Source organism: Schistocerca americana, chromosome 9 (assembly GCF_021461395.2).
Source record: "Schistocerca americana isolate TAMUIC-IGC-003095 chromosome 9, iqSchAmer2.1, whole genome shotgun sequence".
Taxonomy (NCBI): Eukaryota; Metazoa; Arthropoda; class Insecta; order Orthoptera; family Acrididae; genus Schistocerca; species Schistocerca americana.
Window position 1 is genome coordinate 165,286,241 of NC_060127.1, and position 144,179 is coordinate 165,430,419.

The 144,179-nt window shown below is 44.0% G+C and overlaps 1 protein-coding gene across 2 annotated transcripts; it reads left to right on the plus strand.

Annotated features, from left to right (window-relative positions):
- The first annotated feature begins 29,325 nt into the window (after positions 1-29,325).
- LOC124551042 (dihydropyrimidinase-like) lies at positions 29,326-116,185 on the plus strand. 2 transcript variants are annotated; one of them, XM_047125904.1, is made up of 12 exons: positions 29,326-29,389; positions 37,241-37,335; positions 37,416-37,489; positions 52,637-52,747; positions 52,822-52,949; positions 65,791-65,970; positions 70,257-70,370; positions 74,910-75,157; positions 91,399-91,624; positions 91,779-91,889; positions 106,358-106,510; positions 115,772-116,185. In XM_047125904.1, the coding sequence occupies exons 1-12, from the start codon at positions 29,384-29,386 to the stop codon at positions 115,793-115,795; spliced, it is 1,470 nt and encodes a 489-aa protein (XP_046981860.1). In that variant the 5' UTR covers positions 29,326-29,383; the 3' UTR covers positions 115,796-116,185. The 2 variants fall into 2 exon arrangements, with proteins under 2 accessions (XP_046981860.1, XP_046981861.1); XM_047125905.1 differs by having other exon boundaries at positions 115,787-116,185.
- Positions 116,186-144,179: the final 27,994 nt, after the last annotated feature.

Below are 144,179 nucleotides of genomic sequence, written 5' to 3' on the forward strand. Positions count from 1 at the left end.
CACTACAGAAAAAAATCTGAAACTGGCTGCAGATACATCCTACTGCACCAACATACATTCGGCGAAAGTATCACAGAGATTAAAAAAAGAAAAAATCGGCCTCATACGGAGGCATACAGATATTCGTTTTTTCCTCGCTCTATTTGCGTGTGGAACACGAAGGGAAATGGCTAATACTGGTACAAGATACCCTCCGCCACGCGCCGTACCGTGGCTTGAGGAGTACATATGTAGATGTAGTAGATACAGATGTAGTCCTAATAATGCTTTAGTCTTTTTCTTTCTTTGTTGTTATTTTTAAACCTGTTTACAGCCAGGCCAGCAGCAGCATACTACGCCGTTCTTTGGCCGTAGAGAAACACAAAAGAGACAAATGAAGACAATTAGAGAAAAACATGGTGCACATATAAACGGAGACAAACACTTTTTAAAATACATGGAGCCGTTCACGGGCGTAGAGTCCAAGATAAAATTTGTGTAGACACTTGGACACATACATATACGAAAATTGTCACACGCGAACGTAGGTGCACAAAACGAATAACACTGAACCACTTAAGCACAAACGACGGCACACACAGAAACACGAGGCGTTGATCTCCAGCGCGCGAATGTTCACTAAGCGTGTACGAGTCCGGGGACCCGCCAAAAGAGGAGGAGGGGTGTGGGAGAGGGAGTGGGGAGAGCAGAGATGCCACGGGCAGGGGAGACAGGGGGAAGGGAGGAAGGGGGAGGGAAAGCCCGGGGGAAGAGGGGTGGAGGAAGGGGGGACGGAGGGAAAAGGAGAGAGAAGGGAGGGAGGGTGCCCAAAGGAAAAGACACAGGATGTGGGAGGGGAGGATCAAAGTTGGTAGGAGGGGTAGATGGAGGGGAGGAGGACATCATCTGGGAGGGGGAGCGAGCGGAAGCCACCTTGGGAGAGGGTAAGGAGGGTGGAGAGATGGAGACCGGGTGGGACGTGGGAATACAGGCGCAGCAGTGGGCGGGGGTGGGAGAGGATGGGCGAGACAAGCGGGTGAGGAGGATCGAGTTTATGGGAGGTGTACAGGATCTGTATCCTTTCAAGGAAAAGGAGGAGGTGGTGGAACGGAATGTGCTCGTACAGGATCCGCATGGGGGGGGGGGGGGGAGACGGACACAATAGGCGAGGCAGAGAGCATGGCGTTCAAGGATATGAAGGGATTTATAAAAGGTAGGGGGGTGGAGATCCAGGCCAGATGGGCGTAACAAAGGATAGGGCGGATTAGGGATTTATACGTGTGGAGTACGGTGGCGAGGTCCAGACCCCACGTACGGCTGGAAAGGAGGTTGAGGAGACAGAGTCGGGAGCGTGCCTTGGCTTGGATTGTCCGGAGATGGGGGGTCCAGGAGAGGCGACGGTCGAGGGTGACGCCAAGGTACTTAAGGGTGTGGGTGAGAGCGATAGGACGGCCATAGATGGTGAGATAGAAATCAAGGAGGCAGAAGAAAGGGGTGGTATTGCCTACAATAATCGCCTGGGCTTTGGAGGGATTGACCTTGAGCAACCACTGGTTGCACCAAGCGGTGAACCGGTCAAGATGCGATTGGAGAAGGTGTTGGGAGCGCTCCAGGGTGGGGGCAAGGGCAAGGAAGGCGGTGTCATTGGCAACCTGGAGAAGGTGGACGGGGGTGATGGCGGCGGTATGTCCGCCGTATACAAAATGTACGGAAGGGGGGAGAGGACGAAGACTTGGGGCACACCGGCAGAGGAAAAAAAGGTCTAGGAATCCGTGTTATGGATGGTGAGGTAGGAAGGACGGTGGGAGAGAAAGGAGCTGATCAGACGGACATAGTTAATGGGAAGGGCAAAGGTTTGGAGCTTGAAGAGGAGACCGGAATGCCATATGCGGTCATAAGCACGTTCGAGGTCCAGGGAGAGGAAGATTGCGGAGCGACGGGAATTAAGCTGTTCAGAAAGGAGATGAGTGAGGTGAAGGAGAAGGTCGGTGGAAGAGAAGGACGGCCGAAAGCCACACTGGGTAACGGGAAGGAGGCGGTGCTGCTGGAGATGCTGGGGGATGCGGCGGGTGAGAATAGATTCCAGGACCCTGCTGAAGACCGAGGTAAGGCTGATGGGATGGTAGGAGGAGATGGCAGATGGCGGTTTACCAGTTTAAGGAACATCAGGATACAGGAGGTTTTCCACAGGTCGGCGTAGTAAACGGTGGACAGGACTACATTGTAGAGCCTGGCCAGGGTGGAGAGGAAAGAGACAGGAGCTTCACGAAGGTGACGGTAGGTGACACGATCGTGACCAGGAGCGGTGTTGCGTTTTGTGCGGAGTGTATCAATGAGATCCTGTGTAGTGATAGGGGCATTGAGTTCTGTGTGTGCAATGTTGTCCATGTACTGGAAACCAGGAGCGAGGGGAGGGACAGAGGTGTCAGTTCGATCGCGGACATCCGGGAAGAGGGAGTAATCGAACTGGGGATCATCGGGGATGGAAAACACATCGGAGAGGTAGGAGGCAAAGTGATTGGCCTTACTAAGGGCGTCAGGGAAGGGGTGATCATCATGGAGAAGAGGATAATAGGGGGAGGGTTTAGTTCCGGTAAGGCGACGGAAGGCTGACCAGAACTGGGACAAGTGTATAGGTAGCGTAGCATTTAAATGGGTGCATGTCTGTCGCCAGTCCCGGCGTTTCTTAGCTGCAAACAAATTTCGAATGTGTCGCTGGAGTTGCCGGTGACGTCGTAGTGTGTCCGGGTCACGCCTGTGAAGGAAGGCACGGTAGAGACGGCGGGATTCATGGAGGAGGAGGATGGCCTGTGGGGGTAAGGTAGGACGGTGGGGGTGGATGGCGACAGTAAGGACGTGGGCCTCCACGGCCTCAGACAAGGTCTGCTGGAGAAAGGAGGCGGCATGGGTTACATCGTCAGGGTGGTGATAGGTGAAGGGGTGGCTATCGACCTGGGTGGAGAGGGTATCCCAGTAGGCATTCCAGTTGGCACAGGAATAGTCATGGACATACTTTGGGGGAGGGTCATTACGAGGGTCGGGGTGGGGGCGACGTCCGTCTGAATTGGTGAAGAGGACAGGGAGATGGTCGCTACCAATAGGCTCCAGGACATCCACCATTATGCAGCCAAGGAAGTTAGGGGAGGAAAGGATAACATCGAGAGTGGATTTGGATTTGGGACGGGTGTGCTGGAGAATAGGGATGAGGTTGCCTTGAAGGGAGGAGAGGAACCGATGCCACCGACGTAACTGGGCGGCGGAACGACTATGAATGCTGAGGTCGGCGGCGATCACGAAGGAGAAGAAAGTACGGTCAATGTGCGAGAGGAAGTCGAAGGGAATAGGGGCGTTAGGGCGGACATAGATGGTGGCGCAGGTGACGGTAAGGCCGGGGAAGAAGAGACTAAGGATCAGGTGTTCGGTGGGGTCGGGAAAGAGAGGTTGGAGCCGAACTGGGATCTGGCGGTGGTAACCAATGGCAACTCCACCAAGCACAATCGGGAGGGGATTATCAGAGCGGTGAAGGAGGTAGGGCGACGTGTGGACGGTGTGGTGGGGTTGCAGGAAGGTTTTATTGAGGAGGAAGGCATCCACGTGGTGGGTGGCAAGGGTGTGCAGGAAGAGGTTCTTGTTGGCGGGAAGGGAATGGATGTTGTTGAAAAGGATACAGTGCTGTCGCGCCATTACAGGGATTTAGACAAGGGTGTCAAGACGGGAGAATGTGAAATGGCCCTGGTTGTTGGAGTAGGTGGCATACATTTTCAGGTGAAAAACGGAACGGGCGGCGAGGGATATCTGTTGGAGGGTGTGGAAGCGCTGAAAAGGGTGAACATTCTGAAGGACGATGGTGAGGAATCTGATAATGTCTCAGCGGTAGGGGGTGGGCAAAGGGAATTGCCGGGAGGGGTGGGGGCGTCCAGAGGGCGGACAATAACGGTGAGTTCAGGAGTGGTAGGAGGGGATCAGGCCTTACATTTCTGGGTGCTGGCTGCTGGCTGCTGGCTGGGACCGCTGCTCGGTGCTGGCAGGAACCGCTGCTGGATGCTGGCAGGAGCTGCTGCTGGCTGCTGGCTGCTGCCTGCTGGCTGCTGGCTGCTGGCTGGGACCGCTGCTGTCTGCTGGCAGGAACCGCTGCTGCCTGCTGACTGCCGCCTGCTGGCTGCTGGCTGCTGGTTGCTGGCTGGGACCACTGCTCGGTGCTGGCTGCTGGCAGGAATCGCTGCTGGCTGCTGGCAGGAACCGCTGCTGGCTGCTGGCAGGAACCGCTGCACCAGGAATTGCATGGCGACGACTTTGAACGTCGTGTACAGTTCTGCCACTGACAGATTTTTTTGCACGCGTTCTATTTAGCGACGAAGCGTCATTCACCAACAGCGGTAACGTAAACCGGCATAATATGCACTATTCGGCAACGGAAGATCCACGATGCCTGAAGAAAGTGGAACATCAGCGCCCTTTGCGGGTTAATGTATGGTGCGGCATTATGGGAGGAAGGATAATTGGCCCACATTTTATCGATGGGTCTTTAAATGGTGCAATGTATGCTGATTTCCTACGTAATGTTCTACCGATGTTACTACAAGATGTTTCACTGCATGACAGAATGGCGATGTACTTCCAACATGATGGACGTCCGACGCATAGCTCGTGTGTGGTTGAAGCGGTGTTGAATAGCATATTTCATGTCAGGTGGATTGGTCATCGAAGCACCATACCATGGCCCGCACGTTCACCGGATCTGACGTCTCTGGATTCCTTTCTGTGGGGAAAGTTGGATATTTGCTATCGTGATCCTCCGACAACGCCTGAGAACATGAGTCAGCGCATTGTCAATGCATGTGGGAACATTACGGAAAGCGAACTACTCGCAGTTGAGAGGAATGTCGTTACACGTATTACCAAATGCGTTGAGGTTGACGGACATCATTTTGAGGATTTATTGCATTAATGTAGTATTTACAGGTAATCACGCTGTAACAGCATGCGTTCTCAGAAATGATAAGTTCACGAAGTTACATGTTTCACATTGGAAGAACCGAAATAAAATGTTAAAACGTACCTACGTTCTGTTTTTTAATTTAAAAAACCTACCTGTTACCAACTGTTCGACTAAAATTGTGAGCCATATGTTTGTGACTATTACAGCGCCATCTATCACAAAACGAAAAAAGTGGTCCAAATAAACATTCATATTTCCTTACGTACTGCACTAATATGTTATAAAAAATTGGGGTTCCTATTTAAAAAAAACTCAGTTGATATCCGTTTGACCTATGGCAGCATCATCTAGCGGGCCAACAATAGCGCCATCTGGTTTCCCCCTTCAAGCTAGACATGTTTCGCTCTTTGTAGTTTTTTCGTTTGATGCTTGTTTCGTGAGATATTTGGCCCGGTCACGATCAATGGACCACCCTGCACAGTGGTGCAGATACTTATGCATAAAAAATGTATGCAGTGCCGGTATGTAGGTAAATAATGAATGCGTTTCTATTATTTTGCATTATGTTGAATCTGAAAGTATGCATTATATTATCTAATTATGTTTAAAAAATGCCTCGATTCACTACATTTGTGCAGAAGTAGAGTTGTAGGTGCTCCTCTGGCTCACCTAGTTCTACATGTGAGATCGGAGAAACACATACTAACCGTTTCTCCCATGTGTTATGGTACCTACAACTTTTGATACATCTCTTAAATGGCTAATGTATGATTAACGTAGTCAATTAATAGAGCATAATCAAATACAACCTCACCAAAGTCCTCCCACGTTCCACAACTACACGTACTGCTCTCTGTTTGCCGTACAGCCTTTAAATGACGCCGTCGGTGTGAGTCTTCAAGCGTTTTTGAAGCTCCGAGCCCCGCGCCGTTCTGCGTCTAAAATGCGACAGGCTTGTGACTGTTCTAATGTCTCTGTAGCTCTCAAGTTCTGGAGGACGTGAGATTACTCTGAGGTTTGTTGGATTCGAGTAACAGTCGTAGCTAAATCAGACGTTTGCATGGTTTATAGTAATAGTTTTAACTATGGTTCTCGGGCTTTTATTTTTGTGTCCTCACCAAAACTTAGTCTATGTCATTTGGTGTGGGAACTCAATATCAGCAACCACGCCCACAATAACACTGGAATAGCACTGTTGTTGTTGTTGTGGTTGTCTTCAGTCCTGAGACTGGTTTTATGCAGCTCTCCATGCTATTCTATCCTGTGCAAGCTTCTTCATCTCCCAGTACCTACTGAAGCCTACGTCCTTCTGAACCTGCTTAGTGTATTCATCTCTTGGTCTCCCTCTACGATTTTTACCCTCCACGCTGCCCTCCACTACTAAATTGGTGATCCCTTGATGCCTCAGAACATGTCCTACGACCCGGTCCCTTCTTCTTGTCAAGTTGTGCCACAAACTCCTGTTCTCCCCAATTCTATTCAATAAATCCTCATTAGTTATGTGATCTACCCATCTAATCTTCAGCATTCTTCTGTAGCACCACATTTCGAAAGCCTCTATTCTCTTCTTGTCCAAACTATTTATCGCCCATGTTTCACTTCCATACATGGCTACACTTCATACAAATACTTTCAGAAATCACTTCCTGACACTTAAATCTATACACGATGTTAACAACTTTCTCTTCTTCAGAAACGCTTTCCTTGCCATTGCCAGTCTACTTTTTATATCCTCTCTACTTCGACCATCATCAGTTATTTTGCTCCCCAAATAGCAAAACTCCTTTACTACTTTAAGTGTCTCATTTCCTAATCTAATTCCCTCAGCATCACTCGATTTAATTCGACTACATTACATTATCCTCGTTTTCCTTTTGTTGATGTTCATCTTATATCCTCCTTTCAAGACAATGTCCATTCCGTTAAACTGCTCTTCCAAGTCCTTTGCTGTCTCTGACAGAATTACAATGTCTTCGGCGAACCTCAAAGTTTTTATTTCTTCTCCATGGATTTTAATACCTACTCCGAACTTTTCTTTTGTTTCCTTTACTGCTTGCTCAATATACAGATTGAATAGCATCGGGGAGAGGCTACAACCCTGTCTCACTCCCTTCCCAACCACTGCTTCCCTTTCATGTCCCTCGACTCTTACAACTGCCATCTGGTTTCTGTACAAATTGCAAATATCCTTTCGCTCCCTGTATTTTACCCCTGCCACCTTTAGAATTTGAAAGAGAGTATTCCAGTCAACATTGTCAAAAGCGATCTCTATGTCTACAAATGCTAGAAACGTAGGTTTGCCTTTTCTTAATAGCACTGCCACGGAGTAATATGTAGACACCAAGAGCCGCCGATCATCGCTCCAGAATCGCGCCCACGCCACTCACGTACACCATATGCAAAAATGTTAGTAACACTCGAAGAGATAAAGCTTTCTAAAGCACCATATGGTGTTCCTCAGGGTACAAACTATCTGCATACCAAGGACCATCGGAATTGGTTCAGCGGTAGAGCGGTCAAAACGTTACAGGGTGAGTTACTGTCGCGTTTAATAATAGCAGTGTTAGTATGGAAGTATAGTCCGCCCCCGGTAGTTGAGTGGTCAGCGCTGCAGACTGAAAATCCAAAGGGCCCGGGTTCGATTCCCGGCTTGGTCGGAGATTTTCTCCGCTCAGGGACTGGGTGTTATGTTGTCCTAATCATCATCATTTCATCCCCATCGACGCGCAAGTCGCCGAAGTGGCGTCAAATCGAAAGACTTGCACCCGGCGTACTGTCTACCCGACGGGAGGCCCTCGTCACACGACATTTCATTTCATGGAAGTATAGATTAAACACGTTGAGATTGAGCCTACATCTACATCTACATAGGTACTCTGCAAATCACATTTAAGTGCCTGTCAGAGGGTACATCGAACCACCTCCTCAATTCTCTATTATTCCAATCTCGTATAGCGCGCGGAAATAATGAAGACCTCTATCTTTCCGTGCGAGCTCTGATTTCCCTTATTTTATCATGGTGATCGTTTCTCCCTATGTGGGTCGGTGTCAACAAAATATTTTCGCATTCGGTGGAGAAAGTTCGTGATTGGAATTTCGTAAGAAGATTCCCAGCAATGGGAAATCGCCTTTGTATTAATGATGTCCATCCCAAATCCTGTATCATTTCTGTGACTCTCCCATATTTCGCGATAATACAAATGTGCTACCTTTCTTTCAACTTTTTCGATGTACTCCGCCAGTCCTACCTGGTAAGGATCCCACACCGCGCAGCAGTATTCTAAAAGAGGACGGACAAGAGTAGTGTAGGCAGTCTCCTTAGTAGATCCGTTACATTTTCTAAGTGTCCTACCTTTGGTTAACCTTCCCCACAACATCGTATATGTGTTCCTTCCAATTTAAGTTGTTCGTAACTGTAATTCCTAGGTATTTAGTTGAATTTACTTTCTTTAGATTTGACTGACTTATCACGTAACCGAAGTTTAACGGATTCCTTTTAGCACTAACGTGGATGACCTCACACTTTTCGTTATTTAGGGTCAACTGCCAATTTTCGCACCATTTAGATATCTTTTCTAAATCGTTTTGCAATTTGTTTTGATTTTCTGATGACTTTATTAGTCGATTAACGACAGCGCCATCTGCAAACAACCTAAGACGGCTGCTCAGGTTGTCTCCCAAATCGTAACGAACAGCAAAGGACATATAACGTTCCCTTGTGTTTCACTCGATGACTTTCCGTCAATTACTGCGAACTGTGACCTCTCTGACAGGAAATCACAAATCGAGTCACATAACTGAGACTATATTCCATATGCACGCAATTTCACTAATAGCCGCTTGTGTGGTACAGTGCCAAGAGCCTTCCGGAGATCCAGAAATACGGAATCTATCTGAAATCCCCTGTCAATAGCACTCAACACTTCATGCGAATAAAGAGCTAGTTGTGTTTCACAGGAACGATGTTTTCTAAAACCATGTTGACTGTGTGTCAATAGACCGTTTTCTTCGAGGTAGTTCATAATGTTTGAGCACAATATATGTTCCAAAATCCTGCTGCAATTCGACGTTAACAATATGGGCCTGAAATTTAGTGGATTACTCTTACTACCTTTCTTGAATATTGGTGTGCCCTGTGCAACTTTCCAGTCTTTGGGTACGGATCTTTCGTCGAGCGAACGGTTGTTTGTGATTGTTAAGTATGGAGCTAATGCATCAGCATACTCTCAAAGGAACCTAATTGGTATACAGTCTGGACCAGAAGACTTGCTTTTATTAAGTGATTTAAGCTGATTCACTACTATATTTACTTCGTCTTCTTTTGTGAAGGCATTTCGGAAGGCTGTGTTTAGTAACTCTGCTTTGCCAGCACTGTCTTCAATAGTATCTCCATTGTTACCGCGCAGATAATGCATTGATTGTTTCTATCCGCTGACAACCTCCACATACGACCAGAATCTCTTTGGATTTTCTGCCAGGTTTCGAGACAAAGTTTCGTCGTGGAAACTACTATAAGGATCTCGCATGGAAATCCACCAAGCTTGGGGATTTTGCGTCTCTTTAAATTTGGCATGTTTCTTCCGTTGTTTCTGTAACAGTGTTCTGACACGTTTTTTGTACCAAAATCCGCATTGTATTGCTTACACTGAATCATATTACGTGGAATATATCAACGAATAATAGCATTTTCACAATTATGATAAAGTACAGATGTCCAAGAGTAAATAGCTTTATCAAAGAGTAAATATTTTCCCTTAATTTGCGTAATATTCATCAAATCAATAAATGACTTGTAGTACACACTTTGTAAAGTAGCCTATCTTCTTCATCAGGGTTGATTGGTTGTTTTGTGGGAGAGGGTCAAACAGCAAGGTTGTCGATCCCACCGGATAAGGGAAGGATGGTGAAGGAATTCTGGCGTGCCCTTTCAAAGGAACCATCCCGACATTAGGATTCAAGCTATCTAACGCCATATTTCATGGACACAAGTTCAGCAGTTTAGTCGTGAAAACACAGCAGATTTTCGCATTTGTGGTATTAGTATTCAAGTATGGCTCAAATGGCTCTGGGCACTATGGGACTTAACTTCTGATATCATCAGTCCCCTAGAACGTAGAACTACGGAGTTTATACCTTGACCAAGAAGCCACGGTGAGAACTATGTATGGAACAACGAAATGGATAAAGATTCAGAAAGGGGTCCGGCAAGGCTGCATACTGTCACCGTACATAATGTTGACTGGAATACTCTCTTTCAAATTCTGAAGGTGGCAGGGGTAAAATACAGGGAGCGAAAGGATATTTACAATTTGTACAGAAACCAGATGGCAGTTACAAGAGTCGAGGGACACGAAAGGGAAGCAGTGGTTGGGAAGGGAGTGAGACAGGGTTGCAGCCTCTCCCCGATGTTATTCGATCTGTATATTGAGCAAGCAGTGAAAGAAACAAAAGAAAAATTCGGAGTAGGTATTAAAATCCATGGAGAAGAAATAAAAACTTTGAGGTTTGCCGATGACAATGTAATACTGTCAGAGGCAGCAAAGGACCTGGAAGAGCAGTTGAACGGCATGGACAGTGTCTTCAAAGGAGGATATAAGATGAACATCAACAAAAGCAAAACGAGGATAATGGAATGTAGTCGAATTAAGTCGGGTGATGCTGAGGGAATTAGATTAGGAAATGAGACACTTAAAGTAGTAAAGGAGTTTTGCTATTTGGGGAGCAAAATAACTGATGATGGTCGAAGTAGAGAGGATATAAATGTAGCTTGGCAATGGCAAGGAAAGCGTTTCTGAAGAAGAGAAATTTGTTAACATCGAGTATAGATTTAAGTGTCAGGAAATCATTTCTGAAAGTATTTGTATGGAGTGTAGCCATGTATGGAAGTGAAGCATGGACGATAAATAGTTTAGACAAGAAGAGAATAGAAGCTTTCGAAATGTGGTGCTACAGAAGAATGCTGAAGATTAGATGGGTAGATCATATAACTAATGAGGAGGTATTGGTTGGTTGGTTGGTTGGTTTGTTGGGGGAAGGAGACCAGACAGCGAGGTCATCGGTCTCATCAGATTAGGGAAGGATGGGGAGGAAGTCGGCCGTGCCCTTTGAAAGGAACCATCCCGGCATTTGCCTGGAGCGAGTTAGGGAAATCACGGAAAACCTAAATCAGGATGGCCGGACGCGGGATTGAACCGTCGTCCTCCCGAATGCGAGTCCAGTGTCTAACCACTGCGCCACCTCGCTCGGTGAGGAGGTATTGAACAGAATTGAGGAGAAGAGGAGATTGTGGCACAACTTGACTAGAAGAAGGGATCGGTTGGTAGGACATGTTCTGAGGCATCAAGGGATTACCAATTTGGTACTGGGGGGCAGCCTGGAGGGTAAAAATCGTAGAGGGAGACCAAGAGATGAATACACTAAGCAGATTCAGAAGGATGTAGGCTGCAGTAGGTACTGGGAGATGAAGAAACTTGCACAGGATAGAGTAGCATGGAGAGCTGCATCAAACCAGTGTCAGGACTGAAGACCACAACAACAACAACTTATTCAATCTGTATGCAGAACATGTTATGAGGAATGCGCGGCTAGATGAAGGAGAAACAGGAATTAAAATAGCTGGAATAAATGTAAACAACCTCAGGTAGGCGGATGATACGATCCTGTTGGCAGAAAGTGAAGATGAATTGGGAACACTCTTACTGAAGGTGAAAGACGAAAGTGAAAAGGCCGGTCTTATGCTGAATGTGAAGAAAACGAAAATTATGGCAACTACACCTACCAATTCGTGGGATATAGCAGGAGAAACCATGGAGGTAGTAACCACTTTCAGTTATCTCGGTTCCCAGATCTCTGCTGATGGCGACTGCAGCCATGAAATCCGGAGACGCCTGTTGCTCGGTAGACAGGCGATGTCAAACCTTGACAAGGTTATAAGGTCCCGAGATATAACACTAGCAACAAAGATCCGTATTGTGAGGGCTATGGTCTTTCTAGTTGTGATGTATGGATGTGAGACCTGGACCATTAGAAAGGCTGAACGGCGTAGAATTGACTCCTTCGAATTGTGGTGTTGCAGGAAACTTCTTAGAGTTCCATGGACTGCAAAGAGAACCAACAGATCAATATTGGAGCAAATAACACCAGATTTCTCCCTGGAAGGTCTAATGTTAAAACAAAAGCTGACCTACTTTGGACACACAATGCGAAGGCATGCCTCGCTGGAAAAAACATTAATGCTGGGGAAGATTGAAGGAACTAGAAGAAGAGGACGTCAGAGGATGAGATGGATCGATGGCATCACAGAATGTTCCAACCTGGAAGGTCTACAGGAGAAAGTGCAAGACAGGAAAAAGTGGCGTGATTTGGTTCATGGGGTCACGAAGAGTCGGAACCGACTAAACGAATAGAGAGAGAGAGAGAGAGAGAGAGAGAGAGAGAGAGAGAGAGAGAGAGTGAAACCTAACTAACCTAAGGACATCACATACATCCATGCCCGAGGCAGGATTCGAACCTGCGACCGTAGCGGTCGCGCGGTTCCAGACTGTAGCGCCTAGAACCGCTCGGCCACCCTGGCCGGCATTCAAGTATGGATTGGTACGAATTAAACACATTCAAGATTGTACAAGCAGTGTATTCTAGCTGCCAAGCAGCACTCGCGTACCAGTAAAGTGAAATGAAGTGTGCGCATAGCTTTATTGGCGGGGAGACCCCGGTGAGGATGCTCGGAAGCTTGGTGCCAGTCTTTTTATTTTTGACGTCGAATCGGCGAGTTGCACGACAGTGATGATAAAAGGATGACGAGGACAATGCACCCACCCAGACGCGAGCAAAAGAAAGAGGAAATGGCCCGGGTAGGAGAACCGCAACGCTGATCGCATGACCACAAGCTAAGAAGTTATAAGAGAGACACGACGCTCAGTGGCTAAAATGTGACGGGTTTGTGACTGATGTTAGTGTTGTGTTGGCAGAAGAGCCAACACCGTGTTACTAGTGGAGGCCGAAATGCACCCGTTTTAGCTCACGCAGGCTGGCGTGAGGAGGGAAGGACTATACTGACGCGAGGTCTGGAACATGACAAGGAATTAGAATTCACAAAGCGGACGTAATTAGTTTGATACTTAACTTTAATCCATTCATGATGAACGTCGCTCTTGACGGTACATTTCACAATATTATCTGTTCAGAATACATTCATAGTAACTGAATATGGCGCCTTGCTTGCTGCCGGCCGAAGTGGCCGTGCGGTTAAAGGCGCTGCAGTCTGGAACCGCAAGACCGCTATGGTCGCAGGTTCGAATCCTGCCTCGGGTATGGATGTTTGTGATGTCCTTAGGTTAGTTAGGTTTAACTAGTTCTAAGTTCTAGGGGACTAATGACCTCAGCAGTTGAGTCCCATAGTGCTCAGAGCCATTTGCCAACCTTGCTTGCTCGTAGCAAATGACGTAGCTGAAGGCTACGCTAAACTGTCGTCTTTGCAAATGAGAGCGTATGTAGACAGTGAACCATCGCTAGCAAAGTCGGCTGTACAACTGGGGCGAGTGCTAGGGAGTCTCTCTAGACTAGACCTGCCGTGTGACGGCGCTCGGTCTACAAGTACTGATAGTGGCGATACGCGGGTCCGCCGTATACTAACGGACCGCGGTCGATTTAAAGGCTATCACCTAGCAAGTGTGGTGTCTGGCGGTGACACCCCAGTTAGTATCAAGTGATTGTATTAACATTGGATTCATTAGGTTGAATCGTATTATGTAGAGAATATCAGACAATAAAAGTATTTTGACACATATAATAGAGTTCAAAAGTCAAACAGTAAATACCTTTTTCAAAGAGTAATTATTACTCCATATTTCGCGTTATATTGTTCAAATCAATAAATATGTTATACCACACACTTTCTAAAGTCACGTATGTTCTTCCGCGGCGCTCAAGCTATATGCATGCCAAATTTTATCAAATTCACATCAGCGGTTTAGTCGTGACAGCGTAACAGAGTTACTTTCGAATTTATAACATTAGTTTGGATCCCATTTATAATATTATTATGGATCATGGCGATGATCGGAAAACTGTGGCCTCTGCTGACAGCGTCCTGACAACTGAAGGAAATTCAGTGAAATTAAGTTGCACAGACTTCCACTATCACTTATATTTTCTCGTGTAAATCTCGAAAACTTCTGCCGCAGTTCCTCCAACGAGGTATGTGGGAGTATCACCGGTGAGGAAACCGATTTAACGGTGTTATTCATACGTACTCCGTGGGAGAATCCTCGGCTGCAGTGTTGAGCAGTAATAGTAGGAAAGATGAGTGACAATGAAAGTTCGATTCAAGACTAGAGGTGACGTCGGAGGGCCTAAATATTTAAGCGACTGCTCACGTTAGTCCTTGACCCCGGTTCGAGTCCCGGCATGGCGTAAGTGTCCCGCCATTTTCAACTAGGTGACAGTTTCCCATTTTAATTCGAGATGCTAGGTCAGAGACGACACATTTTCACATTTTCCATCTCCGCTGTTACACGGGACCAGGGCTGTGCAGAAGAATTATTCAACAGGTCAAAGTGACAGCGTATTATTGGCCACTAAAAACTGGATTCTCCAGTGGAACTACAGAACTATACTTCCACGGAAAACATGGTCGACCACAGGAATTTTTTCGAAAATGGACAAGATTCAAACCTTTCGATGTTATGTCTCCATACATGTCTTGTTTCAGCAAGATAATGGCCGCCCGCACACGGTCAGAATTTTTTTCTGCTTATCTTCGTGCTTACCAAGCCCTACGTTGGGCAATGAGGTTGCAGGGGCTCTCCCTAGTTGAAAAAGCTTGGAGCAGTGTGGCCCGCCAACCAGTTGGGGATTTTGACAGTCTATCGCGCAGATTGGACAGAACTTGGCACGATATCCGTCAGGAGGGCATCAAATCTATTCCAAATTCGGGTAACTGCTTGCATAACGGCTAGAGTGGGCAATCATGTCATAGTAGTTGTAGCTTTATTCATCCGTAGATCTCTTTTTACAAGGATATAGCACACGCCTAAGTTTTTACAAGTTTAGAACAATTTAAAATAAACTAATTCCTATAGACGTACATCTACAGACTTCTACACTACAAACCATTAAAATTGCTACACCAAGAAGAAATCCAGATGATAAACGGGTATTCATTGGACAAATATACTAGAACTGACATGTGATTACGTTTTCACCCAATTCGGGTGCATAGATCCTGAGAAATCAGTACCCAGAATAACCACCTCTGGCCGTAATAACGGCCTCGATACGACTGGACATTGAGTCAAACAGAGCTTGGATGGCGCGTACAGGTATAGCTGGCATGCAGCTTCAACACGATACCACAGTTCATCAAGAGTAGTGACTAGCGTATTGTGACGAGCCAGTTGCCTGGCCACCATTGACCAGACGTTTTCAATTGGTGAGAGATCTGGAGAATGTGCTGGCCAGGCCAGCAGTCAAACATTTTCTGGATCCAGAAAGGCCCGTACAGGACCTGCAACATGCGGTCGTGCATTATCCTGCTGAAACGTAGGGTTGCGCAGGGATCGAATGAAGCGTAGAGCCACGGGTCGTGACACATCTGAAATGTAACGTCCACTGTTGAAAGTGCCGTCAATGCGGACAAGAGGTGACCGAGATGTGTAACCAATGGCACCCCATACCATCGCGCCGGGTGATACGCCAGTATGGCGATGACGAATACACGCTTCAAGTGTGCGTTCACAGCGATGTCGCCAAACACGGATACGACCATCATGATGCTGTAAACAGAACCTCGATTCATCCGAAAAAATGACGTTTTGCCATTCGTGCACCCAGGTTCGTCGTTGAGTACACCATCGCAGGCGCTCCTGTCTGTGATGCAGCGTCAAGGGTAACCGCAGCCATGGGCTCCGAGCTCATAGTCCATGCTGCTGCAAACGTCGTCGAACTGTTCGTGCAGATGGTTGTTGTCTTGCAAACGTCCCCATCTGTTAACTCAGGGATCGAGACGTGGCTGTACGATCCGTTACAGCCATGCGGACAAGGTGCCTGTCATCTCGACTGCTAGTGACACGAGGCCGTTGGGATCCAGCACGGCGTTCCGTATTACCCTCCTGAACCCACCGATTCCGTATTCTGCTAACAGTCATTGGATCTCGACCAACGTGAGCAGCAATGTCGCGATACGATAAACCGCAATCGCGATAGACTACAATCCGACCTTCATCAAAGTCGGATACATGATGGTATGCATTTCCCCTCCTTACACGGGGCATCACAACAACGTTTCACCAGGAAACGCCGGTCAACTGCTGTTTGTGTATGAGAAATCGGGTGGAAACTTTCCTCATGCCAGCACGTTGTAGGTGTCGCCACCGGCGCCAGCCTTGTGTGAATGCTCTGGAAAGCTAATCATTTGCATATCACAGCATCTTCTTCCTGTCGGTTAAATTTCGCGTCTGTAGCACGTCATCTTCGTGGTGTAGCAATTTTAATGGCCAGTAGTGTAGTTAGAGGCAATCATTAGATTTACTCCTGGTATACAACACCTTTTTTACAAATAATTTATTAAGTGATGTAATGCCACACTGTTCACTCATATCTCACGGGCAGTCACTGCACACACTATACACACATTGTTTCACAACACTTCAGTCACTACACATCCAAAAACACACAAACTGGTGATCTCTGAGCCTTTTTCCGTACCACACCTTCCCATTTGCTATCCTGAAAAACTGAAACAGCATGCCCCTGTTATGAGTGAGATGTTGAGCTCATAAAGAGGAACAGCTGTTAGTATTGTACAATGCATAGTTTGGGGGTATGCTAGAAAAGGAAAAAAATAAGGAAAAAACATAGTGTGAAGGAGTTATGTGGAATGTTGGATGTTTTATAATCATTGTTATTATTTATTTGTATATCTTTTTGTTACTAACTTGCTTAGTTTGTGAAGTTCTTTTTCTTAAATAAATCATCCAACTTTTTCTGAATTGTTTGTCTGTAAATGAACATCACATCTACCGACTTCCGTTCCATTCAGGTAATTTCTTCCTGGTGACTCTTATCGTCTTAGAGTGTATATGATTAACGCGAATGTGGATGCCACCTATTTCATTCAACAAGGTGAAGTTACATTGTCGTGTAATTAAATCTAGGTTATCTAACGAATTATGAAAATAAGAAACAAAATATTCATGAAAATAATTTGCACTTACTCCCTTTAACGTTGCGATTCAAATTAAAAATTTAAAATTTCAACTAAAGTCAGATTATTACAGACGATCCCGCTGGATATCAACAAAACTATCACATGAAGACTTCTCCAAGTGCCGAAACAGGCACCAAATATTGATAAAAGCTTATTCAACGCCGATTCCATCTACAAGACTTCGTTTGCTCATAAAACTCCGGTGCTGTTCACGTTAATGGATTTATTGTATTACTGTCACGATTTCTGGTTCTTTAGTGGCAACGGGCATGGCTGAACTAGTACAAAACGTGTTTTGAAAGCTACATTTTTTTGCGTCGGTAAGATAAAGTGTAGCCCAGGGCCAATCTGTGAGGAGATGAATCTGGGAAAACTCCCCAAAACCATCCTTATATTCGGCAGTAGAATTAGCTTTTAGCGACCTAGAACTGCATCAAGGTAATATACGTCTCTCCAGTTCGTCACAGTATTGTGCGCCATGCCGACTGGAATGCAGAATTCGTAACTTCGAGACAGCACGTGGCACTCTTTTGCTGCCATAGACGTTGAGAAAGTCGCAGTCTGACGTCCCTTTCCGACTGAAAGATTTCTCTCCCTTCCCTCTCTTCTAGTGCTGAGAACTATACTTTCTTTTTTCGTATAATGTGTTTGGGGGTAGGTATAGATGCACACACCTACAGTATACCGGGTGGTTGTAATACCTTATACTGCAGGTTCACTGTGGCTTGTAACCATCGTACGTCGGCCAACCGTGCTAGATACGCTAGTAAGTTACGCTGAAAAAAAATTTGTTTCAGTTGTGGAAGCCAGGGTCAAATCTGGCGCAGTAACGCATCTCGTTGTTGTTGTTGTTGTGGTCTTCAGTCCTGAGACTGGTTTGATGCAGCTCTCCATGCTACTCTATCCTGTGCAAGATTCTTCATCCCCCAGTACCTACTGCAGCCTACATCCTTCGGAATCTGCTTAGTGTACTCATCTCTTGGTCTCCTTCTGCGATTTTTAACCTTCACGCTGCCCTCCAATGCTAAATTGGTGATCCCTCGATGTCTCATAACATGGCCTACCAACCGACCCCTTCTTCTAGCCAAGTTGTGATACAAACTCCTCTTCTCCCCAATCCTATTCAATACCTCCTCATTAGTTATGATTATCTACCCATCTAATCTTCAGCATTCTTCTGTAGCACCACATTTCGAAAGCTTCTATTCTCTTCTTGTCCAAGCTATTTATCGTCCATGTTTCACTTCCATACGTGGCTACACTCCATACAAATACTTTCAGAAACCACTTCCTGACACTGAAATCTATACTCGATGTTAACAAATTTCTCTTCTTCAGAAACGATTTCCTTGCCATTGCCAGTCTACATTTTATATCCTCTCTACTTCGACCATCATCAGTTATTTTGCTCCCCAAATAGCAAAACTCCTTTACAACTTTAAGTGTCTCATTTCCTAATCTAATTCCCTCAGCATCACCCGACTTAATTCGACTACATTCCATTATCCTCGTTTTGCTTTTGTTGATGTTCATCTTACATCCTCCCTTCAAGACACTGTCCATTCCGTTCAACTGCTCTTCCAAGTCCCTTGCTGTCTCTGACAGAATTACAATGTCATCGGCGAACCTCAAAGTTTTTATTTCTTCTCCACGGATCTTAATACCTACTCCGAATTTTTCTTTTGTTTCCTTTACTGCTTGCTCAATATACAGATTGAACAACATCGGTGAGAGGCTACAACCCTGTCTCACTCCCTTCCGAACCACTGCTTCCCTTTCATGTCCCTCGACTCTTATGCCATCTGGTTTCTGTACAAATTGTAAATAGCCTTTCGCTCCCTGTATTTTACCCCTGCCACCTTCAGAATTTAAAAGAGAGTATACCAGTCAATATTGTCAAAAGGTTTCTCCAAGTCTACAAATGCTAGAAACGTAGGTTTGTCTTTTATTAGTCTAGTTTCTAAGATAAGTCGTAGGATCACTATTGCCTCACGTGTTCCCATATTTCTACGGAATCCAAACTGATCTTCCCCGAGGTCGGCGTCTACCAGTTTTTCCATTCGTCTGTAAAGAATTCGCGTTAGTATTTTGCAGCCGTGACTTATTAAACTGATTGTTCGGTATTTTTCACATCTGTCAACACCTGCTTTCTTTGGGATTGGATTTATTATATTCTTCTTGAAGTCTGGGGGTATTTCGCCTGTCTCATACATCTTGCTCACCAGATGGTAGAGTTTTGTCAGGACTGGGTCTCCCAAGGCCGTCAGTAGTTCTACTGCATTGTTGTCTACTCCTGGGGCCTTGTTTCGACTCAGGTCTTTCAGTGCTCTGTCAAACTCTTCACGCAGTATCGTATCTCCCATTTCATCTTCATCTACATTCTCTTCCCTTTCTATAACATTGCCCTCAAGTACATCGCTCTTGTACACTCCATCTATATACTACTTCCACCTATCTGCTTTCGCTGCTACGCATCTCGTATCTCGTCGATATCGCGTCACCATTCTGAACAAACTGTATAAATGGTGCATAACACTAAAATGAACATTATTCCTTTGTCACATGTTTTATCTTCTGTTCTCACATCTCGTTCTTAATCCATTACATATGGAAACATTTCTATAGCTCTTTCTTGCATTCACAGCGCTAGATTTGCACCTGGTGGCCAAAATTAGGAAGAAATTTTTTCCGGCGTAGCTCGGTTTCGCATTAATGCATTAGAACATCTACCGAAGTTTCATTGCCGTATGATAATTACTGCCCTCACTGGACCTTTGTGAGTAGTCGCACTTTAATTATAACCACCCGGTAGCTACATTCTTCCGAATGTAGTATAATAGTTCTGTCGCTTAAAATTGCACCCAAAATCTGCAAGGCATCATGCGTTCTTTTTTTGCCATTGACAAATGGTAAATTACTGTGAAACCTTCCCGTCTCCTCTATACCTCTTTTGTTAATGATAACCTCCCCTTTTACAATAACCTATGTAACCTTCCCTTAGGAGTTCTATCTCTCGCTTAATAATATGAAATCGTCCCTTTGAAATTTATTCTCTTTCTCAATCTTCGCATACAAATTTAATTGCTGCTTATTAAAAGTGATTTTCTGATTATTCCGACGAAACATAGAATGTGTCGTCGTCGTGGCCCTCAGTCGTTATCTGCAATGACCCAAAACTGTTCCTTACCTTTTTTACTGTTACTGGATCGCCATCTGACTGCTACATCGAACTGCGACATGAATATACTTACTCTGTTTTACTATACTCTATTAGCTGCTGGTGGGCTTTCATAATAAGTGGCGGTATTTATTACCAAAGCTGACGTTATTCTTTAATAGCAAAGCTGACGTCATTCTTTAATTAATTTTACTGAAGTTACGTAAATCATAGTTACACTTTTTCTTGACAACAATAAAATGTTTTCAAAGTTTTATGTTGATGGTTTTTGGGATGGATTATAATCAGTAATGCAACATTGCTGGCAAAAATTAATTATATTATGAAAACGCTTCAAATATTTACTGTTGGCAATGAAATGATTTTACAAACGTTCAAATGGGACTTACTTTTTACAATAATCTTACAACTAGCATTGCGCAAACATACCTTCAGTAGTCTTGAGTTTCGCAAAGAAAATAATTCAATAATATTAGTTCCTCTTATGATAATAGTTAGTTGATGTCTCTGTACTACTCCTCTCAACCTCTCGCTTCAGACCTGCTACCAACTCGCTTCACATCTCGCTTACAACTGACTTCCTACGAACGCTAAAGTGCGGTCTCTCCTGCGAACAATGCTTTCTGGTGCAGACAATCCCTGCTACCATTACAAAATGTATCAGAGCGCGGTCTTACCCGCTCTTTTCTTAAAAGGTATCCATACGCGGTCTCTCTTCTCAACAACACTTTGGTGCAGACATTCCCTGCTACCACAATTATTTCCAACATGACAAATATTAATTATTCCTACTTAATCCTATTAATAAAATATAAACATCTTTCATAAATTGTGGTTTGACAATAGAAATATACACGTCTTACAACTGTTTCGATGTGAATCAAGGGGAGTGGAGGAAGAAAATAACGGTACGGCAGTTTAGGTTGGGAGAGCCCGTGTGAGACTCTTCGGCGACTTGCGAGTCTTTTTGTCATTATGATGACACGAAATGATTGGGGCAACTCAAATACCAGTCACCGACAGCAGAAAATCTCTGACTCGCCGGGAATCGAACCCAGGTCTCCGGGATGCAGAGGTGGCGACGCAGACGACTAGACCACGAACTGCTGACCCCGTGTAGGAACTGGGGAATCATGACTGGTATGCATATTGCTGCCACGTTCGTGTGTTGGGATCTGGCGACGGAATACGTGCTACAGGGTGTCAGACCGCGTCCTATCCGCAGCTCGGTAAGAGCTGAAAGAGAAAGCGGCAAAAAAAGATGGAAGACGATATTAGGGCGCACTTCTGTATCCATCTTTGACTGCACGTGAGCACCAAAACCGCAGCTGCACCAAGGAAGTGGCACAATCAGCGCTGATTTTCTGGAAAAAAGGTTATGTGGTACTCTGAGTGACCTATTGCCAAAGTTCAATGCGTGCAAATTATTGCTGTAAGAAATTATACTTTTAACACGTACCACAAAGCAAATAAATAACTTGGATTTATACATTCGGAGTAGGTATTAAAATCCATGGAGAAGAAATAAAAACTTTGAGGTTTGCCGATGACATTGTAATTCTGTCAGAGACAGCAAAGGACTTGGAAGAGCAGTTGAACGGAATGGATAGTGTCTTGAAAGGAGGATATAAGATGAACAATAACAAAAGCAAAACGAGGATAATGGAATGTGGTCGAATTAAGTCGGGTGATGCTGAGGGAATTAGATTAGGAAATGAGACACTTAAAGTAGTAAAGTAGTTTTGCTATTTGGGGAGCAAAATAACTGATGATGGTCGAAGTAGAGAGGACATAAAATGTAGACTGGCAATGGCAAGGAAAGCGTTTCTGGAGAAGAGAAATTTGTTAACATCGAGTATAGATTTCAGTGTCAGGAAGTCGTTTCCGAAAGTATTTGTATGGAGTGTAGCCATGTATGGAAGTGAAACGTGGACGATAAATAGTTTGGACAAGAAGAAAATAGAAGCTTCTAATGAGGAGGTATTGAATAGGATTGGGGAGAAGAGAAGTTTGTGGCACAACTTGACTAGAAGAAGGGATCGGTTGGTAGGACATGTTCTGAGACGTCGAGGGATCACCAATTTAGCATTGGAGGGCAGCGTGAAGGGTAAAAATCGTAGAGGGAGACCAAGAGATGAATACACTAAGCAGATTCAGAAGGATGTAGGTTGCAGTAGGTACTGGGAGATGAAGAAGCTTGCACAGGATAGAGTAGCGTGGAGAGCTGCATCAAACCAGTCTCAGGACTGAAGACCACAACAACAACATATAATATCTAGAATTAAGGTTAAGTAAGGTACCTTACAGATGAACGTGATTCATTAAAGCAGGTTCCAAATAGGTACATTAAGTGATCAAATGCGTCCGGACACCTGGCTGAAAATGACTTATAAATTCGTGGCGCCCTCCATCGGTAATGGTGGAATTCAGTATGGTGTTGGCCCACTCTTAGCCTTCATGACAGCTTCCACTCCCGCAGGCATACGTTCAACCAGGTGCTGAAAGTTTTCTTGGGAATGGCAGCCCATTCTTCACGGAATGCTGCACTGAGGAGAGGTGTCGAAGTCGGTCGGTGAGACCTGGCACGAAGTCGGCGTTCCAAAACATCGCAAAGGTGTTCTGTAGGATTCAGGTCAGGACTCTGTGCAGGCCAGTCCATTATTGTAGCGTAACCAACCCGCCTCAGGCCGTGCATTATGAACAGGTGTTCGATCGTGTTGAAAGATGCAATCGACATCCCGGAATTGCTCTTCAACAGTGGGAAGCAAGAATGTGCTTAAAATATCAAAGTAGGCCCGTTCTATGATAGTGCCACGCAAAACAACAAGGGGTGCAAGCCACACCATAACACCACTGCCTCCGAATTTTACTGCTGGCACTACACACGCTGGCAGATGTTCACCGCAAATTTGTCATAACCACACCCTGCCATCATCACTCTACACAACGTTTTTCCACTGTTCAATCGTCCAATGTCTACGCTCCTTACGCCAGACGAGGCGTCGTTTGGAATTTACCGGCGTGATGTGTGGCTTACGAGCAGCCGCTCGATCCTGAAATCCAAGTTTTCTCACCTCCCGCCTAACTGTCATAGTACTTGCAGTGGATTGTGATGCAGTCTGGAATTCCTGTGTGATGGTCTGGATAGATGTCTGCCTATTACGTATTACGATCCTCTTCAACTGTCGGCGGCCTCTGTCAGTCAACAGACGAGGTCGGCTTGTACGCTTCTGTGCTGCACGTGTCCCTTCACGTTTCCACAGCACTATCACATGGGAAACAGTCATCCTAGGTATGTTTAAAAGTGTGAAAATCTCGTGTACAGACGGATGACCCAAGTTACGCCCAATCACCCGACCACGTTCGAAGTCCGTTGAGTTCCGCGGAGCGCCCCATTCTGCTCTCTCACGATGCCTAATGACTACTGAGGTCGCTGATATGGAGTACCTGGCAGTATATGGCAGCACAATGGACCTAATATGAAAAACGTATGTTTTTGGGGGTGTCCGAATACTTTTGATCACAAAGGTATCTTTCTGGTTATACATTTTCCTTCGCGGGGATGTCAGTCTCAAAAGCATGACACTGAAATTGTTGACCACTATTGCGAAATATTCAATCATTGTTTATTTCTGTCCCAGTGTCCCAACTTTTGTACGTTTTGTTCAGAAGTAGGCCCGCTTGTCAGTGACACATTTTCAGCACACACGATTTCATATCCACTGTTTTTGCTACTTTCCTCACCTCTGTCATTCTCGAACAGTTTTTATTCGCTGGGTATGAGAAATGCTGCAAAATATTACGATTCATTTCGACTTTAAAAGTCTAATGGAATTTCTCACTTCACCTAAACGTCTTCACCGAGTACAGAAGTGAACAAACGCCGTCACGACATCACTGAACAACAGTGAAAGCTGTGCCTTCTTGAAATATATTTTAACATGTTGTTGTTGTGGTCTTCAGTCCTGAGACTGGTTTGATGCAGCTCTCCATGCTACTCTATCCTGTGCAAGCTTCTTCATCTCCCAGTAACTACTGCAACCTACATCCTTCTGAATCTGCTTAGTGTATTCATCTCTTGGCCTCCCTCTACGATTTTTACCCTCCACGCTGCCCTCCAATGCTAAATTTGTGATCCCTTGATGCCTCAAAACATGTCCCACCAACCGATCCCTTCTTCTAGTGAAGTTGTGCCGCAAACTTCTCTTCTCCCCAATCCTATTCAATACCTCCTCATTAGTTACGTGATCTACCCACCTGATCTTCAGCATTCTTCTGTAGCACCACATTTCGAAAGCTTCTATTCTCTTCTTGTCCAAACTAGTTATCGTCCATGTTTCACTTCCATACATGGCTACACTCCATACAAATACTTTCAGAAACGACTTCCTGGCACTTAAATCTATACTCGACGTTAACAAATTTCTCTTCTTCAGAAACGATTTCCTTGCCATTGCCAGTCTACATTTTATATCCTCTCCACTTCGACGATCATCAGTTATTTTACTCCCTAAATAGCAAAACTCCTTTACTACTTTAAGTGTCGCATTTCCTAATCTAATTCCCTCAGCATCACCCGATTTAATTTGACTACATTACATTATCCTCGTTTTCCTTTTGTTGATGTTCATCTTATATCCTCCTTTCAAGACACTGTCCATTCCGTTCAACTGCTCTTCCAAGTCCTTTGCTGTCTCTGACAGAATTACAATGGCATCGGCGAACCTCAAAGTTTTTACTTCTTCTCCATGAATTTTAATACCTACTCCGAATTTTTCTTTTGTTTCCTTTACTGCTTGCTCAATATACAGATTGAATAACATCGGGGAGAGGCTACAACCCTGTCTCACTCCTTTCCCAACCACTGCTTCCCTTTCATGCCCCTCGACTCTTATAACTGCCATCTGCTTTCTGTACAAATTGTAAATAGCATTTCGCTCCCTGTATTTTACCCCTGCCACCTTCAGAATTTGAAAGAGAGTATTCCAGTTAACAGTGTCAAAAGCTTTCTCTAAGTCTACAAATGCTATAAACGTAGGTTTGCCTTTTCTTAATCTTTCTTCTAAGATAAGTCGTAAGGTTAGTATTGCCTCACGTGTTCCAACATTTCTACGGAATCCAAACTGATCTTCCCCGAGGTCCGCTTCTACCAGTTTTTCCATTCGTCTGTAAAAAATTCTCGTTAGTATTTTGCAGCTGTGACTTATTAAACTGATAGTTCGGTAATTTTCACATCTGTCAACACCTGCTTTCTTTGGGATTGGAATTATTATATTCTTCTTGAAGTCTGAGGGTATTTCGCCTGTCTCACACATCTTGCTCACCAGATGGTAGAGTTTTGTCATGACTGGCTCTCCCAAGGTCATCAGTAGATCTAATGGAATGTTGTCTACTCCCGGGGCCTTGTTTCGACTCAGGTCTTTCAGTGCTCTGTCAAACTCTTCACGCAGTATCTTATCTCCCATTTCGTCTTCATCTACATCCTCTTCCATTTCCATAATATTGTCCTCAAGCACAACTCCTTCCACCTTTCTGCCTTCCCTTCTTTGCCATCTGAGTTCTTGATATTCATACAAGTGGTTCTCTTCTCTCCAAAGGTCTCTTTAATTTTCCTGTAGGCAGTATCTATCTTACCCCTAGTGAGACAATCCTCTACATCCTTACATTTGTCCTCTAGCCACCCCTGCTTAGCCATTCTGCACTTCCTGTCGATCTCATTTTTGAGACGTTTGTATTCCTTTTTGCCTGTTTCATTTACTGCATTTTTATATTTTCTCCTTTCATCAATTAAATTCAATATTTCTTCTGTTACCCAAGGATTTCTATTAGCCCTCGTCTTTTTACCTACTTGATCGTCTGCTGCCTTCTCTTCTTCATCCCTCAGAGCTACCCATTCTTCTTCTACTGTATTTCTTTCGCCCATTCCTGTCAATTGTTCCCTTATGCTCTCCCTGAAACTCTCTACAACCTCTGGTTCTTTCAGTTTATCCAGGTCCCATCTCCTTAAATTCCCACCTTTTTGCAGTTTCTTCAGTTTCAATCTGCAGTTCATAACCAATAGATTGTGGTCAGAATCCACATCTGCCCCTGGAAATGTCTTACAATTTAAAACCTGGTTCCTAAATCTCTGTCTTACCATTATATAATCTATCTGATATCTCTTAGTATCTCCAGGATTCTTCCAGGTATACAACCTTCTTTTATGATTCTTAAACCAAGTGTTAGCTATGATTAAGTCATGCTCTGTGCAAAATTCTACAAGGCGACTTCCTCTTTCATTTCTTCCCCCCCCAATCCATATTCACCTACTACGTTCCCTTCTCTTCCTTTTCCTACTGTCGAATTCCAGTCACCCATGACTATTAAATTTTCGTCTCCCTTCACTACTTGAATAATCTCTTTTATCTCGTCATACATTTCATCTATTTCTATTTCTTCATCATCTGCAGAGCTAGTTGGCATATAAACTTGTACTACTGTAGTAGGCATGGGCTTTTTGTCTATCTTGGCCACAATAATGCGTTCACTATGCTGTTTGTAGTAGCTAACGCGCACTCCTATTTTCTTATTCATTATTAAACCTACTCCTGCATTACCCCTATTTGATTTTGTATTTATAACCCTGTAATCACCTGACCAAAAGTCTTGTTCCTCCTGCCACCGAACTTCACTAATTCCCACTATATCTAACTTTAACCTATCCATTTCCCTTTTTAAATTTTCTAACCTACCTGCCCGATTAAGGGATCTGACATTCCATGCTCCGATCCGTAGAACACCAGTTTTCTTTCTCCTGATAACGACGTCCTCTTGAGTAGTCCCCGCCCGGAGATCCGAATGGGGGACTATTTTACCTCCGGAATATTTTACCCAAGAGGACGCCATTATCATTTAATCATACAGTAAAGCTGCATTTCCTCGGGAAAAATTACGGCTGTAGTTTCCTCTTGCTTTCAGCCGTTCGCAGTACCAGCACAGCAAGGCCGTTTTGGTTAATGTTACAAGGCCAGATCAGTCAATCATCCTGACTGTTGTCCCTGCAACTACTGAAAAGGCTGCTGCCCCACTTCAGGAACCACACGTTTGTCTGGCCTCTCAACAGATACCCCTCCATAGTGGTTGCACCTACGGTACGGCCATCTGTATCGCTGAGGCACGCAAGCCTCCCCACCAACGGCAAGGTCCATGGTTCAAGGGGGGGATTTTAACATGTGACCGCATGAAACTATTATCTATTTCCGTGGTTCTTAACATTTACATGTGGAACGATATCAAACATACTATCCAGACACATATTCTCATCACGTTTCTAAAAGATTGTGAGATTGTTTGCTACGAATCGTTCCACATCTTTACGATTTATCGTGCAAAATGATACATCGAACATGAAATTTACTAAGTGTCTATATAACCTGGAAGAAATATCAGCATACAAATGCCCCAGATATAGACGAAATTTAATATCATTATCTGCTTTTGCTAATAACGTCACTGATGTACGATTTTTCTATCTTTTGATATAAATTAAATATAACTTCTTCCCACTCTGAAGATTCAAAATGTTAAAAGGGACGCATCCACGAGCGTAACCTAGCTAGCTCAGCACTGAGCATAATTTCCCCGCGAACAGAGCGACAACTAAGAAAACTCAGCAGCGTGGTTTGAGGCGCCATGTTAGGGATTGCGCGGCCCCTCCCGCCGGAGGTTCGAGTCCTCCCTCGGGCATGGGTGTGTGTGTTGTTTCTAGCATAAGTTAGTTTAAGTAGTGTGTAAGTCTAGGGATAGATGACCTCAGCAGTTTGGTCCCTCAGGCATTCACAAACATTTATTTGAATAAGAAAACGCAAGATATACACTGTGTTCAGAGACAGCCTGAAAACTTGTAGGTTCTGCTGACAAATAACTGTTAACAAAAAAAAATTCGATTTGTTGCGCCATTTCCGTTTTAATTATCACTGAAGTTATCGAACCAGTTATTTGTGCGGACAGATTCGAGCAGCCTGCCAGGTAGCGTCGCCAAACATATTTTTCGCTTTGGTTCCCGACTTCGGACTTCCGAAAAAGGGACATTTCTGCTGGTAATGGCCGTTTCAAACAAGTGGTAACTCACGCAAACGCAGATCTCTCTCCATTACCGCATTATAGTGCGCCGAAGTGTTTCAGTTTACACCTGATTGGCTAACTTCAGTGCCAAATAATTCGGAAACGGAACAACGTATCGAATTATTTTCTTAACATTTATGTCTCGGTATAATCTCCCCTGCTACAACCTTACAAGCTTTCCAGACTGTTTCTGACCACCATGTATAGTGATTGCTAAAACTCAAGTATTTCTCGTTACTATCCGCATTGTTAAATCTACGGGTTAATGCGGTCGCAGTTAATGATTGCTAGAAGTTAGAGAGAATTCTGTAACGAAAAGAAGCGCTGCACCCATATTCCAGCAGTGCTCGAACTTTCCTTCCCTTGCGGCTATGATGGGAAGCAACGTCTAGTAACTAAAACAGAGCTAATCCGATGCTCCCAGGCAGCTATTTCCAGTTTAGAGGCAGATAAATCCGGCCTAAGGATTTTCTAACAGTTTCATCATTGTACCATTTCTCAGACAGAAAATAATCTATTGATTTCTGAATGTCATCTCGGCATAGATACGATGAATACGGCAATGTCATTGTCGCCACCACTTTTTCGACTCTTGTTTCAGTTCCGTCCTTTAGTGCCAGATATGGCTCGTTGAAGCGCTGACAGTTAATCTAGAAAGGTTATCGAAGTAGTTCGTTTACGCTACAGAGGGTGCGATAGCATTACCGCACGGAGATAACCCCAGTCTGACCAGGCATTTTTTGCTCATCAACTTTTAAATGCTGATAATGAAATAAGAAAGTAGTATTTTTTTTGTCCGTGTGTGCAGATGTGAACTTTCCGCTCTTATTCGTTCGATTGGGCTGTTGTAGCTCCGCCCCTAGGCATGAGGGGGAGGGAAATTCACGCTCGTGAGAATATTTAAATAAAACGCTTCTGTGTCGCTTTGGGCACATATCGGTTATTACTGTGATCGGTTCTGAACGTCCTGCACTTCATAATGGAGGTAAGAAATCTGTTTCTATTAGAACTTCACTAAGAACAATAATTCATGTTTATTTTCAAAAAATGGGATGGCTCAGTGCCGTATGTGCTGTAACGCAATTGAACCCATAAAAATACATAATATGCAGCGTCAGTATACAGGCCTCCGATAAAAATGTGGTAACAATGCGAGGAAAGTATACTTGAAAATAAACGCAAGTACTAGCCAAGTCTCCAGGTTGTGCTGTTGTATTTGACCACGAACGCCACCTGTGTGATATCCTCGATACGTTGTAAAAGTCAGCCGTAGTCACAACAGTATTCTGTGTCGTCGCGTGTACATTACGACGGAGCCAATTCCAAATTGTTTGTCCCCGTACGGCGAGTGATTCCCTAGCCAAGGAAGGCTAAGTGTTTAGTGTTTCAAAAAAATGGCTCTGAGCACTATGGGACTTAACTTCGGAGGTCATCAGTCCCCTAGAACTTAGAACTACTTAAACCTAACTAACCTAAGGACATCACACACATACATACCAGAGGCAGGATTCGAACCTACGACCGTAGCAGTCACGCGGTTCCAAACTGAAGCGCTTAGAAGCGTACGGCCACACCGGTGTTTCAAGAAGCACCGTATGCAAGATTTGTACCACATAGAAAAAAAAGTGGAAAAATATCACCAGCTACGTCACAGCGCGAGCGAAAGTATGTGTTGAGTGATCCTGACAGACGGTCGTTGAAGAGGACTGGACGAAAAATAAGAGCAGCCGCAAAAGTGGCGAGCGGTCTAAGGCGTTGCAGTAATGGACTATGCGGCTGGTCCCGGCGGAGATTCGAGTCCTCGTTCGGGCATGGGTGTGTGTGTTTGTCCTTAGGGTAATATACGTTAAGTAGTGTGTAAGCTTAGGGATTGATGACCATAGCAGTTTTCAGAGTACCTGATGGCTCAATACAAAAGTTTTGTCTCAAGTACAGATAGTGTTGAGGATCAGTGGACAAAGTTCAAAACCATCGTACAATACGTGTTAGATGAGTATGTGCCAAGCAAGAATGTAAGAGATGGAAAAGAGCCACCGTGGTACAACAACCGAGCAAGAAAACTGCTGCGAAAGCAAAGGGAGCTTCACAGCAAACATAAATATAGCGAAAGCCTTGCAGACAAACAAAAATTACGCGAAGTGAAATGTAGTGCGAGAGGCGTTCAATGAATTCGAAAGTAAAGTTCTATGTACTGACTTGGCAGAAAATCCTAAGAAATTTTGGTCTTATGTCAAAGCAGTAGGTGGATCAAAACAAAATGTCCAGACACTCTGTGACCAAAATGGTACTGAAACAGAGGATGACAGACTAAAGGCCGAAATACTAAATGTGTTTTTCCAAAGCTCTTTCACGGAGGAACACTGCACTGTAGTTCCTTCTCTAGATTGTTGCACAGATGACAAAATGGTAGATATCGAAATAGACGACAGAGGCACAGAGAAACAATTAAAATCGCTCAAAAGAGGAAAGGCCGCTGGACCTGATGGGATACCAGTTCGATTTTACACAGAGTACGCGAAGGAACTTGCCCCCTTCTTGCAGCGGAGTACCGTAGGTCTCTAGAAGAGCGTAGCGTTCCAAAGGATTGGAAAAGGGCACAGGTCATCCCCGCTTTCAAGAAGGGACGTCGAACAGATGTGCAGAACTATAGCCCGATATATAATGAGTATAATGACTTTTCTGGAGACTAGAAATGTACTCTGTAGGAATCAGCATGGGTTTCGAAAAAGACGATCGTGTGAAACCCAGCTCGCGCTATTCGTCCACGAGACTCAGAGGTTCTCAGGTAGATGACGTATTTCTTGACTTCCGCAAGGCGTTCGATACACTTCCACATAGTCGTTTAATGAACAAAGTAAGAGCATATGGACTATCAGAACAATTGTGTGATTGGATTGAAGAGTTCCTAGATAAAAGAACGCAGCATGTCATTCTCAATGGAGAGAAGTCTTCCGAAGTAAGAGTGATTTCAGGTGTGCCGCAGGGGAGTGTCGTAGGACCGTTGCTATTCACAATATGCATAACTGACCTTGTGGATGACATCGGAAGTTCACTGAGGCTTTTTGCGGATGATGCTGTGGTATATCGAGAGGTACTAATAATGGATGAATCCATAGGAAATGCAATCCGAAAACAAAGGAAGTAGGCTACAGTACGCTTGTTCGGCCACTGCTTGAATACTGCTCAGCAGTGTGGGATCAGTACCAGGAAGGGTTGATAGAAGAGATAGAGAAGATCCAACGGAGAGCAGCGCGCTTCATTACAGGATCGTTTAGTAATCGCGAAAGCGTTACAAGGATGGTAGATAAACTCCAGTGGAACACTGTAGGAGAGACGCTCAGTAGCTCGGTACGGACTTTCGTTGAACTTTCGAGAACATGCCTTCACCGAGGAGTCAAGCAGTATATTGCTCCGTCCTACGTATATCTCGCGAAGAGACGATGAGGATAAAATCAGAGAGATTAGAGCCCACACAGAGGCATGCCGACACTCCTTCTTTCCACGAACAATACGAGACTGGAATAGAAGGGAGAACCGATAGACGTACTCAAGGTACCCTCCGCCACACACCGTCAGGTGGCTTGCGGAGTATGGATGTAGATGTAGATGTAGATGTAGAAGTCCCATAAGATTTCACGCATATTTGAACATTTTGCAGAAGTGAATACGGAAGTGAATGTCGCATTCACGAACCCTGTCAACACCGAAAGAACACGAAGGAGCTCCACAAGCAGGGAACTGCAGCGCGAGTTGGAATTCCAAAACCACTCACCAGTGACACAAATTTCCGTAACGTGGTGCCGAGGCCATAAAACCTGCGCTATGGAGCAATGGAAGGAAATCATTTGATCAAAGGAGTCTCTTTCACACTTTTTCCAACTCCTGGCCTACTTTACTTCCCAAGGGGTACTCAACAGAGGAAAGTCCACTGCAGCTGACGGGATACCAATTCGATTCTACACAGAGTACGCAAAAGAACTTGCCCCCCTTCTAACAGCCGTGTACCGCAAGTCTGTAGAGGAACGGAAGGTTCCAAATGATTGGAAAAGAGCACAGGTAGTCCAAGTCTTCAAGAAGGGTCGTCGAGCAGATGTGCAAAACTATAGATCTATATCTCTGGCGTCGATCTGTTGTAGAATTTTAGAACATGTTTTCTGTTCGCGTATCGTGTCGTTTCTGGAAACCCAGAATCTACTCTGTAGGAATCAACATGGATTCCGGAAACAGCGATCGTGTGAGACCCAAACTATCTTTATTTGTTCATGAGACCCAGAAAATATTAGATACAGGCTCCCAGGTAGATGCCATTTTCCTTGACTTCCGGAAGGCGTTCGATACAGTTCCGCACTGTCACCTGATAAACAAAGTAAGAGCCTACGGAATATCAGACCAGCTGTGTGGCTGGATTGAAGAGTTTTTAGCAAACAGAACACAGCATGTTGTTCTCAATGGACAGACGTCTACAGGCGTTAAAGTAACCTCTGGCGTGCCACAGGGGAGTGTTATGGGACCACTGCTTTTCACAATATATATAAATGACCTACTAGATAGTGTCGGAAGTTCCATGCGGCTTTTCGCGGATCATGCTGTAGTATACAGAGAAGTTGCAGCATTAGAAAACTGCAGCGAAATGCAGGAAGAGCTGCAGCGGATAGGCTCTTGGTGCAGGGAGTGGCTAATGACCCTTAACATAGACAAATGTAATGTTTCGCGAATACATAGAAAGAAGGATCTTTTATTGTATGATTATATGATATCTGAAGAAACACTGGTAGCAGTTACTTCTGTAAAATATCTGGGAGTATGCGTGCGGAACGATGTGAAGTGGAATGATCATATAAAATTAATTGTTAGTAAGGCGAGTGCCAGGTTGAGATTCATTGGGAGAGTCCTTAGAAAATGTAGTCCATCAACAAAGGAGGTGGCTTACAAAACACTCGTGCGGCCTATACCTGAGTACTGCTCATCAGTGTGGGATCCGTACCAGATCGGTCTGACGGAGGAGATAGAGAAGATCCAAAGAAGAGCGGCGCGTTTCGTCACAGGGTTATTTGGTAAGTGTGATAGCGTTACGGAGATGTTTAGCAAACTCAAGTGGCAGATTCTGCAAGAGAGGCGCTCTGCATCGCGGTGTAGCTTGCTCGCCAGGTTTGGAGAGGGTGCGTTTTTGGATGAGGTATCGAATATATTGCTTCCGCCTACTTATACCTCCCGAGGAGATCACGAATGTAAAATTAGAGAGATTCGAGCGCGCACGGAGGCTTTCCGGCAGTCGTTCTTCCCGCGAACCATACGCGAGTGGAACAGGAAAGGGAGGTAATGACAGTGGCACGTAAAGTGCCCTCCGCCACACACCGTTGGGTGGCTTGTGGAGTACAAATGTAGATATAGATGTAGATGTAGGTGATGGTTTGGACAGTCATCTCCTGGTATTCCATAGGAGCCATGGTTATTCTGCTAGGTCGCGTTACTGACGAGAATTATGCGACCATTTTGGTTCATTCCATCTATGCTACAACACATTGTTTCTTCTTCAGTTGTGATGCCATGGCTTGTTCACGCAGCTCGGATAGTCCAGCACTGGCTTTGCGAGCACCAGGAAGTATTGGCCAGGAAGTTTCATATCAGTGCACACTCCGCTGCAGAGTGAAAATCTCATTCTGGAAATATCCCCCGGGCTGTGGCTATGCCATGTCTCCGCAATATCCTTTCTTTCAGGAGTGCTAATTCTGCAAGGTTCGCAGGAGAGCTTCTATAAAGTTCGGATGATAGGAGACGAGGTACTGGCGGAAGTACAGCTGTGAGGATGGGGCGTGAGTCGTGCTTGGGTAACCCGGATGATAGAGCAGTTGCCCGCAAAAGGCAAAGGTGCCGAATTCGAGTCTCGGTCCGGCACACAGTTTTAATCTGCCAGGAAGTTTCATATCAGCGCACACTCCGCTGCAGGGTGAAAATCTCATTGTGGAAACATCCCAAGGCTGTGGCTAAGCCATGTCTCCGCAATATTCTTTCTTTCAGGAGTGCTACTTCTGCAAGCTTCGCAGGAGAGCTTCTGTGAAGTGTGGAAGGTAGGAGACGACGTACTGGCGGAAGTAAAGCTGTGAGGACGGGGCGTGAGTCGTGCTTGGGTAGCTCAGTCGGTAGAGCACTTGCCCGCGAAAGGCAAAGGTCGCGAGTTCGAGTCTCGGTCCGGCACACAGTTTTAATCTGCCAGGAAGTTTCAGAAAGAATGTTATTAATTTTCCCTTTAAAATCACACTGGAACTGTATCCACCCCTTTCCTTTCCCTTTAAAATCAGACAGGAACAGTATCCACCCCTTCGGAGACGACTGAAAGCTCTTTTGAACGCCAACAATTTCCCGGCACCCTGTTTGTGGCAATACCATTTTTTTTCACGCCTTGTATTAGTTTCCTTTCTGCTGTAACATTAAAGTGCTTGAAGTATTTATACTGTGCGTGTGCTTTAGCAATATGTGTTATTTTCATGTGAGAAGCTATTGCAAAACAGCAAGATGATGCACACTGAAACGCCAAAGAAACTGGTAGAGCATCCGCATTCAAATGCAGAAGATATGTAAGCAAGCAGAATGCGGCACTGTGTTCGGCAACGCCCATACAGGACAAGAAGAGTCTGGCTCAGTCGTTAGATCGGTTACTGCTGCTACAATGGCAGGTTATCAAGACTTAAGTGAGTGGTGTTGTAGTCGACCCACGAGACACAGCGTCTCCGAGGTAGCGATGAAGTGGGGATTTTCCCGTACGACCGTTTCACGAGTGTCCGTCAATATCAGGAATCAGGTAAAACATCACATCTCCGACATTGCTGCGGCCGAAAAAATATCCTGCAGTAACGGGACAGACAGCTGAAGAGAATCGATCAGCGTGACAGAAGCGCAGCCCTTCCGCAGATTATGGCAGATTTCAGTCCTGGGATGTCAACAAGTGTCAACGCGCCAACCATTCATCGAAACATCATCGATATCTGCTTTCGGAGGCGAAGGCCTACCCGTCTACCCTTGACGATTGCACGACACAAAGCTTTACGCCTCGCTTGGGTCCGTCGACACCGACATTGGACTGTTGATGACTGGAAACATGTTGGCTTGTCGGACGAGTCTCGTTTCAAATTGTATCGAGTGGATGGACGTGTATATTTACGGAGACAGCCTCATGAATCCATGGATCCTGCATGTCTGCAATTGACTGGTCAAGCTGGTGAAGGCTCTGTAATGGTGTGGGCATGTGCAGTTGGAGTGATATGGGACCCCTGATACACCTAGATACGACTCTGACAGATGACACTGTAAGTAGGCTGCTTAGGTTTTTATGTTGGTAACGCCACGTAGCGCTCTGTATGAAAATCACTGGCTGTGCTGTGTGCAGTCTGTGGATGGTTAGCATTGTTGGAATATTCGCTATTGTAGTGTTGGGCAGTTGGATGTGAACAGCGCGTAGCGTTGCGCAGTTGGAGGTGAGCCGCCAGCAGTGGTGGATGTGGAGAGAGAAATGGTAGAATTTTGAGAGCGGACGATCTGGACGTGTGTCCAACAGAAAGAGTAAATTTGTAATATTGGATATCATGAACTGATATATATATATATATATATATATATATATATATATATATATATATATATATATATGATGACTTTGGAACATTATTAAGGTAAATACATTGTTTGTTCTATATCAAAATCTTTCATTTGCTGACTATGCCTATCAGAAGTAGTGCCTTCAGTAGTTAGAATCTTTTATTTAGCTGGCAGTAGTGGCGCTCGCTGTATTGCAGTAGTTCGAGTAACGAAGATTTTTGTGAGGTAAGTGATTCGTGAAAGGTATACGTTATTGTTAGTCAGGGCCATTCTTTTGTAGGGATTTTTGAAAGTCAGATTGCGTTGCGCTAAAAATATTGTGTGTCAGTTTAGTGTTGATCAGAATAAGTAAAGAGCGAAATGTCTGAGTACGTTCAGTACTGCACAGCTATTTGAAAATCAAATAATGTAAGAATCATCCCATGTAGGCTTTCACGGCCTGCGTCTTCATCAGTAAAAACTTCCGGGCTAAGTTGCCGTGGTCGATCTGTAGAACTTCTTCTCCCTAGTTCTACAGATCGACCACGGCAACTTAGCCCGGAAGTTTTTACTGATGAAATAATGTAAGAGGTTTATCAGCACAGTCATTCATAAATTTTTCTAAGGGGACGTTTCAACACGTACTTAAGCATCCTGTCACCTGCATCCATTCATGTCCATTGTGCATTTGAACGGTCTTGTGCAATTGTAACAGAACAATGCGACACCCCACAAGTCCAGAATTGCTACAAACTGGCTCCAGGAACACTCTTCTGAGTTTGAACACTTCCGCTGGCCACCATATTCCCCAGACATGAACATTATTGACCAAATTTGGGATGCCTTGCTACGTGCTGTTCTGAAGAGGTCCACCCCCTCGTAGTCTTGCGCATTTGTGGACAGCCCTGCAGGATTCATGGTGTCAGTTCCCTCCAGCACTGCTTCAGATAGTAGTCGAGTCCACGCCAGGTCGCGCTGCGACACTTGTACGTGCTCGCCGCGGCCCTATACGACATTAGTGAAGTTTACCAGTTACTTTGGCTCTTCACTGTATGTGTATTACAGAACCATGTGACTGTTAACCTTTTCATCTGCTGAGATACCTTGATAGTGAGGCATTAGCTACAGAATCTCTACGATCCAACCTGAAGTCTCATTACGGCATGTAATTGATATGTGTCAAGAAAGCCCATTTTCAAGTTGTCAGGAAGTGGTTTGTTAGACTGATAATAAAGTTAATTGCACTCTTTTTCTTTCTTTGCAGAATTCCCAGAACAGGATACTTATCAAACATGGGAAGATTGTCAATGTGGATTCTGTGATAGATGGAGATGTTTACATTGAAGGTGGGGTAATAAAGTGAGTTTCGTCAATCTGAAGTGCATTATCTTAGTACTGTCAAAAAGTCTCCATCGAAGTTCAAAGTTTGTTTTCCGCAGGCAAGTTGGCAGCAATCTGACCGTTCCTGGTGGTACGAGAATAATTGATGCTCGTGGAAAGTATGTGATACCTGGTAAGTAGCAAAACACTTAGCCCTTCCTTGCTAAGAATCAGGAATTTTTACTTCATGGGCCATGGCTATTTTTCTAATGACTAATATTTAGTTTTTCATTAACCGTTCTGTAGCTTGATTGGAAAAGGAGCAATCCCAGATTTTGCTTTAATAAGGTGAAATACAGCATGAAGCTATTGTGTGGTTGGGTGTCTTAAGTGACTGAGATGCTTCGAGTGCAGAATTATTGGCTTGAATCATGTTAATTCATAGTTTGCGTGTTCTGGCTCTGCATAGCCGAAAGCACACATTCTGATTTCGTTAGTAACCACAGAGCTTGACAGTATTTTTAAAACACTTAACATAATTCTAAAATTTCAGTTGTAAATGAAACTGTCGTTTCATTTTATGAAACGCAATCGGACTGGAAATTTTCTCCGCTCAGGGACCGGCTGTTTCTGTCGTCTTGGTCATCCTCATTTCATCCCCATCGACGCGCAAGTCGCCGAAGGGGCGTCACCTCAAAAGTCTAGCACCAGACGATCGATGAGGTCTTCCCCCCCCCCCCCCGGGGGGGGGCGGGGCTCGCCATATGACATTTACAACTGAAATTTTATCGGTTCTCCCCTCTATTCCAGTCTCGTATTGTTCGTGGAAAGAAAGATTGTCGGTATGCCTCTGTGTGGGCTCTAATCTCTCTTATTTTATCCTCATGGTGTCTTCACGAGACATACATAGGAGGGAGCAATATACTGCTTGACTCCTCGGTGAAGGTATGTTCTCGAAAGTTCAACAGAAGCTCGTACCGAACAACTGAGCGTCTCTCTTGCTGTCATCCATTGGAGTTTATTTATCATATCCGTAACGCTCTCACGATTACTAAATGATCCTGTAACGAAGCGCGCTGCTCTCCGTTGGATCTTCTCTATCTCTTCTATCAACCCTATCTGGTACGGATCCCACACTGCTGAGCAGTATTCAAGCAGTGGGCGAACAAGCGTACTGTAACCTACTTCGCCGGCCGAAGTGGCCGTGCGGTTAAAGGCGCTGCAGCTTGGAATCGCAAGACCGCTACGGTCGCAGGTTCGAATCCTGCCTCGGGCATGGATGTTTGTGATGTCCGTAGGTTAGTTAGGTTTAACTAGTTCTAAGTTCTAGGGGACTAATGACCTCAGCAGTTGAGTCCCATAGTGCTCAGAGCCATTTGAACCATTTTTTTGTAACCTACTTCCTTTGTTTTCGGATTGCATTTCCTTAGGATTCTTCCAATGAATCTGTCTGGCATCTGCTTCACCGACGATCAACTTCATATGATCATTCCATTTTAAATCACTCCTAACGCGTACTCCCAGATAATTTATGGAATTAACTGCTTCCAGTTGCTGACCTGCTATATTGTAGCTAAATGATAAAGCATCTTTTTTTCTATGTACTCGCAGAACATTACACTTGTCTACATTGAGATTCAATTGCCATTCCCTGCACCATGCGTCAATTCGTTGCAGATCCTCCTGCATTTCAGTACAATTTTCCATTGTTACAACCTCTCGATATACTACAGCATCATCTGCAAAAAGCCTCAGTGAACTTCCGATGTTATCCACAAGGTCATTCATGTATATTGTGAATAGCAACGGTCCTACGACACTCCACTGCGGCACACCTGAAATCACTCTTACTTCGGAAGACTTCTCTCCATTGAGAATAACATGCTGCGTTCTGTTATCTAGGATCTCTTCAATCCAATCACACAATTGTTCTGATAGTCCATATGCTCTTACTTTGCTCATTAAACGACTGTGGGGCACTGTATCGAACGCCTTGCGGAAGTCAAGAAATACGGCATCTATCTGGGAACCCGTGTCTATGGCCCTCTGAGTCTCGTGGACCAACAGGGCAAACTGGGTTTCACACAATCGTCTTTTTCGAAACCCATGCTGATTCCTACAGAGTAGATTTCTAGTCTCCAGAAATTTTAAAAATACTGTCCAACTTTATAAGCTCACCACACGAAAAAAATTGTGGCCCTAGGGAAATCATGAGCATCGTTTAATACTATATAATTCGGCCCCTGTATTTGTTAACCGCCTGGATTCCGTTAGGAAGCGACACTACAAGCTTGTGCAGATACGTCGCACACAGTTTAAGCCACTCACTGCAGAATCTGACCGAACAATTTCACCAAACGTCGGGGATGATGATGTCAGCGCCTGACCCGTCATTCCAACATTCCCCATAGATTTTCTGAGAGATTCCAGTCAAGTGATTCTGGCGGGCCAATCGAAATGGTAAAAGGTAGGGAAGTGTTCAGAAAACCAATGACACATTCTTTCAGTCCGCTGAACTTTGTTGTTGTCGTGCGTTGTGTGACAGACTCCAAATGTTGATTACATGCAGTTCCCATCGAAATGTTCTCTAACTAGCAGGCTGGGATGGACCATCAATCATTGCTTGCAGCAACTCGATTTTGATTCTCAAGTCGTTAAACGCGTCTCCGTACACTCTCGGTCTGTATCTTTTTGCGACCGCAATTCTGAGGTCGTGTTTCGTGACCATGAGTATTACGTCACTGCTTCTACACGCGTTGAACAGCCCGCCGCGAAAGACCAACAAATCCCGCAATTTCATACACACTATATCCATATTTGTGCATTGTCAAGCGCTAAAGGAAACCAAAGAAAAATTTCGAACATAAAGTTCAAGGAGAAAAAATAAAAACTTTGAGGTGTGCCGATGTCATTGTAATTCCGTCAGAGACAGCAAAGGATTCGGGAAATCAGTTGAACGGAGTAGATAGCATCCTGAAAGGAGGATATAAGATGAGCATCAGCAAAACCAAAACGAGGATAGTGGAATGTAGTCGAATTAAATCAGGTGAAGCTAAGGCAATCAGATCAGGAATGGAGACACTTCAATCAGTAGATGAGTTTTGTTGTTAGGAAGCAAAATAACTGATGATGGTCGATGTAGAGAGGATATAAAAGTAGACTGGCAATGGCAACAAAAGCATTTCTGAAGAAGAGAAGTTTGTTAAAATCGAATATAGATTTAAGTGTTAGGAAGTCTTTTCCGAAGGTATTTGAATGGAGTGTAGCCATGTATGGAAGTGAAACATGAACGATAAACAGTTAAGACAAGAAAATAATAGAAGCTTTTTACGGGTGCCGCTACAAAACAATGTCGAAGGTCAGATGGGTAGATCACATAACTTATGAGAAGGTACTGAATAGAATTGGGAAGAAATTTGTGGAACAACCTGACTAGAAGAAGGGATTGGTTGGTAGGACACATTTTGAGGCGTGAAGCGACCACCAGTTTAGTACTGGAGCAATCGTAGACCGTAGAGGGAGACCGACAGATGAATACTGTAATCAGATTCAGATTGTAGGTTGCAGTAGTTACTCGGAGACGAAGAGGCTTGCACCTTCTTGTACCTAGTTGCAGGAAAATTCTGCGTCTCCCTGGAGTATCTGTTGCAAGGGAAATGCTCAGTACAGAAGACCTTTATGAATTTCTGATAGTATAAGCACATTCTGGAAAAATATCTCACATCACACTCTCACCGAGCAGTGGGAGAATGTGTAACTGGCCTAATTTTCTTTGGATCAGGACTGACCCCATCGCTACTAACTAGGTACACAAGTTTAGTTTTTCTTGGCCAATGAAGAGGCACTTTGTCAGATTCAGATGAGGCTTGCAGTACGAACACAATGCAACACTGTTCTCAGGTCACTTGGGCGTCTTCGAAAATCGACAATGTCATCCAGATAGCAAAGTGTCGAAGAGCCAAAGCAGGTTGCCATGGAACGTTCGAAAGTGACTGGACAATTACACAAGCCAAACGACATAACTTAGAATTTGTGGACGCCAACAGATGTTATAATGGCAGTCTTTTCCTGGACTGCATCGTCAACCTCAACTTGCCAGTTGGCTATCTGCATGTCCATAGTTGAGATATATTCTGCTCCTTTCAAACAGTATAGGGGTTTGTCAATTCTTGGCAACAGGTAGACATCTTTTTTCTTGATTTTGTTCAGTCAAAGGTAGTCGAGGCAGAAACACGATGAGCCATCATTCTTCTTCACAAAGACCACAGGACCAAGGAAAGAACTAAGGATTTCCTGAAAAATTCAGTGATGTTGCTGTGGCCTTGGCTGTTGGCTTCATTGCAGGCACCAAACATACAGCAGTGCATAACAGGTTGCTGTCTTGCCGACCCACCAGCTACACGATTCGGGTGTTCACGAGGAAACAATCTGGCAGCCATGTAAGCGTGCCAGGTTGCTTCCCTCTGCAGCTCTTTTGTTGTTGGCAGGAGCTCGCAGTTACAAGACGTGGACCACCTGAAGGTCTTGCCTGTGTCCTTCCGCCAGGAAGCTTTGTATGTCGCTGCCTTTTCGCTCTCCTGCAGCAGTTAACACTAAGGAACACTTCAGGCTTTACCTCGACTACACCAAGTGGTTCCTCAATCAGAATTCACTCTTCACAGCTGACTCTGTACTGAGATACACCAGTGTAGTGGCACTACCCAGTCTTTTAGCAAAAGTAGTAAGGAGTACACTCATGTTCAGAAAAAACAGAACAGCTTGAAAAACTAGAGATAGGAGGTTTATATTTACAGGACTTGCAGACTAGTGTGTTCTGCAGAAATGATTAGCATTTGAGCCACGTCGAGGTGTGGCTTGAAAGTCAACATCAATATCATTGTGCAACACCACCTACCGGTATACTGCGCCTGCAGCTCTGAGATGTATTCATCTGGGACACTGATGATCATCTGGGACGAAATGTTTGGCAGTGCAACGCCTGTGCTCAGACTGGTTCATGGAAGGCCATAGAACACAACGAGATGGATCGGGTCACACCACCCAATACCCCTGCCCCCCCCCCCCCTCGTGAAGATCGACACCTGATCAGAATGGCTTTGTGGGACAGATATGTGTCCTCCTCACCACTGGTGCAACTGTGGGACAGTGCAACACATCGCACACTATCAGGGGTGACAGTCCATCGCCTTTTATTACGGCATGTCGTCCACTTCTCCACTTACCTTTGACCAATGTTGAGAGACATGCTAGATGGCGATGGTGTATGTAACGACATTACTTGGGGAAGAAATGGCATCAGATAGTGTTTTCAGATGAATCCAGGTTCTGTCACAGACAGGGGAGAGGCATCACAGTGACTGCACCCATGCAGACATACAGCACCAACTCAAGGCCTTATGAGTAGTAGAGCAAACTATGTACGAGCGCATTTTGTTAGTGCGGGTTGCCTTCATCAGAGGCAGGTATGCACTCTCCTTTGATTGACAGGTACTTAAACTATTGTTCTGTTGAGTGCTGAGTGCATACCTGCCCCTGATGCAGCCAACCTGCACTAAGAAAATGGGTTAATACACAGTTTGCTCCACTACTCTTATGTTGTGGGGTGGTACTGGGTACAACCACAAATCGCAGCTGGTATGTGTCCAGGCCACTGTGACCAGTGTGACCTATATGAATGACATCCTGCAACCCGTAAACTAAACCCTTTCTGCGCAACACTTCAGAAACAATTTTTCTGGAAGACGATGCATGTCCACATGTTGCTGCTCAAACACGTGCCTTCCTGGTGTCACAGGATGTCGGCCTTTTGCCCTGGCCCAACAGATCACCAGACTTGTCACCAATCTAAACCATGTCGCATATGGTGAAATGACAGGTGCAGCGCCTTGACCCAGTGTCAACCATGACAGATGAACTTTGGAACCAGGTGATTGCAGCATGGATGGCTAACCACAGGATGCCACTCGCACCTTATATGTGTCGATGCCATCACACGTGGAACAAGTTATCAGGGCCCGTGGCAGAATGTGTGCCTACTATGCAACAGGACACATGCTGAACCGAGGTGACTGAAATGCTAATCATTTCTGCATAACATACTAGTGTACATGTCCTGTGAATGTGAATGTTCACTCTCTAGTCGTTGAAGGTGTTTTCTTTTCTATGAACATGACTGTAGTAAAAAAGACACTGCAAAGTACGGCATTAGCAGCTGGTATACAGTATGCCGACATAGGAGTTGCAAAAACATGCATTTAAGGTGACTGCAGGATAAAGCTAGCCGCTCTCAGCTGAAAACTGCACCGTGCAACAGTGATGACCGTAGCAGGTATGCACTAGGGCGGAAGCCACCGCCCATACGTATGTGGCACTCAAGGCCAACAGAGCGAAGCGTGTTTTGCGTAACTCGCCAACGACAAAGGTTGTACCAAAGATGAGCAATGCATTCTTTACTGTCAGAAATAGAAATATTATAAAATGTAAACTTTCACTGCCAGAATTGTCACAATTAATAAAATATTCTACGCTATTATATCGTGGTCTAAGGGGTTTCACTTCAAAACCCGACGTTTCACACCCATTTGCGCAGGACATTTTCAAGGAGGTCGTTGTTGTTGTTGTGGTCTTCAGTTCTGAGACTCGCTTTATGCAGCTCTCCATGCTACTCTATCCTGTGCAAGCTTCTTCATCTCCCAGTACCTACTGCAACCTACCTCCTTCTGAATCTGCTTAGTGTCTTCATCTCTTGGTCTCCCTCTATGATTTTTACCCTCCATGCTGCCCTCCAGTACTAAATTGGCGATTCCTCGATGTCTCAGAACATGTACTGCCAACTGATCCCTTCTTCTAGTCAAGTTATGCCACAAGCTCCTCTTCTCCCCAATTCTATTCAATACGTTCTCATTAGTTATGTGATCTACCCATCTAATCTTCAGCATTCTTCTGTAGCACCACATTTCGAAAGCTTCTATTATCTTCTTGTCCAAACTAGTTATCGTCCACGTTTCACTTCCATACATGGATACACTCCAAACAAATACTTTCAGAAACTACTTCCTGACATTTAAATCTATACTCGATGTTAACAAATTTTTCTTCTTCAGAAACGCTTTCCTTGCCATTGCCAGTCTACATTTTATATCCTCTCTACTTCGACCATCATCAGTTATTTTGCTCCCCAAATAGCAAAACTCATTTACTACTTTAAGTGTCTCATTTCCTAATCTAATTCCCTCAGCATCACCCGACTTAATTCGACTACATTACATTATCCTCGTTTTGCTTTTGTTGATGTTCATCTTATACCCTCCTTTCAAGACACTGTTCATTTCGTTAAACTGCTCTTCCAAGTCCTTTGCTGTCTCTGACAGAATTACTATGTCATCGGCGAACCTCAAAGATTTTATTTCTTCTCCTTGGATTTTAACACCTACTCCGAACTTTTCTTTTATTTCCTTTATTGCTTGCTCAATATACAGATTGAATAACATCAGGGATAGGCTACAACCCTGTCTCACTCCCTTCCCAACCACTGCTTCCATTTCATGTCCCTCCACTCTTATAGCTGCCATCTGGTTCCTGTACAAATTGTAAATAGCCTTTCGCTCCCTGTATTTTGCCCCTGCCACCTTCGGAATTTGGGAGAGAGTACTCCAGTCAACATTGTCAAAAGCTTTCACTAAGTCTGCAAATGCTAGAAACGTAGGTTTGCCTTTCCTTAATCTTTCTTCTAAGATAAGTCGTAGGGTAAGTATTGCCTCGGGTGTTCCAACATTTCTTCGGATTCCAAACTGATCTTCCCCGAGGTCGGCTTCTATCAGTTTTTCGATTCGTCTGTAAAGAATTCGCGTCGTAGCTTTGTTGAACAGGTCAGTAGCGAGACAGGGTGTGAATCGAAAGTTCAACGGAACTAAGACCCCCTTGAAAATGTGCTGCGCAGATGGGGACGAAACGTCGGGTTTTGAAGTGAAATCCCTTAGACCAGGGCATTATTTTTTTTTTTTTTGTTTTTGTTTTTTTGTCATCACTCTACTGACTGGTTTGATGCGGCCCGCCACGAATTCCTTTCCTGTGCTAACCTCTTCATCTCAGAGTAGCACTTGCAACCTACGTCCTCAATCATTTGCTTGACGTATTCCAATCTCTGTCTTCCTCTACAGTTTTTGCCCTCTACAGCTCCCTCTAGTACCATGGAAGTCATTCCCTCATGTCTTAGCAGATGTTCTATCATCCTGTCCCTTCTCCTTATCAGTGTTTTCCACATATTCCTTTCCTCTCCGATTCTGCGTAGAACCTCCTCATTCCTTACCTTATCAGTCCACCTAATTTTAAACATTCGTCTATAGCACCACATCTCAAATGCTTCGATTCTCTTCTGTTCCGGTTTTCCCACAGTCCATGTTTCACTACCATACAATGCTGTACTCCAGACGTACATCCTCAGAAATTTCTTCCTCAAATTAAGGCCGGTATTTGATATTAGTAGACTTCTCTTGGCCAGAAATGCCTTTTCTGCCATAGCGAGTCTGCTTTTAATGTCCTCCTTGCTCCGTCCGTCATTGGTTATTTTAATACCTACGTAACAGAATTCCTTAACTTCATTGACTTCGTGACCATCAATCCTGATGTTAAGTTTCTCGCTGTTCTCATTTCTACTACTTCTCATTACCTTCGTCTTTCTCCGATTTACTCTCAAACCATACTGTGTACTCATTAGACTGTTCATTCCGTTCAGCAGATCATTTAATTCTTCTTCACTTTCACTCAGGATAGCAATGTCATCAGCGAATCGTATCATTGATATCCTTTCACCTTGTATTTTAATTCCACTCCTGAACCTTTCTTTTATTTCCATCATTGCTTCCTCTATGTACAGATTGAAGAGTAGGGGCGAAAGGCTACAGCCTTGTCTTACACCCTTCTTAATACGAGCACTTCGTTCTTGATCGTCCACTCTTATTATTCCCTCTTGGTTGTTGTACATATTGTATATGACCCGTCTCTCCCTATAGCTTACCCCTAACTTTTTCAGAATCTCGAACAGCTTGCACCTTTTTATATTGTCGAACGCTTTTTCCAGGTCGACAAATCCTATGAAAGTGTCTTGATTTTTCTTTAGCCTTGCTTCCATTATTAGCCGTAACGTCAGAATTGCCTCTCTCATCCCTTTACTTTTCCTGAAGCCAAACTGATCGTCAACTAGCGCATTCTCAATTTTCTTTTCCATTCTTCTGTATATTATTCTTGTAAGCAGCTTCGATGCATGAGCTATTAAGCTGATTGTGCGATAATTCTCGCACTTGTCAGCTCTTGCCGTCTTCGGAATTGTGTGGATGATGCTTTTCCGAAAGTCAGATGGTATGTCGACAGACTCATATATTCTACACAACAACGTGAATAGTCGTTTTGTTGCCACTTCCCCCAATGATTTTAGAAATTCTGATGGAATGTTATCCATCCCTTCTGCCTTATTTGACCGTAAGTCCTCCAAAGCTCTTTTAAATTCCGATTCTAATACTGGATCCCCTACCTCTTCTAAATCGACTCCTATTTCTTCTTCCATCACATCAGACAAATCTTCACCCTCATAGAGGCTTTCAATGTATTCTTTCCACCTATCTGCTCTCACGGCATAATCGCTCGGAATATTTTATTACTTGTGTCAGAGGTACGTCCACTGGATCCTCTGTCCGCTCACCACCAGCACTCAGGCCACCAGACGCATCTGCAGTCTTCACGGTGGCGTCAGTGGCCTCGAGAGAATTAGTCGGAAGGAGGCACTGGAGCTCACCACGTTACAAACTGCACACATTGGGGGCAGTGATACAGGACTACTGGGATCGGTAATGATGAATTTATAGTTTGAGACAACCAGGTTTAGGCAATGTGTGGAAGTGGTGTAAGCCAGGGCTACACCATGATCCTAGAATTTGACTTTCTGCCATAATTGACCTTTGATGGCATGTAGTGGAGCTTAGTGGGCAGACATTCCGGCTAGGGAAAGCCATTGTCAATGTTGCTGTGTCGTGAGGAGCATCTAGAGATCAGGACAATCCAGATAAACCACAAACGTTAACTGGCGTGATCGCGTGTCGAGTGGGTGAATGTGTAGCCAGCCTTACCGAGTGATACACTGTGTATAGTGGAACCGCTGGAGAATAGTGAAGTATTTGAGGCAGCATGTTGTTTGGTGAGACGTAGTACTGCACACGTGCAAGAGAAGGACATAGGCATGGTAGCACCCGTCAGTGTCGATAATTTTGGCGTCAAGGAGGTTAAACTGGTGAAGGAAACATTGTTGGCTACATTGGAGATTCTGGGTGAACAACATTGCCAAACAGGAGGTGTAGGCGGTAGGAGGACATATAATGCTGCTAGGACTGCATCTCGTGAAAAACTGAAGTGTGTGAAGGGGACAGACGGAGGATCTGTTGCTAGAATCTCAAGACTTGTTTTTTCCACATGGGCCGTTGCCTGCTACACCAGTAACATGACACAGGATTCTGACAGGGAATGCAGCACCAATGTATTGGACACCATACAGAATACCATGATCTCTGCAGCCAGTTTCAGAGGAATTTATTTATCAACAATTGGTTGAAAGTATAGCAGAAGAAAGTAGTAGAACCTGGGGACGGGGTGAGGGAATTGTAACAGTACTGAAGAATACGAACAGTTCGAAGAAACGCCGATTCTGTTGCGACTATTACTATTTAAATATTAAAACTACGAAAAACACCTACCCTACACCAAACACTGAAACGATTGATAATCTGGGGCAATGCCGGAACATTTTGACAGTAGATGTCAAGAGTGGATACCAACAGTCAGAACTGGCTCCAGAGGAGTGAAAACTGCATTTTCAGCGCCTTGGGGTTGCTATCAGTGAAGAAGGATACTATTTGGATTAAGAATGCGCTAGAAAAATTCCATCCGTTATTGGACAGAGTACTAAAAGAATTACAACAGCGTGTGAGCCGGCCGCAGTGGCCGTGCGGTTAAAGGCGCTGCAGTCTGGAACCGCAAGACCGCTACGGTCGCAGGTTCGAATCCTGCCTCGGGCATGGATGTTTGTGATGTCCTTAGGTTAGTTAGGTTTAACTAGTTCTAAGTTCTAGGGGACTAATGACCTCAGCAGTTAAGTCCCATAGTGCTCAGAGCCATTTGAACCATTAGCGTCTGGTGTCCCTAGATGACATACTAGCCTTTTTCAGAGATTTGCAGGGACATTGGAATTGACTGAGAGACATATTCAAAAGGTTATAGGCAGCTAATTTAACACTAACTACTGAAAAATGTCGCTTTGCGTTGTAAGAAATCAACTATTTAGGCAATGTAATTTGCAAGTGTGGTGCAGGAACTGATCCTAGATTAGTGCAAGGAAGAACCAGTCTTTCATGGCTCAGACAAATTATTATAGAAAGTTCATGAAGGGATTGCACGACCGCTTACACAGTTCGGGAAGAACGTTGGTGTTGTCATAGGAATGTCATGGAGCGCTGTCGAATTTAAGTAGTTGTTTAACTCGAGTCCTGTGTTCATGTTTTGGGACTTTCAGAAGGAGTTCGTGTGGTCACGTGGTGCTTCGAACCATGCCCTTGGGTTCGTTTTAAACCAGAAGATCGATGTCAAGAACATCCTACTGCCTTTGCGTCAAGACAGTTGAACATAGGAGAGAAGAATTATTCTGCAATGGAGAGAGAGGGATGCTAGCTTAGCTTCAAAGTAGTGACGGACCATGTTGCTTTGAAGTGGTTACTAGGTTTGAAAGACCCATCCAGTAGACGAAATGGGCATTTAAAACCAGTGAATTCGAGTACCAAATAATCCATAAATCAGGGAAGAAGCGTAGAAATGCAGACGAGTGAAGCAGGAATACAGCAGTAGTACAAGCACTGTGTCAGCACCTTGCTGAGTAGTAAACAGCACAGAGCATCGATGAGAAATGTGAAGAGTATAGCAAGCAACATCCGTCAGATCACCGAAGTTAAGCGCTGCTGGGATTGGCTAGTATTTGGATGGCTCCAGGTCTGCCAAGTAGCAAGCAGTGTGCACTCGCACTTGTGAAGCCAATTGGGGAGCTACGTGACTGAGACATGGCACTCCTGCATCCACATCCGGTGACGCCTAAGGGATGAGGATGACACGGCGGCCGGTAGGTACCGTCGGACCTTCGAAGTCTGTTCGCACGGTGTTTATGTAGCAAGCAACAGCAGACTAGCATGAGTGACGGTTTAGTGTGTGAGAAACAAAATTAGTACCAAATGTAGCTGTGGCAGCCGATTTGAAGCAAAACAAGTACGGGGAATGCACGTCACATCTTATGAGGCCATGGGGGATGCAGGGCGACGAGTCGGTGAGTGGCGTAAAAGCACTGGTGGATGGGAAGGAAGAACGATGTGAATCATCAGAAACTGTGTAGAAGGTGAACAGCGTGTGGAATCAGAAGCAGGTGCTATTGCTGAGGCTGCCAGAAGCAATGAAACCTTTTAATTCCATTGAGATGGGAGTGTTTCGATCATTAAACTGAACACCAGCTGACCATAATAGATCGTTTCTTTTTTTTTTTTTTTTTTTTTTTTTTTGGTTACGTTGATATGGTGCTGACGCCGCACCAGCAGGCAATCAACCTTGCGCAAGTGTTATGTACACTCCTGGAAATGGGAAAAAGAACACATTGACACCGGTGTGTCAGACCCACCATACTTGCTCCGGACACTGCGAGAGGGCTGTACAAGCAATGATCACACGCACGGCACAGCGGACACACCAGGAACCGCGGTGTTGGCCGTCGAATGGCGCTAGCTGCGCAGCATTTGTGCACCGCCGCCGTCAGTGTCAGCCAGTTTGCCGTGGCATACGGAGCTCCATCGCAGTCTTTGACACTGGTAGCATGCCGCGACAGCGTGGACGTGAACCGTATGTGCAGTTGACGGACTTTGAGGGAGGCCGGGTGGACGTACCGCCGAATTGCTCAACACGTGGGGCGTGAGGTCTCCACAGTACATCGATGTTGTCGCCAGTGGTCGGCGGAAGGTGCACGTGCCCGTCGACCTGGGACCGGACCGCAGCGACGCACGGATGCACGCCAAGACCGTAGGATCCTACGCAGTGCCGTAGGGGACCGCACCGCCACTTCCCAGCAAATTAGGGACACTGTTGCTCCTGGGGTATCGGCGAGGACCATTCGCAACCGTCTCCATGAAGCTGGGCTACGGTCCCGCACACCGTTAGGCCGTCTTCCGCTCACGCCCCAACATCGTGCAGCCCGCCTCCAGTGGTGTCGCGACAGGCGTGGATGGAGGGACGAATGGAGACGTGTCGTCTTCAGCGATGAGAGTCGCTTCTGCCTTGGTGCCAATGATGGTCGTATGCGTGTTTGGCGCCGTGCAGGTGAGCGCCACAATCAGGACTGCGTACGACCGAGGCACACAGGGCCAACACCCGGCATCATGGTGTGGGGAGCGATCTCCTACACTGGCCGTACACCACTGGTGATCGTCGAGGGGACACTGAATAGTGCACGGTACATCCAAACCGTCATCGAACCCATCGTTCTACCATTCCTAGACCGGCAAGGGAACTTGCTGTTCCAACAGGACAATGCACGTCCGCATGTATCCCGTGCCACCCAACGTGCTCTAGAAAGTGTAAGTCAACTACCCTGGCCAGCAAGATCTCCGGATCTGTCCCCCATTGAGCATGTTTGGGACTGGATGAAGCGTCGTCTCACGCGGTCTGCACGTCCAGCACGAACGCTGGTCCAACTGAGGCGCCAGGTGGAAATGGCATGGCAAGCCGTTCCACAGGACTACATCCAGCATCTCTACGATCGTCTCCATGGGAGAATAGCAGCCTGCATTGCTGCGAAGGGTGGATATACACTGTACTAGTGCCGACATTGTGCATGCTCTGTTGCCTGTGTCTATGTGCCTGTGGTTCTGTCAGTGTGATCATGTGATGTATCTGACCCCAGGAATGTGTCAATAAAGTTTCCCCTTCCTGGGACAATGAATTCACGGTGTTCTTATTTCAATTTCCAGGAGTGTAATATGCAGATTTTGATGTTCGGGTGTCAGACACAATAATTACACACAAAGGGACGAGCTTCATGTCAGACATAATGAAGGAGTTGAGTCATTCGTTAGAAGTAAAGATGTTAAGAACTAGTCCACTTCATTCTCAAGCTAAAAGAGGGACGGAACGAGTTCATCAGACAATTGGGAAAATACTTAGTACGTGAGTCATCATAAAAATATCTGACTGCGGCCCCAAAAATCTTGCATAACCAGGTTGGTCATTGTCGATCTCAGCTATGAGGTACGTAACGGGTGGTCACATCATAAGGAAATTCCGCCATCTACTCAATCGATGGAAGCTTTCGTAAGTAGGGTCTTCCTTAGGCCATCTCAGCCAGTCAGTCAGCACAGAAAGATCATTAGTGAGCGAACACCAGTGACAGAAATCCAGATGACTCACAAAGAAAATAAGCGAATAGGAGGCGAAATGGCAAGTAGGTGAATAGGTGACAATTCACTTATCTTCTGTGTGCTGGAATTTTGTTTCTAAGGTGTCCCATTGTGTGTGCCATCTAAGACACTAGGATTCATTAGTCTTGTGGGTAGTTTTTCCGCCAGTGGTTGACGTCATCACTAGTGTTCGTTTTATCCGTGTCTCCACAGGTCCTTGGCGATTCTATCTCACCTCCCTCAGCTTTCACCTCTGCATCTAATTAGCACTCTAGGCTGCATCCGGAAGTTGCTGATCCTCCGTTTACAAAGCAGTTCCGGGGCCCTTGGCTGTTCCAGCTGAGCCATTTGAATGTAGCAAAGGTTTCAAACTCTTTAACTTCGGCCTCCATGAGAGATCATGCGCTGTTTCTAATGCATCACCTATTTGGAACCATGTACCAGGGCACAACATATACGCCCACTCTCAGTTGGTGGTTGTTCATTGCCAGTCTTGGCATACGGTGTTAACAGGTTTTTATCATAAGCTCAAACATCTAGTGTTCATCAGATTTGTGATTTCTACTTTTCGGTAAGCATTATGATAATAATGGTGAACCACACATGGAAAAATTAGGGAACAGTCATTCTACTATAGGCAGCATAAAAATCACCAGCTCCTTACTGTAGGTTCAATTTAGTTCCACGTGCCTATAATATGAAATAACACATTTCCAGCTCCATCTTCTAGGATAAGAAAACTCGGTGTTCTGTCCGCTGGAAAGTGTGAGTGCGAATGTAAAGGCTGGCTTACAGAGATTATTGCAAATTCTAATAGAGCTTTCCAGGCAAATACCAGGAATTTGAGAATATGACTTCTTATTACTTTACAGGTGGCATCGATCCCCACACACACCTAGAATTTCAGTTTATGGATGCAGTAACGGTTGATGATTTCTACCGAGGCACAAAGGCTGCTATAGCTGGAGGAACTACTATGATAAGTAAGTAAACTGACAGTTCATTATACATTGTGAATTTTTAAACACAGCGCTGACTAAGCACTTTGTATTTACAGTTGATTTTGCTGTGCCCAAGAAAGGCCAGTCACTTCTTGAAATCTACCAGAAATACAGAAAGTTAGCAGATGGGAAAGTCTGTTGTGACTACGGCCTACACGTTGGAGTCACCTGGTGGTCGGACAAGGTATAACGTGGAGTACTTCTGTTTACTTTCAGCGTTCATCGCATTGTTATGTACTGTAATACTGCATAATTGTGATATATTTTGTTTCGTATCATCATCTGTAGCAGCAACTGACCTAAAATGAGAAGTATCTTACATGAGATAGTTGTTGAAGGTCTCATAATGGTGAAACTTCCTGGCAGATTAAAACTGTATCCTGCACTTGGGACTTTTCGTTTCGCAAGTCCTCTACTGAGCTATCCAGTCTCCTCAACAGAACTTGTGTGAAGCTTGGAAGGTAGGAGATGAGACACTGGCGGAAGCGAAGCTGTGAGGATGGGTCATGAGTCATACTTGGATCATTTAGCCAGGGAAGCACTTGCCTACCGAAGTCAATGATCCAAGGTTCGCAACCCAGTGCAGAAAGAGTTTTAACCCGCCAATAAGTTTCAAATCAGTGCTCACTCAGCTGAAGAGTGCGAATTCATTCTGGTTCCATAATTATGCTATGCTACCAAAACGACTTAGTGGGTTTTCTTCTACAGAGTTGAACCAGCTTACCCTATTAGTCATATATTTGTCGTTGATCCAAGGCATGTTCCACGTATCCGTATTCTTTTGCTTCCATTAGTATATCACAATTGATCAAAAAAGTGATACATTTGTGGAGGCATGTTTACAGTAATGGGTATTATATAATCTATTTATCCATTCGACGAATATCAACAGTCGCCTCTGGACTAATGAATGGCTACTATAGAAAGGTTCCCTCAAGGTAAACTGATCCATGAGGTTGCTGAACACAATGGTTAACTAACTGCACATATTGTTTCAGGATTTGAATTGTTTACCTATGTTGCGCACTATAGTTAAGATCTGGACTCACATTCAGGAAGAGCAGAGTTCAAATTTCTTCCTAGCCATCCAAACTTAGTTTTTCCTTGAATCAATTAAGGTCAATGACAGAAAATGTTAAAAAAATGACAGAATGGTTTCTTTGTAAAGAACACGCCAGATATCCTACCTCAGTCTTCCTTCCTTCCGTCTTTCCAATTTTCCAATCTTTCTTCCTTTCAGTCTTCTTCCCTTCCTTCCAGTTTTCCATCCTTTTAATCTTTCTGCCTTCCAATCTTTCTGCCTTCCAATCTTCCTTCCTTCCAGTCTTCCTTCTTTCTTTCCTTCCTTCTTTTTAGTCTTCCTGCTTTCCTTTTCTCCTTCCTTCCAGATCTTTCTTCCTCCCTTTCTTTATCTGTTCTATCTGAATTCTTATCTAGATCAGTTCTCTTGAACCACTGGAACGATATTCTGCCTATTTCACTGCGTTTCCGTAATCCTCATAACCTTAAAATCCGATAATCCTACAGTGTTGTCATTGTATACAGGTGAGTCAGGAGAAAAGGTATATGTTTTGAGGGGGGTATAGTACTTCTTATTATGAACAAAAAATGCAAATGAACAAATGTCATTTTCTTAATCGTATCCAACATAGAGCTGTGTGAAAATCATGGACATCATTCGCATGTCCTCCTTCACCAGCACTCAGATACGAATATAACTAAAGCAACATCAGGCTACGTAGTGTTGCCTTAATGACCATTTCAATGCACACTTCATTTGCACTTAGTGGTTCCTTGATTTGCTTCAGCATGCATTACCAGAATACTTGAAGGATATACCTTTGCCAACACGACGTCATATGTACTTTCAGCACGACACGGAAATGTATCCTGCGCGTTGGATCAGACACTGTGGAGTCATTTCTTGGTCACTGAGGTCACCTGATCTTACACCATTACATTTCTTTCTGGGGCCTGGCTTAAGAGCGAAGTCTACGAGCAAAGGGTGGACACAAAGGAAACACTTATCGCTCGCATTTTACACGTGTGTGCTCAAGTTAAACACTGTACTAGTGAGCTCAGATCAACAACACAGCAGCTGTCTGTAAGAACTGCAAAAGGTATTGCAGTTGATGGCGGACTTTTTGAACACCTTTTGCGAGGAAATTGAACGACGCCTTACACCGTAATGTTTCATTTACTATCAATCATATTTATCCTGTTCCCCATCGTTTTCATTAGTTCCCTCGGAAATGATTAAGAACAGCACAAATGTTCAAACTACTTTTTTGTTCAGAATCACACCTCAAAGCATGTACCTTTCCTCCTAACTCACACTGTATACTCTTTCCCATTTTCTTTCTATGCTCTTCATTTATACGTTATCTTCATTCATTTATTTGCCCTGTTATGTACTTCACCATTGCTTTTACTTTTTGGGTAATCTTTCCTCCTCACTCTGCTCCATTACAATTTTCCCTTTAAGTTTAGTTGTTTTTGCCCCACATTTTTTTCAGGTGGATTATATGACTGTGAGAACTGGTAGCATGTCCACATAACCAACACTTATGATATGACTTTTATTTATTAGTACTTGGCAAATACACTTAATCAGTCGAACACTTTGCATGGTATACTGTTTACACACGATATCTCTCATATGTAAGGTTTTGGAGAGTATGGTGAATTGCCGTTTAGGCTTTTCACACTTGCCCAATGCGGTTTCCGAAAGCATCGTTCTGCACTTGACGATCTTGTTGCTCTCTCCACTTATATAACGAACAATTTTCTCAGGAAACGCCAAACGGTAGCAATATTTTTTGATCTGGAGAGAGCATACGATACCTGTTGGAGGACAGGTATCCTCCGCACACTGTTCTCTTGGGGCTTTCGAGGTCGGCTTCCCCTTTTTATTCATGAATTTATGACAGACCGCACATTTAAAGTGCGGGTGAACACTACTCTCTACCGCACTTTCTCCCAAGAAAACGGGGTACCCCAGGGCTCCGTGCTAAATGTTGTACTGTTTGCCATCGCCATAAATCTAATTATGGATTGTCTCCTTCCCGATGTCTCGGGCTCCCTCTTTGTCGACGATTTTGCGATCTACTACAGCTCTCAACGGACCAGCCTTCTTGAACGACTTCTTCAAGGATGTCTCGATCGCCTCCACTCTTGGAGCATCGAAACCGACTTCGGCTTTTTTTCCAGTAAGACTGTCTGTGTAAATTTTTGGCGTCGTACTGAGTTTCTTCCGCCGTCCCTACATCTAGGCCCTGTCGACCTACCGTTCGCGGGCGTCACTAAATTATTGGGACTTATGTTTGACAGAAAACTGTGCTGGTCCTCCCACGTTTCCTATCTTTGGGCTCACTGTCTGCGATCCCTCAACACCCTCCGTGTCTTGAATGGCACCTCCTGGGGAGCGGACCGAGTGGTCCCTCTCCGCCCATATCGCGCCTTTGAGCGCTCGAAATTTGACTATGGAAGCAAAGTTTACTCCTCTGCTCGGCCGTCTATTCTTCGGCGTCTCGACTCTGTCCACCACCGTGGATTGCGTTTAGCGTCTGGAGCTTTTTACACCAACCCCGTGGAAAGCCTTTGTGCTGAGACTGCTGAACCTCCGCTGACCAATCGGCGAGCTGTCCTTCTGAGTCGTTACGCTAGCCATCTGTCTTCCATGACCTTTTTCTGCACTCCTCCTTGGATTTAGGGTATGCAGGCTGCCCCTCCTCCCTACTACCACCGGGAGTCCGCTTCCGTTAACTGCTACGTTCTCCTTCCTTCCACTTTCCTATAACTTTCTTGACAACTGAGGGTACAGCACCACCTTGGCTTCGCCCACGGACGTGCCTGCTCCGAGACCTTTGTCAGCTTCCCAAGAATGGTACCCCTTCTCTCGTTTATCGTCGGGCATTTGCTGCTCTATGCGCACAAATAAAGGATGCCACATTTATTTACACTGATGGCTCAAAAACATCATTTGGTGTTGGGAGTGCCTGTAATGTTGGCGACACCCCAAATCGATTTCGGCTTCCCGACCAGTGTTCGGTTTATACTGTGGAGCTTTACGCTGTTCTCCAGGCTGTTCAATACATCCATCGCCATCAGCGGATACAGTATATTATATGCTCAGATTCGCTCAGATCTCTCCTCAGCCTCCAAGCTCTTTATCCTGTCCTTCCTCTGGTCCACCGGATTCAGAACTGCCTCCACTTGCTCTACTTGGAGGGTGTCTCTGTGCCATTCCTCTGGATCCCAGGACATGTTGGTATCCGTGGTAACGAGGCGGTCGATATAGCGGCCAAGGCTGCAGTCTCTCTTCTTCAGCCTGCTGTTCGCATGGTTCCCTACGTCGTTCTAGAGAGTGTTTTATGTGGTCGTGTTGCTCTTTTATGGCACGCACATTGGTCTACACTTCCCAATAATAAACTGCGGGATGTGAAACCTCTTCCCTGTGCTTGGACCTCTTCCTCCCGAACTCGTCGGGAGGAAGTAATTTTAGCTAGACTCCGGCTAGGGCACTGTCTTTTTAGCTATCGACATCTTTCAAGTGGCGATCCTCCCCCACTTTGTCCCCACTGCTCTCAACTGCTTTCACTTCAGTGCCCCTATTTTACTCCGCTACGCGCCCGTCCACAGCTGTCGCCTGATATATCTCCATTTTAGCAGATGACACGCGCTCAGCCGACCGCGTCCTCGAGTTTATCAGTGTCAGTGAGATTACGTCGGTCATTCTAAGCTCTTTTTGGGGAAAACAACCCCCCCCCTTCTATAGTGGTTTTCTAAGCTTTCTTTCCGTTTTTAGTTTCCCCACTTTTTGAGTTTCGCTCCCATTGCTGCTGATTTCCAATTCGTTTTTTTCTTTTTACCCTTCCCTAAGCCACAGAACGGGCGCTAATGAACGTAGCAGTTTTGCGCCCTAAAACCATTAAAAAGAATCAAAGACAGCCACCCATCGACTCTGTTTTCTGATCACTGAGTGACATCACAATTCACTATCGATATGATGCCGTATCAGCCTCTCCCTTTTCGAAGATCTGATGTCCGGTAATTTGCCGAAGTGATGGAGTTCTTTCGTGGATGGCGACGAGCTGCATCGCTGCCAGCCATGTGAGTGGGAAATAACTGGGCTTTTTCTTGGTGTGGTGGCAGTACATCTACACCACACACGGCGAAAGAAGGACTTGTGCAAGCTTGTTAGTTGGCTGTCCACCGACGGACGGCAGTTGGCACGTCGCAGTCAACTGATCTCTGTCCACCTTCATTAAGCTGATTCCTTGTGTGAATGAAAGAGTTATTGGTGCGTCCGCTGGGCTTCTGAAGCGGTCTCGCTGGTCGTGCACTTCTTGTATCCGTGTGCTTTGGTATACGCCGGTGTGAGTCGTTCCATAGAATCGCTGTCGGGCTTACTGTTTGTAGAGCTCGGACTTGGGTGCCGAGGAAGGGGGTGGGAGGGGGGGGGGGGGGGGGGGGGGTGACTGACATCCCAACCAGAACAACACTCCTGGCTGACGGATCCCGTGTGGCAGAACACTGCTGTTCTGGGCGTCTCCAGACATGTCTTTGCCTGTCACCAGGGCTCAGTTCTAGGTGGGTTTCACCACTGAAGGCAATTCCACTCCAGTTAATGAGATTCCAGGCCCAAGATGTTATCTTGGTCGCCTTCGGTGGACTGGAAGCTGAGCGGTGTCCTCTCCAGTTGACAGGATGCTAGGAAATGACTGTGGACGTGTCACTAACGCCAAAGAAACATTATTAATTCAGAACACCTTTAGTACTGCCGAGTACAGGCCCGCGTAACACAGGCTTGGTGATATCAACGACCTTCCCCGAGTCCTCGCTGACTCGGAGCGATGACACCAGCTCCGGGCCGCACCAGTCTTGCTAGCGCAGCGCCGCGTGCTGTGACGTAGCGCTGGAGTGCCCTTACTTCGGCCGCGCATGGCTGGCGGCGCCCGGCTGGCCGGCCGGCTCGGCAGTGGACAGCAGGCAGCTGTGCGTAAGAGGCTCTGGGTTGGAGTCCCGCGCTGTTGGCACTAGAAGCGTTCTCGTAGTGCGTAGTGTACTCTATCCCACCCCGTCTTCTTCCCTGCTCCTCCTGGTGGCTCGTCCGCGGTGGACGGGCGGAACGGCTGCAGTCCCCCAGCGTCGTCAGCTCACCCAGTTGTGACGGCGGATGCACAGGGCCTAGGCCCCGCACGATCTCGACGACGGCTGACTGATGTGGTCAGCATTGGCGGCGAGCGAGTCTGCCGCGATGTCTGCTAATCCTGGGTTCATGACTGACAGGGGCAGCAGAGAGGACCAGAGCTGGTACTGTCCCCTCACGTCTGCTGCTGGATGGGCTGCCTTTACTGCAACATCTCCTTAATAAAGATTAACATGTCGATCACCGAGCTGAGCGCTACGCAGCGACCCAGTACACATCTAACTGCAAGTCTAACTGCGAGTGCCTTGTTGCTATCAAAGCTGGCGTATTTAAAGGAAGCACGAGCGACGTCCTGACGTCATGCTCGTTTGTAATGAACGCATTCGTTCCACTTATACTGCTGATTCATCTGTCGTAAAGAGTTGGAAACGTGGAATATTGTCAAAGTTTCGTTGCCTATGCCGAGAGCCAGAGGCAGCAGGTTAGCCAAGAGGTAAGAGGATTGCACATGTATCGGAATGTGTCGTCAGGCAGGGGCAATGGCCTGGTTACACACAACAGGCGAGAGAGAAATGCTTAGCACGGGGGTTTGTGTGGTGTTCTTGCGACAGAGTTACGTGTTGTTACGGCAGACTTACGCGAAGTTGTGAAACGCAGTACAGCTGACGCTATACCTCTGTCTTACACTCTACGAAAGTCTCCGTCTAACACAACCCCACGTGCTAAGCAATTCCCTCTCGCCTGTTGTGTGTAACCAGGCAATTGCCCCTGAGTGACGACACATTCTGATACATGTGCAATCCTCTTACCTCTTGGCTAACCTGCTGCCTCTGGCTCTCGGCATGGGCAACGAAACTTTGACAATATTCCACGTTTCCAACTCTTTACTATTCCGCGACACTACAGTCTGCAGACGCCCAGGACACTGGTGGGATACCAAGCGGACTGTTGCCCACCACACGGCACGACAGTTAGGAGTGATGGTCTGGGACGCCATTTCTCTGATTGTCATCCGTGACTCCCTTACACCACCTCAGTACCGTACGTCGACGATACTCTATCCCCCTTTACATTGCACTTCATGACAAGCCATCCTGAGCTTACGTTTCAGCAAGATGATGCCTACCGGCACATGACGAGAGTTTCTACCTCTTGTCCTAGTGCCTGCCAAAACCCACTGAGCCGTGTATCGACTCGTGCTACACCTTGTGTTTGGTTTGCATTGGTTTTCCTTTTCTTCCCGTGACATGTTTGTTTGATATGCTGTCTGTCATTAAGTGGCTGCTTGGTTATCTTTTCTCTCTCCTATCGATATCTGCGTTTTTGCTTCCGGGAAACTGCTATGGAGGAAGTGAGATCTTTGTGTTGTGACTTGGCGACACAGCCAAGCCACTATGAGGTAGCCGAAAGGCACGCGTTTAAGCTCACGCAGGCTGGCGTGAGGTCTGGAGCAGTTAAAGGAGTTGAGTCTAGTAAAAAAAGTACGTAGCTTCTGGAATACTTAACTTTAATCCATAATTGGTGAACATCGGTCTGACGGTACATGCATCACAAGATAAATAGCAAATGATAATGGCGCATTGCTAGGTCGTAGCAAATGACGTAGCTGAAGGCTATGCTAACAATCGTCTCGGCAAATGAGTGCGTAATTTGTCAGTGAACCATCGCTAGCAAAGTCGGCTGTACAACTGGGGCGAGTGCTAGGACGTCTCTCTAGACCTGCCGTGTGGCGGCGCTCGGTCTGCAATCACTGATAGTGGCGACACGCGGGTCCGACGTATACTAACGGACCGCGGCCGATTTAAAGGCTACCACCTAGCAAGTGTGGTGTCTGGCGGTGACACCACACTTTGACCGGTGGTAACTTCGTGTGGTGGCGCGGAAGTAGGGGCGTTGCGCGCAGAGAGTGTGGTGGACACGGGAGGGCAGTGTGGCTCTCCAGCGCGAAGCAGGCGTGGTCGGTTGTACCGAGTCGCCACGTGATGTATGTCGGTTGTGTGTAACGAGTGGGTCGAGCTGACGGAAGAGCACCCCGCGGGTTGGTGGTATACAGAATCGCCCCACGAGTAGTTGCTGTTCATTTCGCCTTGGTGGGACGTTAACAAGCTTCTTTAAGTCCTCCGTTTCAACACTGGAGTTTAAAAAGGAGACACCTAACATGCAGGAGTGATCACTTCGCGTCAACGTTGCAGAGAAGACGTGAACTCCGGTGACAGAGCGTGTTGTCGCGTGACCGTGGCGTGTCGGGTACGCTGGCGACGCGTGCGCCGTCGGATGTGTGGATCCTTGCCATCGGAGGTCGTGTACTGCCTGTTCGAGCATAATTGCAAGTTAAGTTAGTGCAAGGTTTAATCACTAAGTAACAATTTTGTGTAACCAGTGTCTCTTCTGCCTTGTGACCTCCGGCGATCGGGATTCCTGTCCCTGGCACCGGTGTAATTGAAGACAGTGATCTTTCGTCCTCCTCCTCTCGTTACTGTCCGATGGGAGGTGTAGTTTTGGCAGTTTAATTGTTTCGCTATTCTGTCGTGTGCTATGAGTACATTCATGCTTCTTGTTGGTTGATCATGTGGTCGCTCATTCAAGACCGTGTGGTGTAATTTTCCTTGCACGAGGTTAGCTCTGATTCTGTCAGCAAGTTAAGCCATCTTATTGCAAGTTTTCGCTGGCTAAAAGTCTGAGAGTGGCAATAGTGTTTACTGGCGTATTTAAAATGGTCAGTATTCTGTTAGCCTGAACATCCCTGAGTGGGTGATTTGTGGTCGCCTTACACAGGTCCGAAATATCTGTTATGTTCTAATTATATTCCAGGACACTTTTGTTTAAAAACTTTTTTTAAATTCCACTATTCCTTTATTGCCATTAATCGTGTGTTTGATGAGACCTTTGTTTTTTTTTTTTAATGGCGGTGTTGGTAGCTTCACTACCTCACCGTACTTTATTAACAAAGTTCTGTATTTACTTTAGTAGCCTGTCCACTAAGGTTCTTTAAATTTTTTAAAACTGTATTGCTATAAATTACTTGATTCCCGTTAGCGGCGTGTTCTGAAAGGCTGTTATTGCCGTACTGTTAGCTTCTGTGTTTGCTTATTTTTAAATTTTTAACTGTTGTATTTCTATAAATGACTTGATTGCCGTTTTTAAAAGAAATTTTTAAACAGTTGCATTGCTGTGAATTATTTGACTGCCGTTAGCGCCGCGTCTTGAAAGTTTGTTGATTCCCGTGCTTTTACTTCTATTTTTTTTTAATTTTTTAAAATTGTTGTATTGCTATGAATGATTTGATTGCCGTTAGCGGCGTGTTTAAAATGCCGTTTATTGCCGTACTGGTAGTTTCTGTAAGATATGAATAAAACATTTGTGTGTGAAAATCTCAACTCGACAGTAAACTACTAGAAATGTGGCCCCGTTTCCCAACTTGTGGTGTGGCTTGTAGTAACAGAAACCACTGTGTGTGTCACCTACCTTGGCCAACAAGGTCGCTGGACCACTCCTCAGCTGAGAACGTTTGGAGCATTATAGGCAGGGCCCTCCAACAAGCTCAGGATTTGACGATCTAACGCACCAATTGGACAAAATTTGGAATCGATAGCCCTCAGGAGGACATTATAATTCCCTCATTCAGTTCCTAACCAAATAACTGGTTACATAAGGGCTGGATATCGAGCAACGCATTATTGACTTGCTCATTTTGTGAAGTTCTTACTTCCTCTGCTTCTTCTTCTTCCTCTTCTTCTCCTCCTCCTCCTCCTCCTCCTCTCCAGGTCTTAGGCAAAAGTGCCTGTTACGGTGCCCATCGTTGCTGAGATCTTCCTTTATCTCTTCTTCCTTGGTACTTACAATTTCTAGCTTTTAAGGGACTCTGTCACTCTTCATTCTCTCTAGGTGTTCATTCCACACTCTACAACTTTATTAATCAGACTAAAATGTTTTTGTTGTTCTCTAATATCTTTATTCCTTAGTATGTCTTCTATTGTGCAATCTTTAACTCGTTTCTGGAATTTCATTTCTTGCACCTGAATACGGCTTTCTTGATTTTTGCTAACCACCCAGTATTCGCTTCCGTGTGGGGACTGCAACTGTTTTGTAGAATTTAATTGGAGTATCTTTACTTGTTTCGTTTTCAAAGTTTCTGTTAATTTTTCCACATACCCAGGTAAATTTACTATGCTTAATTTCTATACCTTTGCTGTAACCATATGTCACTTGACATTCCAGGGAGCTGAAGTGGTTTACTTGCTGTAAGATCTTTTGACCTGCGATTATTTTGGTTTCAATATACGTTCTTTTCCCATGAAGGCCACAGTCTTAGTTTTTTCTGTTCAGATCTTCATGTCAAATTTCGGACTTGTTTGTTTCAGTAAGTAAATTCCTTTCTGAAGGTCTTCTTCCTTATCTGCTGTGATCACTGCATCGTCAGCAAATAGTAACATATGTAAGAGAGTCGTCCTGTCTAGGTGTACGGTATACCTTTCCGAAATACTGTTTTCCATATATGCATTACTTCATGTACGTAAATGTTGAACAAAGTTGGGGAGATACAGCAGCCTTGTTGTACTGCTTTGCTAGTCGATATCTCATTAGTCATATTTCCGTTGAGATCTATACTGTTCTGGTACATACTTTTTATCGCATTTATTAGATCTTTTACATATCCAAAATTCGTCATTATCTTCCAAAGTGTATGTCTATTAACATTGTCAAAAGCTTTTTTAAAAATCAATAAAAGCAATATCTGTTTCTTTATTATATTCTCTGCGTTTTTTGTATTCTCTGTTGTAACATAATAACTGCACCTATCGTAGAACACCCTTTCCTAAAACCCATTTGTTGCTCATGCGGTACTGCTTCCGCTATGTTTTGAAGTCTTGTATTTAAAATCTTAGCATACATCTTGCATGCTAAGTCTAGTATACTTATTCCTCTATAGTTTCTGCACAGATTTTTGTCTCACTTTTTTTAAAACTGATGTCACTCTAGCAATCTTCCAGTCTTTGGAGATAATTTTGCTCTGCCAAGATTCGTTTAAGAGACGTAACAGTCGTAGATGTAGCGTCATTCCTCTATATTTTAGCAATTCAGCATTAAGACAATCTCTTCCTGTCGCTATTTTGTTCTTAAGTGATGTCAAGGCAGATTGTTGTTGCGTCAGGATGTATTTCAGCTAAGCCCTTGCCATCTATTGTTTCAATTACAGTTTCTTGTACTGTATCATCACACCACAATGCTTTGTAATAATTTACTCCTCCTCTTCTTCAATATTGCTTATTTGTATCTTCTTTTGAAAAAGGACAAAATAAAATGGGCCAACGGATATATCAAATTAGCAACTGGGGATGTCAGAGGAACTTCCCAAAAAGAGACAGAACTAGCAAATATACTCAAAGACATGAATGCAGATGCTGTAGCGATCACACAAAAGAAAATAAAAATGAGGAGTACTAAATATCTAGGTGATTACGTTGTGTTCTGTAGTGGAGTCGAACAAAATCAAAATGCAAGCAAAGGTGAGGCATTACTCTTGCGTAAGAAATCAAAGATTGCACATACATAGGCGAAAGAATACTCTTAGTCAGACTGAAGCTGAGAAGAGGCAACGCTACCATTATAAAAGTGTATGCACCAGAAGAAGGAAAAAAGGGATGAATCTAGAACCATGAATCTAGAACCTCCTATGAAGAACTACAGGAGACTCTGAATAAATACAGTGCTACTGATCAGATTATTATGATGGGGGATTTCAATGCCAGATTAGGAAATATCCCAGTAGCGATTATAGGGCATTTGGGAGAACCGGCATGTAATGAAAATGAAAAGATACAAAAAGACTTTGCCACTTACAATAATCTAAAAATAATGAAATCACTTTTTAAGGAAAGAGATATGCATAAGTATACTAGGCCAGTAGAGGTATTAGCTCAGTAATTGACTACATTTTAGTAAATGTTTAGCTAGCGAGTCAAGTAAGGGATAAAAGAGTTTACGGAGGTCAAGATACAGAGCCAGATCATTTTCTACTAATCTACAAAATAGGTCTTTCATCAAAATGGAAGAAAATGACAAAACAAATGAGTAACCAACGATATCAAAGCGTTTATAAAGTATACTTGCTGGAAGAGGACAGCATCAAACGTCTTTCCCAAAGCAGTTTGAATAAGAGCTAATTAACTTTCAAACTAAAGATAATATAGAAGAAAAATAACTAAGTCTAAAGAACGTGATACATACAGCAGTAGGAGAAGCTCTCAGTAAAAAGAAAAAAATAAGGAAAAAAAAGTGCCTCAAAATTGGAAGGAGCATACAAGAAAAGCTGTTAAAGATAAACAGGATGCATGTATAAAACTCATAACCAACACCATAGAAGAAAAGATGAGAACATGCAGTCTTACATGGAGAGAAGAAATGTTCCTAAATGTGTAGTAAGAGAGGCACACCAAGATCATTGGGACTGATTTATTCCTAATATCAAGAATGATGTTCAAGGGAGACAGCATATAGCTTATAAGGTTTTAAAAACTTTAAACACATCAGGGAACGAGAATTGAAGCTCTTTCTCTTGAGTAAATCATCCAATTTTTCTGAAATTGTGGTCATTTGATTGTCTATGCATCTGCATTACGTCTACCAATTTCCGTTCCATTCGAATAATTCCTTCGTTGTGCGTAATTTTCTTTTTCTTAGAGTGTATTTACAAATAGTAGTAGGCTTCTTGACAGTACTGACTTTCTTCAAGCTCTCCACATTTCTGTAACATATTACAGGGGGCAACACATTTGTGTAAATTACGGTAATGTATAAGTGTAGTCCCTACAAATATAATCTCGAAAATATTATGTTATCAGTGGCACAATGTGTGTGTGTTCATGTATTGCAGGTTAGAGAAGAAATGGAACTTCTTTGTAAACATCATGGAATAAACTCTTTCAAAACATTTATGGCTTACAAAGATTTTTTTATGGTGGATGATTCCGAATTATTTGAAATATTCAAAAGATGTAACGAACTTGGAGCAGTAGCGCTAGTTCACGCCGAAAATGGTTCCATCATAGCTAAGGTAACTGACTTATTTCCATGATTTTAATTTTCGGTTATATTTCTGGGTGTTTCACTGCGGTAATAAAAATTTTCACAGGTAATAGTATATGATGACCAACGGAGTTTGATAATGATTTTATCTGTATAGTACACACTTATTATTGAACTGTACACATACTAATGAATTTATTCTGATTTACTGGGATTTTATAGAGAAACATTCAGTGTATGATGTAGCAGAAAAAAGCTGTCATAATTTCTTGCTATAACATGAAACTCTGATTAATGAAAGTGTAGCTGTAGCATACGTTGCTTGTGAGCAAAATAAAGTTATTATTTGAAACAATTTTTTTAGAATCAATTAATTTTTTATTTACATTAAAATGTGTAAGCTCCAACAAATGTCACTATCCGAAATCTCGCTAACAATGTCTATCCTGTCTGTGTGCCTTTAGACAACTCAAAGCCACATCTACATTAGTGTTTAAATTTATTTTTTTCCGTTACTTATTTTCTCTGAATAGAAATATTTGTGTGAGAAACGGAATTACAAAACTGTTATTACAAAACTTTTATTAGATATGCGAAGTAACCAAATGTCCTTGGAAACATCACAGAATACAAGCTGTTCATTGGAGGGTATACAAGAAGAGGCACAGTGTGTCAACATCACAGACATGTTCTGTCCAAGCACAACAATGAAAGGGATAGGTAATTTGATTGAGATGTGATTATAACACCCCAAGAATTTGAGCTGCTCCTCAGAGAATCTTCACAGCATCTAAGTGTGTCTGTGCCTGCTGTTAAAGATGTTGCTGTGAAGCGAAGATATTGAGGAAATACTAAAGCCAATAATCACTTTTTTAGGCATAAAAATTAGTTGCTGTGGACTGACAACGCGTATTTTGTATTGCACAAACAGTTTTCTGGGTATCTCTGTCAATTACTTTTAGATAAATTGTGCTGCAGCCGAGATACAGTGGCTATCAGCAGCAAAGATCATATTAAGATGTGATAGAACTCAGTTTTCGGTAAGTAATTTGGAGAATGAGTATTTGATATCACTTAGCCGCTTAAAGAGCGTTATTGTTTGTCTGTGTTGCAACAGAATAACTATTTATGGAGTGATTAGCCACCATACATTGGTTTGGTATTCAGATGTGCTCATGTTGGACAAGCAGATGCAATGCATAGTGGTTTTACCGGAGTGTGTTGTGACGGTAAAACTCGGAGTGACTGATGTGATATTCTGGAACTGTGTATTGTGATTTCCACTTGAACCATTCGCTTTGGTTAATAGTAAAATGAATGCAGGCATTTACACGCTTGAAAGACCATCACCACTTTTATGTTGTGGCAACAATTTGGACCTGAACCTTTTCTGTGTCTGTATGATGATGCTCCTGGTCACAAAATAAGAGTCATCCCCTAAGGGCCTAATGAACATTGGGTGAATATGATGGACCAGCCTACTAAAATCTCTGACCAGGAACTTCTACTGATCATCTTCAACTAGTATCAGAATGTCAGTTAATTTCATTGCAATGGACCCAGAAACCCATTATAATTTAAGCACTATTCTTAAATTACAATTAAATACATACTGCTTTCAAAGCATCATAACTCATGGAAAGCTTTCCCCAAAGATTAAGAGCAGTAACTGTAATGGAAGATAGTCTATAGGCTAGTAGTTACTTGGTCAGCAACTTCAAAATGAGCAATGATTTGTGTCTAGAAGTCTGGACTCTTGAGGTCACATTCTAATATATGTCTTTTGATTTAATGACTCTTTAAAACATGCATGTCAAGCACTCTGTTTCTCGATGCAAGCAGCTCCTTGTTTCCCATAATTATTCTATATGCACAATTCCATACAACTGTAAGTAGAGAAATTCAAATCGTTACTATGTTTGAAGTATTTAGTGTTTTATTGTTCAGTTTGTGATAGGCCTATTTTGCCTACAGCGCCATTTTCTAGCTTCCTGCCAATGATACATAAACTTGTTAACTTTTTATTCTATTCCTTTGCACAATTACTGAAAATATTATGTGATTACACAATATTACTTATGTCTTGCTGCTTTTGACGTCCACAAAACCTCGATTGGTGCTTTCACTGTCTAATTATTTGATTGCTGTGTCTTAAAGGTGATTGTGGTGGCTATACTGCCATATCCCACTCGTTAATATTCTTGTAGGTAAGGTTTTTTTTTGTTGGCTAAGGCCTTTTCGTTCTGTTTATTATATTTGTACTTTTGACGAATTTACTTGATAGGACACCAGCGATTTTCTGTAGTTAGCATTTTGTTTTAATTTATTAATCTCTGAGTTTCTTTGTATTAGAGATTTATCTTTGCTGTTAATTTTACCTTTTCTTGAAAAGGTTTTGATTGTGTATCTTCATCCATTTTCTATATTTATTATGTCAATAAAATTTTCAATATAGTGTTTCCATTTACGACCTGTTTGGTCATTTAATATGCTCTAAGGGTTGATATACATACTCAAAAATTTCTATCTCTTCTGAGATATTCATGATTAGCCCTTTCGGTATTATGTGTAATATTTGCATTGCTCGTTCTGTTTGGTTCTACTTTGTTGTTTTCTGTTTTCATGTGAGTGAAAAAAGTGAATGGATTTCTATAGCTATTTCTGATGTGTTCTCGGAATATAATACATAAAAACTCATAGATTAAGTCACTAAACCGAAATTTTAACCTTATAAAATCGCTGGTGTCGCCTTAAATAAAGCTGTCAAAAGAACAAAAGCTAGTAAACAGAACAAAGATGCTATAGCCAACAAAAAATCTCGTCTACAACTGTATTAACGATAGAGATATGGCAGTACAGTTGCCACAATCATATAATCATGCTACCTATAAGACATAACAATAAAATAATCAGACAGTGACAACAACAATCGATGTTTCATGGACGTCAAAAAACTAGATTATATTGTATAATCACCCAAAATTACCAATAGTGGCGCATAAGAATAGAAACCAAGGGCAACAAAGTAATGTATTATCGCAGAGAGCTGAAAAATGGCATTGTAGCTGAAATGGGCCTATCGCAAAACCAAAAAATAAAGCAATATACAAAGGGTTTAAGCCATTATCTGCAAGTGGGAATTCATTTATATGAAAGGGGCGAGTTGAAATTTGTGCCATATGGGGTTCGAACCCGTGTCTCCCGTTTATTAGCCAGGTGTGCCGACCACTAAACCATCTGGACACAGTGGTCACCACAACAGTATGGACTACCCTAGATGCCTTCCATCAGACCCAGAGTCTGAACTTATATCACACATTACTGATGTAGTGTCTCTTCTTATTAGTCTCATTACATGTGGCATCTCGCCAATTACTACAATAATTCGAGTTTGGTGGGCATCTGCACTAAGGGGATCATTGTCTGTCGTCACCTCATATATATATATATATATATATATATATATGTGTGTGTGTGTGTGTGTGTGTGTGTGTGTGTGTATGTGTTCTTTTGAACATGTTTGCAAGTGGCATGCTAGAGTAGTCTGTGCAGTTATGGTGACCACTGTGTCCAAATGGAACAGTGGTTAGCGCATCTGCCTTCTGCCTAGTAAGTGGGAGACCTAAGTTCGAATACTGGTCTGACATAAACTTTCAACATGCCCCATTGATATAAATCAGTGCACACTGGTAGCTAATGTTTTTAATTCCTTTATGTGTGATTTATGGTATCTACAGGATCAAAATGGTGTCTGTTGTTTTAGACATGTCTGAAAGAACAGACACCACATATACACAAACAATAAAGCACTACATACTTTAAACATAGCAGCGATTTGGGTTTTTGTACTTGCAATGGCTCTTCAACACATACATTGTGCCATGAGCCATCAAGAACACAAACCATACTATTATGTTCAAAATAAATTTGGAGCAGTCCAAGAATCAAATCAGGCATCCATACTGTCAATCATTATACCATAGAGACTTTTCTCTTTCAACATATTCCCCCAATGGCCTAGTCCTATCTTTGTCTCATAGGTCAGCTTTTCTTAATTTCTCTACACTATTTCCATTTGGAAGCAATATACATCTAATACATTTTATACTGGAATCTTTAGCCTGTCCTCAGTGATTTTTTTGCCACAAATATATCACATAGAAAAAGGTAATTGCCAAATGGCTTACATGAAATGTAACTCTGTGAATAATTTTGAGTGTTATTAATAAATGCAGATGTCTGACAATCATATTTTTTGATTGTGATACATGCACAACTCTGATGATTAATAACAGAAGACCACACCCATTACAGAAAGCACAACAGTTGTTAGCTGCTGGCATTACTGGTCCTGAGGGGCACCAGCTATCAAGGCCAGAACCAATTGAAGCAGAAGCCGTTGGAAGGGCATGTGTCATTGCAAACCAGGTATTGTTATCACTTTTGATGTCATGTACATAAATAATATAAGCTCACAATTTTAGTCCAATATGAGATTTCGCATAGCACTAGAACACAGTGATTGCTAGCTATTACTGAGTTTCAATTGTATAAAGTGAAACAAGTAATTTTATGCAAATCTAAAACTGGCAACACCATACATGTTTGTCACTGTCTGCTTTTCTGTGTTAGTATTTATAGGTATTTAACTGTTGTTCAGGACCTGCAAAGAATAATGAAAACATATTTTATTGTTCTTCTAGTAGGTCCTAGAAAGAGTAACAGTACTGCTGCTGTTCGTATCATTTTTCTGTCTACAAAGTCAGTTATGTTGTTGAGACACTGTAGAAGTAAATAGTCAAACCATGAGGACTCAAATGCAGAATAAATATGACTTCTATGAGTAGTAGCAGTTTGTCCAGTCTCTCAGAACCAAACAAATGTAATTAACTCAGACTTTCCATTACACATATGGCTTTTATGAGGATGTATTTTCACCATATGTAAGTATTTTTTGTGAAATAAATTAGTCAACATGAAAACATTGTGCTAGAAAAAAATTGGTTCCATCAGGATGCTGAAGTGTTTAGCCCCTCCATCCCCCCCCCCCCCCACTCACTCTCATACTATGAAATAATTTTCAAAAACTGAAATGTTACAAACTTCTCATCTACTGTCTGGAGATGATAGGGAAGAGTTAGTAGGTTATTTGCACTAATAATGGCGAAAATGATTTTTAACCTGAGTTCTTTTCTTATGTCCATTTTAATTTCTTCAGTTTTTGTCACAGCAGCCTTGAAGCATGTTATTCTGCTACATGGTTCACAACTCCAACCACATTCAACTCACAACAATGAACTTGACAAGAAGCATGAATATATTGCATATCAAAGTAACTCTTTAACTTAGCGGAAGACTTACATATTGACAGTGTTTTCTGCATTACCTTTTCAGAATTCATAATTACCTATTCCAACATAAGTAACTTCAAATGTAATGATAATTTTGAAATATATAGAACATACAAAAAGGTAATTATGTTTCTGAAAGGTAATAAATCTTACATTAAATTCATGTTTCATCACATTTGTTTTTCACAAATACATAAGATCATTTTAACTTTGTCATCTCACCAAATCTACACTATATGCAAAATTGCTATTTGTACATTGTTGGATTGTATTGTGAATTTATTGTATACCTCAGATGCCCAGTATGTGACAAAGAAAGTTCACTGATGAGTTTCATTATAATAGCCCCCAAACCCGAGAAGTTTTTTAAGCAAAGCCTCAAAATATATAGATAGGTAGATAGACAGACAGAAAGTCTAGTGATGTTGGATGAGTTCAGTCAAAACATCCCTCATCAAAAGAAAAATTAAGAAAGAACAGCAACAGTGACAAGGCAAGAGGGTGAGAATATGAATGAGTGTACTCAAAAAATATATATGAGTAGCATCCAATGGCATCTGTCCACCAATGTAAATTCACAACACATAATGGCGAAATGGATGATTGTGATAGTAGCCTTACAGCATTGTGAAGAACCTTATCACTGAGAAATTTTTTCTGAGACACTATTTCGGATACCAAGGAAGATGTAAAAATGAATACATCATTCTATACAGATTTAAAAAGGATGTAAACATAATACTATTCATAACTATACAAATTACAAAATTTCAGAAAATCGTTTTGTTACTATATTGAAGGTGACTCAAAATACTTCAGCCTGTAAAACACATATGAATTATTGATAATGCTAGGTAGTAACAAAAGATTTAAAAAATTCATAAATTTGTAATACTAACTTTCAAATACTTGAGAGGTAGTATGGACAGAAAAAATAGCCTTGATAGATTTGCAGGACCTAGAAGAAGAAGAAGACACACCAGGCACATAACATATTAATTTTGTATGTTCCTTTGAGGAGTTCCATATACATTTTTCAGACAAAATTCACATATTTAGGTCAAAATAATAATAATCATGTTGTATCTTACAACATATACATGTATTTTTCAATATTCAATTAATTCAGAGCATTCAGTTTCTTTTTTCCAGTGAATAAACTTCTCCTTTTATTCAAATTTTTTATGAATCATCTCTACCCTTCTGCTTATATGGTTTCAGAGAAGTTATGTTTCTCAGCCAAAGAAGTTCCTTAGATTTGAGATTAATCAATTGATTTGCACAAGGATGGGATATTCAACTATTTTTCAGTTTAACAGTTAAGAGTTTTTTTGCCGAGTTTTAACAAATATATAATCTCCATCCACCAGGTAGGATGTACACGGTTCGATAGCATCCGCATTGTTACTTTCTGCCAGGAAGTGCTCTCAACAAGGGAAGTGTCCAGGCGTCTCACAGTGAACCAAAGCGATGTTGTTCGGACATGGAGGAGATACAGAGAGACAGGAACTATCGATGACATGCCTCGCTCAGGTCGCCCAAGGGCTACTACTGCAGTGGATGACCGCTGCCTACATGTTATGCCTCAGAGGAAACCCGACAGCAACGCCACCATGTTGAATAATGCTTTTCGTGCAGCCCCACTACGTCATGTTACGACTCAAACTTTGCGCAATAGGCTGCATGATGCGCAACTTCATTCCCGACGTCCATGGCGAGGTCCATCTTTGCAACCACGACGCCATGCAGTTATATACAGATGTACCCAGCAACATGCCTAATGGACCGCTCAGGATTGACATCGCGTTCTCTTCACCGACGAGTGTCGCATATGCTTCAACCAAACAATCGTCAGAGACGTGTTTGGAGGCAACCCGGTCAGGCTGAACGCCTTAGACGCACTGTCCAGCGAGTGCAGCAAGGTGGAGGTTCCCTGCTGTTTTGGGGTGGCATTATGTGGGACCGACGTACGCCGCTGGTGGTCAGGGAAGGCGTCGTAAGGGCTGTACGATACGTGAACGCCATGCTCAGACCCATAGTGCAACCCGAGCATATTGGTGAGGTATTCGTCTTCATGGACGACAACTCGCGCCCCCATCGTGCACATCTTGTGAATGACTTCCTTCAGGATAACGACATCGCTCGACTAGTGGCCAGCATGTTCAGAGATGAACACTATCGAGCGTGCCTTGGATAGATTGAAAAGGCCTGTTTAGGGACAACGTGACCTACCAACCACTCTGAGGGATCGACGCCGAATCGCCGTCGAGGAATGGGCCAATCTGGACCAACAGTGCCTTGATGAACTTGAAAGTCACGAGCTCTATCTTCTTATCTCGTGTTTTCTACTGAAAATCTCGTCCTTGCACTCTTGTTAACTTTACTATTACAGAGATCACCTAAACTCTATTTTTTATTGGTCCTGTGCGCAACAAATAACTTACTTGGTCTTTCTGCTGCCACTGCTTGATCTGCTGCATTCCATTATTTAACAAAAACATAAAAAACCTATTATTCATGCTGAGTGCATGCATGTTCTGTATGGCGGCTCCTGCTGTTGCTGCGGCTCCTGCTTACTACAACTACACGTAATTCAAGATACAGGGTTTGATCAAATCTAAACTCGATAAATGATAACCCAAACAAGTAATTCCTTTTTTTAAAAAACTATATTCTGAAAGCGATTCTTTCTCATTCAATTAGCAAAAAGCTAGAAGCTCTTTGAACAATCGCTTCGTTTGTAAATCTGCCGTCAGTGGCATTACAAATTACTCAGTCTTGAGACAGACTGAAATACTTCTCAATTAAACAAATAGAATTCCCTGACAATTACAAAAGAAATCAATCACAAAAATCAATACTTAATCTATTCGCCTAACAATGGTTTCCCTTAAGAATTCAACTCCTATCACTATCAAAATTACCGTCTGCTGCTACGCACATACACAAACCCTTTTCTTTAAATTAATAAGCGCGCTGCAAATTATAAAAAATATCAACTCACTACCAGATCCCGTGTCGCTGCTGGCGGACACGGCAGTACGGCAGCTCGGCGACGACCCCTCGCCCAACACACGTGCGCACCACAGCAGGCGGGCTCCTACACTGGCTCCCAAAGTGCCACTCGTTAATCCGTGCGCTGCGAAGCGCGACAACAATATCTTAGATTCCAGAGCTTGTGTATGCGCGCTGTAGCCAACCTTTAAATCCTAAGAGAGTATTGCCAACTCTCAAACTTGTGGATGGTAATGCGACGACGAATACAGGCATACATCAATGCAAGAGAACGTGCTACTGGGTATTACAGGTACCGGTGTATACAGCAATTCTGGACCATCGCCTCTGAAGATCTCGCTGTATGGTGGTACAACATGCAATTTGTGGTTTTCATGAGCAATGAAAAAGGCGGAAAAAGATGTTTATGTTGATCTCTATTCCAATTTTCTGTACAAGTTCCGGAACTCTCGGAACCTAGGTGATACAAAAAGTTTTTTGACGTGTGTATTTCTACTTCTCGTTATTGTAGTTGTTTTTGTTTACCTTAAAGCGCAAATTATTATCCCGTAAGGCATGGTGGTTTGTTGTAAATTTACACTAGTCACATCTTCGCCTGTAGGTGAATTGCCCGCTGTACGTGGTGCACGTAATGAGCAAGCCTGCAGCAGACGCACTGGCGCACGCACGCAGTATCGCCTCTGCTACCGGGGGGAGCCCAGTGTTTGGAGAGACGCTGGCGGCTGCCCTGGGCTCTGACGGCAAGCAGTGCCTCCACAGGTGCTGGTACCACGCCGCGGCGCACATCGTCAGCCCCCCGCTATCTCCTGACGTTACTGCCAAGAGCTACCTCATTCGTCTGCTGGCAGAGTAAGTACGGCCGAGGGCGCGCGGCTTTCTCCTGTAGAAAAGGCTCACTGTCGGTGATGGTCCAGTTTGTGTGCAAATTCAAGACTAGCTGCATTCAGCAGATTGTCAAATTAAGTGATATACACGCTAGTGGCCATTAAAATTGCTACACCAAGAAGAATGCAGGTGATAAACGGGTATTCATTGGACAAATATATTATACTAGAACTGACATGTGATTACATTTTCACGCTATTTGGGTGCATAGGTCATGAGAAATCAGTACCCAGAACAACCACCTCTGGCCGCAATAACGGCCTTGATAAGCCTGGGCATTGAGTCAAACAGAGCTTGGATGGCGTGTACAGGTACAGCTGCCCGTGCAGCTTCAACACGATACCACAGTTCATCAAGAGTAGTGACTGGCGTATTGTGACGAGCCAGTTGCTCGGCCACCATTGGCCAGACGTTTTCAATTGGTGAGAGATCTGGGGAATGTGCTGGCCAGGGCAGCAGTCGAACATTTTCTGTATCCAGAAAGGTGAGTACAGGACCTGCAACATGCGACCGTGTATTATCCTGCTGAAATGTAGGGTTTCGCAGGGATCGAATGAAGGGTAGAGCCACGGGTTGTAACACATGTGAAATGTAACGTCCACTGTTCAAAGTGCCGTCAATCCGAACAAGAGGTGAGCGAGACGTGTAACCAGTGGCACCCCATACCATCACGCCGGGTGATACGCCAGTATGGCGATGATGAATATACGCTTCCAATGGGCATTCACCGCGATGTCGCCAAATACGGATGCGACCATCATGATCCTGTAAACAGAACCTGGATTCATCCAAAAAATGACGTTTTGCCACTCGTGCACCCAGGTTCGTCGTTGAGTACACCATCGCAGGCGCTCCTGTCTGTGATGCAGCGTCAAGGGTAACCGCAGCCATGGTCTCCGAGCTGATAGTTCATGCTACTGCAAACGTCGTCGAACTGTTCGTGCTGATGGTTGTTGTGTTGCAAACGTCCCCATCTGTTGACTCAGGGATCGAGACGTGGCCGCACGATCCGTTACAGCCATGCAGATAAGGTGCCTGTCATCTCGACTGCTAGTGATATGAGGCCGTTGGGATCCAGCACGGCGTTCCGTATTACCCTCCTGAACCCACCGATACCATATTCTGCTAACAGTCATTGGATATCGACCAACGCGAGCAGCAATGTCGCGATACGATAAACTGCAATCGCGATAGGCTATAATTCGACCTTTATCAAAGTCGGAAATGTGATGGTACGCATTTCTCCTCCTTACACGAGGCATCGCAACAACGTTTCACCTGGCATTGCCGGTCAACTGCTGTTTGTGTATGAGAAATCGGTTGGAAACTTTCCTTATGTCAGCACGTTGTAGGTGTCGCCACCGGCGCCAACCTTGTGTGAATGCTCTGAAAAGCTAATCATTTGCAAATCACAGCATCTTCTTCCTGTTGGTTAAGTTTCGCGTCTGTAGCACGTCATCTTCGTGGTGTAGCAATTTTAATGGCTCGTAGTGTTTGTCCTAGCAATCGTAATGAACATTTTTCTAAGGCTGAAAATGTGAATAGCATGATCTGAAATTGATTAGCTCTAAAACCTGCTTTCCTAGGCGGTGAGTAATGAACGATGTGACACACATCTTGTTGGAGTGATACACCCCTTGTAGACGAGACAAAAACATTTCAAAAAAATGGTTCAAATGGCTCTCAGCACTATAGGACTTAACTTCTGAGGTCATCAGTCCCCTAGGACGTAAATAACTAAAGGACATCACACACATCCATGCCCGAGGCAGGATTCGAACCTGCGACCGTAGCGGTCGCGCGGTTCCAGACTGTAGCACCTAGAACCGCTTGGCCACTCCGCAAAAACCTTTCAGTTTCACTTTTTGAGAACTAGGATTTGTGTAGCATTTTTATGAATTTGTTCAGCGAAATTCCACAGTCTCAAAAAAATGGTTCAAATGGCTCTGAGCACTATGGGACTTAACATCTCTGGTCATCAGTCGCCTAGAACTTAGAACTACTTAAACCTAACTAACCTAAGGACATCACACACATTCATGCCCGAGGCAGGATTCGAACCTGCGGCCGGCCGAAGTGGCCGTGCGGTTAAAGGCGCTGCAGTCTGGAACCGCAAGCCCGCTACGGTCGCAGGTTCGAATCCTGCCTCGGGCATGGCTGTTTGTGATGTCCTTAGGTTAGTTAGGTTTAACAAGTTCTAAGTTCTAGGGGACTAATGACCTCAGCAGTTGAGTCCCATAGTGCTCAGAGCCATTTGAACCGAACCTGCGACCGTAGCGGTCACGCGGTTCCACACTGAAGCGCCGAGAACCGCACGGCCACACCGGCCGGCTTCCACAGTCTCAAATCATCATTATTATACAACCTGTCAAGACATGTTCCAGCTGAGCTATTTCATCCACAGTGCCCTTTCCTTTAGCTTTCGTGATGATATTCCTGACTTCAAAACAGTGCGCTTTCCTTTAGCTTTCGCGATGATATTCCTGACGTCAAAACTGTGAGTATACCTTACCTCTGTGTCTTTTCCCTTCTCCTTCTCTTTCAATGACATCTTTTTTGCTAACGGCGTTTTCTTACACTGTTTACAACTCGTCTCACTATCCTTCTTTTTATGTGCTTTAGGAGGGTTCCAGTTTCCTTTATTCTCTTGTGAACTTCATCGTTCTTAACTGTACCTATTTAATTATTCGTCGAACTCCGCTGAGAGTTTTCAAACCTTTTAAAAGATTTCTCTTCTAGTATTCCTCAGGGTCAAGTTTGGGCTCCGTATGTGACAACATTCCACAAATTAAGCAATTTGCAAGTATCTCTTAGTTAAATTCTATTGCTCTTGTCTCTAATTCATGTATTCCTCTGAAAAATTACTTGCTGTATTTTATCCTACTTGTTCGTTTAGTACTGCTTCCAACAGCATTAAGCATACTGCCTAAGTGAAAGAGTTCACTTGTTTCATTATTTCACCCTGTAGTGTTATATTTATTGAGCTATATATGTTTGTCGTTTTCATTAAGTCTGTCTTGGGAATACTGAGACACTCTGAAGATGTTTCTCTTACTGCTTGCATGATTTTCAGAAAATCATCTTCACCTTCTGGGAGGGCTGCTTCGTCATTTGCATATGTAGTAGCATTCTCTTGCCCTTGTAATCTAACACTGTGTACATTATTCAAGGCTACGTCAGCAAAGTCGGTCACAACAGATATGAAACAGAGCTAGAGGTATGTAGCAACCTTGTCTCACACCTCTCTTTACAGGCATTTTATCTGCTTTTTTCCTTTGGCCTATCCCCATTGCTCTCAAAATAGTCATGACAGACTATCTTTCTGCTGTCTGTGTTTGCGGCAGCTGACAAAATACACATTGCAAAGCCTAAGCTGTTGAGTTTACTTGCTAAGTAGTCTATGTGTACCTTCTAATTTTAATTTTTATAGTTATTTAGGCCTAACAACATTGCATACCTTGTTTCTGTGATATCCTGTTCACTGCAAGTAATTTTTATTTCATCGTATGGCCGCGCGGAGTGGCCGCGTGGTTTAAGGCGCCATGTCACGGATTGTGCGGCCGGAGGTTCGAGTCCTGCCTCGGGCATGAGTGTGTGTGTGTGTTGTTCTTAGCATAAGTTAGCTTAAGTAGGGTATAAGTCTAGGGACCAATGAACTCAGCAATTTGGCCCCTTAGGAATTCACACACATTTGAACATATATTCATCCTGTTCCATTTAATTAACTTCAGATTCAATCATTCTGATTTTAATTTCGTTTAATTTTAGTGCATTTTGAGAGAATGAAGATTCAAGTTTTTCTGAAGTATTTGTGACACTTTCTGGAATCCTTCAGCAAATAAAAGTGAATGAACATAAATAGCATGTGGTAAATCGTTTATGTAGAAAAGTAGCAGATAGGGACCCATTATAGAACCTTGTGGGACTTCTTGGGGAATTTTTTTTTTCAGTTTTATGGAATATTTGCTTGAATTTGAAGTTACAGTTACTCTTTGTTTCCTATCTGTTACATGACAGTTGAATGATTGTAAAGCAGTGTCCTTGATTTCATAACTCCATAATTGGTAGCGAAGTAAGGGGGGGTTCACCGAACTGAATGCTTTTGTCAGATCACTGAATATTCCTGTGGCCTTCTAACCCTTATCTAACGTGGGGCATATTTTTGAGTAAATCACTGACATTTACTTTGCTTTTAAAAGTGGTGTTTAAAAATTGTCATCCACTGATTTGTAATCAGAATTTTTTTAAATTTATTTTGCTAAATCATTGCAAACCCTTTGGAGAATATCGGGAGAAGAGAGACAGTGCGGTAATTGGCCATATCTTCTGTCGATTCCTTTTTGAATACTGATCACATCTCTCGTATTTCAGTACATCCGAAAAATATCCCTGCTCAAAAGATTTTTTTATAATAACCTGTCAGTAATGTGGACTATCTTTCTCGTGAACTCTGAATTAACCATAGTTTGTCCTTTTGATATGAGATATTGTAAAAATCGATCTGCATTTACTTTAAAATAAATGTTTTCTCTCAACTGTGATATGCTGTGCGTTTTGTATGTGCTCCTTGCCGTTTTTCTAAGGATGATTCACGGGCTATGGGCCCGGGATCGCCAATCCAAAGCGACAAGAAGTGTAGACTAAATAACAAGGCAGACTGGGAGATGCTTCGAAACGCTGAGAAATTGTGAGTACTGAAAGTATTTGCCTTTCGAGGGTTCCGTAGAGGGTTCGTATGCGATATTACGAAATCATTGTGAAAGTGATAACGTGATTGCATTCCGGGAAAATGAACAGGAAAGTGTCCGTGGTTCTCGATATAGTTGCAGTACACAAATAAATGATAGGACATGGCGGTCGAGCGAAAATCGAACTGTTGATTAAAGATAATTACCGCCGCCTGTCACAAAGAATTATGAGGATTCCCATAAATAGCGCTGTGATAGATTGTGGCATGGTAAATATACACACAGCGGACAGACAAAGCAATGACAGAAATGATTTATTCCTTTTTCAAATGTTCTTTTACAAAAGGAAAACCAAGGAGAATTGACCTACCACTGAAAAGGTGACTGAAATAAGTGTTAATGTCAGTAGTGTTGAGAAACATCTAAAACCGATCGAATCCCTATAAGATTCTATACTGAGTTTTCGGTTGAGTTAGCCCTCTCTTCACTGTAATCTATCGTAGATTCCTCGAACAAGAAACCCTGCCCAGTAGGAGCAAGAAAGCACAGGTCATACCTGTTTACAAAAAGGGATGTTGAAGTGACCTACAAAATTACCGTCCGATAACCTTGACATCGATTTGTTGTAGACTCTTAGACCATATTCTGAGCCGAAACATAATGCGATATCTCCATGCTTCCACTCAATCTGGTGGAACTGCGCGATTAAATGACTTGTGGACTCACGTCATAACAGAGTCCGGCCCGTTGTCAAGTCCAGGTTCGGATTTACACGGTGTTAAGGTTTTGGAATGATTTCTCTAGAAGTGACGAAGGTTTTTTCCGGTGACAATACGAAGAAGGCTTGTGCTGGGACTGCGAAACATGACTGGAAGACGTACAAATGTAAAAACTGCAAGTGACAGTCTCAATGCAGTTGCAAGTGAGTCATTATTATAATAAAACTGGGATTAGCTCAACATTACTTTTTGTAATAAAACAGTATTGCTGTAGGTATGCAATCTTGGATTTTTCTTATGCAATAACCCTATCCAAAATTAGGAACTACACAACCCGAAAGTACGCGCTATTTTAGTACACTCATCAAAATGCCCAACATCCTCTGACATAAATTATAAAATTAATCTGTTGACTTTCGCTATGTTGTTGTTGTTGTTGCTGTTGTTGTTGTTGTTTTGATCTTCAGTCCTGAGACTGGTCTGATGCAGCTCTCCCTGCTACTCTATCGTGTGTAAGCTTCTTCTCTCCCAGTGCCTACTGCAGCCTACATTTTCCTGAGTCTCCTTAGTGTATTCATCTCTTGGTCTCCCTCTACGATTTTTATCCTCCACGCTTCCAATACTAAATTAGTGATCCCTTGATGCCTCAGAACATGTCCTACCAAACGATCCCTTCTTCTAGTCAAGTTGTGCCACAAACTCCTCTTCTCCCCAATTCTGTTCAATACCTCCACATTAGTTAAGTGATCTGCCCATCTAATCTTCAGCATTCTTCTGTGGCACCACATTTCGAAAGCTTCTATTCTCTTCTTGTCCAAATTATTTATCGTCCATGTTTCGCTTCCATACATGGCTACACTCCATACAAATACTTTCAGAAACGACTTCCTTACACTCAAATCTATACTCCCTGTTAACAAATTTCTCTTCTTCAGAAACGCTTTCCTTGCCATTGCCAGTCTACATTTTATATCCTATCTACTTGGACCGCCATCAGTTATTTTGCTCCCCAAATAGCAAAACTCCTTTACTATTTTAAGTGTCTCATTTCCTAATCTAATTCGCTCAGCATCACCTGACTTAATTGGACTACATTCCGTATCTTCGTTTTGCTTTTGTTGATATTTATCTTATATCCTCCTTTCAAGATGCTGTCCGTTCCGTTCAACTGCTCTTCCAAGTCATTTGCTGTCTCTGACAGAATTACAATGTCATCGGCGAACCTCAACGTTTTTATTTCTTCTCCATGGATTTTAATACCTACTCCGAATTTTTCTTTTGTTTCCTTTCCTGCTTGCTCAATATACAGATTGAATAACAACGGGGAGAGGCCACAACCCTGTTTCCCTTCCCAACCACTGCTTCCCTTCATGTCCCTCGACCCTTATAACTGCCATCTGGTTTCTGTACAAACTGTAAATAGCCGTTCGCTCCCTGTATTTTACCCCTGCCACCTTCAGAATTTGAAAGAGACTATTCCAGTCAACATTGTCAAAAGCTTTCTCTACAAATGTAGAAACGTAGGTTTGTCTTTGCTTAATTTATCTTCTAAGCTAAGTCGTAGGGTCAGCATTGCCTCACGTGTTCCTTTATTTCTACGAAATCCAAACTGATCTTCCCCGAGGTCGGCTTCTACCAGTTTTTCCATTCGTCTGTAAAGAATCCGCACTAGTATTTTGCAGCCGTGACTTATTAAGCTGATATTTGGTAATTTTCACATCTGTCAACACCTGCTTTCTTCGGGATTGGAATTATTACACTCTTCTTGAAGTCTGAGGGTATTTCGCCTGTCTCATACATCTTGCTCACCAGATGGTAGAGTTTTGTCAGGACTGGCTCTGCCATTTCATCTTCATCTACATCGTCTTTCATTACTATAAAAGGTTATATACAGGGTGACGCAGCTAAATCATAACACCCCTTGCATCTCCCCAACCGTAAGAGATACAAAGTTGCCGTTTGGACAGTGAATTGCAGGAACAGGGGCTACTTGAATACATCACACATTTCATGTTTGTGCTATTTTTTATTACAGAGATACGAGGCCATCTTTGGTGTTTTTAAATGGAACCCTATGTTACATTTTTGGGGAACATGATGGGATTAAAAAGGCGGTTTCAAATATGTGTATATCATACTATTCAGGCGAATAGTTTTTAAGACACAGACATATTCTCGTATCGTATTCGTCCTTCGAAGCGGCGTTGTCCAATGCGACCTCTCCTGCTGACCACTAAGGAACTTGACAGGGAAGGCGTTGTTTTCCTGCTTCTCGATAACGCCGTTAGGTGACGCACGAGGTAGCTGGAGAGAAGGGTATAAATGCGCTGCTGGGGTAATGAGGCATCGCATTTCCGGCACTGGCTTCGCGGTCTGCCTCACAGAGGGCAGCACGCATGCGCGAGACGTATAGAATCAAACTCTTATTACGCAAGCGTCAGATAACATTTTTGATATTAATTAATTTTATACTTTACTATTGTAAGTTAATTACAGTATCCAGCATGACTACGTTTTACATTCTACCACAGAGCCTTATAAACTGACCAACAAATCTCGTATGAACATCTGTAGGAAAGGTTCTATTATTACAGAAACTGTAATGGTCACATGCTACTCCCCCTCCCTCTCTTGTGCCTTCTTTCAGTGTCTCTGCGCTCCCTCCTGCCCTGTCTTCCCTTTTCCTCTCCCGCCCTATGTGTCTCCTGCCTCTTCGTGCACCCACGGTTGCCCCTCCTCTCTTCATCCCGCCACTTCCCCAGCTGCCCCATGCTCTCCCCTCCTTTTCCATCCTCTCTGACCTTTCCCTCGGCAGGTCCCGCCTGGTAGTTTTATTCTTCGTCGTGTGTGCTCCAAGTGGGTTTTAAGTGTGTTGTTTCGGAGTGTTTTTAATACTGTGGCCAACTTTTAACCTGTGCATGCGCATCCAGTGTCTTCTCTGTGTTTTAAGAATCGCCAACTGTGTTTTTTAACTTTCTGGTGACTTTTTTAACTGTCCCCAATGAACGTCTACATGTCAGTGTATTTTTACCTCCATTTTCTCCCCTTACTCTGTTTTATGTTCCCCTTTTTTACCTCCTTACTAACCTTTCCCTCGGCAGGTCCCGCCTGGTAGTTTTATTCTTCGTCGTGTGTGCTCCAAGTGGGTTTTAAGTGTGTTGTTCGGAGTGTTTTTAATACTGTGGCCAACTTTTAACCTGTGCATGCGCATCCAGTGTCTTCTCTGTGTTTTAAGAATCGCCAACTGTGTTTTTTAACTTTCTGGTGACTTTTTTAACTGTCCCCAATGAACGTCTACATGTCAGTGTATTTTTACCTCCATTTTCTCCCCTTACTCTGTTTTATGTTCCCCTTTTTTACCTCCTTATGTATGTATTATTTTATTCTTGTTTTAGTTGTCATGTCACTCGGCTGAAGAGCGGCGGATTGTGCTGCTGACAGCCCTCCTCTGCCCATATGGGGCAGGGGCATGAAATCACAATAAGAAAAAAAAAATGGTCACATGCATTATGAATTATTGTAAACCTAATATAGGCTGGAAGCCTTCGAAGTATGCCCTATTTTTTAGATACAGTTGATCGTTCAGTAAATTGCTTCTATCTGTAATTAGGTGTGCATAAATTTGTAGTTCCTCAAGCGTGTCGAGTCTATAGCCCTTAACTTCATGTTGTAGCAGCTCTGTCACGTAAAGGTTTAGGTGAATGAGCCACTTGCACTTGATGTTCCGCAAAGGCTGACCCCCGTGTTCCTACGCCCATTATTGGAAGATGTTCTTTAAGCCTCACTGCTTTAGCTCTGCCTGTTTTACCTATGACATGGGCAAACATCACACTTAATCTTATACACGCCTGATTTCGCTGACTTATCACAGTCTTTCTCAAGGGTATGAACCAAATTTCGCTTTAAACTATTACTCGTCGAGAAGGAAATTTTCAAAACCTGAATTTTTCAGCAGGAGCCCTATCTTATAGGAGACATTACCCATATAAGGAAACGACAACCATTTCTCGGTCTGATCTTGGGTTTGAGTATTTGTGTTTACAAAATTCGTTGTCCTTTTTCGCGTTTTCTTATGATATAATTGCCTCACTATCTTTGGATCATAGCCATTATTCTGTGCAATACTCTCGAGAATTTGTAATTCTTTTTCGAGGTTGACATCTGACAACGGAATAGAAATCGCCCGATGGATACTAGAATAGGAAAACGCCATTTTATGCGCTTGGGAGTGGGTTGAATCGGCTGGGATGATGATGTCTGAATAAGTTGCCTTCCGGAATATGTTGAACTCTTATTTCAGCATCTTTAATAGTCAATGTTAAATCAAGATAATTTAGTAATCTATCAGCTCATTCCATTTCTTGTGTGAAATTTATTTTTTCATGTAGACTGTTAAACGTTGCGAAAATTTGCTTTATTCCTTCTAGAGAGTTATTAACCAGTAGAAGAATGTCATCCACGTATTTCCCATAAAAGATGATGATGTTCACTAACTCACTAATTCCGGGTAATTTTGGAAAAAAACCAATTCCAGAGAATTTATAAAAATTTCAGACATGATACATGCAAGTGGACTCCCCACAGCTAGGCCACATGGCTGTGAATATAACTAATAATAATGTTAAAAATTATGGAATTCCGTATTAATTTTGGTATTATATGAAACACTACAAACCGTCTGTGAACTGTTTAGATTAAATGTGTCGTACATATATATGTCGTATTTTACTTTATTTTAGTTCACATCTTTTGTTGTACTTTCTCGCATTTAAAGTTAGCAGTTTTTCACACAGTTGCTCTTCCTCTTTATTACGGCTTGTCATGGGATAAGTATGCATTTTTCATTTGATGTGGTTGCTTCTTGCCACTGAGTATGCTTTGTAATAGTATGACAGAGTACATAGTTATTGTGCTAGATACTACCATGCAACAAAAATATTCTCCATCGAAAGGAATAATTGTACATGGGATTGTGGTTTAGAGAGAAAGAAGAGAGAAAAACAAAGTACACGCTAACGAGATGACATTTTTGAGAAACAGTATTGGAGTGACAAAGACAGACAGGTTATAGAACCCAGTACGTTGTCCTCGATGGTGAGTGTCAATCGGAGGTAAGGTCCGCTGTTGTTTTCTATTTACGTAAATGATCTTTTGGATAGGGTGGATAGCAATGTGCGGCTGTTTGCTGATGATGCTGTGGTGTACGGGAAGGTTTCGTCGTTGAGTAACTGTAGGAGGATACAAGATGACTTGGACAGGATTTGTGATTGGTGTAAAGAATGGCAGCTAACTCTAAATGTAGATAAATGTAAATTAATGCAGATGAATAGGAAAAAGAATCCCGTAATGTTTGAATACTCCATTAGTAGTGTAGCACTTGACACAGTCACGTCGATTAAATATTTGGGCGTAACATTGCAGAGCGATATGAAGTGGGACAAGCATGTAACGGCAGTTGTGGGGAAGGCGGATAGTCGTCTTCGGTTCATTGGTAGAAGTTTGGGAAAGAAGACCGCTTATAAAACACTAATACGACCTATTCTTGAGTACTGCTCGATCGTTTGGGATCCCTATCAGGTCGGATTGAGGGAGGACATAGAAGCAATTCAGAGGCGGGCTGCTAGATTTGTTACTGGTAGGTTTGATCATCACGCGAGTGTTACGAAAATGCATTAGGAACTCGGGTGGGAATCTCTAGAGGAAAGGAAGCTTCCTTTTCGTGAATCGCTAGTGAGGAAATTTAGAGAACCCGCATTTGAGGCTGACTGCAGTACAATTTTACTGCCGCCAACTTACATTTCGCGGAAAGACCACAAAGATAAGAAAGATTAGGGCTCGTACAGAGGCATACAGGCAGTCACTTTTCCCTCGTTTTGTTTGGGAGTGGAACAGGGAGAGATGATGCTAGTTGTGGTACGAGGTACCCTCCGCCACGCACCGTATGGTGGATTACGGAGTATGTATGTAGATGTAGAAGAAATGAGAGGATCAGAGAGCTAATTACAGGAGGATATAGAGAAATCAAAGCTGAGATGGTATGGATACGTTACGAAAATAGGAGGAGGAGAGCATACCCTGAAGGATACACGAGATGAAATTGAAAGGAGAGGGATCAAGAGGAAGACCGAGAGACAGATGGCTGAAAGGACGTGCTTCCACGGTACTGAATGTAAACTAAATTTAATAAATACGATATCGCACTGCCCTGTGTTCTTCAGAAGTACGATGCAATTAATGAATCATTAATTAAAAACTTCCGGGCTGAATTGCCGTGGTCCATATATAAAACTACTTCTCCTTCCTGGCGTTGCGAACAGCTTTCAAGAGAAATGGGTACACTGACAAGGAAATAGATCGAGCACTCCGCCCTAGAAGAAAAGTGTCCGAAAATACACGACAACAACAACCGGCGGCTGGAAAAGTTTTTCTTCCATTTATTCATAACATCACGGACCGTATTGGTAAAGTTTTGGCCAAGTTTCAAGTGGAGACAATCTTTCGACCTACCAAGAAAATTTTTGAAAGTTTAAGATCGGTGAAAGACGCACGATACCCCTTAGCCACCCCAGGTGTGTATAGAATTCCGTGTAGCTGTGGCATGGTTTATATTGGAACGACTAAAAGGAGTGTTAATACCCGCCTAACGGAACACAAAAGGAACTGTAGACTGGGACAGATTGACAAATCAGCTGTAGCGGAACACGTTTTCAAAGACGGTGATCACGAAATAAAATTTAGTGAGACAAACGTGATAGCCAGGACCTCACATTATTATACTCGCATGTATAGAGAAGCTATAGAGATCTACAAACACGGAAATAATTTTAATAGAAAAGAAGAAGGATTATAACTAGACAAGGTATGGCGGTCGACTTTGTACCAACGAAGTGACAATCGATTACCTGTAATCGAGAGAGATGGCACTAGCCAGAGATAGTTTTAAAGTCGAAAGCACGTGACGAGTGAGGGCGCCATCTAAGCGCTCTATATAAGCGGGACCTCCAGCGCATAGCAGCCAGTCGCCGACTCACCTCAGATGACGTTGCCCGCAGTAGGCAACGAAACGTCAGGAAGGTGAAGAAGTTTTATATATGGACCACGGCAAGTCAGCCTGGAAGTTTTAATTTATGAAGACGCCGGCCGTGAATGCTTACATGTTACAGTGCATGAATGTCCGAAGGAACAGGCACTGCGGCGTTACGAAATACATTAAATGTGTCAGCAGCTGCGAATATCGGTAACCATCAGGTGTATAATCGAATGACGACAGTGAAAGTTTGTACCATACTGGGACTCTAACCCCATTCCCTGCTTCAGAATAAATTCTAAATGTTTCAGTATTAACAACAAGAAAGGAAGTTTAAGGTTATGTGATCCTATGAGCACGGGCCCTATGAACCTGTGTCCGCAAATGCAGCGTTGGCATGGTAGGTGGAGCTGACGGATGAAAATTCCTCTGACCACGTGCCGTGGGTTCCTCGTGTGTTGCAGGCTGTGTGATTGACACGCAGTGTACTGTAAGCAGCAGAATCGTCCGATATTCACGACTGGAACAAACCGAGATCTTGTTTGTGTAGGGTCAAAAAGATGGAAACGGCCGAGAGGCGGTACGGCTATACCAAAAATGTCTTCAGACACCAATCACATCACACAACATTTCAAGCACTTTTTGAGCGTGTGTATGACCGTGGGCCCTTTCAGACAGGCGAACGTGCAGGGAGAATGAGGACTGTGCGTACACCAGAATCGGAGGAGCGGATTCTACGGGATAGAGATGGGCAAACTCGTTCATCCTCGGGAACTAGTCCACTGCTGATCGTTCTTTTTTGGGAACCGTTCATTTTTACTCGTCCACCGTTCATTTGTGCTTGCTATGTGGTTCTTATGAAAAACTGAAAACCAGTAGTGTAGGTGACTGAAGGATGGAGGGCGCCAAGAGGGGACACTTGCCTCCCCCCTCGAGTATAGAGTTTTTATTCATTACAGAATTCTTACTCACTTTCAGAAGTAATTTCTGTGATACTGCAGAACCTCTCGTTTAGCCAACTGTAGCTTTGTGTGGCTGACCGCACGGAAATAATACAGGGTGGCGCACGGAAAACCGGCCCCGAGTACAGACTGCTCGCCAATTACGGACCATGTGTTGCCCGTTGCGAGCAGATACAACAAACAGACAAACATGTAATAATCAGGCTGTGGAGAAATAACAAGCTATGCAAGCAACAATGGCGAAACAATCGATGACGATGTGTAGAGAGCTGGAGAAGAGAACATGAAAATCTCGCGCGACGCGCATAGGCTGTAGCTCATGCAGTCTTGTAAACCTGTTGGTGGCTGTTTCCCGACTTTATAGACCACAAGTGTCTTCTATGAAATTCTTTGACTTGCACTACATAGCTATGCTACGTTGTAAACAATAATCGTTTACACCCTATATATACTTCATGTTGTCTCTGAGTTCGTAGGCGAAGTAGAGACTTTATGGATGCATAAAATAAAATGTGGTTTTCTCGTCATACTTGCGTCACACGCTTCGTAAAAATTATGTTTTTATGTTGCATTATTAAAGTTAATGCAGCAATAATAATAATAATAATAATAATAATAATTAAGTTCACAGTAGTAAAGTTTTTGGTTTGAAAGCTCCTTCTGAACAAATGTTTTTGAGATAATAAGTAAATACGATTTTACGGCAATCTATGTCTTTTGAAATGGAGAGGCACCGCTTTTCCTACTGAGCCAAAATGACCCACAATCCACTTTTTTTTTTTTCAAAGAAACCAAACTAGCAGGTAATGCAAATTGGAAACAACCAAACTCAAAAATAATTAGAGCCTTCCCAAATGTAAAGTTCCGTATATGAAAGATACACGAAAATCTTTTTATATGAATTTTCTTACACTAAAAATTAGGCAAATTATTGAAAGTTAGTTGCTAAATCAAATCGATGAAACCAAAAAATATATGAGTAACAAAAAAAACTTGCCTTGATATAAGTATGTTTTCTGCTGTCCATCGATGTAATGAAGTGAGCTGATATGCCCTTTTGTTACCTGAAATGACGTTCCTATTAGATACAACGTAATTTTTATGTAATTTACGTAACTATAAAATACTTTTTAATTACCGGTCGTGGACGCTGAATAGCCAGAGCCAAGTGCAAGAACAGTTTGGAACACATGTAAAATGGGCGAGCGCAGTGAACGAAACGAACAACTGGATACTGAACTAACTAGGAGCAGTCGGCAGTGGAACCGAGACAGGTGGTCATGCGAAGAACGACGAGTGCGGCCGAGGGAGACCGAGACCGAGACGAGCACGCGACCGAGGCTGGAACGAGAACTGCCGAAGTGACCGCCGCGACCGAAGTGAACTAGTGAACTATGAACCGATCGTTCCTTGGAATTCGTTCCTCGGTCCTTTCGTTCGTCTTGGTGAACCGTTCCTTTGCACCCGTTCGTTCTTGAACTACCCATCTCTACTACAGGATACCTGACGGATCCTAACACAAGCTCCAGGCAAGTGACCCGTTAAGCCAAAGGGCGATCAAGTGTGTCCTTCATGACAGCCGCTACTATGACTATCCCCTGCAACGAGTGCAAGGATTATCAGCAATCAATTTTCCTGTACAGAAAGGATTTTGTGGATGTTTCTTGCACCAGACCATCACAATCGTGGTATTTCTGTCAGCAGTCCTCTTTACCGTCGAAGCAACCTTTACAGGAACTGGCATCACCAATCTGCATAATCGTCGTATGTTCAAAATTGTGTGAATTCCCAAGGGACCAAACGGCGGAGGTCATCGGTCCCTAGACTTACACACTACTTAAAGTAACTTAAACTAAGAACAACACACACGCGCATTCCCGAGGGAGGACTCGAACCTCCGGCGGCAGTGGCCGCGCAATCCGTGACATTGCACCTCTAACCGCGCGGCTACCCCGCGCGACAATCGTCGTATATTGTGACGTGGATGTTATGATCTCTCTCTCTCTCTCTCTCTCTCTCTCTGTCTCTGTCTCTGTCTCTGTCTCTGTCTCTGTCTCTGTCTCTGTCTCTGTCTCTCTCTCTCCCTCTCTCTGTCTCTGTCTCTCTCTCTCCCTCCTTCCATCCCTCCCCGTGTGTGTGTGTGTGTGTGTGTGTGTGTGTGTGTGTGTGTGTGTGCTGAGAGAGAGAGAGCGATTAAAATAAATATATTTAAAAAATAAACAATTTTTTTCAGCCTTCAGTTGCAAGGTAATTTTTACTCGTTTACCTAGGTTTCGATTCCAGTAATGGAATCTTCTTCAGAACAAAAAATTAAATTATCTTGAGAGCCAAACACTGGCCATGTCACAGATTAAAAATTAAAACAATAAAGACGCACAATCATAAGATTGTCTGTCAATATTAAAACCATTAAGGCGAACGTAGACGGAGCTACGCCGGCCAGAAATCTTATGCGTCTTTATTGTTTTAATTTTTAATCTGTGACATGGCCAGTGTTTGGCTCTCAAAATAATTTATTTTTTGTTCTGAAGAAGATTCCATTACTGGAATCGAAACCTAGGTAAACGAGTAAAAATTACCTTGCAACTGAAGGCTGGAAAAAAATTGTTTATTTTCTATACATATACGGTTGCTGACGCGCTGCGTGATGTTAAAGATTTGTAAAAATGTATTTAACACAGTGACTGTGCTCTCTAAAAATTTTTACTGCACAATTGCGTGTCGTCTTTTGTTTTGCTTTCCTGCGTTGCTGATGTCAAATACTTCCATATTTGACGATCTGAACGGCTTAACAATTTTTATATTTCAGAGACAAACTGCAGCTTGTTGGCAGCGACAACTGTACATTCAGTGAGGACCAGAAAGCTCTGGGTAAAGACGATTTCACTAAAATTCCAAATGGTGTGAATGGTGTTGAAGACAGGATGTCGGTAGTGTGGGAGAAGGGTGTGCACTCTGGCGTAATGGACGTAAGACGTTTTGTTGCTGTCACCAGCACAAATGCTGCAAAAATATTTAACATTTATCCTAAGAAGGTGAGAGTCCGTCTTCTACACAACATAGACTGTAGAATAGGTATTGACTTATAAAAGCAGTAACTTTAATTCCCTCTCATAATTTTTCGCTTTAAACAAATATCTTACACGTAAAACAATACGTTTTTAATTTCTCATTGAACATTTAATATAGGGATGTATCGCTGTTGGTTCTGATGCTGACATTGTTGTTTGGGATCCAGCGAAGACAAGAGTTATTTCTGCTAAAACTCATAATCAGGCTGTTGAATTCAACATTTTTGAGGTACGTATATATTCATAACACCATACATGAGCTAAATGATTAAATGCGTTGCAGATCTTACCTTACATGATGATATAAAATTATCGTAAGTTGTCTCTGGTGTTAAAGCGATGATTAAGAGATAGTCTTCCCAGAAACTACTTGGAAAACGGGGTGCTAAAGGTTTATCTTGTTGTTACAAGCAGCGTTGTGACTGAATAGGTGCTGGAGACGCGCCTATGGGTTATGGAGAGTTCCCAGCTGGGTAACGAGCTCTAGAAAATTCCACTTGAACATTTCTCGCCTTTGTAGAGCAGTGAGTAGCTTATTCCATCTGTAACTGCTTAAATTTCAGCATCGATCTCCAGAACTAAGGGTATTTTATTTATTTATTCATTTTACGTTTCATGGATCCATGTTGTAAAGATATCCCTTGGACATGAACTTGTTACACATGACAGATACATAATACATTTACGTTTCATGGATCCATGTTGACAGAGTATCACTTGCACATGAACATGTTACACATTGCAGATACATTATACGTTATCAGAGGGGTAGAGGTAACATCTCGATGGATAATGGAGGAATTAAGTGAGTCGATTGAAACTACAAGTTTTCTGTTGGAAGAGTATCACTTGCACATGAACATGTTACACATTGCAGATACATTATACGTTATCGGAGGGGTAGAGGTAACAACTCGATGGATAATGGAGGCATTAAGTGTGTCAATTGAAACTACAAGTTTGCTGTTATCACCCACAATTTCTTTTATTTGTATTACATGATTCAGAGATTTAAACCTTAATCAATAGGTGGATTTATATGAATGAGTGGTACATGTGTCCGTTGTGTGTACGAATTTGTGATAGGCTTTGGCACTGTCTAGTTGCAGAAGACAAAATTTTTAAACTGAGACCTTTTCTTGCTTTCAGTCTATTCCTTTTTCAGGGTACACACACACACACACACACACACACACACACACACACACACACACACACACACGCTGTGTGGCCACATTGTGCCCTCTGACTAGGCTGTGCAACTCATCTGGGGTGTGAGGGGATTGTGTCAAGTGGAGGGGAGAGGTTGGGAAAAGTGGGATGGAGAGCCAGCATGTGCACATCAAACAGAAGTGCTGCATGAGCACCACACTGGGTGGTCTCGTGTGTCGTGTAGTGATGTGAAAGGGGGGTTTGGAAAGGGTAGACAGAACAAAGGAAGGGGAGACTATGGGCAAGAGAGTTGGCTGCAGGATGGTTGAAGTCAGGGCCTTGGGACAGGGTGATGGTGAAAGTGGGGTGGGGTCTACCAGAGATTTCGGCCAGAAGGATTACAGGAAAGAAAGATGAGTTGCAAGGCCAATTCCACCTATGTAGCTCAAAAAAGCTGGTATTGGGAGGAAGGATCCAGATGGCTAGGTTTGTGAAGCAGCGATTGAAACTGAGCATATTGCGCTGAGCAGTGTGTTACACTAGTGGGTGGTCATCTTTGCCCTTTGCCACTGTTCAGCAGTGGCTGTTCATTCAGATGGACAGCTGTCTGGTGACCATGCCCACATTTAGTGTTCTGCAGAAGTTGCAACACAGCTGATATATCACATGAATGCCTCCACAGGTGGCCCTCCTCTGCTCCTCTGATAGCACAGAATACGAAGAGTCAGTACCAGGACAGCAGAGGAACGTTTAGAGTGGGGCTATCTGACAGGTATTTCACTTGGCTCCTGCTCAGTGGTATGACCAATTTGGCAAGCATTTGGGAATAAATGTGGGTTAAGGATGGACACGATATTTGCAGACTGGGTGAGCAACTGAATACAACTTTGGAAGTTATTGGAAGGACTGTGGGTAGAATGATCCTCGTTTGTGGGCAGAATGATAAATACTTGCAGCCCTGGTGAATAAGATGCAATGTGCAAATATGCAAATGTTGCAGTATCGATATCGGTTATTGAAGCAGATGTTCCTTTGCAGTGGTTCTTGGGAGTGGTCAGACGATGTAATGATACGGTGCAGGATATCCATCTGCAGGCTAGGTTTGGGGGTTGGTGCCTGTCTCAGAAGGCTTTCATAAGATCCTCAGCTTACTGAGCAAGGGGTTTCTCGACACTGCAAATGCGCCATCCATGGTTGGCCAAATCATTTGGGAGTGGTTCCGTTGGTGCAGTATTTGAAGTGACAAGAAATCTCTTGCTGAATTTGCTTACTAAGATCTTCACAGACAGGCACTACCCCCAAACTTCCCACACCGTATCCTCAACACCTCTAATCCTCAGACCAGTTACAAAGGAGAACCCTCCTCATCACCCAGTGTCATCATGTACTGGAACAACTAGACCATATACTTTGCCAGGACTTCAACTATTTATCTTTGTGACCATTTATCACTTCCAAAGTTCTTGGAGAAAGTACAGCTGAACTTAATCTCTAACCTTTCTCTCTCCCTCTCCCTCTCCCTCTCCCTCTCCCTCTCCCTCTCCCTCTCCCTCTCCCTCTCCCTCTCCCTCTCCCTCTCCCCCTCCCTCTCGCTCTCCCTCTCCCTCTCCCTCTCCCTCTCCCTCTCCCTCTCCCTCTCCCTCTCCCTCTCCCTCCCCCTCCCTCCCTCTCTCTCTAAGTGGTGATGATGGGCAGATGAGGGGGGAGGGGATGAGATTGCACTTTCTGTCCTTTGTATACGCAGTTACTAGCAAACCTAGCAATGCTTTTCAATTGTCAAATACATGTAGGAACTGGATGTACTTTCCTCACCCCCTCTTTCAGTCCACCTCTTCTTCCCCCTCTCTCTCTGTCCATCTCCTCCTCCTCATCCCCTCTCTCTCTGTACATCACCTCCTCCCCCTATCTCTCTACTCATCTCCTCCTCCCCTGTATGTCCGTTTCCTCTTCCCCCTCCCCCCCCCCCTCTGTCCACTTTCTTTTCCCACTCTACCACCATGAGTCTTTCTTATTCACTTTGCAAGCAAGACCTTGACTGGGAACTGGAGTCGCTTAAAATGAATGATTAAATCGGTTTTGATCGTTGGTATCTGAAGTATGAGAGAGACTCCAGCTGCTGGATGTTTGAGTACAGTAGCTTCAATGACAATATCTCACATATTTTTAGTTTGTGAATGGGCATGATTATAAAGTTTTGCATTTACAGATAATATTCTGATCATAAGCCGAAAACCTACAAACAAAACTTTCTTATTTTGTGTAAAATCGATAGTGAGGAAGAAAACAAAACAGCGCATTGTTATGTATACAGTTTTTTAATTATGTAGAAGGAGAAAGAACATATATGTGGGAGAAACAATTTGAATCAAATATTGTTGAAACCAGTAGCTCTAAAAATGCTTTCACAATCAAATATTTTCATACAACATTCCACCCCACCTCCTTCACCTCCGCAGAGAAAAAAAAAGTGCAAGGTGTTTCTTTTTTATTTCTAACAGAGAAGTGAAATATCAATTTTCATAGATCTAGCTTTAAACTACTTTAGTAGTCTTTAATAATCATTTATTTCCACTATTTTAGCCCCTTAGGGCTTGAATCTCAAGAAATACTGATACGCATATTTCTTTATTTCTGGCCAAGAAACCATATATCTATTTTGGTAGGTCTACCTTCAAAATTGCCTTAATAGCGACCGGTTTTCGAAATACATTTTATCCCCTATTTCTTCACCCTAGGGACGGAATTTCAAAAAATCCCTTCTTAAAACGACGCCTATAGTATAAGAACAACACTCTCTGCAAATTTCAAGTTTCTATCGCTAGTGGTTCCGGCGGCCGAGTAATAAGTCAATCAATTTGGATATGGTCTTTTATATGTAGATATTACTTTTATATCTCCACTTTACAAGGCACTGTGCAGTGTACAGTAGAAATAGCTTTACTAAATTTGTTTGACATATTTAAGTCCCTAATGAAATGAAATGAGGGGACTATCAGTGCCCTAATGCCTCTATTGTGTGTTCTAACTCCTCTCACTTGTTAGTATAACTTGATGATCCCTACAAAAGCTATACTCGAGCTATAATTTTACACAGCACGCGTTTATGATAGTACCTCTGTTATGCTTTGATGTGGACTACACTAACCTGTCACAAGAGACACTGATCAGCCAGAACTTTATGACCAGGCGATAGCAGCACTGCCTGGCGAGGTGGCTGCATGTAGCATCAGTGAGCGCGCTGTTCGTCTGTAGGATGGGCGAGGCGCGCCATCTGTCTTGAGTTTCACCCGATAAGTCCGGCACCGCCACATTCTGTCCTCGGTGAAACTCGGGCAGATGGCGCGCCTCGCCCATTCCACATACGGACAGCACGCTCACTGATGCTACATGCAGCCACCTCGCCAGGCAGTGCTGCTATCGCCTGGTCATAACGTTCTGCCTGATCAGTATCTCCTGTGACAGGTTAGTGTAGTCCACATCAAAGCATAACAGAGGTACTTAAATAATTTAAATGAAAATTGTTGAAATAATTGTATTACTATCATAAATGCGTGCTGTGTAAAATTATAGCTCGAGTATAGCTTTTGTAGGGATCGTGAAGTTACGCTAAGAGGAATTTACGGGAATTAGGTGACTTGTGGGGTCACTCCTGTGACCTACCAGAGCCTCACTGCTTCCACGCCACGACGCGTCGCCGCTGTTATCCATACCAAAGGTGGACATACCGTCTATTAAGTTGTTGTTGTTGTTGTGGTCTTCAGTCCTGAGACTCCTTTGATGCAGCTCTCAATGCTACTCTATGCCGTGCAAGCTTCTTCATCTCCCAGTACTTACTGCAAACTACATGCTCCTGAATCAGCTTAGTGTATTCATCTCTCGGTCTCCTTCTGCGATTTTTACCCTCCACGCTGCCCTCCAATACTAAATTGGTGATCCGTTGATGCCTCAGAACATGTCCTACCAACCGATTCCTTCTTCTAGTCAAGTTGTGCCACAAACTCCTCTCCTCCCCAATCCTATTCAATACCTCCTCATTAGTTATGTGATCTACCCATCTAATCTTCAGCATCCTTCTGTAGCACCACATTTCGAAAGCTTCTATTCTCTTCTTGTCCAAACTATTTATCGTCCACGTTTCACTTCCATACATGTCTACACTCCATACAAATACTTTCAGAAACGACTTCCTCACACTTAAATCTATACTCGATGTTAACAAATTTCTCTTCTCCAGAAACGCTTTCCTTGCCATTGCCAGTCCACATTTCATATCCTCTCTACTTCGAACATCATCAGTTATTTTGCTCCTCAAATAGCAAAACTCCTTTACTACTTTAACTGTCTCATTTCCTAATCTAATTCCCTCAGCATGACACGACTTAATCCGACTACATTCCATTATGAAAAATGGCTCTGAGCACTATGGGACTTAACATCTGAGGTCATCAGTCCCCTAGAACTTAGAACTACTTAAACCTAACTAACCTAAGGACATCAAACACATCCAGGCCCGAGGCAGGATTCGAACCTGCGACCGTAGCGGTCTCGCGGTTCCAGACTGTAGCGCCTAGAACTGCTCGGCCATCCCGGCCGGCATTCCATTATCCTCGTTTTGCTTTTGTTGATGTTCATCTTATATCCTCCTTTCAAGACACTGTCCATTCCGTTCAACTCCTCTTCCAAGTCCTTTGCTGTCTCTGACAGAATTACAATGTCATCGGCGAACCTCAAAGTTTTAATTTCTTCTCCATGGACTTTAATACCTACTCCGAATTTTTGCTTTGTTTCCTTTACTGTTTGCTCAATATACAGTAGGTGCTCGTAATGTTCTGGCTGATCAGTGTACTGACAAATCTTTGTACTCCTGCAATTTCATCCATAGAGATGACTTTATATGGACTCCAGACACTGAAACAATTCTCTAGAATAGAAATATATATGAATATCCAACATCAACAAATTAGCGGTTAAAACAGTTTCTTGAATTATAATATTGAAACAGTTCTGGTTGACTGTGAAAATAGCAGATACAGAGTCCCAGAAGTAGTCTCTTTCCAAGAAAGCAGCGATCCTCACACGGTACTAGGAAGTAAGAGCTGACATCAGTAAAAGGGGTCGTAACCGGAAGAATAAGTTTAAGGGTAGAATTCTGGTGAAGTGCATTGCACCTCTTAGGGAAAAGTTGACTCCAGACTCAAGACTGTATTAGTCATTGGAATAACACTTCTCATCAGCGTTGAGATCTTGTGAGAGAGCCTGGCTTTTTTCTCAAATTCGGAAAGAATACGGAATAGCCCCAATACCACTACTATTTTTGGTGTTAATTAACCGTCATCAGTGCCGACTATTCCTTCTGTACCATTTCTTTTCACTAATTATGATTTGACTGTAGCCATGTATGCCGCCATGACATTGAGTACTGTTGTTCTTCATACATGCAGTATGTTGAGGATTGTGAAGCTAATGAACATTTTGACCTCATTTAGCCACAACGTGTGTCTGGCACGTTTCACAGAAGAGGAAGTAATATACTGCCTGTTGCGCTGCTGATCACTTAGCGCCATCATCACATATTTAGAGAAAACTGATCATTATGTTGTTTCATTAATATAATAACGGTATAGGCTATCGACTTCTTTTAATCACAGAACGTGAAATTCATGCAATTTTGTCATATGATGACATGGTTGGAGACCGCCGCTGTTATTTGAAGACAAATGTTGATGCTGTTGGGATAGCAATAAAAAAAGGAATAACTTTATAATTAATGTAACAGTATCAACTCAAAAAAAATCAATGTCTCTGTACTAGCGTAAAATGCATTTCAGTTGCGTAAGTGAAAATATGATCCTTTCCAAACATAGGACATCTTCAAATGTTACGATATATCATAGCATCTCTGTTACTCGTATGTTTGTAAGCTCTTTGTTTGTATCTAAACATGTGGTACGTGGTAGAAATCTTCTCTGTGACAAATCTAAAGTGTTCAGTGAGAAAAAATTTACGTGTGCAACAATAAGAATGCAGTGGGAATGTATTCACATCTGTTGGACGAATGTTATGAAAACAAACACTCCAAACCGACATCTCACGTAAGTCACATGCAACGAAAATCTGTAACGCAATCATCTGTGTGTGGAGTGCTTATAATTATGTGTTATGTATATTTTAGGACAATTAATCTGTAAAAAAACACGCCACATGTTATAAGGAAAGCGTGTAAACCGTCGGAAGATGAATCACAACGATTCGAAACCGGTAACGGTACCCTTTGAATAAAGGAACTGAAAGTAAATTTGTGGCTCGTTGCTGTCCCAAAAACCATCAACATGAAATTCAATCTAAGACAAAAAGCGACACATCGCGATGGAATTATCGGGAAATCGGTAGGTGTGATGTACATCTATAAAGAAATGATTACAATTTCAGAAAAATTGTACGGTTTATTCGAGAGAAAAAGCTTCCACCTCTGGACCTTATGTAAGCAGTTATTCGACTTGGTACTGATTGAGAGAGTTGTTGCATGTCCTGAACGATACCGTGAAAAATTCTATCCAACTCGAGCGTTAGATCGTGAAAATCAGGAGCGCATTGGATGGCCCTCCCGTTAATGCTGTAGACGTTTTGAGTTGGTGAGAAACCTGGTGACCTCGCTAGCGGAGGTAGGGTTTGGCAAGCATGAAAACAAGCACCTGAAACTACACCTACATCTACATACATACTCCGCAATCCACCATACGGTGCGTGGCGGAGGGTACCTAGTACCACAACTATCATTTTCTCTCCCACTCCCAAACAGAACGAAGGAAAAATGACTGCCTATATGCCTCTGTACGAGCCCTAATCTCTCTGATTTTATCTTTGTGGTCTTTCCGCGAAATGTAAGTTGGCGGCAGCAAAACTGTACTGCAGTCAGCCTCAAATGCTGGTTCTCTAAGTTTCCTCAGTAGCAATTCTCGAAAAGAACGCCTCGTTTCCTCTAGAGACTCCCACCCGAGTTCCTGAAGCATTTCCGTAACACTCGCGTGATCATCAAACCTATCAGTAACAAATCTAGCAGCCCGCCTCTGAATTGCTTCTATGTCCTCCCTCAATCCGACCTGATAGGGATCCCAAACGCTAGAGCAGTACTCAAGAATATGTCGTATTAGTGTTTTATAAGCGGTCTCCTTTACAGATGAACCTCATCTTCCCAAAATTCTACCAGTGAACCGAAGACGACCATCCACCTTCCCCACAAGTGCCATTACATGCTTGTCCCACTTCATATCGCTCTGCAATGTTACGCCCAAATATTTAATCGACGTGACTGTGTCAAGAGCTACACTACAAATGGAGTAGTCAAATATTACAGGATTCTTTTTCCTATTCATCTGCATTATTTTACATTTATCTATATTTAGAGTTAGCTGCCATTCTTTACACCAATCACAAATCCTGTCCAAGTCATCTTGTATACTCCTACAGTCACTCAACGACGACACCTTCCCGTACGCCACAGCATCATGAGCAAACAGCCGCACATTGCTATCCACCCTATCCAAAAGATCATTTATGTAGATAGAAAACAACAGCGGACCTACCACACTTCTCTGGGGCACTCCAGATGATACCCTCACCTCCGATGAACACTCACCATCGAGGACAACGTACTGGGTTCTATTACTTACGAAGTCTTCGAGCCACTCACATACTTGGGAACCAATACCATATGCTCGTACCTCAGTTAGGAGTCTGCAGTGGGGCATCGAGTCAAACGCTTTCCGGAAGTCAAGGAATATGGCATCTGTCTGATACCCTTCATCCATGGTTCGCAAGATATCATGTGAAAAAAGGGCGAGTTGCGTTTCGCAGGAGCGATGCTTTCTAAAGCCGTGCTGATGCATGGACAGCAACTTCTCTGTCTCAAGGAAATTCACTATATTCGAACTGAGAATATGTTCGAGAATCCTGCAACAAACCGATGTTAAGGATATTCGTCTGTAATTTTGAGGATCTGTCCTTCTATCCTTCTTATATACAGGCGTCACCTGTGCTTTTTTCCAGTCGCTAGGGGCTTTACGTTGGGCAAGAGATTCGCGATAAATTCAAGCGAAGTAAGGAGCCAATGCAGTAGAGTACTCTCTGTAAAACCGAATTGGAATCCCATCAGGACCTGGCGATTTATTTATTTTCAACCTATTCAGCTGCTTCACAACCCCAGGGATGTCTATCACTATGTCCTCCATACGGGAATCTGTACGAGACTCGAACGGCGGTATGTTTGTACGATCCTCCTGCGTGAAAGATTTCTCAAATGCTAAATGTAAAATTTCAGCTTTCGTTTTGCTGTCTTCCGTTTCCAGGCCAGACTGATCAGTGAGTGACTGGATGGAAGCCTTCGACCCGCTTACCGAGACCAGAATTTCCTTGGGTTTTCAGCAAGGCCTTTGCTAAGGTATGACGGTGGTAGTGGTTGAATGCCTCGCGCATCGCTCTTTTTACAGCAGCACGAATCTCTACTAACTTTTGCATGTCCTCATTCTCCCGATCTTTCTTGTACCGCGAGTGCAACTGTCTTTGCTTCCTGAGCATTCTCCGAATTGCGCTGTTAAACCACGGTAGGTCTTTTCCGTCCGTAACCCACTTTTTCGGCGCATACTTGTCCAATGCGTCATTTACAATGTGTTTAAAATCTATCCATAATTCTTCCACGTCCGTCGTACCAGAAGTAAATGAAGTCGATTCATTTACTAAGTCGGATGCTAACGACTGCTTATCTGCTCTTTCAAGTAAGAATACTTTCCTAGCCTTCTTGACCGTCTTTTTAACTTTCGTAATCATAGTCGTAATGAAACATCATGATCACTAATCCCTGTCCCAACACTGACACCGTCGATGAGGTCTGGTTTGTTCGTGGTTACCAGATCTAAAATATTTCCATTACGCGTTGGCTCGTCGTGTGTGGGCGAGCATTGTCTTGCGAAACATAACACCTTGCCATGAAGGACAACAAACCAGGGTGCAGAATATCTCGACATACTGTCGTGCTGTAAGAGCGACGCGGATGACAAACAAAGGGATCCTGCTATGAAATCGAATGACACTCCAGGTCATCGCTTCTGGTTGTCAGGTCGCATGGCGGGTGGACAGTCAGCGTGGAATCCAACGGCTGTCCAGGGCAGCTTGAGAGCTCAGTTGGAAGCGGGAGTCATCCCTGAACACAGTTCTACTCCAGTCGATGAGATTTCAGAGCGAAGGCGTGTCCAGAGACTGCAGAGTCACTGGTGGGATACCATACTGCCTGTAGCCCACTGTACCGCCCGACAAGGAGTAATGGTCCGGGGTGTCATTTCATTTCATAGGAGGACACCTCTAGTTGTCATCTACATCTACATCTACATCTACATCCACATCCATACTCCGCAAGCCACCTGGCGGTGTGTGGCGGAGGGTACCTTGAGTACCTCTATCGGTTCTCCCTTCTATTCCAGTGTCGTATTGTTCGTGGAAAGAAGGATTGTCGGTATGCCGCTGTGTGGGCTCTAATCTCTCTGATTTTATCCTCATGGCCTCTTCGCGAGATATACGTAGGAGGGAGCAATATACCGCTTGACTCCTCGGTGAAGGTATCTTCTCGAAACTTCAACAAAAGCCCGTACCGAGCTACTGAGCGTCTCTCCTGCAGAGTCTACCACTGGAGTTTATCTATCATCTCCGTAACGCTTTCGCGATTACTAAATGATCCTGTAACGAAGCGCGCTGCTCTCCGTTGGATCTTCTCTATCTCTTCTATCAACCCTATCTGGTACGGATCCCACACTGCTGAGAAGTATTCAAGCAGTGGGCGAACAAGCGTACTGTAACCTACTTCCTTTGTTTTCGGATTGCATTCCCTTAGGATTCTTCCAATGAATCTGTCTAGCATCTGCTTTACCGACGATCAACTTGATATGATCATTTCATTTTAAATCACTCCTGATGCGTACTCCCAGATAATATATGGAATTAACTGCTTCCAGTTGCTGACCTGCTATATTGTAGCTAAATGATAAGGGATCTTTCTTTCTATGTATTCGCAGCACATTACACTTGTCCACATTGTGATTCAATTGCCGTTCCCTGCACCATGCGTCAATTCGCTGCAGATCCTCCTGCATTTCAGTACAATTTTCAATTGTTACAACCTCTCGATATACCACAGCATCATCCGCAAAAAGCCTCAGTGAACTTCCGATGTCAACCACAAGGTCATTTATGTATATTGTGAATAGCAACGGTCCTACGACACTCCCCTGCGGCACACCTGAAATCACTCTTACTTCGGAAGACTTCTCTCCATTGAGAATGACATGCTGCGTTCTATTATCTAGGAACTCTTCAATCCAATCACACAATTGTTCTGATAGTCCATATGCTCTTACTTTGTTCATTAAACGACTGTGGGGAACTGTATCGAACGCCTTGCGGAAGTCAAGAAACACGGCATCTGCCTGTGAGCCCGTGTCTACGGCCCTCTGAGCCTCTGCGACACCCTTATAGCACAGCTCCGTTTGTCCTTTATGGCAAGTCGTCCGGGGCTTACATTTCACAAGATAATGCCCGCCTGCACACGATGGGTGTTTCTACTGCCTGGCCCGGGTTCGATTCCCGGCGGGGTCAGGGATTTTCTCTGCCTCGTGATGACTGGGTGTTGTGTGATGTCCTTAGGTTAGTTAGGTTCACGTAGTTCTACGTTCTAGGGGACTGATGACCTCAGTTGTTAAGTCCCATAGTGCTCAGAGCCATTCTACTGCCTGTGTTTCTGTTTCCAAACCCTACCTCGGCCAGCACGGCCGCCGGCCCTTTCCCCATTGCTAACGTTTGGAGCATTACGGGCAGCGCAGCGCCCTCCAACCAGCTCTGCATTCTGACGATCTAACGCACCAGTCGGACAGAATTTGGCACTACAGCCCTCAAAAGGAGATCCAACAGCTCTGTCAATTAATGCTAATCCGAATAACTCCTTGCATTAGAGCCAGAGATGTACCAATGCGTTACAAACTTGCTCAATTTGTGAAGCTCTTTCTCTTAAATAAATCATCCAATTGTTCTGAAATTGTAATAAGTTATTTGTGCGTACATTTACCGGGTGATCAAAAAGTCAGTATAAATTTCAAAACTGAATAAATCACGGAATAATGTAGATAGAGAGGTAAAAATTGACAAACATGCTTGGAATGACATGGGGTTTTATTAGAACAAAAAAAAACACCCCATATTGCTAGACGCTTGAAAGATCTCTTGCGCGCGCGTTTGGTGATGATCGTTTGCTCAGCCGCCACTTTGGTCATGCTTGGCCTCCCAGGTCCCCAGACCTCAGTCCGTGCGATTATTGGCTTTGGGGTTACCTGAAGTCGCAAGTGTATCGTGATCGACTGACATCTCTAGCGATGCTGAAAGACAACATCCGACGCCAATGCCTCACCTTAACTCCGGACACGCTTTACAGTGCTGTTCACAACATTATTCCTCGACTACAGCTATTGTTGAGGAATGATGGTGGCCATATTGAGCATTTACTGTCAAGAACATAATCTTTGTTTTGGATTACTTTGTTGTGCTAATTATTGCTCTTCTGATCAGGTAAAGCGCCATCTGTCGGAAATTTTTTGAACGTTTGTAACTTTTTTTTTGTTCTAATAAAGCCCCATGTCATTCCAAGCATGTGTGTCAATTTGTACCTCTCTATCTACATTATTCCGTGATTTATTCAGTTTTCAAATTTATACTGACTTTTTGATCACCCAGTACATCACATCCACCGATTTCCGTCCCATTCGGATAATTCGTTCGTGGTGGGTGGTTTTTATTCATCTACATCTACATCTACATGGAGACTCTGCAAATCATATTTAAGTGCCTGGGAGAGGGTTCATCCAACCACCTTCACAATTTTCTGTTATACCAATCTAGTATACTGCGCGGAAACAATGAACACCTGCATCTTTCCGTACGACCTCTGATTTCCCTTATTTTATCGTGGTGATCGTTTCTCCCTATGTGGGTCGGTGTCAAACAAATATTTTCGCATTCGGAGGAGAAAGTTGGTGACTGGAATGTCGTGAGAAGATTCCGTCGCAACGAAAAACGCCTTTCTTTTAATGATGTCCAGCCCAAATCCTGTATCAGATCTATGACACTCTCCCATATTCCGCGATAATACAAAACGTGCTGCCCTTCTTTGAACTTTTTCGATGTATTCCGTCAGTCCTATCTGCTAAGGATCCCACACCGCGAGGACGGACAAGAGTAGTGTAGGCAGTCTCCTTAGTAGATCTGTTACATTTTCCAGGTGTCCTGCCAATAGATCGCAATCTTTGGTTAGGCTTCCCCACAACATTTTCTATGTATTCCTTCCAATTGAAATTGTTCTTAATTGTAATACCAGGGTATTTAGTTGAATTTACATCATTTAGATTTGACTGATTTATCGTGTGACCGAAGTTTAACGAGTTCCTTTTCGCACTCATGTGGATGACCTCATACTTTTCGTTATTTAGGGTCAACTGCCACTTTTCGTACCATTCAGATATCTTTTCTAGATCGTTTTGCAGTTTGTTTTGATCTTCTGATGACTTTATTAGTCGATAAACTACAGCGTCATCCGCGAACAACCTATGACGACTGCTCAGACTGTCCCCAAAATCGTTTATATAGCAAAGGGCCTATAACACTACCTTGAGGAACGCCAGAAATCACTTGTGTTTTACTCGATGACTTTCCATCAATTAATACGAACTGTGAACTCTCTGACAGGAAGTCACAAATCCAGTCACATAACTGAGACGACATTCCATAAGCACGCAATTTCACTACAAGCCGCTTGTGTGGTACAGTGCGAAAAGCCTTGCAGAAATCCAGAAATACGAAGTCGATCTGAAATCCCTTGTTAATAGCACTCTTCATGTGAATAAAGAGCTAGTTGTGTTTCATAGGAACGATGTTTTCTAAACCCATGTTGACTGTGTGTCAATAGACAGTTTTCTTCGAGGTAATTCATAATGTTTGAACACAACATATGTTCTAAAATCCTGCTGCATATCGACGTTAACGATATGGGCCTGTAGTTTAGTGGATTACTCCTACTACCTTTCTTCAATATTGATGTAACTTCTTAGATTGTATGCCTAAATATTGTTTACACAATAAAGACTTAACATTTCTTGAAAGAAGTCGTTTTCCTGTATGATGCTGTCCGTTATTTGAAACAGAAACTTTGTTTTTTGAGCTATTAGCTAATGTCTCCCACCTGTGGAGCCCTATCAAACAATGTCATACAAAAACTATGTCATACACTCCCATCTGTCAGTATGCCATGCTTCGCAAAGCAGAATATAAAGGTGAATATGAAATGATGCTCCATATTCCTGTCGAAGGGCATGAAATTGTAAAAGAGACTTACCAGACTCCTTGTCCTTACACAGTTAATAAGAAACAGATATTTTGTGCACATTTTTATTACATTTAGTACTTTTGAGAGCGAGATCTCATTGACTGTGTTACTAAAAATAATAATTTTTTCAGGGAATGGAATGTCATGGTGTTCCAGAATATGTAATAGTTAATGGGAGAGTGTGTGTTGATGCAGGTGTTTTGAAGGCTGTTCAAGGTTTTGGAAAATTTGTTCCAACACCAGTGTATTCAGAATATGTATATGAGAAGGTGAAACAAGCCAAAGTAAGTACTATTAATTTTATGTGACTGTTTGTATGAATATACTCCTCTTTTTTAACTTGCATTTATTGAAACTTGGATGTATCAATATGTAGACCTTAAACTGCCCAGTGTGTTCACATACCTTTTGCACTGGTGATATTGCGACAGTGTCTTCTTGATAAATGCAAATAATTTTGTAATTGTATAGCTTAATACCTTCTTTTGCAATTGGAATGAAAGTCTTATTAAGATCAGACGCGTTTCGCATCTTCAGTGACCCAACAATACGGTTTTTACAGTGGCCACTGAAGATGCTCAAGGATAAAGCGAAACAGGTCTGGTCTTAACAACACTGTCATTACAGCTGCAAAAGACGGTAATTAAAATACATAACTTGTATATCTGAAACTGCGGAAAAAGGGGCGGGAAAACAGAAGACAACACGTATAATTTTTCAGTGTTTACTTATCCAGTGGCGCAGCGTGAATTTCTGTCACCCGGTGCGAGACCTAAATTTGCTGCTGCCTATTTGTGCAATTAGGCAAAAAGCAATAGAGGCTTTGACAATGCGTGGCCATATTAGGTTAATGCTTATCAAAAGAAGATACGGCCGTTATAGGCCTAATTCATTAGCCCTGCATAAGTGTTTGGTGGCTTCCAAGCTTTTCGTTACCCTGAACAAGTCGTTTGCAAAAACTATTTATATGACTTATTTGTGTGAATTGTCGGGAACAGCAAAGAAAAACATCATATATTTAAGACAGTTTCAACAAAGAAAATAGACGTATTCATGCTATAAGAAGTTAATAATTTGTATCATCAGAACCTACAGGGAAACGGAATTTCATAGCAATAAATTGTGTTGTTCTGATTCAATTTTAGGGAGTACTTTCACGCATATCATGCCGAAAATAACTCCTTGTCAACAGGAAGTCAGTAGATATTTCGACTGTTCATTACACGAAGTGCATCCAGTCTGTGTATGAAAAGGCACGCCCCATTTTTCGGCTTACCACTAGCTTCGGGGTAGAATTCTGTTAAACCAGGCGCTGTTATATTCAGGAGAATCCCATTACTCATAGGGGCTTACCTTGACATACAAAATTTTCGTAATGTTAGAACGAAAATAATAGTAACGAACAGTCGCACCAGAAAGCAATGTCAAATAGGACAGTGCTATCAGCAGGGAGGGAAGAACTAGTAACAGAGGAGGACGACGATGCTTACGCTGGGACAGAAGCCAGTCAATGAGTTACCGCAGCACTTGTTAGCTGAAACATTTAATCTAAAACTGACGTCCTCCAGACTAGAAATGTAGAGGTCTCAATAACAATCTAGAGCACAGGTAGACATCCACCACGGTATGGGGAACAGATGGTAGACATTTTCCCAGTCCTGACGTTCGAGATGAGTGATTACGTACCAACTGAATCATGTCGTTATCTTTCGGTGCCCATAGACATCCTGTGACATCAAGAAGGCACGTTTTCTTAGAGCAATATGCGGCCGTGCATTGTCGTAGAGGAAACAGATAATTGCAGAAGGTTTTCAGTGGAGAAACTAGACACACGTATAGCTATCACTAATGTTGTGACAGAATATCCTTGTCCAACAATTTGAATTGAAACTTTAAATACGTCTAGAACTGTCGACTGAAATTCACGTAACGTTTCGTTTAGCGATCGTGATGTACACTCATGTTCAGAAAAACAGAACACCTTCAACGACATGGGATAGGATGTTGATATTCACATGTACAGGTACATGTACGTTATCAGCATTTCACTCATTTTAGTTCAACATGTGTTCTGTTGCCCACCATGGTTCCTGATAACCTTCCCCATGCGTGACGCCATGTACACGCATAAGGCGCGAATGGCGTCCTGTCGTATAAACACCCATAAATGATGATTAACTGAAACCCTCAGCTGCCGACAGATGTTGTTGATATACCTCGATGTGGACAGCTGAAAACGTGTACCCCGACCGGGCCTCGAACCCGGGATCTCCTGCTTACATGGCAGACGCTCTATCCATCTGAGCCACCGAGGACACAGATGAATAGCGCGACTGCAGGGACTTATCCCTTGCACGCATCCCGTGAGACCCACATTCCCAACTGCCATGTAAGCAGGAGATCCCGGGTTCGAGTCCCGGTCGGGGCACACATTTTCAGCTGTCCACATCGAGGTTTATCAACAACACCTGTCGGCAGCTGAGGGTTTCAGTTAGTCATCATTTATTCCAGGGAAAAGCTGTACTGTCATCACCAGGATCTGTTCTTTCGAAAACAGTTACTGTTTTCATATATAACCACCCATGCTGCATTCATCTTGTTCCAAAGTTCATCTGTGGTGGCTGGCATTGGATCACAGCGCTGCAGTTGTCGTATCACCACATCCCGCACTTTTTCGATTGGCGACAAGTCTAGTGATCTGGCGTACCAGGGCAAAAGATAGACGTACGGTGACATCAAGAAAGCACGTGTTCTTGGAGCGATGTCCGGTCGTGCATTGTCTTGCTGAAAAATGGCGTGTGGGGTGTTTGTAGAAAGGGTATGGCTACGGTTTGCAGAATGTCATTCACTGGTCACAGGACGCTGGACACGCACCAGATGTGATTCGTGGTTGTACCACATGGCACCCCACACCATAAGGCGTTGAGCTGGCGCTGTATGTCTTGTGTGAATGCAATCACCGTGTTGCCGCTCCCCCTGTCTTCGGCGAACCAAAATGCGACGTGTTCCAACATTTCTACGGAGTTTTTCCATCCGTCTGTAAAGAATTCGCGTTAGTATTTTGCAGCTGTCACTTATTAAACTGATAGTTCGGTAATTTTCACATCTGTCAACACCTGCTTTCTTTGGGATTGGAATTATTATATTCTTCTTGAAGTCTGAGAGTATTTCGCCTGTCTCATACATCTTGCTCACCAGATGGTAGAGTTTTGTCAGGACTGGCTCTCCCAAGGCTGTCAGTAGTTCTAATGGAATGTTGTCTACTCCCGGGGCCTTGTTTCGACTTAGGTCTTTCAGTGCTCTGTCAAACTATTCACGCAGTATCGTATCTCCCGTTTCATCTTCATCTACATCCTCTTCCATTTCAATAATATTGTCCTCAAGTACATCGCCCTTGTATAGACCCTCTATATACTCCTTCCACCTTTCTGCTTTCGCCCGCATCTCGTGGTCGTGCGGTAGCGGTCTCGCTTCCCACGCCCGGGTTCCCGGGTTCGATTCCCGGCGGGGTCAGGGATTTTCTCTGCCTCGTGATGGCTGGGTGTTGTGTGCTGTCCTTAGGTTAGTTAGGTTTAAGTAGTTCTAAGTTCTGGGGGACTGATGACCATAGCTGTTAAGTCCCATAGTGCTCAGAGCCATTTTTTTTCTGCTTTCCCCTCTTTGATTAGAATTGGGTTTCACTGCTTAATTTACTGCATTTTTATATTTTCTCGTTTCATCAATTAAATTCAATACTTCGTCTGTTACCCAAGGATGCTGGGTGCGTTAGATTGTAAAAATCCCGAGATAGTTACAGGGCTCTGCCAATAATGCTCCAAACATTCTCAACCGGACAAAACATTTGGCAACCTTTCTGGGCAACGCAGGGTCTGACAAAGACGAAGACAAACGGTAGAGACGCTCGTCGTGTGCGGGTGGGCATTATCTTGCCGAAACGTGAGTCCAGGATGGCTGGCCATGAAGGGCAACAAAACATAGCGTAGAGTATCGTCGATGTACAGCTGTGCTGTGAGAGTGCTGCGGATGACAACCAAAGGGGTCCTGCTGTGAAACAAAACGGCCCCCCAGACTGTCGGTCCTCGGTGTCGTGCCCTGTGGTGGATGACGGCAGGATCAGTGTCCCACTGCTGTCCGAGGTATCTCCAGACTCGTCTTTGGCCAGTAATTTCATTGACTGGACTACAGGGTGAAAAGTATTTAAACCGAAAAACTCTGGGAGGCTGTAGGGGACAACAAAACAAATATTTTTCTCTAATGTCATTTTTTCCTATGGGGATTATTTAAACCAGTGAAGGCCGTTTTACGCTCTTCAGTTTTTGGAGGCCGTATTACGATCTTTAGTCGTTAGAGGGTGCATTACGCTCTTCAGGTGTAGGTAACTGCTGCCCATCAGTGTAGTAGTGCACTGTCTCTGTTTACTAATGGAGCGATACACCTGGAGTGAGTGGTCGGTGCGTACTACGTAGCGCACCACAACGGACGAGCTGCACAGCGGGTTTATCAACAACAATATCCTAATCGCCGCATCGCGCATCATACGACCTTTGCTGCTGTGTACCAACGTCTGAGTGAGATCGGGTCATTTAGCAGATTACCTGGACAGGGACGCTGTCGCACGGTAAGAACGCTGCAGTTTGAGCAGTTTGAGGAAGCTGTCATGCAGCATGTTGAGCGGGATCCTTCAATCAGCACTCGTGCAATTGCACGTAACATGGGAACGAATCAGACGAATGTAAGAACAGTCCTTGGAGAGCAGTTGTTACGTCCATTTCACTTACAGCGTGTCCACAACCTGTTGGTAAGGCGGGTACCAGGTTGAGATTCATTGGGAGAGTCCTTAGAAAATGTAGTCCATCAACAAAGGAGGTGGCTTACAAAACACTCGTTCGACCTATACTTGAGTATTACTCATCAGTGTGGGATCCGTACCAGATCGGGTTGACGGAGGAGATAGAGAAGATCCAAAGAAGAGCGGCGCGTTTCGCCACAGAGTTATTTGGTAACCGTGATAGCGTTACGGAGATGTTTAACGAAATCAAGTGGCAGACTCTGCAAGAGAGGCGCTCTGTATCGCGGTGTAGCTTGCTCGCCAGGTTTCGAGAGGGTGCGTTTCTGGATGAGGTATCGAATATATTGCTTCCCCCTACTTATACCTCCCGAGGAGATCACGAATGTAAAATTAGAGAGATTAGAGCGCGCACGGAGGCTTTCAGACAGTCGTTCTTCCCGCGAACCATACGCGACTGGAACAGGAAAGGGAGGTAATGACAGTGGCACGTAAAGTACCCTCCGCCACACACCGTTGGGTGGCTTGCAGAGTATAAATGTAGATGTAGATGTAGATGAACCAGTTGATTATCCACCCAGAGCACAGTTTTCGCATTGGTACCTGGAACAGTGTGAAATGCATCCTACATTTCCATCCGTTGTGTTCTTTACCGATGAAGCAACGTTCGGGCGTGATGGAGTCTTCAACATGCACAATTGGCATGTTTGGAGTGAGGATAACCCACATGCCACAGTTACTAGCGCTCATCAAGTGCGGTTCTTCGTCAATGTGTGGGTCGGTGTTGTTGGGGACGGTTTAATTGGGCCGTATCTGCTACTTAAACCATTAAATGACAGGCACTATTACAATTTTCTCGCCAGAATTGCTGGATGACGTCCCGCTACCTACAAGACAACGCATGTGGATCCAATATGACGGGGCGCCTGCACATTTCAGTCGTTGTGTGCGTCGATTCCTGGACCGACGGTTCCCACAAACGTGGATTGGCAGAGGTGGTCCTATACCATGGTTGCTCGATCCCCAGATATGTCCCCTCTGGACTTTGTTGTGTGGGAGAGATGCGCAACCTTGTTTACACAACTCCTGTTGCATCAGAAGACGATCTGCGTGCCCGGATAGAAGCAGCAGCGGGAACAATTCAGGATACTCCTGGGCTTTTTGCCCGTGTCAGACAGAACATGATCCGACGGTGTAACCTTTGTTTACGTGTCAATGGAGGCATTTTTGAAAATCTACTGTAATTGAAATTGGGGTGTGTTAATGTGTTGTCTGTTGGTCATAAAAAAATGGAAATTTTTAATTTTCCGCCAGAGAAATCTTCTTCTACCGGTTTAAATACTCCTCATAGGAAAAAATGACATTCGGGAAAAATATTTGTTTTGATTTCCCCTACAGCTTCCCAGAGATTGTCGGTTTAAATACTTTTCACCCTGTAGAATTGTCTTCAGTGATAAGTCCCGATAACTAGATGAACATTACCCTTAGGGGTCAAGCAGCCTTAGTCTACTGTAAATAGGCTAAAGACAAACTCTATTGCCAGTGGCGGTGGCCGAGCGGTTCTAGGCACTTATCGCAGGTTCGAATCCTGCCTCGAGCAGGTAGTAGTAAATTTTTTATGTCCTTAGGTTAGCTAGGTTTAAGTAGTTCTATGTTCTAGAGGACTGATGACCTCAGATGTTAAGTCCCACGTTGCTCACAGACAGCCATATTCTATTTTGAACAGCTTTCACTTGTGCAACTGCCTTGAAATTCTGAATAATACTTATGAAGTCCCAGTGGTAATACAGTTATCTGATCTAATCACGATGCAGACAGGATTGTCCGGCTTGACCGTAAGCTGCCCTGCCTCTTCGCGTTTGTGCCACTTGGAGCGATGCCGCCCCACTCGTTGGCCACACCTCCATGCAACGCCACTCGTGTACGAATCAGAAAAGTGTGTGTGTGTGTGTGTGTGTGTGTGTGTGTGTGTGTGTGTGTGTGTGTGTGTGTGTGTGTGCATATAATGTGTTATACATTTTTCTTCCTCATTATATCAGATAATGACCTCCGAAATTGAATGCAATACTTAGCTATAAACATTCAATTACAGCACATTATAATTATTAATTGAACTAATTATTCTGTCATCGGTATTGTAACCTCCTAACAGTAAAAAATATATAATTATAGCATTCACATTCTGCGTAGCGTACCAACAGATAAATTCCGTAACCTACCAATAATACAATGTGACTAATCTCTGAATAGAATTGTGGCTCACTTATAACCTTTCAATAATTATCTGATTGTGAATCTAAACTGATAAATTTGGACGTCAGCAGCGCTGCGTCATGGCCCTGGAAGATCATTCTGAATAAATTGAAAATTCTTACCTCAGTCAAGTCGCCGGATAACGCGTATATACACTCCTGGAAATTGAAATAAGAACACCGTGAATTCATTGTCCCAGGAAGGGGAAACTTTATTGACACATTCCTGGGGTCAGATACATCACATGATCACACTGACAGAACCACAGGCACATAGACACAGGCAACAGAGCATGCACAATGTCGGCACTAGTACAGTGTATATCCACCTTTCGCAGCAATGCAGGCTGCTATTCTCCCATGGAGACGATCGTAGAGATGCTGGATGCAGTCCTGTGGAACGGCTTGCCATGCCATTTCCACCTGGCGCCTCAGTTGGACCAGCGTTCGTGCTGGACGTGCAGACCGCGTGAGACGACGCTTCATCCAGTCCCAAACATGCTCAATGGGGGACAGATCCGGAGATCTTGCTGGCCAGGGTAGTTGACTTACACCTTCTAGAGCACGTTGGGTGGCACGGGATACATGCGGACGTGCATTGTCCTGTTGGAACAGCAAGTTCCCTTGCCGGTCTAGGAATGGTAACACGATGGGTTCGATGACGGTTTGGATGTACCGTGCACTATTCAGTGTCCCCTCGACGATCACCAGTGGTGTACGGCCAGTGTAGGAGATCGCTCCCCACACCATGATGCCGGGTGTTGGCCCTGTGTGCCTCGGTCGTATGCAGTCCTGATTGTGGCGCTCACCTGCACGGCGCCAAACACGCATACGACCATCATTGGCACCAAGGCAGAAGCGACTCTCATCGCTGAAGACGACACGTCTCCATTCGTCCCTCCATTCACGCCTGTCGCGACACCACTGGAGGCGGGCTGCACGATGTTGGGGCGTGAGCGGAAGACGGCCTAACGGTGTGCGGGACCGTAGCCCAGTTTCATGGAGACGGTTGCGAATGGTCCTCGCCGATACCCCAGGAGCAACAGTGTCCCTAATTTGCTGGGAAGTGGCGGTGCGGTCCCCTACGGCACTGCGTAGGATCCTACGGTCTTGGCGTGCATCCGTGCGTCGCTGCGGTCCGGTCCCAGGTCGACGGGCACGTGCACCTTCCTCCGACCACTGGCGACAACATCGATGTACTGTGGATACCTCACGCCTCACGTGTTGAGCAATTCGGCGGTACGTCCACCCGGCCTCCCGCATGCCCACTATACGCCCTCGCTCAAAGTCCGTCAACTGCACATACGGTTCACGTCCACGCTGTCGCGGCATGCTACCAGTGTTAAAGACTGCGATGGAGCTCCGTATGCCACGGCAAACTGGCTGACACTGACGGCGGCGGTGCACAAATGCTGCGCAGCTAGCGCCATTCGACGGCCAACACCGCGGTTCCTGGTGTGTCCGCTGTGCCGTGCGTGTGATCATTGCTTGTACAGCCCTCTCGCAGTGTCCGGAGCAAGTATGGTGGGTCTCACACACCGGTGTCAATGTGTTCTTTTTTCCATTTCCAGGAGTGTATATCTGCTCCTATAAGAAATTTTTCTGGCACAGCCCAGTGCAATGCTGGCCGATAGATTTGTCATGTATAAAAGGAAACAACTGATTTTTCTTTACGATAATCGTGATGACCATGTATTGGAGAGATTAGTAAATTCTTTAAATTGAGATGAATGATTGTCAAAAGTTAATTTTTATAAAAAAGATTATTATTAAGAGATTTCTTTTTAAAAGCATTTACATGGGACTTGATATAACAATACTACATATGCGTGAGGCTGCTTTTACCTTATACTACAACGCTAAGGCACCGCCATCGCTCCACACGACCGGCCCAGCCAACACGATACAGTAGACAGCTAGCTGCTGCTGCTGCTACTACTACAACTGCTACACAGTTCCTACTGCAGCCAACACTGCTCTCTGGTCTGAGATTCTCTTACAGCCTACATATCGCAGGCAGCGCGTGAGCAATCCATCGAAATTACATGTGCTCGAGTGCGCTAGCAACAATTTCCTTAATCATGGATCTCTTACAGTATTAAATATAGCTTTATAATGCATTATGCAAGTAACACTGCAGAAATAAACGTCAGTGTAGATAACTTATGGAGGTGGTAATTGTAGAATAGCAGGGTGATCACTCCTGCTGTGTTGTTGTAGTAAATTGTGCATAAAAAAGTACGCAAACTGCACAGTGACGTGGAGTATGTCAAATGTAGTTAAGAAAGGCAGGGATACAATACATGTAATAGCAGCCTTTTGATAAACTTGGATGCTGAAGTGACCCCTCTATATAATCACAGCTTATAATGTGGTGTAAAGGAGTCATGCATAGGTTTTTTAAGTTAATGAACTCAGGACTAATGCATGCTCATCATCCGTACCGCTTAAGTTTTTCCATTATTTTCCAATGCTCAGTGTTTGATAAACACAAGAATTCCGTCAAGGTTATCATGTTACAGCGGAGCTAGACGACATCACAAAGAAGTTCTGTGTGCGAGAGAAGAGCCCCCCTGGCAGGTAGCCATCGAGTGGGTTTCGATAAAGCATCGCCTGGCAGCTCAAGTTCGGCTATGAGGTGCACCAGCGTCTGTCAGCTGCGACTGATAACCGTTCGGATACTTCATGTGAATATTTGTATGCCACTGCTTTTTAAAATTTTGAATTGTAAGAGATGTTCTAGCTATATCTAGTTCCAGCTGTGCTACAGAAGAAGGAAGTTAACTGCTGTAAGGGTACATTTCAATAGTGGCCATTTGAAGATAAGTTTAATATTGCTGGTTTTGTAATAAATGTTGTTAATAGTCTGTCCAAAAGTATTGTACCAATTAAAAGATCATTATTCTGACTTATGCAGAGAATCTACTTTTTCTATTTCATCCTGGACTTTCCACTCTTTTATTTTAATTAGTATAGAACCTTATATTCCACTTGGACTTGGAAGAGCAGTTGACCGGAATGGACAGTGTCTTGAAAGGAGGGTATAACATGAACATCAACAAAAGCAAAACGAGGATAATGGAATGTAGTCGATTTAAGTCGGGTGATGCTGAGGGAATTAGGTTAGGAAATGAGACACTTAAAGTAGTAAAGGAGTTTTGCTATTTGGGGAGCAACATAAGTGATGATGGTCGAAGTAGAGAGGATATAAAATGTACACTGGCAATGGCAAGGAAAGCGTTTCTGAAGAAGAGAAATTTGTTGACATCGAGTATTGATTTAAGTGCCAGGAAGTCGTTTCTGAAAGTAAGCATGTATGGAAGTGAAACATGGACGGTAAATAGTTTGGACAAGAAGAGAATAGAAGCTTTCGAAATGTAGTGCTACAGAAGAATGATGAAGATTAGATGGGTAGATCACATAACTAATGAGGTATTGAACAGAATTGGGGAGGAGTTTTTGGCACAACTTGACTAGAAGAAGGGATCGGTTGGTAGGACATGTTCTGAGGCATCAAGGGATCACCAATTTGGTACCGGAGGGCAGTGTGGAGGGTAAAAATCGTAGAGGGAGACCAAGAGACGAATACACTAACCAGATTCAGAAGGATGTAGGCTGCAGTAGGTACTGGGAGATGAAGAAGCTTGCACAGGATAGAGTAGCATGGAGAGCTGCATCAAACCAGTCTCAGGACTGAAGACCACAACAACAACAACAACATTCCACTTTTGCGTGTGAAGCTGTTATAATTTCAGAACCTAAAAACATTGTTGCAGTACTCTTTAAGTACTGATTTTTCAATGCTAGTGAACAGTTCTTCTACCTAGAACTCAGAGATACTTTGTGAAAATGACCACACTCATGGCTCGGCAATACTCGTGAGTTTCCATGGCCAAGACAACTATCAAACACAAGCCTTAATTTGACCTCATATCGCTGAGAGGTGAATGCTGGTTTAAAAAGAAAACTGAATAATCCGCGGTCCAGCCGAGATTCAATCCCGCCACCTCTCGGTTTCCAGTCACATATTTACCGCTAGATAATTCTTCTACAGATTTCGATGAGTGAGTTTGCCAGTATCTAGATGTGACATATAGGACCGTATCTTTTGGCTGCACTGACTTAGAGGCATCACAATTTACACCGCCAAGGGACAGCAGATCTTAGTATTTGTCATAAGTTTCAACTTGATACCCCTAGACTTAGGGCTATATGGAATGTAGTAAATCGAGAGACAGGACAACTAGCCACGGAAGAGGATAACACCACCATACATTTAAATTGAAGAGCTATAATTATTAGCCACGGATAGCAGATGTTTTTAATATCAATTTCTTAAATGTAATACAAATGTATGGGGCCAAATATTCCAAGAGATGAGCCAAAAGGCTTTGATGAGCAGTTCAAAAACACGGATGCCTCACCCACTTCTCCTTCTGAAATTAAGATATATCAAAAATAAGAGCTCATCTGGATTTGATGGGGTTTAAGTGTATTACAGTCTTGTTCCCATATAATAAGCACAGTCTTTTCTGAAATATGCAAGGCAGCACTAACTCAGGGCGCTTTTTCAGAAAGACTGAAATACGCCTTTGTAAAACTCCTTTTCAGGAAAAGTAACTAGAGATATGTCAATAATTACTGACCCATTTCACTACTGACGTCATTTTCCAAATACCTGAGGTCATGTATTCCACAATACATATTCTCAGTAAGCCACACTTTGGATTACAGAAGAGTTGCTCAACTGGCAATGGATACTCACCAAATGTTACAGACAATAACATTTGGTATTTTCTGTGACTTTTTACGATGCTTCACTGTGTGAATCATAATATCTGCTGCATAAACTGAGGCTTAATGGAATTTATGGTATAGTTAAGCAATGATAAGCCCATATCTAACTAAAAGAATGCAGGAAATTATACTTAAGAAATCAGTCAATGTAAGCAGAGGAGATTCTTCTGAGAAATAGCTTATGAGGTTCCACACGGCTCGATCTCAGATCCACTATCCTTAGATATGTAAACGACCTTCTGTCTAACACACAACATGCAGAATTAGTACTTCTTGCTGATGACACTCATATTGTAATCAATGAAAAACACGCAGACAGCAACAGAAGAAATGGTACATAATGTTGTTAAAAGTATTATTTCGTGGTTTTCTGCGAATTATCTGACTCTCAGTTTCAAAAAGACACAACATGTACTGTTCTGCGCGTTTGGAGGTGGTACGCAAATGACAAGTGGAACTCGTGGCGGGGAAAAAACTACGGAGAAACATCAATGAAACGCCCAGGTTAACCTGCAGGGCAGGACAGGTAGTTTACATTGTGGAAAGGGACCAAAATAAGGGACTGTCAGTTACACTCGAACATACAACTTTATTATTTGATCAAACATTTCAAGATCCCAAAAACAAATTTCTTTTAAACACACAATTTTAATCATTGGAACTTAATTACCGGCTGAAAGCCGGGATCACATAAAGATAGCTAGAACAATACTGTCTCCCGCCAAGTACAAGGGCCTGGTGAGAAATTTCGTCTGAAGCTACGCAGCCAACATTACATAACTGTCATGCGGTTTCTTCTTCAAGACAATTCTCAGCCGCATTTTGCAGGGGCGATGGAGATGCTCCTGCATCGTTTTCAGTTGGAAATGTTTGATTACCCACAATACAGCCCGTAATTGTCTCCCTCTGAGTTTCACCTCTGCTCACATGAACCGCTGGCTATGTAGCACAGACAACGAGCTGTAGGCCAGCGTAGAGAGTTGGCGGAAAGCACTGGCGGCTGTATTCTATAACAAGGGTATTGGAAAGTTGGTTTTAACGCTACGACAAACGTATAAGTCGGATCGGCGACTATGGAGATACGTAGCTGGAAATTGTAGCTAACTGCTGCAAATAAAACAGTTTTGATTTTCACTGTAGTTTCCATTTCGTAACCTATCGTTCCTTACTTTCCGAATAGCCCTAGTATAAGCACAAATAGAATGAAACCAGCAAAATAAAATTATAAGAATTAAGTCCCTTGCTCAATTAAATTAGTTCCTCAAGAATGACTTCAGGAAATTTTAAATTTAATACTGAACAGAGCAAGCACACCAGAATCTAAATACTGAAGCTTAATTTTCAACTTCTGACAATTATCGCCGAGCTTGCCAAGTATTCTTGCTAAACAGTAATAGGATAACGATTGGATCTACATTTGAAACGAGCACGACTGTAGCCGGAGACACTAATTTAAGGTAAAGGTTAATATACCGAAATTTGCAACAAACACTTCTTATTAGCAACATAATCACATTAAATATTCGTTATTTGCCGAGCAGTTAAGAGGCCCACCTTAGACAGACAGCTATTGAAATAAGGGGAACACTAACTCCACTACTTAATAAGAAAGCAGGATGGGGTGCGTGATCGGCAACACTCGAGACTAAGCACACTGATAAACCACATTAAACCATTAAACACAATAATGTTAGTGAATGCTGTCCTTCTTACAGCACTAGCAGACAACTGTTTGCCTGCCCGGTCCACAGATAGTAATACCACAGGCCCCACACAAACCAAATCGCCAGGAGGCAATTTAGTCCTTGTCATATTTTTCTTTTTTCGTTCCTCTTACATACACATCTAAACCACGTGGCCGCCGCGGTATGCACATAAGAGAAATCGAAGCCTGCAAAATCAACCCGCAGCTCGATGGGCACGCATCAGTAACATTTCGGCATATGTACAGAAGAAAGCACTGGGACGGGATGCTGGGATGACTTGCAGTGGACGAGACAAATGGTTCAAATTGCTCTGAGCACTATGCGACTTAATATATGAGGTCATCAGTTTCCTAGAACTGTAGTTAGGTTTAAGTAGTTCTAAGTTCTAGGGGACTGATGACCTCAAAAGTTGAGTCCCATAGTGGAGCCATTTGAACCATTTTTGATTACCCGTTTATCATCTGCATTTCTTCCTGGTGTAGCAGTTAATGGCCAGCAGTGTATCATTCAGTCTTCGTGGCGATGGGTGTTGGTAACTGGGATTTTCGATCTCAGAAAGTACGGCAAATACGGCACCACAGCATCTGCCAGTGCAGCTGTTCCTTCAGCGGCGCCGTCGTCGCCAGCAGCACGTATCGAGAGTCTGCTGATGCTGCGTCAGACCCCGTGGACGTCCATAGCAGATCCGGCCGTGGCATCTGCTGTTGTACTGGGGAAGGCGGCCAAGAGATGGTAGGGCGATACAGAGCCCCGAACTCCACGCTGAAGGATGAAGGACTACGACTTGTTGCCTTCAGCTGCTGCAATCCATGGCTGGGGAGACCTTAGAAGAGACCTCAGAGAGAGTACTTCCAGTAGAGACAGACTGCAGGGCTGCCAAGAGCCTGGGCAGTCAGGCAGGCATCGAGGGTTCGAGGTCAAATGACGATGTTGGCAGCTGCATCACGGTCGAGTGGAGCAGAAGTGGCAGTGCAGTGCAAGGTGACCAAGAGCGCAGGCAGGCAGTGTTTGAGGGTTCAGAATTCAGTGACTGTGTTGGCATGTCAGTCATAGGTTGTTGTGTTCACGACAGCCTCCGACACAGTGTGGGCATCATTACTTATCCCAGTTGTCTGATTAGGATTGGCTGGCCACAGGGGATGTAAATACTGCTGCAGGAGGTGGACTCTGTGGAAGAGATAGTACTGCTGCGTTCTTCCATCTTGTGGAAGCTTCTCAAAGGGAGGCCAGTCTTCGAGGACCTGGTCATTGCAAGCGAAGCATTGGGATGGTAAACTTCACTTTCAGTGTCACGGTTCCTTTTCCATATTTACATTTTTATCACTGTTTGATTTGTCTCAGGCTCAGACACAGGCTCTTAGTACGTGATTTGCACTGTCCTATGTCACTCAGTCCTTCGTTGGTGCTGATATTACTGATATGAATCTGTAGGTTGAAGAATGGTAGGGATGGAATTTAGGGAACTGTGCGCTTGGTGACGATGTTCTGTGGGACCAATGGTTGAAATGGCTCTAAGCACTATGGGACTTAACATCTGAGGTCATCAGTCCCCTAGACTTAGAACTACTTAAACCTAACTAACCTAAGGACATCACACACATCCATGCCCGAGGCAGGATTCGAACCTGCGACCGAAGCAGCAGCGCGGTCCCAGACTCAAGCGCCTAGAACCACTCGGCCTCTGTGGGAAACCTTTTGATGTTGCTGCATTGCAAATCTATGGACATGTGGCCGTTTTGTGCAGCTAACATCTGATCTAGAAACGCTAAAAGGGTCAGGCCTAAAATTTTATTCAGGTAACTCAAGTTTTCAGTGGGTAGGGTCTCAAAGGATAGATCGAATACGTAAATTAATTTATGGGCGACATTTAGGGTGATGGTTCCTTTGATGGTGGCGGATATTCGGAAAGAGGTGCCGTTGGTCAATGACCCTTGTCCGTGTCGCTCTACGTACCGTGTGCCACTGTAGCGTCTTTGTTCATAACATGTACACATGGTGATCACTGGGTTTGCCAGTCTGTGATCACGGATTTAGGGCAATCCCTCTCAGATTTCTTGGAGTGGAACAGGGTTAATTCGCATGACCCAGGGACGATGTTTGCCCATTTGTGTGGCAGGTGGTGGCTGACCCAGTTCGGCATTGCCGTAAGAGCAGAGAATGAGACTTCCTTCCAGTAGTATTTTGTGTACTTTCAGACGCACAGACTTTTGCAGCTCCCCGTGATAGCACAGTTCTTCGTCCACTGTTGCAAGTAACTGCAGCGGTGCTGGTAATTCTTCTCCACAATATAAACAGGAGCTCAGTAATTTAGTCTACTCACATAAGAGAACTGGACATGAAATGCTGTAGGTACAGTCTGTCTGTAAACTGAGAAGCGAGCAACGTTCAGGTGGGGAAGCCGACTTTCTCGAAAGAAAGCTACAGCTGCTGTACACAATGAATAAGGATCAGTTTCCCCTCTTGCAGCGTAGAATAATGTGCGGAGATTAACGTAGATTCTCTCCACATGTACATCTTGCGTTAGTGTTATTAGTATCTCGTAGGTGTATTCCATGTAGTCTTAACGCATTTTGTAGGAAGTAAACCCCCTCATTCCCATAGGCATTTCTGCGCACTGCGTCGCCACCGATTCATAAGGCACGCTGACAATGGTCGGTATAAATTTGTGAAACACCTTGCGGTTGCTTTTTGTGGTTCAAATGGCTCTGAGCACTATGGGACTTAACTTCTGAGGTCATGAGTCCCCTAGAACTTAGAACTACTTAAACCTAACCAACCTAAGGACATCTCACACATCCATGCCCGAGGCAGGATTCGAACCTGCGACCGTAGCGGTCGCGCGGTTCCAGATTGAAGCGCCTAGAACCGCTCGGCCACTCCGGCCGGCTACTTTTTGTGACTTAGTAGTGTAAGTAGGCTGTTTATGTTTTCTCTATGTAAGTAGGCTGTTTATGTTTTTTTTATGGTAACGCCACCTCTGTATGAAAATCACTGGCTGTGCTGTGTGCAGTCTGTGGCTGCTTTGCATTGTTGTAATACTCGCCATTGTAGTGTTAGGCAGCTGGCTGTGAACAGCGCGTAGCGTTGCGCAGTTGGAGGTGAGCCGCCAGCAGTGGTGGATGTGGGGAGAGAGATGGCGGAGTTTTGAAATTTGTCATGAACTGCTATATTTATATATGATGATATCAAGGTAAATATATTGTTTGTTCTCTATTAATATCTTTCATTTGCTAACTATCCCTATCAGTAGTTAGTGCCTTCCATAGTTTGAATCTTTTATTTAGCTGGCAGTAGTGGCGCTCGCTGTATTGCAGTAGCTTGAGCAGCGAAGATTTTTGTGAGGTAAGTGATTTGTGAAAGGTATAGTTTAATGTTAGTCAGGGCCATTCTTTTGTAGGGATTTTTGAAAGTCAGATTGCGTTGCGCTAACAAAATATTGTGTGTCAGGTTAAGCACAGTCATGTATAATTGTTCAAAGGGGACGTTTCAGTAGGATAGGCAGAGTGTTGGGATCACCTGCTGATCTAAGGAGGAGGGAAGTGCATGAACACAATCCGGCGACCTACCTCCCCTTGCCGGCCGCAGTGGCTGTGCGGTTCTAGGCGCTCCAATCTGGAGCCGCGCTGCTGCTACGGTCGCAGGTTCGAATGCTGCCTCGGGCATGGGTGTGTGTGATGTCCTTAGGTTAGTTAGGTTTAAGTAGTTCTAAGTTCTAGGGTACTGATGACCCCAGCAGTTGAGTCCCATAGTGCTCAGAGCCTACCTCCCCTTGCGCTTCTACCCCACACAGCGCCTCCACCCTGTTACACCTGGAAAACAATTTATCCCTTAATATAGTTCTATTGCACTTAGACGTAATAATCACATTTAATATTTGTTGTTAATCCACTTGAACTGAAGATAAACATTGATTTCAGAATTTTGAAACTATATTTTCAGTAGGTTGCCCTCAATGGGGTGGGTGCACGCAACGACTGTGGTCAGATCAGATTTCGACCTGTGTCAGGTCATTATCAATGCAGTGCGGAATTGTAGCAGTTGTTCGTGCTCAAGTGAATGCTTACACAGTTCAACCATGGTTGCTACAATTCCGCACTGCATTGATAATGACCTGACACAGGTCGAAATCTGATCTGCGTTGTGACTATAAATGTCGTATTAAAGCAACTTAATTCCACGACTGATTGCTGCTCTACCTAACCCCATATTTTCAATAATATGCTATTTTTCCATCCCCTGCAACACGGAAACTATTAGTCCTAAAGGAAAAGTGAATGGGACATTTTTTGTAGGAAACTACACAGATCATCCAGAACATTAAGATCAACGACCTACTATCGATTTAAGCCCGTCAACGATAGCGGCGTCACCTGGCCAGGAATGACTGCTAGTCAAACACACGCACGGTGCGTGTAGGATCAGTGGGCGTGGTGCCCGTGAATGAGGAAGGCTTGCGATCTATCTGAGTTGGACCGAGGGCAGATTGTGATGGCCCAGGGGCTCGGCACGAGCGTTTCGGAAACTGCACGACGACTTGTCTGGTGTTGGGGGCGAGCTGTGCTGAGCGTCTTCAACACGTGGCGACACCGAGGTGGAGCCGGGTCTAGGCGTCGTGGGGTTAGGAGGCCCCTCCTCATTACAGATGACGCACATCGTAGCCCGGGCATACCGGTGAAACGAGACAGGATGCGACCTGTGGCGGAACTAGCATCAGACAAGTGTCTGAACAAGCAGTGCACCCAACACTCCTAGCAATGGGCCTCCCCATCCAACGACTCGTTCATGTGCCTACGTTAACAGCGCGACATCCGCAAAATCGCGCAAAAGAGGAAAGGCCGCTGGACCTGATGGGATACCAGTTCGATTTTACACAGAGTACGCGAAGGAACTTGCCCCCCTACTTGCAGCGGTGTACCGTAGGTCTCTAGAAGAGCGTAGCGTTCCAAAGGATTGGAAAAGGGCACAGGTCATCTCCGTTTTCAAGAAGGGACGTCGAACAGATGTGCAGAACTATAGACCTATATCTCTAACGTCGATCAGTTGTAGAACTTTGGAACACGTATTATGTTCGAGCATAATGACTTTCCTGGAGACTAGAAATCTACTCTGTAGGAATCAGCATGGGTTTCGAAAAAGACGATCGTGTGGAACCCAGCTCGCGCTATTCGTCCACGAGACTCAGAGGGCCGTAGACACGGGTTCCCAGGTAGATGCCGTGTTTCTTGACTTTCGCAAGGCGTTCGATACAGTTCCCCACAGCCGTTTAATGAACAAAGTAAGAGCATATGGACTATCAGATCAGTTGTGTGATTGGATTGAAGAGTTCCTTGATAACAGAACGCAGTATGTCATTCTCAATGGAGAGAGGTCTCCCGAAGTAAGAATGATTTCAGGTGTGCCGCAGGGGAGTGTCGTAGGACCGTTGCTATTCACAATATACATAAAGGACCTTGTGGATGACATCGGAAGTTCACTGAGGCTTTTTGCGGATGATGCTGTGGCATATCGAGAGGTTGTAACAATGGAAAATTGTACCGAAATGCAGGAGGATCTGCAGCGAATTGACGCATGGTGCAGGGAATAGCAATTGAATCTCAATGTAGACAAGTGTAATGTGCTGTGAATACATAGAAAGAAAGATCCCTTGTCATTTAGCTACAATATAGCAGGTCAGCAACTGGAACCGGTTAATTCCATAAATTATATGGGAGCACGCATTAGGAGTGATTTAAAATGGAATCATCATATAAAGTTGATCGTCAGTAAAGCAGATGGCGGACTGAGATTCATTGGAAGAATCCTAAGGAAATGCAATCCGAAAACAAAGGAAGTAGGTTACAGTACGCTTGTTCGCCCACTGCTTGAATACTACTCAGCAGTGTGGGATCCGTACCAGATAGCGTTGATAGAAGAGATAGAGAAGATCCAATGGAGAGCAGTGCGCTTCGTTACAGGATCATTTAGTAATCGCCAAAGCGTTACGGAGATGAAAGATAAACTCCAGTGGAAGCCTCTGTAGGAGAGAAGCTCAGTAGTTCGGTACGGGCTTTTGTTGAAGTTTCGAGAACATACCTTCACCGAGGAGTCAAGCAGTATATTGCTCCCTCCTACGTATATCTCGCGAAGAGACCATGAGGTTAAAATGAGAGAGATTAGACCCCACACAGAGGCATACCGACAATCCTTCTTTCCACGAACAATACGACACTGGAATAGAAGGGAGAACCGATAGAGGTACTCAAGGTACCCTCTGCCACACACCGTCAGGTGGCTTGCGGAATATGGATGTAGATGTTGATGTAGATGTAGATACGACTGACATGGGCACGTGACCATCAGCTCTGGACGTTGGCGCATTGGAAGAGCGCCGCGTGGTCTGATGAATCGCGGGACCTTCTTCATCGTGCCGATGGGAGGACGTGAATCCATCGTCGTCCAAGACAACATCTCCGTGACATCTGTACTGTAGGACGGAGGCAAGCTGGCGGCGACTGCATTATGGTCTGGGGAACATTCGTGTGGGCATCCATCGGTCCAGCGAAGCTCGTGCAAGACACCAAGACGGCCAAGGAATACCGTACGCTGCTTGCAGACCACGTATACCCCTTCATGACGATCGTGTTTCACGACTGCAGTGGCATTTTTCAACGAGATACTGCGACATGTCATAAGGCCAGGAGTGTGACGCAGTGATTCGAGGAACACAGTGACGAATTCCAATTATGTATTGCCCCACCCCCCCAACTCCCCAGATCTGAAACCGATGGAACACGTGACGTCAGAGCTCACCCCTCCCCTCCCCGGAATATACCGTGATTAGGTGACTTTTGTGTGCAGATTTGGTGCCAACCCCCTCCATTAACCCTTTCGTGAGCAAAATTATTCAGCAGTTTTTTTTAATGAATGGAGAGCCGACAGTAGTTAACAGACAGGTATATTTATCATACAGAATATCAGATTTACTCCAACTGTGAAAGTGAGGTCACACAACAAGGTGGGAAGTATTCCTCCCACTGCCCTCCCTCGGAGTTAAATGACAAAAACAACTATTTCAATATAGGTCATATTTATTTGATAAATTTACTTCTCTTGTTACAATGATTGTTCGCAATTACTTGTCATGAAATTTTGGTGGTATTTGACAACATGTACAAACACAGCGAGTGCTCTTTTCCACAGCTTTGGTACTACAATGACGGCACGTCCAGTAGGTTTCTCCTAAAATGGGTTGATGCTCCCATACAGCCACATGACGAAAATCTTCAAGTACTTTACCCCTTTTTGCCAGAAAGACAGATTTTTGTCCACGCCTTTTTTGGGATGAGAAGCCAGCGATCAATTGTCTGGCTAGATGGATCCTGTATGTGAGCTGATCATGCTGTCGACTTTCTCTTCTACTTATTTTCCACAGGATAAAACTGTCCACTGCAGCAACATCCACCAGGAAATAAAATATTCTGTGCCACCATTTTACAGAACGTCTGTCAATAGCATACCTTCCTCGTAATTGGTCAAACTTATCGACACCACCCATTATTTTGTTGTATTCTGCCACAACTCCAGGACAAGAAGTCTCTGTACTAGTACCATCCTCGTTTTTCCTTTTCACTGTGGATGTTTCTCATGGGTCATGAATTGAGGACAGGAAAGTGACTGGACGGTTATCCATCCATTTTACTGCAGAAATGGCTCCTTTTGTTTCAAACTGGAATTCTCCTCGTTCAAATTTTACTTTTTCCTTCATAAATTTGGGTAAATCAAAAGTATTTACCTTATACTATAGGTTTGAGGAAAAAAATCACAAAATGTCACGCAAACAGCACTGAAAGGCTCCTCTACGGAGAAACACTCAGCTATACAATGCCTCTGCGCGAAGGTACAGCAAAAACGGTGGGAACTTCCGATTGGAAGCAGTACCCTATACTGAAACTTCCTGGCAGATTAAAACTGTGTGCCCGACCGAGACTCGAACTCGGGAGCTTTGCCTTCCGCGGGCAAGTGCTCTACCATCTGAGCTACCGAAGCACGACTCACGCCCGGTACTCACAGCTTTACTTCTGCCAGTACCTCGTCTCCTACCTTCCAAACTTTACAGAAGCTCTCCTGCGAACCTTGCAGAACTAGCACTCCTGAAAGAAAGGATATTGCGGAGACATGGCTTAGTCACAGCCTGGGGGATGTTTCCAGACATGGCTTAGCCACAGCCTGGGGGATGTTTTCAGAATGAGATTTTCACTCTGCAGCATTCTGCATTCTGGAAGTACACTATACTGTTCACTAGGTGGTAGCACCGTACAGAGGTGGGAACTGCGAATCCCACGGGACTAGGAGCGAGCTCATTGTAGTGGGAAGCATGTTTCCCACGGCTCACTAAAGGGTTAACCTACCGAGATCTTATTGCTTCCGTGCCACATCCCGTCGCCGCTGTTATCCGTGCCAAAGATGAACATTTTAGGCTGGTGGTCGTGGTGTTCTGGCTGATCAGCGTATAAAGCTAAAAGAGAAATCTGAACGAATACGAAGCACCTCGTCCACTAAACGTAAGCAAAGCGTTACCGCGTGGGGCGCACCGGCTAATACGTCTGGAAGGCTTTTAGAAATCAGGACCGTTATCCACCTATAGCCATTGAAATAAATCAGGAATTAAGGTTGAAAATTTGTGCCAGACCGGAACTGGAACTTTGGGTGCTCCGCTTCTCTACACGGTCGCCTCGAACATCCGGACACGTTTCTCAGCCTGCTATGCCCAAGTGGCGCCTCACTGCATATACAGTACTGCAGTACGATCATCTCATTTCAGTCCACATATTCAATTCAAATTGTTAAGACGACTGTGAAAACACGATACTTTTGATCGGAATCCGTCTCTACTAGCAATATGATGACAACCATTAACGACCCCCCCCCCCCCCCCCCCAATCTTAACTTTTCTCCGTAGTTTTGTTAAACCAGTCAAGAAAGTTCTTGGACATATTTTTACATTTCAATGTCCAACAAACGGGTGTGGCGGTGACACGTATAACATGTGAGATTTTTTTTTAGGTTTTGACATGTGCTGAAGCAGAATTACTAGGGCGTGCTCAGAAGTACCATCTCTCCGAATTTTTTCACGTGAAAAATCTTCAAGCCTTTTAAATAGAACTAACTTTATTAATATTCTGCACCTGCTATACAGGGAGAAAAGTATTTAAACCGACAAACTCTGGGAGGTTGTAGTGGACATCAAAACAAATATTTTCCCCTAATGTCTTTTTTTCCTTTGAGGATTATTTAAACAGGTGGAAGCCGTATTGCGCTCTTCAGTTGTTATAGTTCGTATTACTATCTTCAATTGTTAGAGGTAGTATTACGCTCTTCAGTTGTAGGCAACTGCTGTCCACCAGTATAGTAGTGCATTGTCTCTGTTTACAAATGGAGCGATACACCTGGAGTGAGTACACTGATATGGTTGGTGCGTACTACGTAGCGCACCACAACCGACGAGCTGCGCAGCGGGTTTATCAACAACAATATCCTAATCGCCGTATCCCGCATCATACGACCTTTGCTGCTGTGTACCAACGTCTGCGTGAGACCGGGTCATTTAGCAGATTACCTGGACAGGGACGCCGTCGCACGGTAAGAACGCTTCAATTTGAGGAAGCTGTCTTGCAGCATGTGGAGCGGGATCCTTCAATCAGCACTCGTGCAATTGTACTCAACATGGGGACGAATCAGACGAATGTAAGAACAGTCCTTCGAGAGTAGTTGTTACGTCCATTTCAGTTACAGCGTGTCCACAACCTGGAACCAGTTGATTATCCACCCAGAGCACAATTTTCGCAGTGGTACCTGGAACAGTGTGAAATGCATCCTACATTTCCATCCTCTGTGGTGTTTACCGCTGAAGCAACGTTCGGGCGTGACGGAGTCTTCAACATGCACAATTCCCATGTTTGGAGTGAGCATAACCCACATGCCACAGTTACTAGCGTTCATCAAGTGCGGTTCTTCGTCAATGTGTGGGTCGGTGTTGTTGGGGACTTTAATTGGGACGTATGTGATACCTAGGCCATTAAATGGCAGGCACTATTACACTTTTCTCACCAGAGCGTTGCCAGAATTGCTGGAAGACGTCCCGCTCCCTACAAGACAACGCATGTGGTTCCAACATGACGGGGCGCCGGCACATTTCAGTCGTCGTGTGCGTCGATTCCTGGACCGACGGTTCCCAGAAATGTGGATTTGCAGAGGTGGTCCTGCTCGATCCCAGATATGTCCCCTCTGGACTTTTTTGTGTGGGGAGAGATGCGCAACCTTGTTTACGCAACTCCTGTTGCATCAGAAGAGGATCTGGTTGCCCGGATAGTAGCAGCAGTAGAAACAATTCAGGTACTTCTGGTGTTTTTGCCCGTGTCGGACAGAACATGATCCAATTGTGCAACCTTTGTTTACGTGTCAATGGAGGCATTTTTGAAAATCCACTGTAACTGGAATTGTTGTCTGTTGGTCATAAAAAATAGAAAAGTGTTTGTTGGTTTAATTAATTTTCCGACAGAGAAATTTTCCTCTACCGGCTTAAATACACCTCATAGGAAAAAATGACATTAGGGGAAAATATTTGTTTTGATGTCCCCTACAACCTCCCAGAGTTTGTCGGTTTAAATACTTTTCACCCTGTATATTTTCTCGTTCTTCTAAGCATAGACTGGAGACAAACACATTCCTCCCAACGAGAGATCAGATAGTTGATGCAGTCGCCGTAGAATGTTTGGCTTTGTTGGCGGCGCCACATCGTCGCCTGTGCTTCCAGCGCTTCATCAGTATCAAAGTCAAGCCCTCGAAGGTTTTCTATAAGTTCCTGAAACGTGTGAAAATCGGATGGAGCCAAGTCGGACTGTGCGAAAGATGTAGATGACAGTGAATCCGAGGCGTCGGATTGTTGCAAACGCACCGCACGTGTGTCGTGTGAGAGGGTGCTCCGTGTGTGGACGAACTCTTTCTGTGGTTAGAAACTCGATTACAACACGCTGTTCTAACTACGTTACACACAGCCACGTTACACGCTATAATTCGGAGATTTCTGGTGGTACAGGGTTGCAACTTTCTTCAGCGAAGCGGAAAAGTCGACAGAATAATAAGCATGGCAGCTGAAATGTTCATTCTTATAGGACAGCTATCCAAGGAGTTCCACCCAAGAATATCCAAACAGCAGACTCTGTACACAATTTACTAAATTACCAATACTAATCTCCTTCAAATAACAACAAATTCATATAACTTACGAAACTTAATAAATGGTTAAAGAGTGAGCTTTAAAAAACAATAACGGCAGCTTGCCACCATAAAATCAGGAACCTTTTACAATAGTGCTTTTAGAGTTCATCCAAAATACAAAATCCAATAATAAGTTAACTTGGCATTACAATTTAAAATGATTTATATAAAAAAACTTTAAGATAATGGCGCTTGGCACCATAAAATGATAGAAGCGCAACACACAACCAATAATAATAACAAAGTAATAATTTGATACAATCAAAGGGCGAGGGCAACTCCCAACGCAATCACAGAAGAGCGAGCTCTCAACACTTGGGAGCCTTCCCACTAGAAACGGTCCCCGAAATAAACCGCTGAGAGCTCCCCGACATGCCTCCCACAACTGCCCATCACTTACGCACCTTGGCTATGTTCTGTAACACACGACAGATAATATCGACACAAGATAAAATTCAAAAATACAGTACAACATCCCGACAGCACATGATAACCACGGCGCCATTAACTCGGGCGCTCTTAATAACTGCCGGAAGCCAACACACACAAATCTCAAACAATTCTCGCTTCCTAAAACGAAACAATAAAAGCCAAGCGCACATGAATAGTCAAACCACAGTCTTATAAGTGCCTTAACGACACCAAACGCGACTATTCCACCAAGTTAATAATAACACAGTAAAAAAAAATACAGAACATACCACTAAATGCTTTTACACAACCAAATTGACTAGTTGGTGTTGTTCAGGTCCCAGAAGACCACATATACCAAGCAGCAGTAATTCACCGTGTATACACTGTACAAAACCGCCCTTCTTAGGCAGACTTTACCTAACACCTCGACTGCCAATTGTACCATACATGAACGCAACTCCGGGCAGGACTCCAGTTGAGCAAATAAATTAGTATCAACAAATATCGTAACGAGCCACACACACAGCAAAAAGTTCCAACAACACTGTCCCACATTGGAAAGCGCTGCTGGAGCTTCCGGGGGAAATCTGAAGAGCCAACCGAGCCCACGCCCTAACCTGGAAGACGACTCCAAAATTCAGCAACTAGTTGTCTCCGGGCCAGAGTATCACAGGACCCCACCGGACCTCCAGATCAGACAGGCAGGAAGGACAAGTACGCCGACTCCAGTTAATCACCACCGCATGGCCAGCACAGCGGCGAGTCGCCTCCGCCCCAAAGCACTCTGCTCATATTGCGAGGCTTAGCGCTAGTCACTAGCCGGTCAGGCAGAGTGAACTTCACGTTCCGTGCAATACCCGGAGAACCAACTACCCTCTCGCCTTCCGCCAGCCACCGCAAACACACGCCAGCGACGTCATAGCAAATCGCCACCGGAGCGCCACCCGCACCAGGACAGCCAACTATAATCGATTACAGTGCGGGGGGCTCTGAACGAGATCACAGGATAGCGGCACGCGCCTTCTCAGCAGCTTTAATGCGATTCTGGCTGTTTCAATTAATCGGGAGTAGACAGTCTGGTTTTAAACTTTCTTTGCTTTTTGCGTTCAATTTGATTGGGAAACCGTTGAGATTGAACTTAACATATACATGGATGGACATGAGAAATGAAAGGTTGCAATAAATTTTTCATCTTTGATTATTACTTTACGTATGAAATATTCTGATGCAGAATAATAAAAATGAATTTCTTTGGATATTCCAAAATAATTATTCAAGTTCTACTAAAGCTGTTTGTGCAAGAATAAAAATATTATTGTCCATCGAACTCAGCAAATATTTTCACGTTGCAGAGTAGCTCCGCACCGCAATAAAATACTGAAATTTCTTAAATAAAATGGGTAATGCCCGGTGCGAACATTGCAGTAATTGTGACAAACAGATTTTACTAGATAAATATATTTTAACAGAAACAATTATAATCTTTACACACCTTTTACAATCCCAGCTACAAATGGCGTCGATCATCGACTTACGACAAATGAAGACTGCCTAAGAGCCTAATGCAACCTCCCATTCAGTCCGTGCAGAAGACAAGCGATTCTATTACAATATATTGCCTATTTATATCTTAAATAATTCTTATACAGTCTTTGTTATTTTTAATTACATATGGTTTCTTCTGTGGCGGTTTTCACATCCTCCGCCACAGATAGTATTTCACACTCTTTGAATCATCATTTATAATAGCAAAATTCATAATTATCTTTTTCCTCACAAAATTAAGTGTCCTTTTGAAATTCAGTTAACAGAAATACATATAAATTAATTGTTACAGTGAGCATTATACATAGAAATGTTCTTTTCACTTTGGATGCGTGCTGCCACAGATCGTTACACAGCTAACACCTTAACCGATATTGTAAACAGAATAAAAAATTCGGCGCCGTTACTTTTCAGCGCGCTCACTTATTTCCACTTGATAACGACCACAAGACCTAATTGATATAGTGGGTTTTACAAATAAATATTTTACAGCCAAAGATGTCTGTAATGTCATTTACTCTTCAAAAAATGACAAAATATTTAGAAAATTCCGCTGAACAAACTCCGAAATTTTATGGGCAGAGTTCGGCATATGTTTCCCAAGGCTGCAGCAAGCCAGGTGACACGCGAGACAGGGAGGAGAATGGAGGAGGGTGCTTTGCACAGACGAAGTGGCGCAGCGTTCGGGGACGGAATTTTTAATTACGAGCCGGCGAGGGTACCGAGAAGTCGGCCGGCGATTCAGCGCACGGCTTTATTACGGCTGTCTGCCCGGAATTCATAATTAGCTGCCGGCATTCCGCCACTACTTGCTACGCACCTGGTTCATTTTTCTCCCTTACACTTTCTGTGACATTTCCCTAAAAGGATGCGAAGCACGAGGTCATAAATGAAGGAATGTCGTATCCCCCTGTCGAATATGGAAATAACTCATTCTCCCCATTCCTGTACCTTTAGAAATCTACCTTTTTTTTTAAGTTCTAGAAGTTCGGCAACATTCTACATGTTCCGTTCCGTACCCCACTAAACAACTTGAGTAAGAGGTCTCTCATCTGCAGGTCTAAATTCTACGTTACGTTCCTATTTTATCGCGTACGCATGCAACCTAGTGCTCCATTCAATCTACATTTACATCCACGTAGACAATCCGCAAGCCACCGTACAACGCGTGGCAGAGGGCATTCTATATCACTACCAGTCATTTCCTTTCCTGTTCCACTCGCAAATAGAATGAGGGAAAATCGACTGTCTATATTCCTCCGTATGAGGCCTAATTCCTAGAATCTTGTCTTGGTGGCCATTCGGCGCAATGTACACTACTGGCCATTAAAATTGGTACACCAAGAAAGAATGCAGATGATAAACGGGTATTCACAGGACAAATGTATTATACTAGAATTGACATGTGATTACATTTTCCCGCAATTTGGGTGTATAGATCCTGGGAAATCAGTACCCAGAACAACCACCTCTGGCCCTAATAACGGCCATGACACTCCTGGGCATTGAGTCAAACAGAGCTTGAATGGCGTGTACAGGTACAGCTGCCCATGCAGCTTCAACACGATACCACAGTTCATCAAAAGTAGTGACTAGCGTATTGTGACGAGCCAGTTGCTCAGCCACCATTGGCCAGACGTTTTTAATTGGTGAGAGATCTGGAGAATGTGCTGGCCAGGGCAGCAGTCGAACATTTTCTGCATCCAGAAAATCCCGTACAGGACCTGCAACATGCGGTCGTGCATTATCCTGCTGAAATGTAGGGTTTCGCAGGGATCGAATGAAGGGTAGCGCCACGGGTCGTAACACATCTGAAATGTAACGTCCACTGTTCAAATTGCCGTCAATGCGAACAAGAGGTGACCGAGACGTGTAACCAATGGCACCCCATACCATCACGCCGGGTGATACGCCACTAAGGCGATGGCGAATACAAGCTTCCAATGTGCGTTCACCGCGATGACGCCAAACACGGATGCGGCCATCATGATGCTGTAAACAGAACCTGGATTGATCCGAAAAAATGACGTTTTGCCATTCGTGCACCCAAGTTCGTCGCTGAGTACACCATCGCAGGCGCTCCAGTCTATGATGCAGCGTCAAGGGTAACCGCAGCCATGGTCTCCGAGCTGATAGTGCATGCTGCTGCAAACGTCGTCGAACTGTTCGTGCAGATAGATGGTTGTTGTCTTGCAAAAGTCCCCATCTGTTGACTCAGGGATCGAGACGTGGCTGCACTATCCGTTACAGCCATGCGGATAAAGATGCCTGTCATCTCGACTGTTAGTGATACGAGGCCGTTGGGATCCAACAGGGAGTTCCGTGTTACCGTCCTGAACCCACGGATTCCATATTCTGCTAACAGTCATTGGATCTCGACCAACGCGAGCAGCAATGTCGCGATACGATAAACCGCAATCGCGATAGGCTACAATCCGACCTTTATCAATGTCGGAAACGTGATGGTACGCATTTCTCCTCCTTACACGAGGCATCACAACAACGTTTCACCAGGCAACGCCGGTCAACTGCTGTTTGTGTATGAGAAATAGGTTGGAAACTTTCCTCATGCCAGCACGTTGTAGGTGTCGCCACCGACGCCAAACTTGTGTGAATGCTCTGAAAAGCTAATCATTTGCGTATCACAGCATCTTCTTCCTGTCGGTTTAATTTCGCTTCTGTAGCAATCGCGGTGTAGCAATTTTAATGGCCAGCTGTGTATGTTGGCGGCAGTAGAATCATACGGCAGCCAGCTTCAAATGCTGGTTCTCTAAATTTTCTCAGTAATGTTTCTCGAAAAGAACGTCGCCTTCCCTCCAGGGATTCCCATTTGAGTTCCCGAAGCATCTCCGTAACAGTTGCGTGTTGTTCGAACCTAGCGGACAGAAACCTAACAGCCAGCCTCTAAATTTCTTCGACGCCTTTCTTCAATCCTACCTGGTAAGGAACCCAAACACTCAAGAATAGGTCGCACCAGTTTTCTATATGCAAGCCACTTTAGAGGTGAACCAATCTTCCCTAAAATTCTGCCAATAAACCGAAGATGACCATTCGTCTTTCCTACCACAGTTCTCCTCAAATTCTTTCAAATTCTGAAGGTGGCAGGGGTAAAATACAGGGAGCGAAAGGCTATTTACAATTTGTATAGAAACTAGATGGCAGTTATAAGAGTCGAGAGACATGAAAGGGAAGCAGTTGTTGGGAAGGAAGTGAGGCAGGGTTGTAGCCTCTCCCCGATGTTATTCAGTCTGTATATTGAGCAAGCAGTAAAGGAAACAAAAGAAAAATTCGGAGTAGGTATTAAAATCCATGGAGAAGAAATAAAAACTTTAAGGTTCGCCGATGACATTGTAATTCTGTCAGAGACAGCTAAGAGCAGTTGAACGGAATGGACAGTGTCTTGAAAGGAGGGTATAAGATGAACATCAACAAAAGCAAAACGAGGATAATGGAATGTAGTCGAATTAAGTCGGCTCTTGCGGAGGGAATTAGATTAGGAAATGAGACGCTTAAGGTAGTAGATGAGTTATGCTATTTGGATAGCAAAATAACTGATGATGGTCGAAGTAGAGAGGATATAAAATGTAGACTGGCAATGGCAAGGAAAGCGTTTCTGAAGAAGAGAAATTTGTTAACATCGAGTATAGATTTAAGTGTCAGGAAGTCGTTTCTGAAAGTATTTGTATGGAGTGTAGCCATGTATGGAAGTGAAACATGGACGAAAAATAGTTTGAACAAGAAGAGAATAGTAGTTTTCGAAATGTGGTGCTACAAAAGAATGTCGAATATTAGATGGGTAGATCACGTAACTAATGAGGAGGTATTGAATAGGATTGGGGAGAAGAGGATTTTGTGGTACAACTTGACTAGAAGAAGGGATCGGTTGGTAGGACATGTTCTGAGGCATCAGGGGATCACAAATTTAGCATTGGAGGGCAGCGTGGAGGGTAAAAATCGTAGAGGGAGACCAAGAGATGAATACACTAAGCAGATTCAGAAGGATGTAGGTTGCAGTAGGTACTGGGGATGAAGAAGCTTGCACAGGATAGAGTAGCATGGAGAGCTGCATCAAACCAGTCTCAGGACTGAAGACCTCAACAACAACAACAACAATATGACGATTACGAGTGTTTTCTGAAAAGTAATGCCTCCGAATTATTTATGTGAAAAGTTACAGATTCAAAATAAAACAAACTTTATTAACATTTTACAGACTTTTTTTCAATCACTTGAAAGTGGTTTTAGAATAAACCTTTTTTGCCAGTACCGCATGTCTTTCAGGCGGACGCGATAAAATAAGAATTCTTGCAGATGAGAGATCTCTTGCTCAGCTTGTTTAGTGGGGCTACAGAAAAGAAAATGTCTGGAAATTTATTTACCGACATAGTCACCATGGCGACGAACACTTTTCTCTCAGTAAGAGGCTAGTTTGTTGACACCGCCACTGTAGAACGTTTGACATTGTCGACGGAGCTAAAACCTCACCTCTGTTTGCACCGCTTCGTCACTATCGAAGTGAAGTCCTCCAATGCGTTATTTAAGTCCTGGAAACAGATGAAAATCGTATGGGACCAAGCCGGGACGAAGTCGGGAATGATCGATGACAGGGAACCCAAAGCGACGGATTGCTGCAGATGTAGCAGCGCTCGTGTGTTGTCTGGCGTTGTCAGGACAAAAGAGAGGGCGCTTCATATTTGGACGAATACTTGGAATTCCAAACTCGATTATAGCACGCTCTTTCTCACACCCTGACATAGTTCCGTCCAGACCGTCATATTACACACACTGCATTTCTAGGCTCTCTGGCGGCAGAAAGTTGCAATTACGTCAGAGATGCGGGAAAGTCGACCGTGTAACGTTCATAACACCTCAGCCGATATTGACAGCGAAATAAAAAACTCGGAGGCTTTACTTTACAGTCTCATAGTGCCTAACCTCAAACAAACATACACATCAAAAAAAATTTTCCATCACCTCGCTTCCGAGAGTTTCGGAACTTGCACAAAAAATTGGAATAGAGATGAACATAAAAATCAATTCCACCGTATTTATTGCTCATGAAAACTACACATTGCGTGTTGTTCCACCACACAGCCAGACTTTGAGAGGTGATGGTCCAGATCGCTGTACACACCGGTACCTCTAATATCCAGTAGCACGTCCTCTTGCATTGACGCATGCCCTTATTCGTCATGGCATACTATCCACAAGTTCATCGAGGCACTCCTAAACGGCGATTTGGCGTAAATCCCTCAGAGTGGTTGGTGGGTCACGCCGTCCATAAACAGCCCTTTTCAATCTAGCCGAGGCATGTTCGATAGGGATCGTGTCTGAAGAACGTGCTGGCCTACCTGGTCGAGCGAGGTCGTTATCCTGATCCTGAAGGAAGTCATTCACAAGATGTGCACGATGGGGGCGCTAATGATCGTCCATGAAGACGAATGCCTCGCCAATATGCTGCCGATATGGTTGCACTATCGGTCGAAGGATGGCATTCACGTATCGTACAGCCGTTACGGCGTTTTCCATGACCACCAGCGGCGTACGTCGGCCCCACATATTGCCACCCCAAAACATCATGGAACCTCCACCGCCGGCCGGTGTGGCCGAGCGGTTCTAGTTGCTACAGTCGGCAGTCTGGAACCGCGCGACTGCTACGGTCGCAGGTTCGAATCCTGCCTCGGGCATGGGTGTATGTGATGTCCTTAGGTTAGTTAAGTTTAAGTAGTTCCAAGTTCTAGGGGACTGATGACCTCAGAAGTTAAGTCCCATAGTGCTCAGGGCCATTTGAACCATTTTTGAACCTCCACCTTGCTGCGCTCCCTGGACTTTGTGTCTAAGGCGTTCAGTCTGACCGGGTTGCTTCCAAACATGTCTCTGACGATTGTCTGGTTGAAGGCATACGCGACACTCATCGGTGAAGAGAACAGGATGCGAATCCCGAGTGGTCCATTCGGAATGTCGTTCGGCCATATGTACCGCGCTGCATGGTGTCATGGTTGCAAAGATGGACCTCGCCATGGGCGTCGGTTGTGAAGTTGCGCATCAGGCAGTCTATTGCGCACAGTATGAGTCGTAACACGACGTCCTGTGGCTGCGCGAAAAGCATTCTTCAACATGGTGGCGTTGCTGTCAGGGTTCCTTCGAGCCATTATCCGTAGGTAGCGGTCATCCACTGCAGTAGTAGCCCTTGGGCGGCCTGAGTGAGGCATGTCATCGACGGTTCCTGTCCCTCTGTACCCCCTCCATGTCCGAACAACATCGTTTTGCTTCACTCCGCGACGCCTGGACCCTTCTCTTGCTGAAATCCCTTCCTGGCACAAGGTAACATTCCGGACGCGATCAAACTGCGGTATTGACAGTCTATGCATGGTTAAACTACAAACAACACGAGCCGTGTACCTCCTTCATGGTGGAATGTCTGGAGCTGATCGGCTGTCGAACTCCCTCAGTCTAATAGGCGCTGCTCGTGGATGGTTGTTATCTTTGGGCTGGTTTAGTGACATCTCTGAACAGTCAAAAGAACTGTGTCTGTGATACAATATCCACAGTCAACGTCTATCTTCAGAAGTTCTGGCAACCGAGGTGATGCAAAAATTTCTTTGATGTGTGTATTTTCTCTTTTTTTCTGGCGTTACGTGATATCTTTCACAGGGTCTGGACTTTCTGCTTGGCGGTAGCAGTCGGAGCGCGGCATGGCGCTGCTCAGTCGCTGTTAGAATACTGGATCTTCAACGTATTTCACGTTCCTGTTAAAACATAAATATACACTCCTGGACATTAAAATTGCTACACCAAGAAGAAATGCAGATGATAAACGGGTATTCTTTGGACAAATATATTACACTAGAACTGACATGTGATTACATTTTCACGCAATTTGGGTGCATAGATCCTGAGAAATCAGTACCCAGAACAACCACCCCTGGCCGTAATAACGGCCTTGATACGCCTGGGCATTGAGTCAAGCAGAGCTTGGATGGCGTGTCCAGGTACAGCTGCCCGTGCAGCTTCAACACGATACCACAGTTCATCAAGAGTAGTGACTGGCGTATTCTGACGGTCCAGTTGTTCGGCCACCATTGACAAGACGTTTTCAATTCGAGAGAGATCTGGAGAATGTGCTGGCCAGGGCAGCAGTCGAACATTTTCTGTATCCAGAAAGGTCGGGACAGGACCTGCAACATGCGGTCGTGCATTATCCTGCTGAAGTGTAGGGTTTCGCAGGGATCTAATGAAGGGTAGAGCCACGGGTCGTAACACATCTGAAATGTAACGTCTACTGTTCAAAGTGCCGTCAATGCGAACAAGATGTGACCGAGAAGTGTAACCAGTGGCACCCCATACCATCTCGCCGGGTGATACGGCAGTATGGCGATGACGAATACACGCTTCCAATGTGCGTTTACAGCGAGGTAGCCAAACATGGATGCGACCATCATGATACTGTAAACAGAACCTTGATTCATCCGAAAAAATGACGTTTCGGCATTCGTGCACCCAGGTTCGTCGTTGAGTACACCATCGCAGGCGCTCCTGCCTGTGATGCAGCGTCAAGGGTAACCGCAACCACGGTCTCCGAGCTGATAGTGCATGCTGCTGCAAACGTCGTCGAACTGTTCATGCAGATGGTTGTTGTCTTGCAAACGTCCCCACGTGTTGACTCAGGGATCGAGACGTTGCTGCACCATCCGTTACAGCCATGCGGATAAGATGCCTGTCATCTCGACTGCTAGTGATACGAAGCCGTTGGCACCCAGCACGGCGTTCCGTATTACCCTCCTGAACCCACCGATACCATATTCTGCTAACAGTCATTGGATCTCGACCAACGCGAGCAGCAATGTCGCGATACGATAAACCGCTATCGCCATAGGCTACAATCCGACCTTCATCAAAGTCGGAAACGCCGTCAACTGCTGTTTGTGTATGAGAAATCAAGTCGGAAACTTTGCTCATGTCAGCACGTTGTAGGTGTCGCCACCGGCGCCAACCTTGTGTGAATGCTCTGAAAAGCTAATCACTTGCGTATCACAGCATCTTCTTCCTGTCGGTTAAATTTCGCGTCTGTAGCACGTCATCTTCGTGGTGTAGCAATTTTAATGGCAAGTAGTTTAAAACGAATATCGTACTAGACTAATTTGGTACCCCTCTACTGAATGGGTATGTAAAATTCCACTATAAAAACAATTTTGCTTGGAGCAGGAAACAAAAGGACACTTTCCAGCGACACTGGGCGTCGGATGAAAGAAGTGGTGAACACTATTTCTTTGGGCTGACTTCTGCTACACACTGCAAATATCCGGCGAAACGCGAGAGAAAATGCGCCTGATGACTCTTCGGAGGGACAGCCGGACTGTCTGATCACCTCTCAGAAGCCTGAATAACGGCCTTGTGAAGCGCGAGAGGTGCAGGAACAGGGCGGTGAGATTCTCCAAGGTCTGACACTGATGTGGAGCAATGCCGACTCCAGTCCCCTGGCTGGCTGGCTGTGTCTCGGTTGAGGATCCGTGATCCAAACAGCCCGATCGAGGTGGTTCCACTGATTTTCAGGTGGTTTTAGAACGGGGAGTTTAGTGACCTGGCGAGCCCGCCAAACTGTTGAGTGGTACTTAAGATAGGTAAATAAATTAGTGAAATCAGTGTGAAGCGAAGTAGAAATTAGAAAATAAATGAAAAACTTAGTGTAGTTTAGAAGAATTACACACTGGCAAACAGCGGACAGAGCAGCAGTGGCAACATCCGGCGCTTGCAAGTCAGCACATGTCAAGAGAAGCCATCGCCCTCCCCACATAAGCGGAAGCTGTCGATTCAGCCGTCAGGGCATCGCCCGACCGGCTCACGTGTTTCTCAATTGTCACATGTGATCAAAGGTCCTCGCCTACATTCCAAGAGCCAATGACCGACGTTAAGAAGATTCTTCGAGATGCTTTTCAACCTGACAGAAGAGGCAATGGCCGTGAAGCCATTCACGACCACTGAACTGAATAAATACGCGAGACGCAGTAGGTCCGACAAGAAGAGTAGTTTTCAGTTCAGTTTCGAAGCTGAACACCGTCATGCAGAAGAGCTACATCGTACACAGAAGCACCAAGTCCGCCACTGTAATGGAATAGCAAGGAGCAGCCTCGCCGCCAGAAGACAGAAGTTAGAAGGTATTTGAAGACTGATTTTTACGTACCCGGGTGACTCGTGAGGACGGGAAGGAGACGGCCTCACATCAGCAGTCACCTGTGTACTGGGATGAAGATCTGACAGCCGAAGACTGCCAAGCGGGAGTCCGTCGTTCGAGTCCGGGACACTGGCGTTCCCCAGCCGCGCCGCTCCGCTGGCCGACGCACAACACTGACACACGCGGCCGCATAGAGAAGAGAAACACTGGGACGCCACATCCAGGTATCACCATCCGATTCACGACTTCGTTCTCAATAATTAAATGGGCCACCTCACGAGGCGCGTCTCCAGTCAACTGGGCGAGATGGCGACACGAGATACACACCGCCAGGCGTAATCAGACGCCGCCGCTGCCGCAGCAGAAGGCTTCGCAGACGACACAGCTGCCGCTCTCCCAGCCAGAATAATCGAGTAAGAAAACCATTGTCCACATCTTCAATAAAAGTTATCTTATGTAAAAATGCTGTTTCATTCTACCTCTTACCCGGGCCAAGGAAGAACCCACGCTGCCCACATGTTGTTAAGAGAGAAAAAGCAATTTATTTGGCGTTTTTTCACCCTGACATAATGCTTTAGAATCAAATGCCCTTTGCAGTAATGCCCATCCTGACAATTGACTACCATCAAAAGAGAGAACCTAGTTACAAAACTCATCCTTTTGCTCTTCTAACCACACACATACACTGTGAGCTGTGTGACGCATTGCATTGCCCTGCTGGTTAATGCTATCGTGTCAAAGAAAAACAAACTGCATCTAGGGGTCGACATGGCCCCTAATATAATGTTTCCCCAAGTGTAAGCGGATTTCGTGACTGTACGTTTTCGTGCAGTAGCGCTGAGACGATTTTGTCGCTGACAAAAGATACTGCAATTATCTATGTAATTAAAGCGAACAAGGATTCGCAACTTTTTGTTTTTTCTCTTCCTGGTCAGCCATTTTCTGGTACGGTCATAAAAATATTGCTTGGTCTATGTTATTAGAGATTTTGTTATTTGCGCTCATTTTGCTCAATAATAACTATTTAATTTCATTGTGTTTCTTGTTACGACTAATCATACCTTTTTTCCTCAGCTTTTATCATGAATTTGATAAAAATTAATGTATATGGTGGCAGTAACTATTCTCGTAAGAACAGATACTGTTGACGACCGTGCAGCTTTTCCCTGGAATAAATGATGATTAACTGAAACCCTCAGCTTCCGACAGGTGCTGTTCATTTACCTCGATGTGGACGGCTGAACAACACCTGTCGGCAGCTGAGGGTTTCAGTTAATTATCATTTATTCCAGGAAAAAGCTGCAGGGTCATCAACAGTATCTGTTCTTTCGAGAATAGTTAGTCTCCATACATATATAGTTAAAGGCTACCCAGCCATTGACCTTCGTCTGTGCGAATGCGCACAGGTTGCCCAAACTCTTCCGGGAATCGCCGAAGTGTGCGCGAGTAATGAGTGGATGGGCAAACGTCTATAAAGTACATTACATATGTAGAATTGTGGACAGTTGGGAATGTGGGTCTCATGGGAGGCGTGCAAGGGATAAGTCCCTGCAGTCGCGCTGTTCATCTGTGTCCTTGGTGGCTCAGATGGATAGAGAGTCTGCCATGTAAGCAGGAGATCCCGGGTTCGAGTCCCGGTCGGGAAAAAAAAAATGGATAGAGAGTCTGCCATGTAAGCAGGAGATCCCGGGTTCGAGTCCCGGTCGGGGCACACATTTTCATCTGTCCACATCGAGGTAAATCAACAACACCTGTCGGCAGCTGAGGGTTTCAGTTAATCATCATTTAAAAATGAATGTGGCTTACTTTGTGTGGGGATGTCTGATGTGTGGGGATGTCTGTGTTAACGGCACCAATCAGTGTAATACGTTTGGTTTGCTTTCAGAACAGAACCTGAATCTAAAATTTCACTTTCCACAAAACGAAGTCCGACACCTTTTAGGCGTAAATCACGTCCCATAATTATATTTGCCAACAGACAATCCCGATAGAGGAGCCTAGCTAAAAAATATGAATCATGATGGT

What these genes read in the sequence shown, in the direction of transcription:
- LOC124551042 (XM_047125904.1), top strand. An exon ending in ATTGAAGGTGGGGTAATAAA is followed by an intron (nt 37,336 to 37,415) that starts GTGAGTTTCGTC and finishes TGTTTTCCGCAG; the next exon opens with GCAAGTTGGCAGCAATCTGA. An exon ending in CATGTGTCATTGCAAACCAG is followed by an intron (nt 70,371 to 74,909) that starts GTATTGTTATCA and finishes CTTCGCCTGTAG; the next exon opens with GTGAATTGCCCGCTGTACGT.